This window comes from Rhinolophus sinicus, chromosome 2, assembly GCF_057876585.1.
Source record: "Rhinolophus sinicus isolate RSI-liver-muscle chromosome 2, RSI-T2T, whole genome shotgun sequence".
NCBI classification, from domain to species: Eukaryota; Metazoa; Chordata; class Mammalia; order Chiroptera; family Rhinolophidae; genus Rhinolophus; species Rhinolophus sinicus.
This window is the reverse complement of record NC_142502.1, coordinates 47,203,619-47,325,514: the sequence shown is the minus strand read 5'-3', so window position 1 is coordinate 47,325,514 and position 121,896 is coordinate 47,203,619. Positions and strand designations below refer to the sequence as shown.

Here is a 121,896-nt window from a genome sequence, read left to right as displayed (position 1 = left end):
ATCATACCACTGTAACCACAATGGAATTTACCACAGGAAGTGTCCCAGCTGTTGCCTATTAGCATTAGAACAAATTACACAAAGCAAATTGTTAGCAGACATGTTTCTGTAATATTTAACTGGTGGCAATAAATAAGAGCGAGTCTCTTTTAAGTAAATGCTAGATTTTCAAAAATCCAGCTTCCAATTTTCTGTGAAGGAATCATCTTCGATTAGGATAAGTATTGGAGGGAGGGACACCTTGCAAGCTGAGGCTCACAATGCTCTCCCCTAGTGGAACAACCAGGAGTTGGGCCGGAAGCTCAGGTGGCACCACGTGTGAGTGTCGCGGGGTGTTGTTGCTGGCGTGACATCACAAGATGGAAACAGTAATGTTTGTACCCCTATACATCTGACCATCTGCTGGATTCCCCTCTGGGGTTCTCAGCATGGTCTTCTCATGCCACAAGGAACAGGACACATGGCAAGACAACGGCAGAGCTGGGCAACTCTACTCAGTTCTTGGAGTTTGTTTATGACAAAAAATAAACCACACCCACAGACAGATGTTTCACCCTTCTCCTTAACAAAATATTGCAGTTTTAAAAAAATTGTCTACTCCTTCACAATCCCGTGTCTTGTTATCTGAGATTTAAAGAAAAAGAAAAAAGTGAGTCAAATCTCATTGTCTAACCCCATTGGCGAAGAGATGAAGTGTTCCATCAGAGCAAACATCAGACAGCGCTCATCTGCTCACACGTATGAAAACCTGGCTATTTCTTTAGGAAAAAAGCAGACTATTTCCATCTTTCAAGACCTTTTGGCAAGGACTAAAGTCGAGTCCTTAGTCACCTTTGGGCATTTCCAACTATCTTCAGAGATATGACAAAATTCTCCTATAACAGTCTCAAACAATAACTTAAAAAATAGTTTTAATTTCTAAAAAGTAAGAAATATTCCATACAGGACACACATACAAAAATAGCTTATTGCAGCTTAAAGGGTTGGGACTGTTAGAAGAGGCACTTTTTTATTGTTTTCATAAGAAATTTATAGTTTGTCTTCCTTCCCTTACTGGTTTCCTTCTCAAGCAAACCAACCTTAGCTCAGTGTTCCTTCCCAATGCATTTTAATATATTTGGTTCTGAGGAGCTCTTCACTCCTTTTTCCTACTGACAGGAAAAAACGTTGGCAGCCCTGCTGAAGGGAAATGATGGGAGTCCCAGGTACCCTCTGGCGAGCACTAACCAAGGTGCTCGAGACGGCTGCTGCTGTCCCACTGGGCTCCCTTGCTTGGCTTCTCTCCTCACTCAGATGGTGCCTCTGCTTGGCACGTCCAGTCATCACCTGAGTGTGGCAGACTCAGAACCCCAGAACTGTCCCCCAGCTGTCTCCAGGGTGTACCCTGCTGGCCATTGGAGGGGCTACCTAGTAGTAACAGCCTCGAGCAGGTTCTGCCTCTGTTACAAAGCTGGGGAGGCCTAGTAAACCAAGCACATGTAACAGCTGACACACTCCCAGCCACTTCCTAAGGCTCTTCCAACCACAGTGTCAGGGAACACACACACACACACACACACACACACACACCTTTTACCTGAGGTCTTCACGAAAGGAAAATGGGCTTTATAAAAGATTTAAAATACCTTAGGCAATGGAATTGCCTCTGGAGTCTTAAAAAGTTTAACAGATCAGGGTAATTGAAAATGTTTGGAACATGAATTCTCTCTCTCTCTCTCTCTCTCTCTCTAATTTGGAATTATGCAAAACAATAGCGTTATTCACCACAGCCTGCAGCAAAGCCACTGCAATGGAATAACAAGTACCATATCTGTAGAAGTGTAAGCTCACATTCTGAGGAGAGTGACACACATGGCCTGACTCTTTCAACTCTGTTTAGAGGAAATGGCCTGACACGTTTTACATTTGCTCAGCTATTTAGCTGCCTGATTTGACAAGATTTTTGAAAAGGGTGAAAATTAATTATAATTGCAGTATTGCTACGATAATTTGGTTGGCTAATTGCATTCCAGTGCAAAAACAGGCAAGGAAGAATTTCTTCCCCAGGTTATTCTCTGATACAGCATCATTTGTTTTAAGAGTAATGAGATTTTTTTTAAAAAAAAGTCAAACCTTAAATATCATGGCTTCAACAATCTGTCCTGCTTCAAGCTGAATGCAAAATGAGGTATCACCTCTGTGGGAGCAGTTACACGTGAACACAGATCCAGGTTTCTCCTAGACTTGAGATGGGAATATCTCTCCTCTGAAAACTACTCAAAGCATCTCTTTGACATTGTTTGGGATGATTTTAATTTGGGAACACCAATGTTCAAGTTTTTGCAGTGAGGGAGGCGCTAGTGAGGGTGGTTGGGACATTTTGAAAGTCTCTAAATGAGGTATATGTTGATGGAAGAGGCACCACAAGTTTGAGGGTGAAGCAGAAACACGGGCTGAAAAACATGGGTGTGGGGTTTTTGGATCTCACTGTTTTCACATTGGCAGTTCTGAATACAGAAACTATCTGTGGCTTTTTGTGGGACAGTACCTGACTCCAGACCAGTAGTGAGCATTTACGGTTAACAAACTTTGAAGGACAATTTATCACTTCGAAATCTTGAAGATTTGGTCTCAAGGCCTGACTCAGGGTAGTTTTGTCAGGTGCCGAAACCAAAAGACATCAAGCTCTCCCACTACCTGATAATTCGAGCTCAATTCAGTGAGCAGGTTTAGAAAGTTCTCCTCCTTCCCTTCTCTGTCACACTTTAAGTCCAGCGACCATTTGTGTGTCTAAAAGCGATTTTGCAATGATGTGTTTTCTCAAATACCACTCATCAAAGTGGGCCTGACAGCATGGCATGGAATATTTCTTATGATCTTCATTTAAGTTCTGACTGATGTATAGAGGATCGATATGCAAATCTACCCAGGGCTTCCCTCAAGTGTGTACAGGTCATTTCCTGCACAAGGGCACCTGGTTGAGGGGTGTGGGGGCTGAAATCCCACCCTGCTCCACTCTCCAGCCGAGACCCCTGCTCAGGCTGCATCCCCGAGGTAGGCGTGACTTTTCTACTTGTATTTGGGCCAAGGGAGGTCCTGAGATTCTTTTTTTGGTCCCTACCCTCCCAGAGATCCCAAAGTCCAGTATTCATCTCCTCACCTCCAACATTATGGATGTTTTTTGAAGGAAGAGGATATGCCCATGGTAAAGGTGAATTCATTTTGAAGATATGTTTTCTGTTCAGTGAGGGAGGAAGAAAAAAAGAGAGAAAGTAGAGGAATAAAAGAAGAATGGAGGCGAGGTTGCCCTTCTGCCTAGTACATTGTGGATGCATCATCCTTCCCTGGACACAGCTGCAAAGGGGTAGAAAATCAATTTTTTTTTCTATTACTCCACGGTGAGGAAGGAAAACCTATTTTACATGTAAATTAAATTAAATCCAATAATAGCATGTCTGTGTATTTGTTGAGACTAGAAAAATTAGCCACAGATACAACTACATAACCCAGCAATGTAACTAGAAATCAACAGTCCCATTTCAAGGCTTCGCTGAGACACATTCTTCTTCTTTGTCAAAGAAACACCCATGGCTAAATGTCACTAAAACTCTTCAGCGTGCCATCACCTTGACACCTCAGCAAGGATTCTGGAAGGGAAGGAACTCCAAAGCCCCATCTGGGAAGAACGTATTTTCAAATTCTTGCTTTTGCTGCTTGTGTATCTCAGTCAGTAATAATGATCGGATATGAACTAGAACTTCTAGAAGACGGTTTCTTCCCATTTACCTTTGGGAGGTAATTAGGTCTTCCCAAGTTGCAACCTGTGGTGTTGACTGTGGAATAAATTCCCTATCTCTGTGTAGGCTAGATCTTGTTCACAGAAACCCTAACCCATCCACTGAGTACAGAATTATCAGGCTACTGCAGCGAGGGTCCTGAAATTTCATTAGCAGTCTGCCCTCTAGTGGGGCAACACAGTTTTTCTTCTCTTTCAGAGAGCAAAAGAATTCAAGTTTTCCAGATAGTGCAAGGTGAGGAGACATTTATCCTCAAAAGACAGCTTCCAGAGCTGAATCAAGCAAGGCTCACAATGATAGGTCCCCGGGTCAGAGTCAAAGACAGGTGGTGCTACGGTGGGCATCCCCACAAGACCTGCAGAGACAAAGGTCCTTCTTCTCACATCCATGGAACACTCAGGCTTCTTCCTGGGTGATAGAATTCAGCTCCCCACTCTCTCATTGTAAGAATAGGACCCGCTCTAAGGGCAACCAACCTATTAGGAATGTTTAAAATAATAGGCTTTTTTGTTGTTGTTATTTTTTTTGCAAATCATTAACACAAAGGAGCCATTCAAAGGGGGCCATGTTGAATTTTTTTTAAAAGGCAAAGATGCACGAGTTTTATAAAAAGACCAAGTCTTTGTGGCTGTTGTTTTTATGAAGAGAATCTATTTTGTGATGGTGGCTGGATGTTGGTAAGGCAGAAGATGATCTTGAGATCTGCTGTCTGGATTTTGCTTCTGTCTTTTAAAAACCTTCAGAACTTGGCCTGCTTCAGTTTGTCAATATGGTAGCAGAGTTTCAGTGCAGGTCCCAGTTTCAGGCCCAAGTATTTCATGATCATGTCACTCTTCAGCAACAAGAGAGCATTCCCATCAATCTCCTGGTGGAACAGGATCAGAGAAAAATAAAACCCAGAAGATGGTCAGAGTAATCAAATAATGGCTGCAGTTAAAGTGTGGGCAGGAGATGAGGTAATGGAATATGGATTTACTTAGATACACATTCTCTTAATCCCAAGGCAAGATCTTCTTAAAAAGATAAAGCAAAAATACTTTTGGGTCATTTTAATATACTGGATCTTTCATATCCCTGCTCTCTCCTGATTGAAGGAATCAAACATAACCCCAGCTATGGTCCTAATATCCCCCATATGATGTTTATCTCCTCAATCAATCTGGGGCTAAAGGAGCAAGAAATGTGCAAGAACTGAATGTTTGTGCCTCCCACCAAATTCATATGTTGAAATCCTAACCTCCCAGATAATGGTATTTGGAGGTGGAGACTTTGAGGGGTAATTAGGTCATGATGGTAGGACCCTCATGAATGGGATTAGTGCCCTTATACAATGAAAAGATGGCAGTCTGCAGCTGAGAAGGGGGCTCTCACCAGAAGCAGACCATGCTGGCACCCTGATCTCAGATATCTAGCCTCCAGAACTGAGAAATAAATTGCTGTTGTTCATAAACCAGCCAGTCCATGGTACTTTGTTATAGCAGCCTGAAGGGACTAAGAAAAAATGTCATCATTAGACCCTGAAACTAGTGGTTCCCTTTCCATTCTAGGAGCTGGTATAAGGCCCTGACTTCTATCCATCACCCTAATCTCCTGTTTCTTTTCTTGGTAAGCTCACCTACCTTTGGCTGATTACCAGACTGCTAGTTACACTCTGTGTGTGTGTGGGCGGGGGAGGGGTTTCAAGTGGTTTTTTTGTTTGTGTTTGTTTTTTGCCGTCAGTAATGCTGTGTGGTGTAAACTAAATAATGTACCTGCTTCATCCCAGGGTTTAACACAAAGAAACACGAAGGGGATGCCAATCCCTTGAGTGCTGGCATTGCTTCCATTTGTCTCTGAAAATGGTAACCCACCAGAATACATGTTGAATTCATGAACCTAGTTAGGCTGGGTTTCCTTATTTACCTATAATGTTATTTTCAGGTCACTAGAAACAAAGGGTAGAAATTTGGAGCACTCAGGTGGGGAAAAGAGGCATGATTACGGGACTCATATAACTGTGCAAGGGTCAGCAGCTCCTCTCATCTGTCTAGCCAGTCTCCAGTCAGTACTGATAAAGCACCTACTCTGTGTCACTCCCTCTCCATGTCTTTGGCGAAATGGCAGAGTGGACAAATCTCATCTGTGGGCTCTCCCGGGGTCCTTATTGCAAAGTGTTCTTTCCTCACCCCACCCCTAGACTTCCACCGTCTCCTGCCATTGTGGAAGACAGCCAGGCACCGTCCACCTAGCTCTGTCTAAACATAACCTACTCTATGGCTCTTGCTCTTCAGGCCCCGTTGTTGGGTGAGGTCAACTATATCCCGAATAAAACGTGAGTGTCAGGTTAGACGAGGATGCTCCCCTGATCTGAGAGTATGATTTCTACAACAGAATCACCGAATAAAACAAGATGGGAAGGAAAAAAATAACGGTAACTGCGGTAGGCAGAAGAATGCCCCTTCTCCTTCCCCCCCTATGTCCTAATCCTCCAAGCCTGTGAATATGTTAGGTTACCTGAAAAGGGGAATTCTGATTGCAGATGAAATTAAGGCTGCTAATCCGCTGAACTTAGTACTAATAGGGAGAGTATACTGGATTATTTGGGGGAGAGGGCAATGTAATCACAGAGTCCTTAAAAGTGGAAGAAGAAATCCAAAGAAAGAACTAAAGAGTCAGCAGTCTGAGAAGGACCCCATTTGATGTTATAGGTTTTGAGGATAAAGAGGGGGAGAGATACGTGCCAAGAAATAAAGGTGGACCTAGATGTTGGAAAAGGCAAGGAAACAAATTCTCTCCTGAGCCTCCAGAAAGAATGTCAGCCCTGCCAGCACCTTGGCCCCCGCCCAGTGAGAGCCCTCTCAGACATCTGACCCATCCCACTGTAAGGTAATACATTTGTGTTGTTGTAAACCACGACACTTGTGGTAACTGGTTGCAGGACCAATAAAAAACTGATATAGTAAGCTTGGCAGGTAATTCTTATCTTTTTTTTTTTCATTTACTGTCTTTATATATTTTTAGAATCGCCTAAATAATTATAAGAATGCCTGCTAACTGGAGGCTATCTACGAGCCAGGCACCACACTGAAACATTGCGTGCATTTCCTCATTTAATCCTCACACAGTTTAGGAATAGGCACTGATAGTTGGCCTGGCATAGGGTATGTGTGCTATAAATATTTGTTGAATGCACAGACAAACGGATGGATGAGCAGGAAAACAGGCACTCCTGTTAAAGGCCAAATGATGTAACAGATGGGACAAATATCCCTTAAAAACAAAACCAAGTGGTGGTTGTGCTCTAAGAAGCCTGTGGTTCCAACCGGCTTCCCTTGAGTGGTGCTTCCAGAGCTTAGTTCAGACCCACTCGCCCTCCCCCGCCACAGTTCACAGCTCCCCGAACCTCACCCTCCTTCCATGCCTCCCCCAACCCTCCTGTCCCTGCCTGCCCCCTCCCCCACCCCCGCAGGCCTGACACATGCTTACATGCTTTCTGAAGAGCTCCACATGAGGCCCCAGAGCCTGCGGGTCGGCGTCTTTCACAAACCAGACCACATCCTCCACGGTCCAGGTGGAGGGGTTCCTGCTCCTTGGCCGCCTGGAGTCCTGCCCATCTGGAGAAGGGCTTGAGGCTGGATGGGTCAGCACAGAGAGGGAGACGGTTAGACAGCAGGATGAGGGGCTCAGTGCCTACCTCTGCTGCCTACTCCCACAGGCCCTCGAGTCCAAGGTGGTGGCCTGAGTGGCCTCCTGTGACACAGAAAGGCTGTGAGGGGCCGCACACTGCTAGTGACTGAATGTTCCCCTTCTCGTCTCCACCGTCACCTGATACTTTTGCTTCCCTCTAGAAGGCAGTTACCCTTCCTCCTTTCCACAGAAGTTCCACCAGCCATCAAAGCCCCGGGAAACCCCTTCCCAGGCAGTATTTCTGTGTCCTTCCTGCCATCTAGACGTCACCTTCCTTAATTTTTAACTCCTAAACCTTTGTTTGATCCTCTCTTACGATGCTTTCCATAGTCCGCCTTGCGTTACCATTATGCATGTACTTGTCTATAACCTCCAGTTAGATTTTACTTTCTAAAGGATGATCTTTTTCATCTCCCCCCCCCCCTCGTTAATTCCATAAGCATCTACTGAGCATCTCTTCTGGACCAGATCCTGGACAAAGTGTTTGGTGAAAAACGGGATCCTCGCGTTATGGGGTCTTTATTCATTGCCTCCTCCATGGCTCTAAGTAAATATATTTGTAAATATGGGCTCAATCATTGTAAAATAAGTCAACGTACTTTGCAGAAACAGTATGAATAACTTACACAAAAGCCTGTGTGGGTAATCCTTAATCCTATTCTCAGGCCAGAAAAAAGTCTAAGCTCTGCACAATGAAACTGCTTGCCCACATTATAATCCTAAATTAGAAGTGGAGAAGCCGGCACTTCCCTTTCCCTTCTTTAATCTCAGAGCAGTGGTTCTCTGCTGTCTCTTGTCCTCTTTTTAATGTTTGAGAAGTGCACAGTTTTCCATCAGTGCTGAGAAATGTACAGCATCACATTTCCGACTCTGTCCTAAAAATGGTTTGGTTGAGAACTGGATTTACTTGGAGATTTTCCCTGACTTTTCCTTGTTGGACCTGGAAGGGTCCCCTAAGGTGGTTTGGCATGGGACATTTTGCCAGGAAACTGTTCATGCCCCCTGGAGCCTTCTGAATGCTGGTGCATGCTTATTAGAGATGATTTCACTACATTTAAAGACATCTGCACTCAACATGGGGACGCGCCTCATGGAAATCCCGTTCGCTTCTGTATCCCGCCCATTGGAACTTCTGCGTTAATCAGGGTGATAATAGATGCTCTGATTACAAAGGCTGGAAGTCTTCAGTGCCAAGAATGATTTTAGAGTGATGAGAGCAGAGGTCAAATTTAATTTCCTATATTTGGTAGGAAGGATAAATACCAGACCGATTCACAGCCTCATCCATGGGAGCTTAAGTTCCTTCCAGCACAGTCGGGGGAACAACTTTCCAATAGGCCCAGACATTGGGTGAGCAAGGGTGCGGTTTGTCTTTACAGAGGGGGCGCTCCAAGTGATGGCCATGGAGGGAAGGGTTCCACTCCGAGGCCTCAGGCTTGCTGAGGGCATCTTTCCCTTTTTCAGGCTGGAAAGCAGCCACCAGGACTAGCTCGAGAAGCCTCTCTGAGGGGGCCTTTTAGTCATACAAGACAGACAGCAGCAAGCAGGAAGCCTCTCACACCTCGGGAGTTGCTCAAGATCCAAAGCACATAAACTCGCTCTAGAAGGAAGAGAAATGGAACTTTCCAGTGGTAGGTTTGTAAAGCTTTTGCCGTGATCCCTGCTCACAGAGATAATAAAAACACTAGCCCCCCTCCAGCTGCAGTGAAGGTGTCAGGAAGACAGATGCGCCCAGCATCTGACAGGCCAGGCAGATATGACTGGACATTGGTAAGACGTGATGGATGTGATAAAAATCTTGCTCCTAAAGCACAGAGCATGCAGAGTGTTTGCCAAATGCCTTTATGAAGGTGGCATTCTCCAGCCACAAAGTGGAGAACTATGTGTATGGTCATGTCCATTTCCTGGGAGCTTCCAGAGACATGTGAAAAGTGAAACCCAGTTGTAAAGATAGTTTTTATCATTTCTGGCATTCCCCAGGAGCGGAATGACTATGAATCAGGATTTAAAGCAATCCCCAACGTTTTCACAGCACAGGGACTTGTACTGAGGTCTCTGAGTTTCTCTCTGTCTCACACATAACCCACAAGCACATACATAATATCCTTTTGCACATTTGTAATTCGGAGAAAACTTTTTAGCTAACGATAAAGTCATATGAAGAATGGAATGAGCAATGAGCTGGAGGTCAGAAATCCCTACCACCCACCAGCTATGTGAGCATCTTTGTGCTTCCCGGATGTGAAATGAGGGAGCTAGGAAGGCTCGCTAAGGTCCCTTCCACTTATGACACAGTATGGTCCCTTCACACCACAGGCTGTCCTGTGCCACACTGAGGGAGTTAGCTGCTCATGCATCTGAAAGCCTCGTCAGTGTGTCCATGTGCGAAGCCCACTGAAGAGTCAACAGCCAGGCTTCTGGCCCTTTCTGGCCCTGATCATTCTCTACGGGCCTCACTTTCTTCATCTTGTTTCTCAAGAGTATTGTAAGATTCAAGTGAAGATATGGATTAGGGCTGGAGCCTGACAAGCCTCTTGCAGGGAAGCCTGTCAGTGTCCTAAAGGGACCCCTGCATGTCCTTCTTCAGGCTGTCTGGAAATCCCCCTTGGCCCTCTCAACCTCTCCGGCAGCTGGAGCTGGGTTGGGAGGGAGACATAGGAGTGAAGGCAAGGGGAGGGGAGTGTTCTCAGCTCCTCCTGGTGACCTGGTCCCCAAAGAATGCACCCTTCCTGGAAACAACGCCATATGCAGAGTATATGAGGTACCCAGGCTAACCCACAATCTGGGCAACAGCAGGTAGTTTGAAACAGTGTGGTTTTCATTATTTCGATTGCAAGAATTTTTGAGACACTATAAGGTGAGGGAGATGGGAGATAGAAGAAAGCCTGACCAATCCTTAGATTTTAATCAGATTTTTCGTTTATTCCTTCAAGACCCGCTGACACGCCTGTATGAAAAGAGGGGACGCCTCTAGAGAGGAGACACCGCAAGCCTGAAGGGAGGCAAAGCTGGGCTGAATTCCTTCTCTGTCTCCACAGACACTGTGACCTCTGGGCAAACAATTTGATCTGTGCCAGGAAGCCTCCAGCCGTCCCTTCTCCTCACTGCCCAGTCCGGCCAACTTCTGCTTCCCCTTCCAGCTGGTTCCACTATCACTTCTCCAGGAAGCCTTTCCTGACTCCCCAGAATAGGCTCAGTGACTCCCTCCCTATCTGATTCATCGCATCCAATTGTGGAGCAATAGTCACAATAGCAATTAAGTTTGCGCAATTGTTAACATCTGTCTCTCTGGAATGTATACCCTGTTAGAGAACAGAGCCCACATCTGTCTTGCTCACAGCTCCATCCTTATACCTGAGAAGAGGCCCTGGCACATTGGGCTCAGTGAGTGTCTGCTGGCTAGGACTGACCAAAACTGCTCTGAGTCTTAGCTGCCTCACCTGTCAAACACTTACCATGTTGTGAGGATTACATGGGATAATGTAAATCCTTAAACAGTAAGAATTTATCAAAAGGTAGTTGCTATTCTTATTATTGCATGTCATTCCGTATGGCCAGTAGATTCATCTTACTAAATCTCGTGGCCATCAGCTCATTTCCCTGAGAAATGTCTGGTTTCCACAGACTAAAGCCCAGTCTGCTTGACATGGATCCCAAATCTCCCAGAACAATTTCCTTCAGCATCACTGCACAAACTCTTTTCTTTCCCCCAAATGGATAAGTCCCTCCCACACCTCTGCTCATCCCACTGCCCTCACATAGAGCACTGTTCCCATTCTTTTTCTGACTGAATTGTCTCTATCACCCAAAGCCATACCCTGTGGAAGCAAACTCCAACCCATGGAAGTATTTGGGTGGTAACAACAACATCAGATTTACTTTGTTTCTTTATTCCGAAGCTTGGATCTAGTTATGTTTGGGAATTCTAAGCATGTCCCGTTAAATGCAAGAGTCAGGAAGCTTTTGTTGTCCGAAAACTCTTTATAGCTCTTAGTAATTATGTCTTGGATCAGTGACAGGACAGAGCTCTCATATTTTCACCTGAGTATCAGTAAAAACTAGGGAAATGTGTCCTGTGAATACATCCCTCTGAGTCCACTGGCAGCGGTGATAGGTATGATATATCAAGACAGCAGGAGGCCAGGGTAAGTATTTACATGAGACACAAGGCTAAGAAGTTTGTCACGTCATGGATACCTACCTGCCTGCCTGCAGCCTTATGCAGTTTTCTGGCTTCTGTGGTTTTAAACCATGTTGATTAGCACCATGGGGGGAAATCGATTTCTAGGTCCCTTCCAGGACTTATGACTTGGGTCAAACCCTCTTAAAGAGGTATAGTTCCTTAATACCGACTGCTTTCACTTGGGATGCAATTTCAGAGCTATACTGAGCAGTTCTTCGGGTGGAGGAAAAACTTAATAGCCCTCCCAGAGGCCCACAGCAGACACCAGACTGGCAGCTAGCTAAGTGACAAATGGGTAAGGACGCCAATGGCTTTCTCTCTTTCCTTAATATACTGCTACTCAGTTCAGCATGGCTTATCTCCATGGTTTCCAAACGAGTTTACCTGGGCAAAATTTGTTCAAGTAAAGCATATGTAGAACCCTACTCTGCAAAGGTAAAAGGCCCTGGTTAAAGAGTCCTGTTTGCTCCCATCCCCTAGAACTGCAGAGGGACCGCTTGAAGCCCACTGCACATGGTTTGAAAATCCCTGCAGTCGTTTTGAAAGACAGGGTCTTTGGAGCCAGTTGAAGTCAAATCCTGACTCAACACTTGACTGACCATCTCTTGATCTTCACGTTCTTTATCTGTAAATTGAATATAATAATACCTACTCTAATAATATACACCTACTATAATAATAGATTATAAAATATAACATAATAAGTGATAGGAAATGTGTAGAAAAAGTCTGGCCTATAGTAGGTGATCAATAAACAGCTATTTAGTACCTGTCTCAAACAAGGAGGGTCCTTTTCTGGGGCTGCAGAAGATTCAAATACGAGTGAGAGTGGTTCCTACTATGGGACAGGAGGGAGGAAGTATTAGAGATGAGGAAATAAAAAGGCCAGAGGAGGAAATAGGAGAAAACGAACACATCTGATTGGAAGGTGTGGCTGAGACTGCCAGTTGACTACTCAGTAGTTTTTTGCTACTTCTTCCTTTGTAATAGAATCTCTGATTTACAGCTGCCATGATGGTTGCTTAGGATTGGAACCATATTTCCCAGCTTTCCTTGCTGCTAGTGGCCATGTGACTAAATTCTAGGAAATGAGATGTAAGCAGAAACGGAAACCTATTTCAGAGATGCTGGCACTGCCCTCTGTCCCCTTATTCTCCCACCTCCTTCCTTCACCTTGATGCTGAGAATGTGCGTGGCTGGCTGACTCTTTCCGGTGTCTGTTGCTTCATTTAGCAGCCTGAAGAAGGCACAGGTTAAAAGGAATTTTTGGAGCATTAAAGAGTTCATGCACCTATAAAGGGTGAGTAATTTCATTTTTCTTCAGTATGTCACAAAGGCTCAATAATGAATTTTAACTGTTATATCCTGCAGCAGCTTTATTCCAAGGAGGCTGGGTGGCTGTGTGATTTTGGACATCCCACAGCCCTAAGGGGTGGCTGATATATCAAGACAGCAGGAGGCCAGGGTAAGTATGAACAACTCTAATTTTCAGGGCATCAGGCCAGGTCCTCACTAATATTTCTAAGTTGTAAAAGAGACAATCCATATTCAGGATATAGTTAATGGTTTGCTTGGAGTGGAGGGCAGAAGGCTGTTTCTCTGATCTCATCCAAGATTCTGAGAGGCAAAGGTCTTGAGCTATTGGGGCTCTTCAGGGTACAACCAAAGCTCTAGCAGAGAGGGCTTTTCCAGAGATGGTTCCAAGCAAGGGTCTGGGCCTCCTGCTGGCAGATTACTGTGACAGCAGATCAGGGTCTAATTCCAGGAGAACAGGTCTGAGGTAGAGCTGAAAATGAAGGACGGGAAGGTGGTTGAAGCTAGGATGGAAGGACATCCCAGGGCCCCACTGGAAAGAGGCAGCAAAGGACTGATGGAGGGGAACATGTGGAGACCCCTCTGGTGGGTCCTGGCTGGATTCCCCTCATCCAGGACACCAGACGGACTGGGATGGAGCAGACAATTCTGAGAGTGATACAAGTTCTCTCCATCCAAATCGTGTCTTCCTTCTACCGCTTGAAATCTTACACTTAAGAAATAGGGCCTGAGAGTTCACCAACTTGAATGGGGGAGAGAATAAATACCTCCTTCTTAAAAAGTGGCAACATTCTTAGAATTATGAGTCAATTCAATTAGCATGGTGTCTTGTAGTCACCACCCTGAGCAAATGGGAATTGGTTGAGAAGAGGTTGAGAGAAAGAGAAATGTAAAAGGCAGAGGGACACCAGGATGAGGGTTTTGACAACCAGGGACAACATGAGGGCATGAGGCACTGTGGGGGGCAGGGGGCAAAGAGATAACGAATGTTTATTGAACACCTACTATATGCCAGGTGTTATGCTAACTCTGGGGATAAACCTAGGAAATAAATGCTGCCCCCTCGTTTAGTTTAAGATGTTGGTTTGTTTCAGATCTTGTTCCCTTCCCTTGTTCTTAGAAATCAGCTGGAACAATGTCTCTCCCTTTTGGAAAATGGGCTCTGCTCACTCAAATCTTCTGCCTGGCTGATGGTTCTGCCTGACAATGTCAAAGAGTGGTCTGCAGGGTGCCTACATTTGGCAAGAGCCCCCTGGCTGACAGCATCTGTGCCCTGCCCCTCAGAATTGCCTCCCTGTCGAGGGCCCCTGCTCGCCTCTCCATTCTCTGCCTGCCGAGGCTTATCTGAGATGGGTGAGGCTCTTTGAGGAGAGTGTGCGGAGGACCTTGGATCGTACAAAACAGCTCATCGCTATGGCTTGTCAGGGCTATTGGTAGAGAGATCCGAGGCTCAGGACAGAACTGTGTCTTGTCAAAGAAGACGCAGCCCTCTGGGAGGCTGTGGAGGGGCCTGGTGAAACCTCCCTTCTTCCTTGGTCTGAGTCTCTTTTCTTTAGCAGTTATCACTGCGGAGTTGATAGGCTGTGACCTATTGAGGGGTGTGTTCACGTGATCTGTAACTCTAACATTTACTGAGCTCTTACTATGTCCCAGGCCTTGTACTAAATACACATATGAATGTATTTAATTCTCCCAACAAACCTATAAAGTAGGTGCTGTAATTATTATTCCAACTTTACAGGTGAGGAAACTGAGAAGCTCAGACTTGCAAAAGGTCACACAGAAAGTGGCAGATCCAGGATTCCAGCCCAGGTCGTGCAGCTCTGCAGTCCACGTGATTATCCACTATGCTCTACAGCCTCTACTCATTAACAAAATACTAAAGCTTGAAAATGATTGTTTTAAAAAACAGAAGTCAGAATGGACACCAAGCTCTCCTTAGAAGGACAGCACTTTTATGCATTGCATCCCAACAAACTGTCTGAAATGGGTGAGACAGAAGTGACACTCCAGCCAACACTGTGGGAATTTTGCTTAACCCTGGTTCTGCCCAGGTATTGTATCCTGCAAGTGTCACCCACTATGCAGGAGAAAATTCTACCAACATACCGTTCTTCATTTTCCTGGCACAGAACTGGTCTAAACCTCCCAGACTCTGGTGGAGTTCAGTGTGAGCGGAAGTGATGTACACCACCTCCGGCCTCTAGGGAAGCGAGCGTGCTTTCCCTTCCCACCCACTAGGTGCCTGGGGCACAGAGGCCTAGGGGATAGCAGAGTCACAGAATGGACACAGCCGGCTCCTTGAACTGGCAGTGCACCCACCTACTAGGAACACCCACCTTGGACTCTTGAGCGAAAAGTAAATGTCTATTGTATTTGAGCCACTGTACATTTTGGAAGAGTCTACTTACTCCTACAGCCTAGCCTGCTCTAATACACCATTTTCTTTGCTTATGTCAAAAGCTGACATCAGCTGTCTTCAGAAACAACACCATCCATGAGGAGGCTTGTGGAAACTTCTCATTTCCTAGTGTTCCCATGTTCAAACAGCCACAGTTCCCTCCTTCCCCTATATGCCCAGGGCGCGGGCAGAGGAGGTTAAATCACAGGGGAGCCAGTGCATGCATTACGTTACCACATCTGTTTCCTTCAAGAGAGGTCCCGTTTCTCTTGGGGCTGGAGCATGGGGGCCTCAGCCCAGGTGCCGAAGGGCCTCCAGAGGACATGGGGCTGGTGCGGGGACCACCAGCGGTGCTGGCCAGGCCTCCGCCAAGGTGGCCGTCTCCAGAGTTCTGCCTCTTGCAGTACAGCGAGGAGGTGGGAGGCAAGGAGCCCCTGTGGCTAAAGGCGGAGGCGGAGGGGTCCACGCTGTAGCGATTCATGCCCACAGGGTTCACCAGACACTCCTCAGGGGTGACTGTTTTTGCTAAGCAAGAAGGCAGGGCAGAGAAGCAGAGATCAGAGAGCCATTCAATGGGCTACCTGGTGCTCAGTCTTGGCAAACCTTCCCCAGTGTCATGGGGGCCACTCTCTGTGGGGATGCGAGCTGAGGAGGAACGGACCCTGCGGAATCATCCCAAGTAGCTCAACCTCTCAGCCAACGGAGACACCTGCCTCACCAAGCAAGCACATTATAATAGACATTGTGACGTGCCCTCTGTATTTAGAGGGAAAAGTGAGTATGTTGGTTATTGATGACTTGGAAATAAAATGCACACGCAGGTCTTTCTCCCTCCATGGCTCTGCCCCTCCCAGTCTCTGCAAGCTTGTGTGTATCTCCCTGCCTCCTCTTCTCTTGCCCACCATCATTGCCTCCCTCACCTGGCCTGGGATTCTTGGGAGAGTTCAAGCCGGAGTCACAATATCCCAGAGTTAGGAGAAATAACTTGACCTGGGTGGTGACACAGATGCGATGCTGCTTCCTCCCTACACTCTTAGTCCCAAAACTCACGAGGGCACTAACCTTCCACCCAAGCTAACAAACTGGAGATACAGATGCTAATCTGGACGGCCCGTGGTCCTCCCCAAACCCTGCAGGTGAGATGAAGAGCCAACCTAAAGTGCAGGAGGGAGTAGAGGACCTGAAGAGTCGGCCAACTTCATCAACAGCTTGCCTCATCCCCCCAAGTCAATCAGGAGTTTCTATGCTTTTAAAGGTCGATCTTACAGGCTGTTGAAGATATACAAATGGCCAATAAGTACATGAAAACATTTCCACATCACTAGTCATTGGGAAATGCAAATCAAAACCACAATGAGGTACTGTTTCACATTCACTAGAATAGTTATAATCAAAAAGTCAGGTAACAAGTGTTGGTGATGCTATAGAGAAATTGGAATCCTCAGACACTGTTGGTGGGAATGTAAAATGGTGCATCCTCTTTGGAAAACAGTCTGGCTCTTCCTCAAATGATTAAAAATAGAGTTACCATATGACCCAGCAACTCCACTCTTAGGTATATACAAGAAAAATGGAAACATGTCCACACAAAATTTTGTACATGAATGTTTACAGAAGCACTATTCATAATAAGCAAAAAGTGGAAACCATCCAAAATGGCTATCAACTGATGAATGGATAAACAAAATGGGGTATACCCATACAATGGAGTATTATTCAGGCATAAAAAGAAATGAAAGAGTGATACTGCTACAGCATGAATGAGCCTTGGAAATACTATGCTAAATGAAAGACACCAGCCACAAAAGACCATATATTAAGTGATTCCATTTTTAGGAAATGTCCACGATACGCAAATCTGTAGAGACAAAAAATGGATTAATGGTGGATTAAGGGGTAAAAGGTACCAGCTAAAAGGTATGTGGGTTTTGAGGTGCTGAAAACATTCCACAATTGCGGTGATAGTTGTACATACCTGTGAACATATTAAAAACCATTGAGTTGTACACTTTAAATGGGTGAGTTGTATGATATATGAATTGTATCTCAATAAAGCTGTTTTTTAAAGTTGTTGCAGAAACCTAGTGTTAGGTGTGAACATATTCTCGAGAGTATTGTACAGTCAAGTCTGAAAAACAGTGCTTTGGCCACTAGGACACAAGTAAGCTGAGCAGCCTAAGGCTGTGCAATCTCTGTGTCTCATGCTTTGTGGCTAGTGGAGAGCTGCAAGATGTCTTCAGGAATGGCTTCTATTGCATCTCTTCCCTCTGGGTCAGAAGACATCAGTAGGAAGATTCTAAAAAGGACCAGGCTATGGATCTAGATACTAGATCCTGAATGGAGTGAGGAAGAGGAAAACTAATATTTACTGAGCACCTATAGGGGCCAGCACCATTCTCAGCCAGTAAGCAGTAAGGCTGTCATTACATTCCCTTTATTGGAAAGTTGCCCTAGTCTGGGACACTAATCCTTTTTGTGTCCCCAGTGGCAGGTACTTTGGTATATAGAAAGAAGCTACTCAGAGTCTGGCATACAGACGGCACTCAATAAATATTTATTGAGTAGACATTTGGGCCAGTTTAGCACTGAGGCAGCTGTTATGCAGAAGAGGCATTAAAATTCAGATTATAAAGGACTAAATATAAATTCTTCATGTAGATGCGTGATAAAAAAATGCAAAAAAGATTTAACTACAGCATTTATTCTGTTTATTAAATATTTTAAGTCCAAATTAAATATGTCCCTGTAATTCTGATAGTCTAAGGTAGAAAATGCAGATAACTCACCGATCTGCACTATAGTTGGAAACTACAGATGCAGATGGAAGCTTGTTCTTCTATGACGACACGTGGAAATGGGGAACAAGGGAACATGGACGTTATTTGTTTAAAAACTGCTGATGACCATGGATGAGATCAAAGGTAGTAAAAGCCAGCTTCTGGGCTATGATCCAAATGAATTCATCAGAAAGTAAAACTGACTCAAGAGAGCACCAAGCTCTCTACCCAGAAAAAGATGCGCCAGTGATTCGGGAGTTGTGGAGACATCACCAAGCCCCAGGAGCAGCTTTGCACAGCCTGGAGCTCGCAGGAAGCTTGGGCATGAACAGAACAGTCAGGGGCACACACCAGGGTGCCGTTCAGAATTGATGAGCTGCATCTGCCCAAACCATATTAAAGCAACCTTTCCTCACCTGTATAAATAGGGACGCTGACGCTTACATCATACACGAGTGTAAAAATGACGGATACAATGAAGGCCACCATCATTAACCACAGGACTGAAAAGGACCTTCTCAGAACACGCAGCCCAACATGTCCCCAAATGTTACATATGTCCCTCTGGTGGGACAGGGGGTGATTTTAGGTAGTGCTTTGGTGTATTAGTTTCCCAAGGCTGTAGAAATTACCACAAAGTTGGTGACTTAAAACAACAGAAATGTATTCTTTCACAGTTCTGGAGGCTACAAGTCTGAAATCAACGTGTCAGCAGGGCCACATTCTCTCTGAAGGCTCTAGGGGACGATCCTTCCTTGTCTCTTCCTAGCTTCTGAAGGTTACCGACAATCCTTGGCATTCCTTCGCCATAGACACATCCTGCCCTTCTATGCCTCCACTATACACAGTGTTCTTTCTTTGTGTCTGTGATTGTGTCTAAATTTCCCTCTTCTTTTAAGACTCCAGTTATTGGATTAGGGCCATCCAGTATGACCTCATCTTAACTTGATTACATCTGCAGAGACCCTATTACCAAAAAAGGTCTCATTCACAGGTACTGAAGGTTAGGACTTGAACATATGTCTTTTTGGAAGACACAAAAATGGGTGAACATTATTTTTTTATAGTCATATATTTTAGTGTATATCAAGAAAATGTAATTAGCCCATCAAACTACGATTTCACTAATATAATATCATTGCTTAAGATGATTTAAGGCTAAAGTTAAAAGAAATTAATTCATTTAAAAGAATATCTTGAGTAAACATGTCTATAGGTGTTACTGTGACATAGCAAAAATTGTGAAGTTGGTATATTAACACTGAAATGCATTAAGCTAGCCTTGACCCCTTTTTTTCAGGCAGGGTTGTATCTAGAAAGGAAAATTAGTTAAATAACTGAGCCTCTTATTTAAAATCTTTCCCAAAGAGATGATATGTAATAAGAAGAATCATAACAGTTAACATTTATTGAGCACTGACTATATTCCTGATAGTGTTATAAGTACTTCTGATATACAAAATTATGTAATCTTCACAAATAGTAACTGAGACAAAGGCTATTATAATCCTCATTTTACAAATAACTGGATGGAATATTTGAGAAGTTATGCAGCAATTCCCAGATATGACAGAAGGAAAAGTAGCAGGACGAGGATACAAAGCCAGATATTCTGGCCCCCCAAAATACCTCTTAATAGGCAATGTCCAGTTGGTATGTATTGGGTGTGTAATAAGTTCCACGACTCTACAAATGACATAGAAGACACAGCCTCATATTGTCTTTAGTGATTTACAATCTAGTTTGAAAGAAAATCATGAACAAATATAGAAAAAAAAATCATTGTGTATGTGAGTGTGTGTGTGTGTGTGTGTGTGTGTGTGTGTGTGCACCTCAAGAGAAAAATAGAACTAGTTAGATTCTTTAATACATAGACTAGAAGAAAATCCAAGGAAGGAATAGAACAGTATCCTTCAAGCTAGGTTGTGTCAAACCAAGATGCATAACATTTTTCAATGACTGGAACCTTAGTTCTAAATATATTCTTTCCTAAAAAGTCGTCTGTGTTGAAGTCTGGTGTTGAAGCCTCATATTGATTCTTTTTTCCTGCCGTGCCCCCTTAAAATTCAGACATGAAATAAAAATTCCCAAACACCAAATAAAAGAGCAGTTTGGATTATTGGTGTCTGCATTAACAAAGTGAATGACACTAATAACTGGGTAATAAATCCTACAAAAGTCAGGATGTTTCTCAAACATTGAAGGGGGATCTAATTGTAATAGCTGATTAAAACAATTCTTTAAACTGTTGTTTACTTTGTGATCTTTGGCATTAAAATTGGAAGAAGTTCCTAGAATTTAATGATACAGATAAAGCATTTCCCCTTCCTATGTACTTCTTTATATAACTAAAAAGCATTTTAAGGTTTAGTTCATTAAAAATGAGGAATGAAATTACATTTTAACAATTTTATAAAAACATGAAATAAAAGCTTCCCCAAAGAGATTTTACAATCTCCCTCACAAGTTAGGTCATTGTGGTACAAATCTCATTACCTGAAAGTTCTTCCTTATATCTAACCCAATTCCTCTTGCTTCAGTTAAAAAGATGATTGCTAGATACCCTTTATACTATTCAAAACCATTAAGTCATCCAACATACAGGTAGTTGAATTACAGGTATGCAGAACTTAAGGTAATTACAGGAATTCCAGTAACTTAAGAATTTAATAAAGTGGGACACATGGATTGTTTTTACCTAAAGTCACTATTTAAAGTTGGAAAAAAGAAGAACCAAATCTGCACTTGGAAAGAGAACTCCACTTTTCAAGCGGTTTTGTGGCTGACTGGTGAGTGAACACCAGATGGGGCCAGCAGACCTGGTATCGTCCAGACGCAATGCCCAGCAGGGAGCCAGCCCCTGTGCACAGACTCCTGCAAACCACAGGGCTGACGGGCTGACAAGGTCCTTTTCCTCCGGATTCTTAGAAAATCCCTTCTCATCTGAAATGAGGGGTCTTGTCACCTCTCACTAAACAATAGGATCCCACCCCGCCTCTATGTAAGGCCATTTAATCGCTGTAGAGACCCCCAGCTCAGCAAAGTGGGATAAACAAGAGGTGTTTCCTCCAGAAAAAGGAATCATCTGCTTTTGTATAATCACACGAGCACGCTTAAATAGAAAGGCAAATGCACACACGGCACATTCAAAGAAGCATGCCAGCTTTTCAGGGTTTGTAGCTTGAGAACTCTCAGGGAGGCTGATGTTTCTTTCTTACAATTGCTTATGTGTGGACTATGGTTTTCCGTAGCCACTGTGTATAAAGCCTGACCATTAGTGAGGCCACAGACCACTCGAGACGAGTTAAAACCCACTCTAGCCTGAAGGGTTCCCCACTTGCTTTATAATCTGAACCGTGTCTAAGCCTCACGTTTGGGGAACAAACTCCAGAATCAGGAGTGTTGTGGACTCCCCCTCCTCCCTCACCCTGCAGAGGCCTCCGCAGAGGCTTCCAGAATGCCTGGTGAAACCCATTCCTGCTATAGTTCTGGAGGGTCAGGTGTGAGCACCTGGGATGTAGAGAACCTCCAAAGAAAAGCAGGAAGAGGCAGACAGACAGGAAGAAGAAAGATAAGAGCTAGAGAGAGAAAAAAAGAGAGAGAGAGACCCAAAGCATTGAGAGCGGCACAGAGAGGAAAAAGGGGCCCAGGTGTAGAAAACCACAGACACTCGACCAGGTTTCAGTTCAGGTAGGCATTGACCCCTTGTCATTTAGAACGTAAGACCTAACTGCTCACAGTTCAGTGAACTTGGACTATTTATTTTATTAAAAAAACTAAACTGGCACTTACTTGGATTCTCTAACCAAATGCCCTGAAAACCAACAATACGACCATCTGCAAAATTGTTCTCTAAATAATACCTATTCATGCAATAATAACTCCAAAATTCCAGAGCTTTAGACACTATTCTTTCCCAGTACTAAACAGTTCTCTCTCTCTCTCTGTCTCTCTCTCTCTCTCTCTGTCTCTCTCTCTCTCTGTCTCTCTGTCTCTCTCTGTCTCTCTCAATCACACACACACACACACACACACACACACACACACACACTCATCCTCCGCTCCCCACTTTTCCTCCCCACATCAGTCATAATCTCCAAATTGCACAGAGTGAACCCTTTTTACAGTTATTACTGCCACCTTCCCCCAGGCTAGGAGCCTGTGCCTTTCTCAGGATCAGTCCCCAGCAGGTCTACCTAGACCAACAGACCACACAACCCTGCCCAGGCTGGCAAGAAAGTCAAACCACTGGATCCGTGTCCAGAGGGCTCCATGTGTGAACTGCGTGACAAGGCTCCTTAAAGAGACAACCATACCACAAACCCCTAGCCTGGAAACGCAGATTAGAAAAGAAAGTAATACAGTTAGCTCGATAACACCACAATTGAATAGATGTGGAATAACTATGACCCAATGCTTCCCCAGGTGCCACCACCTGAGGGACATAGCCAGTAAGCTCCGGATGCAGAGAAAAATACCTGCAAGGAGAGAAGCAGAAAGAGGAAGGGGCAGGAGGGAGAAGGCCCAGGGAACAATAGCAGGTCCCAGCAGAGCTGTACCTCCCCTGCTAGGAGCCAGGGACACAGGGCATTTGTTTCCTACCTTGGGTGGCTGTGTCTCTGCCACTAGGCAGCCTCACACACGCTCCTCTCTGGCACTGCCGGGTGCCCAACACCTGCTCAGTGCTGTGGGAGCAGAGAGGACCTCTGAGGGACTTCATGGTGTCAGAAACCTCTCTGCCCTAGAGCCGCCTTTCACTGAGGCTCTTGTGGAGGTTTGCAGATTTCCTTTTCTCAGGCAGTCCCGCCCCTTGTTCTTGCTCAGATAAGCTCATGTTTTCCCTGAGGGCCCTCTGTGGCCTCTTGTCCCAGCCTTCCTGGTTCAAAGGGCACCGGGCCACACTACCTAGGAAGCTTAGCATTTCATTCCCTTCAATTAAATTTTCCATTAACTTGGTCTCTGGCTCGTATAGATTTTTCTCTTTAAGCTTTTCTCTAAGTTCAGATCACTCAGCCCTCAGAATTGACCTTATGACTCCCCTCTGGTCCATTTAAGTACATTTATATATTTTCTCCCCTAATAAGATGCACAGAAATCAACTATAATTTTAATGCCTGACACCTGAACTTCAGTCTTCCCCAATGTTTCTGGTTTGCCTAAGACATTGTTCTAGGCCTACGGGTTAATTTCCTCCTGTGGCAATTTTGCCCAAGGGCAATTTTGCCCAAAGTCAGTGGGTTGGAATAATGAATGCCCTTTCAGTCTCAAGAGGAGAACAGGTTTTTTTGTTTTTATAACCATCCTCTCTATCTGCCGCTTTGCCAAGCCTCTGCATCTAGGCTCATGAGAAGTCCCAAGAGGTAGGAGAGGGTGAAGATGAGGGAGGGTAGAATGTTCCATAGTCATGTTCTGTTTCCCCAAGAGCCCCCACCCTTTGGGGTCTTTCATAGAACTTTGGGGAAATTACAAGCGGTCCTTAATCAGGAAAATTTTGGAGTCCCTGGAATAGAGAACACCTTGTAAGTTTCAATTCTACATGGGCATCTGACTTTTAGGAAGGCTTGCGTACTTTCCAGTGAGAGCATGTTCTTGAAGCAAGCTTCCATGTTGTGAGGTGCTCTGGGGGGAGACCTATATAGCAAGGAACTAAAATCTCGTGGGAAACCGAATCCTGCCAGCAACCCCGTGAATGAGCAAGGAAGTGGATCCTTCCCTAGTTGAGCTTTGAGGTGCTTGCAATCTTGTGGGAGATCCAGGGCCAGAGGATCCAGTTAAGCTGCATCTGAACTCCTGACTCACAGAAACTGTGAGATAATAAATGAAATTTTAAGCCACCAAGTTTTGCAGCAATTTGTCACACAGCAATAGATAAATAATATAGATGGGAAAAGGAGATTTGTTTCATTTCTTTTAACTCTGCCTATCCAGATTGGATGTTGTAATTATTAATTCAGCAGTAGATACGATGTATCTGCTATGGAATATCTGTCCAATCCTCTGCCAGGAAATTTATGGGATTGTTCGCAGCAAAGCGTTCACTGCGGATGTATGAGGCCCAGAAACTGCCCACTAATGGGAGAGAATTAATGAAGTTTATTTTAGAAGCCTACTGGGTTCCCAAGCTGCTTCAGTTTCTCTTGGAATGGTTTGCCATTTTAACCTTTGTTCTGATGCATGGGCAACAGATCGTGGCATAGATAACCTGAAGATATTACCTTAGAGCCCACCAAAGGGCTCGGGGGATCAGTCCAGGGGAACAACCCGAAGGGGTGGGTAGAGTCTCCAATTATAGCTACTGTGGGCTCTGGAGGTTTGGGAATGGCTACATCTCATATACTCAGTCCTTTGTTTCCATCAGTCCTTGTGCTTTCTGAATTTTGCTGTGTAAGTCAGAGAACTTGGTCACCGTGTCCTTGGATCTCCTTAGAGGCATGGCCCATCCCCTACATCTCCTCATCCGTCCATCTTCGGACAGTCCTGCCAGAGACACAGAGGCCGTCCGCAGCTGACCCGGGAGTCCCCAGCGTCATCTGGCCAGCTGGAGAGTGACTCATGGTGGACTGATGGGTGGGAGTGTCACATAAAGGACTGTTAACCTCATGGAACAAAGGAGCAGATTTCAGTAGATTTTTTATTTGAAGAGAGGGCCTGAGACAGGGGTAAGGCTGTCTTTCAGAGAGTTTCTGAGACTACGCTGTAGGAAGAGAGGGTCCATATGGTCTCTTTTTCTACAGGTCTTTTTCTCCTCCACACTCCCTCATAGGAGGAACTCTCCCAAACAGTTGAGAGCCTGGTGGGCATTTACTCTCATCATCCTTCTGTGCCTCAAGTCTTCAGCGTTGGCATCTTTAATCCACAAAACGATTTTATGTGTGATCTTGGACGAGAAGAATGTCATCTTAATTTCTTTTTGTTGCATTTCAATATAGACATTTTCTACTAAAATATTATCAAATTGGTCAACATGATTCAATATCATGCTATTTATCCCATGTTTAAAGTACCTTGGGAGGTTCCAATAACTTAATTGGAATATTCATTAATTCATTTAACCAATAATTATTGAATACCTATCTTGTGATTCCTCAGTAGGTGCAGGACTTGAAAGAGAACCTAAGCCCCTTATGCAAAGGGATCCAACAAATTAGGGAACATTGTAAAAATCTGCTTTAAATTTCAAAGCGAGGCTTTTCTCTAGAGGTTATATTTTCCCTTTCACACAATGTTTTAAAATATGTACAGATGTTATAATTTAATGAATGATACAATTACAAATGTAATAAATAGTTTTTCCTAAGTGAATCATATCGGTACACAGGCAGAACTCAGATTAGAAATCCTGTACTGGTAAATAGTCTGTATTCCATGCTAGGAGCTCTGGGGCTGGGCTTCTCACGGACCTGTCTGTCTGAAAACATATAAGAGACTTAGTACTTGCTGCAGAACTTGTGGACCCTCTTCACCTTCCCATCAACACTTTCTGCGAGGATTCTTAAGACCTGAACTTGACAGTGATACTTTGTTCTCCTTCCCAATGACTCCCTTTCCAACACTTGGCTTGAGAATGTCGACTTATTTTGTTCACACGGCCCATGGCTGTGACAGGACACATCCAGCCCTGAGATACCGCCATATCGGTCTGCACTGGGACACAAGCAGCTGCCAGGAGTAACAAGCCTTCCTTTGTTTCTTCTGATTCCTCTATTATTTCATATATTATTTAAAATATCAGATCACACTCTGCCTCATGTCTGATGGAATAGACCACCTTGTTCGGGTTTTGTAGAGAAAGTTCTCCTAGCTCTGCCTGCCTCATGTATGTCATCCAGGAATGATGTGTCCGGGACACAGGGACAAGGATGAAACACTCCATGGGGCCAACATAGGAAACCCAGAGGGAGGAGAGAGAATCAGCTTGCTTGGAGTGCAGTTTCTGCTTAGAGTTTGCTAAACGGAGGGTGGGGGTTCCTCTGTTCTTTGCTAGAAGGAGTGACACACGTATACCAAACGCCACTTGTGAACATCCATTTTGTGTAGTCAGGCTTTCTAAGCTGGGAAACAGGATGCATACCCCACCCAGCAAGTAGTTAGGGCCCTATGGACAGACCAGCTTGGGAGGAAGAGCAAAGGGCCAGGGAGAAAGACCTGGCCTCCATGTCCTCCCTCCTGCTGCCTTTCTGTGTGACTCTGAACAAGTGGCCTCGGCTCTGTGGGCCTCAGTGCATCACAGATAGGGTGAGCTCAATGAATGTTTCTATGTCATGGAATTCGTGCCACTGGATAAACTCTATTTCCTTTCAGGAATAAACAATCCTTTGGAAAGATAGATATTGTCTGCATAGTCATTCTCTGTAGAGCTATGATATTTAGACAAATTTGTAGTTCAACGAGGAAGCAGATTTGATGTCTAAATGCTGAGTGTAGAGGTGCAACCATAATGGAAGACACTGGGAGTGTCTGTTACACCAGTAGTTTTCTGGGGCCTGGCTCAGAGACCACCAGCCAACGAAGAAAACATCACAGCTCAAGAATCAATGTCCTTCCTCATCTCCCACCCCCTACCATCTGAGTATCAAAAAAGCTGTTCAACAAAAACAATTTGTTCCCATCGTGTCAAACCTTCAAGAGGCAGGAAACCAATCTCTACATTACATCTTGCAGAAGAGTTCAGCTATCACATTTGTGGTTTCCAAAGAAGATTTCCCCTACTCTTGGTAAGCAGACAATTTGGTCTGTTGTGTTGCATAGAATTCAAGTCAGTAAATATTTACTGTGGACTTGTTATGTCTCAGGCTCTGCTGGGGACTGCATGGCCCTATCCCCAAGTTTATCTAGATGAGATCTAGACCCCCTTATATTCTGGCAATATAAAGCAGGACTAAGTGCCATTGTGAGTGTACAAGCAAGGGTTTTGGGGAACAGTGACCCTGCTGCAATGCAGGTGGTGGCCAGTCCACACTGAGAAGTTTGCCTGCCATCATTCTTTCTTTTCTTTCACCCTCCTCCCCAACCCTTCAGACCTTTTCTTTTTCACCTGGGTTTGCACACGTGCCACCTTGCCCGACCACTATGTCCCCCACATGGCCCTCCCTTCTTCTCCAGCCCATGAACAGCTCTACGGGACATAGATCATCTTTAGTGGCTACACTTATACTGGGGAGGCATCAGCCGATCGCAGGTAGACTAACTTTTTGAAAACCTGAAATAAATTTTCCTATATGAGCAGGACTCTGTCAGCCCACACCTATCGCTCAAAGTGTGGTCCCCAACCAGCCACAGAACCCATGTCACCTGGGCACCTGTTAGAAACACAGACTCTCAGGCCCCACTCCAGCCCTACTGAGCCAGAATCTGCTTTTTAACAAGGCGCCCAGGTGATTCCTAAGCACGTTAATGACTGAGAAGCTCTGGCTAAAGCTTATTTATAACTGAGATAGATCTCTTCTGTTTCAACATTCAAAGGTAAGGTAAAAATTTCCCCATGATCATCACATGACTTCTGACAGAACCACAAATGTTATCAAATCCATTTCTCTGCCTCCATTCTCCTAAAGCACCCAGATAGCTGCTCTACTTCCTAAAACACAAACCACGTGTGGCTGTCAGTTCACAGAACTGGAGGAAAATGACTGAAGTTCCTGGTCTCAAGCCAAGAATTCTACCTTCCAGACTGAATTCAGACAGCTGAGTAGGTCTGAAGCCCGGTTTTTCCTGGACACAAAATGATCATTTGGCGAGAGAGCTTATGTTTCACAGGTCTGAGGAAGAGATTTGGAAGAAACCCTCTCTCTGTTCTGTGAGCATCTCTGTCATGGTGTCCTCACCTTCACCCCTGAAGGACCCCTCGCTGGGGCTTCTGGGGCACACTGACCTCCTGCTGTCCAGGGCTGTCCTCTGCCACCTCCAGCCGGGACTGTCAGCCTGGAAGGGACCAGAGAGGACATCTTTCTCCTACTCCTCTGAGTTGCCAGAGTTCCCCATAATGACCAACACTTGTCACTAATAATGGGGAGATCACTACCACTCGGTAGCCCTTTCTTCTTCTGAATGTCAACTCCACCTGACCCCTGAGGGAGGTATCTTCTGAGAGTTCCACCTGGTTATTCAGCTGCCAAGTTCTCTACCTGGGAGAACATTCCTTCAATCCACGTTTATCAAACTTTAATGTATCTTCTAAACACCTGGGCTCCATTGTTTAAAAGTGTGGGAGGGCTGCTGAGCTTTTACCTTTCTCAGGTGATAAAGATGCTCCTGACCAGAGTTTGATTGACAAGAACTTAGATTTAATTAAATTTACCTTCAGGACCACAAAGAACAAATCCACATGACCTGCTGCTATACAAGTATACTGGAGCAGACAGAAAATCACGTCTTTCCCAAATCATCCATTTTTCAGCCACAAACACCATAGTTTCTTTGATAGTTCCTCATGTGTCACGGCTTTGTATTTTCTTATTGTCTGATTAACTGTCTTTTGGAAGTGCTCTAATGAATGTTGACAAACCCTCTAATGGTGTGGCACCAAGCCTGGAACACTCCAACTTTGACTACACAACCTCAGGGCAGAGCAAGATATGGTTCAAATGAGCTCAAGACTGTACAGTCTTGTTTGGAATGACATGGTCCTATGGACGGATATGCAGACTAAACCCAACAAAGACCTCCATTCCTTCCTCCCTTATAAACACACACACCTTTCTTGTCACAGTGGAAAACAGGTGATAAATACATTTCTCATCTAAAGTAATAATAATTTGATGTGTTACCCTTTAAGGGAATTTCGACAAGACAACGTCTTACTCTAAGAGAGAACTCCATAACGGTGTCATTTTAAGCCCCATGGCAGACTGGTGGGAAAGATGTGTGGCAAGAGGGCCGCTCAGAGCATGCCATGCCATAGCTCCTTCCTCTACCTTCCCTGGGGCTCTCGGATGCGCGACTCTATTGTGCAACACCCAGGGCATGTGGAACAATTTTCATGAGGTTGGTTAATTTGGAGCAATTCAGTTTTTCAAAGCAGCCATGGGCTAGGGAAGGGCTTGTGAAGACAGGTGGAGTCATTACTTAAAGCCAAGCCCACAAGGAATGAAACCAGCTTTCAGGGAGAAATGCCTGCCTCAGTCAAAGGAAGAAGCGAGAAAGCTACACTGCTCCAGAGAAAACACTGGAACTTCATTCAACATGGTGAGCTTGGTAGGAGAGAGAATAAGATGGAAACCAAGGCAAGTATTTCCTCAGTGATCACTTAAGAACAGCTGAAGTGGAGCTCCTGGGACAGGATGTTAAAATGAAACTATTTTAGTTTCCATTTTGGCTGAGGCTGCAAGACAGTAAACACCCCAGACAACAGAGAAGTGTGCAGATCTTGTGAAAAAGAGATGGTAGAAAGCCAGTTTTATATCTGGGATGACCACCCACATCTAGCCTACAACAGAAAAAAAAAAAAACTGTAGCGATTGAAAAACAGGTTGACTAGAAGATGAATTATGGCGAGAACTGTCCAGTATGTTCCCAAGGGCTTCAACATGGCTACGTGAATAAGCTATCTGTCCCTGGAACTTTCAAGACACAGTGGATTATTGTTTGATTCCCATGAGAAATATACAAGGCTGGCTGCTCTGATGGCAGAGCAGAGGAGAGGTACCTGTAGGGGTTGGCCTGCATGCCCACGTTTTCTTTGGGTAAAGAATGTGTGAGTGTTTCTCAGGGACCAGATGCAGGCCATCAGAAGAGAGATCTGAAGTGAGGTCATCTTACATCCTTTCCTGTGACTGTCTGGCAGCACAAGGGGACCTCAACAGAAAGAAGTTAGAGATTTACCTGCAGATGCCTTGAGGCGGTCGAAGGAACTATAAATGACCCGCTGGAGAAGAGTTACATTTGTCCATGTCAAGGAAAAATGCGGGTGATAGATGATAGATTCACCAAAGGACCCATGTAAGAGCTCACAGGACAAAGAATCAGCTTTAAACATCTGCCAGAACCAGGGAACATGATGACAACTCACAGCAGGATCCGTTAAGTAAAAACTCTCCTGCCTCTTGCCTCTCCTCCTTCCCCACTCTGATCATGAAGGATTCAAAATCATTATTAGCCAGACACGGGAGGAGGCAAAAACACAAGGTTGGGTGGGGGATGGACGAAAGCCAACCATACCCTCCTTTCCTGCTGCAGGCAACTGGCCAAAGCAGGCCTGAGCTGGGAATGTGGAGTAATTATATCTTTGAGTGAAATTTAAAGTTTGATTATCACACTGACCTGGACATATTAATTATTGACTAAAGAATGTGTTGTTACCTGAAAGAAGCCAGAAAAGTCACAATATCTGTCCTAAATTTCATCCATGGAGAGGGAAGAAGTGGTCCTACAGGATACATTTGAAGAAGAAGGGGAGACACGGATGATGTGGCTTTATGATTACACCCATGGGTCATTGGTTGTTCAGTGTAACAATGGTTCAAGAGTTTGAGAAGTGAAATCAGACAATTCTGCTATTTTCAAAGCAAGATTCACTAGAAGATACATTCATTTTAGAATACGTTTCTGAGTCAACTAAGTTTTACAGGAGAGGCCAGATTCATACTGTCAGAACCAGAAGGAACATTATATAGGATCAACTCCAACCCCTCATTTAGAAAACTGAGGCCCAGAGAGATGAGAAGACTTTTCCCTTCATACATATAGAGATATCAAGAAAAACATAGACGTATATAACAGCTGTTCGTATAGGCTATATTTAATTAGGTACCCTTCTTTGTAAAGGCTAAATTTCTTCCTGTTTCCCAGGTTTCAGAGTGACTAAAGTAAAATTGTACACAAGGTTCTTGACAGTATCTGAGAAAATCTGTGATAGGAATCTGTTGATCCTGAATAGCCAAAGCAATATTGAGAAAGAAGAACAAAGTTGGAGGTATCACACTACCTGATATCAAACTATACTACAAAGCCATAGAAATCAGAACATGATACTGGCATAAAAATAGACACACAGATCCCATGTGAGCCCAGAGATAAACCCATGCCTATATGGTCAATTAATATGACAAAGGAGGCAAGAACATTCAATGGGGTAAAGACAATCTATTTAATAAACGGTGTATGGAAAACTGAACAGATACATGCAAAAAAAATGAAACTAGACCATTTTCTTACACCATATACAGAAATAAACTAAAAATGGATTAAAGACTTAAGTCTGAACTAAAACCATAAAACTCCTAAAATAAAATAAAAACATAGGCAGTAAACTCTTTCACACTACTCTTAGCAATATTTTTTTGGATGAGTCTCCTCAGGCAAGAGAATCAAAATAAAAAATAAAAAAATGGGACTACATCAAACTAGAAAGTGTTTGCATAGTAAAGGAAACCATCAACAAAATGAAAAAACATCCTACTGAATGGGAGAAGATATTTGCCAATGATACATCTAATAAAAGGTTATTATCCAAAATACAGAAGGAACTCATTCAACTTACTATGAAAAACAAACAAACAATCTTACAAAAAAATGGGCAGAGGACCTGAATAGACATTTCCCCGAAGAAGACGTACACATAGCCAATAGACATATGAAAACTCAACATCACTAAACATCAGGGAAATGCAAAGTAAAACCACAAGATAATACCTCACCCCAGTCAGAATGACTATTATCAATAAAGCAACAAATAACAAGTGTTGGTGAGGATGTGGAGAAAAGGTAACCCTCATGCACTGTTGGTGGGATTACAAATTGGTGCAGCCACTATAGAAAACAGTGTGGAGGTTCCTCAAAATATTAAAAATAGAATTACCATATGACCCAATAATTCCACTTCTGGGTATTTATCTGAAGAAATCCAAAACACGAATTCAAAAAGATATATGCACCCCTATGTTTATTGCAGCATTATTTACAATAGCCAAGATATGAAAGCATCCTATGTGTCCATCAATAGACAAACGGAAACAGAAATTGTGGAACATATGTACAATGGAACATTAATCAGCCATTTAAAAAAAAGGATGAAATTTTGCCTTTTGCGACAACATGGATGAACCTAGAAGGTATTATGCTAAGTGAAATAAGGCAGACAGAGAAAGACAAATACCATATGATTTCTCTTATATGTGGAATCTAAAAAAACAAACTAATGAATAAACAAAACAGAAACAAACATAGATGCAAAGAACAAATTGACGGTCACCAGATGGGAGGGAGGTTGAAAACATGGATGAAAAAAATAAAAGACATTAAGAAGTACAAATTTCTATAAAAATAGTCATGGGATGTGAAGTACAGCATAGGGAAATATAGTCAATAACATTGTAATAACTATATATGGTATCAGATGGGTACTAGACTTATTGGGGTGATCACTTTGTAAGTTATATAAATGTCTAATCACTATGTTGTACACCTGAAACTAACATAATATTGTGTTAACTGTAATTGAAGATTAAATTTAAAAAAAAAAGTGTGCAAAAAAAAAAAAAAAAAGAAAAAGAATCTAAGTTTATCCTTCCCTGTTGTCCTCCTAGGCTAAAGATATAGCCACCCTTACTATATGTATCGTTTTGTTAAATGTTCTGAGGCTGTCTTGAGCACATGCCTCAGTTTTTCATTATTTGTAATGCTTGCTCAATACCACAATAACTTTCCTAAGCTCATGCATTTGTCTTATCCCAAAACAAGGTCTCACATGGTACTTGGAACAGAATTGGGTTCAGCAAATGTTTGCAGAATGACATAGATTCCAACTTTACTATTTATGCATGTGTTCTTTATATATATATCAAAACTACTTCCAAAGAAAGAAAAAAGGCAACATTTCTGTTCATCCTTGGGAGCCTGGAACCCACACATGGAGTCATGATTACCTGTTTGCAAGTCCATAACTCAGGGGTGCTAAGTGGGGAAGGAGCACCTCCTGTCAGCATCTAGCCGTGAGGGCAGACAATGTCACGACACATTTGCCCATGTGAACTTGCTGCCCTTCCCACTGGCCACTTTCCCATGCTGAGCTATTTTGGGGCTGGTGGGACAAAAAGCACTCAGCCCCTGGGTTACTTTCCATCCTGTGATAAGAAAGAAACACTAACTCTCGCTGGAAGACATATTTGATTTATGGCCTGGTCAAATTTCTGTAATAATAGACACTCTGGTACACCTTTTATTGACATGGGTAGGCATCTGAGGCCCACAGCAAGAACCAAAGGAATCAGTTCTTTAGCCCTAGCTTTTTCAGGATTTCTTAGTCCCTTAGTTTTGTAGTCTTTCAACTACTCAACAGTGATGAATAAATGTCCAAAAGTCTTAATTAGAAGAGAGTGAAGAACAATCACTCATACACAATGTGGTCTCATTGTCTAAATTCTAATAACATAGGCCTAAAAGCTATAATGGAACGATCTCTTCCCACTACAGCCTGGGGAAAACTGTCTAGCTATCCTTGGTCCCGGGCCAGTCCTGACTGCTCCCAGGGCTCTCAGAGAGGCAGCATGGACCTCCAGCAAGAGAGCTCTGAAGACCTGCAGCAGCTTCCTCAGCAGCAGCTTCACCTACCCTGGGAGGGCAGGGACACTTGGGACCACCAGCAGGCCTGGGGAGGACAAATGGACAAAGCCTACCTGACTCCATCCTGCCTTCCTGGCTCTCCTGGGCTTCTTCGGAGGTACTGGAGCCCCTGGGGAAGGGCTGGTGGCTGAAGAGGTCATCACACAGGAGGCTTCGGCACAGCTTGGCGAGGAAGCGGAGGACATACCCCACACTGTTAACCACAGGGAGACTCCGCAGGTGCTGTTTCCCATCAAAGGATGCTGAGACTGGAAAACCACAGAGACAGCAGCTCAGAGCAGGGCGCTGGACAAAGCCACAAGTCCATCAGCCCTGGGGAAGAGCTTTTTATGTGTGCAGTTTTGTTTGGTTTTTGACAAGGCTTTATTTGGATTTCACCTGGTTTTCCACAAATGTCCTGTTTGTGTTCCAGGCTCTCCACTAGGAGACCACATTGGGTGTAGTTGTCATCTTCTTAGTGTCCTCTGGTTTGTGACTGTTTCTCAGTCTTTCCTTATTTTTCATGACCTTGATAGTTTTGAAGAGTAATGGTCAGGTATTTTGTAAAATGTCCCTCAGTTTGGGTTTGTCTGATGTTTTTCTTATGATTTGACTGGAGTGATGGGTTTTGGGGGAAAGGAAGACCACAGAGGTAAAGTGCCCTCCTCATCGTATCAGGTCAGGGATACATGATATCCATGTGACATCACGGGGGTGTTAACCTTCATCCCTTGGCCAACATGGCATTTGCCACACTTCTCCACTATACTCTCCATTTTCTTAGTTCCTTGGAAATAAGTCACAAGATCCTGTCCACACTCAAGAATAATGGAGGGAGGCAGCTCTACCTCCTGGAGAGGAGAGAGCCTCTATAGTATTTGGAATTCTTCTGTAGGGAAGAATTGTCCCTTCTCCTCCATTTATTTATTTGTTTGTTTGTTTGTTTGTTTGTTTATTAGATTGTTTCTTAATAGCATACAGACTCGGTATATTTATTGTGTACTGTGGGTTATCCAATAGGATAGTATTTATTTTGCTGCTCAAATTGTGCCAACTTTTATCTTTGGGAGATTTCAGGTTGACTCCTATGTGCCTATGACATGCCCCCATTTATTATTTTATTTTATTTTATTTTATTTTATTTTATTTTATTTTATTTTATTTTATTTTATTTTATTATTTTTTTAGTAATTCTTTGGTTACTGACACTTTAATATGGTCCGGGTTCACCTTGTATTTTCCCTGCCCCAGCCCTTATATCAACCATTTCTCCAGGAGTCCTGGTTCCTTTTATTGAAGAGTGATATTTAGAAACCAAGATTTGAGCTCTGGATGTGCTCATTGCTACTGGGATGTCAGCAGTTCTGGGGTCTGTCAGGGGAGAGAGCTAAGAAGTGTATGTAAATATAAACTATCCCATTATAATTATTTCTCTATCTAGATATGTCTAAGGTAGATATATATATAGATAGATGATAGATAGATGATAGATAGATAGATGGATAGATAGATAGATAGATAGATAGATAGATAGATAGATAGATAGATAGACAGATAGATAGAGATAGATTCAAAACAACCTGAGTTTGTACTGAGGTCTCCAACTCTTACCTACCATCACAGAATTCAGGATTCATTCTAGCCTTCTAGGGAAGGAGTCTTTATAAAAAAGAACAATAATCTTTCCAGAGTGAGGCTAGATCAAACTCGATTTCTATAGGGTTTTCAGAATTTGGAAGAAACACCAGTTTTTCCCAGCCCAGAGCATGTTCCTTTCTGTAATTCCCCTCACAGCCCTCTCTCACCCCAAGAAGCTTGCACACCAACTCCAGCATGAAGAACACACAAGGAGATCACAAACAAGACATTCTGCTCCCACTTAGGCCTCCAACACTCGGTGTGAACACCTGGAGGGCAGCCTGGTTTTTTACATTATATCTCCCAAAGGCAGGCAGACAGCAAGGGCAGAGGCAATGAGAGCTAGTTTTGATTTCAGAACTAAAAACAAACAAACAAACAAAAAACCCAGATAAACAAACAAACAAAAAACACACCCATTTGAATAATTGATCCAAAAAAATCCATTTCTTTTGTGTAGCTCTTTATAGTGTGATAAGTGCTTTCCTATCCATCACCTCATTTAGACTTCCTGAATGTCCTATGAGGACAGTGGGCAAAAGGTTTTTACCTTATGTGATAGATGAGTAAACTGTGGAGAGGGCCTGGAGTGGTTTTTCTAGCTCATGTGGCCTCTACGTAGATTTGCCTGTCATTTTCATACTCCAGGTGACACTGATTGATAAAACCAGCCAAAGAGCTCCCAAGATGCTCTCACCAAGGGAGCATCTTGGCCATTCAGATGCTATAGACATTCCCTCTTAGCATGGGTACTTCTGCTTGCCTCCACTACTTTAAAAAACTGGGTGTGTTGAAACCTGAACCCATAGCAGGAGGGTCTGGGGTATCAGGCCTGTCCCATAAGTCAATGTGTATATACATTCCTGGAGGTGCCTGGGAGATCACACAAGTGGGAAAGTTCTATCTGCTGGAGGAGGACTTGGAATTTGTGAGGTCGTAAAGTCTACCCCTGTGGGAGAGGGTGGCTAAGGCGGAGCACCTCAGCAAGTATGCAGGGGGATGGGCTGTGATACGCTCTTCTCAGCCCTCGGGGTGGCCCTCGGCCCAGCCATGGCAGTTGGTTCCTTTAGCCCATCGTGCCAGCACCAATGTTCCCATTCTCTGTGTATAGGAATATGTGGAAAGCAGTGCCCCAGGGATCAGCTTCTAGATGGAGAGTGGGAGAGTCTAGCTGTTTCTCCTGAGTCCTTCCCTATGCGTCCTTGGGACTGTCACTTATCCTTGCTGAGCTTCCAATCACTATCAGTAACACGAAAGACCATCTTGCCACTTTGTGACCTCAGTGTGGTGACATGAGGAGTCCCCTCAGCGCTACTGCATTCTCAGGGACATAAGACCAAATGCTCAGCTCTGGCCTTCATGGGAATCCTTCAGCCAAGGGACACTTGGCGAGGCTCTGCCCACACTCGCGTTGGTGCGAGGCACTGCAGGAGCTCCTCCCCAGCGCTAAGGGCCTTGAGGCCACAAAAAGGCTGAGCAGGAAAGTAGAGAAAATGGGGTCAGCTATCCCTGCTTTGGGGGCAGAGACCATAAAGTGTCAGTCAGGTGGGATTCACTCAAGAGGGTGTAGCTTTCTTTTAGCACCAGGTCTGTGTTTTGAGTCCGGGTGGTTAGCAAGGAAAAGGACAAGGTCTTTGATCTTAGACTGCAGCCAAGGATGGAGAACCTGGCTCTCAGACAGAAACCAGGAGAAGAACAGCCCAGGGGCTCTTGGAGGGCATGACAGCAGGAGTCTCCTCTTGACCTCTCTTGGCGCAGTTCTTCTTCCTTCTGTCTCTGTTCGTGTCTGCTAAAGTCTCTTAAAAGTCATCCCGGGTCAGACACATGCACTGGACCTTGCCAAGTTCTTTTTTAATCAATTACCAGCAAGTCAGACCCAGCTTCCTGCTCAGAGGGAACTCCAGAGGAGCACGGAATCAATCAGAGCTGGGGAAGCTATGTTGGACACGCTTCCCAGCCCCAGGACCCGGGGATCTGGAGTTAAATAAAATGCCCCTACTTGGGTTCTTCAGGAAGCAGCCACATTACAGACCTCTCTCCCCGGACCCTTTCTTAACCAGCCAGCAGTGTCACCTGCACGGCCCCTTTTCCTTGGTAATATGGAGGCCATGTCCACAAGGCTGGGCCAGAGAAGACACCAGGCTCTCCCCTTGGAGTAAAAACACCTTACAAAGGCCTGATGCTCCAGGGCTTAAGGGCGAGTATTTTAAACAAGGTGGTCAGGAAAGGGCCTTTGAGGAGAAGCATGAAGGAAATCCAGGAGCAAGTCACAGAGACAGCTGCAGAAGAGCATTCCGGAAAGAGGGAATAGCAGGTGCACAGACCCTGCAGAAGAAGCATGGCTGGAGGGCAGAGGGAGAACAGCAAGTTGGCCGCCATGGCCAGAGCAGAGTCGGGGACTCTAGAGAAGTGACCAAGAGATTAAAGAGGTAAGTCCTTCTAAGGCTTTTTCTCAGAGTGACATGGGAGCCACTGAGGGTTTAGGGCAAAAAGGGGCATGATCTGACTTATATTCTTAAAGAACTAGAGTGGTTGCTATGGGTAGTGAAAGGTGGCTGGATTCCGGATATATTTTGAAGTGAGAGCAATAGGATTTACTTAAGGGGTGGAAGTCGGGGGTGGTAGAAAGAAAAGAGTCAAGGGTGAGGTTTCAGATATCCAGTCTTCTTGTCCAGGTCTGGAAGCATCTTCTCCTTGTGCTCTGAGAGAGCCTTCAGCCCACAGGCTCATGAAGAGCCCTGGCGCCCCACAGATGTCTGATACACTCTGGCCACACCACTGTCCCCCAAGCCTGAGAATGGCTACTTTCCTCTTCAGCGACTCCCACGGCCTTCCTCCTACACCCCGTACCAGAGCCTTACCTGACACCATCTCGCCACCGTAGCCCTGCTTGACCAGAGAGAAGACCAGCTTCTGCTGGTGGGCACAGTCGATGCACGCTTGCACGGCCTGCTGCAGCACCGCCGACGGCCGTTCAGGCCCGAAGTGCTCAGGGAGCTGCTGCACTTTCCTCCTCTCCAGGTAGGGCCCTGCGTCAGCTTGCTTGTTGATGTAGAGACAGACTGTGGAAACAGAGACCCACACAGTCCTCAGCACCGATGCACATTGGGCCAGGGGGCTCAGCGATGCCTCAGCCATGCCCCCTTGGCCCTGGCCTTGGGAGAGCTGAAAAAGGGCCAAAGTGGGACTGGTTCTACCCACTTCCTAAGTAAAAGAGGCAAGGTTGCCAATCATCCCAACGGCCGGGGCTTGCTCTCAAGAGGGCCTCTTGGTTGGGGACAGATGGACAGGTGGGTGAAATCTGATGTGCTCCTATCTGAATTGTAGACAGTTATGGAGGCCCACGTGGAACACGACTATAAACACATTTCCATGCTGGGCACGTACACATACAAAATCTTCCCTCCTCCTCCAAGGATGCCATCAAGATACACATAATGTTGGCCACATTTTTTGTTAACTTTTGATGAATTAAAAAAAGAAATCAAGATGATGTTGATTGCTCTAAAAACTATGTATTCAACTTCTAAAGAGCATGCTATTTTACAATTTCAGAGAAAATAAACACTCAGCTGCCCATTTTGGTGAACCCCATCAATGGTTTCCACATTTTTAAAGTAACATACGCCATCAGAAAAAATGTTGAGCACATTCCCCAAAATGTGTTTATTTATGTATACGTTATACACATTTTTGTATTAATGTATTGAGTACACTTAAGAACATGACCAAGAAATTGAAATGTTAAAGGATGAGATACAAACAAATGGTAATAGTAGGCATCGTGTTTTCTTCTGCACACTAATGACTCTCCTCTTGTGTTTCCCGCCCCAACTCCTGGCCCCAGAGTGTGAGCATCTTGCCTTGCAGACCAGTAATGCAAAGGAGTGTTGAAGAGGGACTTAGAGAGGAGCCCAGGAGGAGTTTGGAAGTATAGAGTGGTAATACCAAAGGTGAAGGACATTTGTTTTTATTGACCACCTATTATGGTCCAGGCCCTTTGGATATTTTACCTTATTTAATTCTTAAGACAAGCCTGGGAATAAGGTGTTATTACTTCTTCACTGATGAAGAAACTGACGTTTCCAGTGGTGAGATGGCTGCTCATACAGTTTGTAATTAGTGGTGTGGTGGGGATTTGGACTCAAGTCTTTCTGATGGCAAGGCCTGTGCTCTTCTCACTCTGCCAGGCTGCCTTCTTTTTCTACTCATCCCAGATGATTAAAGAAATATAATGAAAAAGAGCCTTTCATGCCAGATGCTGTGTAAGGCCTTACAGAAAAAAATGGTGAACCAAACCATTTTCAGAGCTTCACAGAGATTCACAGAGCTTAGGGCCGGGGCAGGGGGGAGGCTGACCTACTCAGAGAGTCACAGGAACTGATGTGGGCCTGTGGCAGTGAGAAACATGGGGAGGCACTAGGAGAGCCCATCTAGGGGTCCGTCCTAGGGGAACCCTGGCAGGAAGCCAGTGAAGGATTTCTGGAGGGAGGTATGCCTGAGCTGGGATACAAGGGAGGAATAGGGTGACCAGAGGGAAGGTCATGCTAGATAGAGGGAAGAGAACATGCTAAGATCATATGGTGGGCCCTAGAGACTGAGGAGAGCAAAGGGCTGAATCATAAAGGGACAAAGCCCGCAGGGCCTTGGTGGTCATATTAACAAGTTTGGTCTTTACCTAAGAGCAATGGGAGGAGAATGAAGGGATTTAAGTGGGACCAGAGTGGGGAGTGCAGTTGTGGTGAGGGGGAACTGTGTGTGTGTGTGTGTGTGTGTGTGTGTGTGTGTGTGTGTGTGTGGAGAGAGAGAGAGAGAGAGAGAGAGAGAGAGAGAGAGAGAGAGAGAGAGAGACCATCCGACTGCTGTTTCTCTTACAAAGGAACTGTCGGTTGGTGGGTGCCCCGTGACACAGACTGGCCTGGGCACTACCTGTGGAGGGTGCCAGGTGGGATTAAGGGAGATTAGGCTCCTTAGGAGATCTGGAAGTACAAGCACAGGGATGGAAACTCTTCAAGGTGATCAGGCTCACTATTGATGCTAAGTAAACCTCACTCTAAAAAGAAAAACCTGGGCCATCAACTGCTCCTTCTAGTCCCACCGCAAGGCAACCCGCTGAACTCAAGATGCATTGAAAACCAAGTTTCAAATAATCCAAACCGTGAGACACTTAAACTCATGTTCTCAGAGAATCTGGTCGTCCTAGCTACTATCCGGCTAACATACTAAATCCTTCGGCTAACGTACTAAATCCTTCTTTTGAGCTACCTTGGTGACAGCTTTCTAATTCACAAAGTAACTGTTAGATGATGGGCAGGCCATCACAGTCTTGGAGTTCATTTGCCTGACCTACCTGTGAGAGCCTGTGGGGCTGCCAAGCTGGGTATGGTGGCTGCGTCCTGAGGGATGGAACTGAGGTCGGGCTCCGGTGTACTCCGCGGAGGTGAGAGGGCTAAAGGAGTCATGAGAACCCGAGACTTGAGCTGCAAGAGAGAGCCCATTTGGTCAATGACAAATCTGGCCATGCTCTCTACACCTTCTCAGAATCTTTCCTGGATGGCAGCTAACCATGGCAACTCTGTCAGGCTTCCACACCTTTCTACTGTGGGGCTGTGGTAGCTGAACTTCAGATTCAAGGCCATGTTCAAGATTTATGTTTTAGGGTCACACACAGAGGTCAGCTCTTTGCCCCATCCTTACAGGGCAGCCACCCAGAAAACGACTGTGTCAGCCAACGGGTGTGAGAGCACACAGAAGTGTAAAGAGTTGAAATCTCTGAGCGCAGGATGCAGAATGGGGGGCAGTTCCCAGCCTGAGGAATCCTATGGGCAGGGCTTTCCCGACAGCCACCCAGAGGCTGAACCGGAAGCTCTCGTCACTCTCTGCTGAGCTTTCTGCTCACATCTGCATCCCGCTGGAAAGGAGAGCAGGAGCTGTTTCTCCCGAGGACTGACATATTGCTCTGTGTTTGTTTCCTGCAGTAGAGACTGGAAGGTGGCCTGAGTGTGGACAGGACAGGAGGGCATTCTCAACTGGTAAGAACCAGCCACCTGGAAGGTCTCATTTGAAGCCACAAATGAGGAACTGAAATTTGCTGTCATGGATTAAGGAGGAGATTCTGACTGATGAGGTCAACACCAACACGTCGTTCTCCAAAACCAAGGTTTGACAGACGAGTTTCTGATCTTAGCTCTCCACCCGAAAATAGTAAGTCAGTCACTTCACCTCTTTACTACTGACCTATCCATGGACCACACTCCAGACCAATGAAGTCAATCCCTGGGAGTGGGGCCCAAGTATCAAGAGTTTTTAAAAATACTCCGATGATTCCAATGCACAGAGGACTATTGCTCAACACTAGTGCTTTTCAACTTAAAGTTGCAATTAATCACCTGGAGTCTCATTAAAAATGCAGATTCTGCTTCAGGATTTCTGGGGTGGGACCTGGAGATTCCGTGTTTCTAACAAGCTCCCAGGTAGTACTGATGCTTCCTGTCCATGGGCCACACTTTGAGTAGCAAGGGTGTATGTTTTATTGTTAAGATAGATGGAGTTCCCATTCACATCTTAACTTGCCTCCCGGATTTTTAGGATAGAATAATAATAATAGTTATGGAGAAATAGTATTCCTACTGCTAGTTATGTAACCATTGTACATTCACTCATTTATTCATTCAACAAATATATATGGGGCCCCTATTGTAAGCCAGCCACTCTTCTGCTGCTGGGGATATGATAAGGGGGAAAAAAAAAAGCAGACAAAAATCTTTGCCTTGTGTAAGTGACATCCTATGTCATTGGAGAGACAGACAATAAACAAAATAAATAAGTCAGTGATATAGCGTGTTAGCGGGTGATAAGAGCTGAGGGTGAAAATAAAGAGCGAAGGGGCATAGGAAGTACAATTGAGAAGTACATTGACATTTTAAAATAGGGTGGTTAAGGCCCTTCTTGGGTGACATTACACAAAGATTTGAAGGAGGTGAGGGAGAAAATCATACGAGTGTCTATGGAAAGAATACCCCAGTGAATGAGAATATCAAGTGCAAAGGTCCTGAGGCAGGAGCTTCCCTGGAGTGTTTGTGTTCTGCAGGGAGGCCAGAGTGAGATGGGAGAGGTAGATAAAGCCATCAGGGCTTTATAGGACACTTAAGTTCTCTGAGCTCTTGTGTACAGGATCTAAACTGACATGTTAACAATCTTTCTAACTGTTGTGTTGAGAAGAGATAAAAGGGGCAAAGGTTGGAGAACCAGTGATCTAGAGTAGACAAGAGATGGAGATAGGTTGGATCAGGGTGATAGCAGTGGAAGTGATGAGAAGTGGACAGGTTTTGGATAGATTTTGAAGGTGAAACCAGCAGGGCTTACTGACACACTGGACATGGTGTGTGTGAGAGAGAGAGAAAGAAGTCAAAAATGATTCCAAGGGTTTGGGCCAGGAAGGCTGCAGGTGAACTAAGGGTTCTTTTTGGGAGGTAGTGGGGAGGAGGATGAGAGTGGAGAGGGCTAGGGGAGACCAGGGATTCGTTCTGTACATGTCAAGTTCAAGATGCCTAGATCTACGTAGAGATATTAAGTAGGCAGGTACATCTACTAGAGTATGGAGTTCTGGTGGAAAGAGTACATGGAGATTTAATTTGAGAAGCATCAATACAGAGTTGATATTTAACGCCATGATAATGGGTGAGGTCATCAGAGAATTGAGTGTAGATGGAGAAGGATCTAAGCATTGAGCTCTGCAAGACTTCAACAGAAAAAGGTTGGAGAGATGAGGAGGAACCAGAAAAAGAAACCAGGAAAGGCATCCAGTGGGGTAGAAAGACAACTGGGACAGTGTGGCACTGTGGGAGCCAAATGAAAAAAAAGGGTTTCGTGGAGCAGAGAATGATTACCCGTGTCAAGTGCCTTCCACGTCAGTCAAGGAAGACTAGAAGCGGCCATTACATGTAGCGACTTTTCAACAAGAGAGGTGGTGGTGCTGTGGGTGGGATGAGAACCTGATTGGAATAAACTTGAGAAATAATGGGAAGAGAGGCATTGGGACCAGGAAGTAAAGTCAAGTCTTTTAAGGAGTCTTGTCTTAAAGGAACACAGAGAATCAGCCATAACAAGAGGGAAAGGTGGGATCAAAAGATTTTTGCCCCACAATGAGATCCCACCCATACAACACCCATTAGGATGGCTACTATCAAAAATAAAAATAGCAAGTGTTAGTGAGGATTTGGAGAAATTGGAACACTTGTGCACTGTTAGTGGGAATGTAAAATAGTGCAGTATGGCGGTTCCTCAAAATTTTTCAATTAGAATTACTGAGAAATTTCACTTCTGGGTATATAGCCAAAAGAATTGGAAGTGGGATCTCCAAGAGATATTTGTATATTCATACTCATAGCATCATTATTCACAATAGTCATTGTGGAAGCAACTGCAAAGATCTATTGATAGATGAATGGACAAACTGTGGTATACATACAAGGAAATATCATTCAGCCTTAAAAAGGAATAAAATTCCTGTCACATGCTACCACATGGGTGAAACTTAAGCACATTATGCTAAGTAAAATAAGCCAGTCACAAGAAGACAAATACTCTATGATTTCACTAATAGGACACCTAGAGTAGTCAAATTCATTGAAAGAGAAAATAGAATGGTGGTTGCCAGGGGCTGGAGGGAAGGGGGGATGAAGAGTTGTTTAATGGGTTTAGAGTCAGTTTTGCAGGGTGAAGCAGTTCTGAAGATCGGATGCACAGTAGTATGGATATGTTTAACACTACTGAACTGTACGCTTAGAAATGGTTACGATGGTACATTTTATGCCGTGTGTTTTTCATCAAAATTTTTAAAGATTTTTTTTGTTTGTTTTTATTTTTGAGATGGGAGAAATATGTTTGAATGTTGATGGAAATAATCCAATAGATAGAGGAAAATTGGTGATACAGGGGAGAACGTGGACCCCTGCTGGCATCAAGGCTTTGAGTAGGTGAGAGGGCATGAGATTTAGTGAATAAATTGTGGGGCCAGGCAGGCAGTGGCCTTAAAGAGGAACATGGACCTTTCATCTTTTGCAATAAGAAGGAAGGTAGAACATAAGGGTCTGGATCTGGGATAGGTGGGTGTGGAGATGAGAGCTTACAGAAGGTCTCTTCCAATGGCCTCTACTGTCTCAGTGATGCTGAAGGTGAGTGTGGGGGCAGAGTAGAGTATGTTAATGAACTAGGAGGGTGGGAGAAGTCGGGGAATGGAGTGAGGCTGAGCAGCACTGAGGGCACAGTGGGATATATGGAAATGAATTTAAAATGTGATCTGTCAAAAGTGAGCACAGTGGCCGCCCAGGGCTCTATAGGTGCCCTGAGGTTCTTTCGAGAGACCCTGTATTAATCAGAAGCTATCATTAACAACAGAGATTTCATCTTATTCTGAGATTAGAATTTGAAAAATTAAAGGGTCCATCAAGTAGCAATACATGGCTAAATATTACAAAAATAATGTAAAAGAAACCTCAGTGGTAGGAATTAATCAGAAACCTGCTGTGACCCAGTCACCATGACTTTGACATGGTTTTCTCATCTGCCAGGTGTTACGAGGGCTGCAGCTACCCTGCCTGTTCTCCCAGGTCATGCTCCAAAAGTCCCCCTGATAGTCTTTCTAGGACTGATGTCCTGCTCTGCACTGCTTGTGATGGAGAGGCCAGTGGTGACAGGCCCTGAAGACCGTGGGCAGAGGCACTGGGCAAGCCTTGGCTAAATCCTCCTTGAAGGACTTAAAGCTCTCTGATCCACTACATTCGGAGAACGAGATGGTGGGAAAGAACAGGATTGGCAAGTGGTCGTTTTTTCCCTCTGTAGTCTTCCAGCAAATCACACCAACATCTTTGTAGTCCTTCCCTAGGAAGGTGACGATGATGATGATGATGGCAGCTAAGTCTTAGATAACCAGACACTGCTTACTATTCATGTAAACCTCATACCGACACTAATATCTAATGCTTGCCCAACATTAAAAATTTATTTATTAAATAAATTTTAATATTTATTACAGAGAGGTCTGTCCACTGAACTCACCTCCACTGAAACTATATAATTAAAACTGGCTGTTACCTTTGGCCATCTTTTCTGCCCAGATGAAGCAATTAAAGGTATTGGATTAACTCAGCTGGTTTCAGGGAAAACTGTATTCATCCGACCTCTAAAACAACTGCTGGGACATTTGAACAAAGAAAAAAATCTCATGCAGCTATGGGTGGTATATGACTTTTAAAAAATACCCTCTAGGTAAGAGAATAACTAATCAGTAGCAATACCCTTTGACTTGGCATTCTAAAATTTCTATCTCACCGCTTATTATAACTAATCAAAAATAACCTAACCTAGAAAAGGTGGTCACCCGTGATTTTAGGAAGATCCTAAAATAGATATGAGCCCACTGCTAGGAGCATTCTTTGGTATGATGTGGGGCCCAGTCTGTTGGTGCCTCTCCCTATGTGTGTGGGATAATGCCCCGACCTGTCCCAGCTGCTCTCTGGCAAGATGTGTGGCTTTGTCATTGTTTGGTTTTCAAAAACAAAAATTGTTTATTTGTTTTCAAATGGACAAAATAAAATGGAATGCTCCTATCTTGGTTTCTAATACTGTTCTTCAATAACAAGAACTAGGTCTCTTTGGAGAAATGGCTGATTGTAGGATTAGGGCAGAGAGTAGGTAAGATAAGCCTGGAGCATCTGGTTGTACCAGTAAGTAAGAAAATACTGAGCTAATACAACACAAGCACACAATGATGGGGGTAGGTCATAGGGACACAGGAATCAACCGAAGGAGCTTCCAGTGGCCAAATCTGGAGCAATATGAGCAACAAACAAAGAATGTAGTAATGGGCTATAATTCACAATGTACAATAAATATCCATGACTCCACACTAACATACATGAATGAGTGACTAAGTAAATATATGGGACAGAATAGAAAAATCTCCTATGCATAAAAATTCCAAATAATCTCATTGTGGAGCATAACTCCCCACTCTTTAAATATGAGCTGCACGTAGTGACTTCCTTCCAAAGAGGACAGTGTGGAAATGGGGGTGGGAAATGTAACTTTAGAGAAATTTGTCACACACCACCTCAGCCAGGTGATCAAGGTCACCACCCACAGTGAAACGCCCTGTCAATAGTATATACTGTTGATATTACATAATGGGAACAACATCTTACCTGTGAGATCTTCTTCCCCAAAACCCAAAACTCCAGTCTAATCATGAGAAAAACATCAGCCAAACCCAAACTGCAGAATGTTTTACAAAATACTTGACCAATACTCTTCAAAACTGCCAACATCATCAAAACCAAGGAAAGTGTGAGAAACTTCCACAGCCCAGAGGAGCCTAAGGAGACACAATGAGTAAATGCAATGTGACATCCTGAATGGATCGCAGAATGGAAAAGGAAAAAACCAATGAATCTGAACAAATTATGCACATTGCTTAATAATAACGTATTATTGGGGGGCTAGTTGTGACAAATGTACCACAGTAGTGTATATATGTTAACAATAGGGAAAACTGGGTGTGGGTGTATGAGAATTCTAGTTTGATCTTTGTAACTCTTTTGTAAATCTAAAATTATTCTAAAATATAGTTTATTTTAAAACTATTAAAAACATGATCTGGCTGAAGAAACTGGGTAAACTGGAAAGGAAGGTGGGAAGAAAGGCATAAGACTGGAAGATTTGCTGCCCAAGACTCTTAGCTCTGACATAAAGAAGCTAATCCTTGGCCTGCAAAGCCAACAACCCTGTACAGATGCTGGCAAAGTTGGCAGCTTTACCTGAAGTTCAAAATCTCCATCAAACGGGTTTGGTGACTCCTTTTCCGCAGCGTGGTTGCCAGGGGCTGGAGGGGCTGTGCTTGGCCTGGTTAGCATTGGGGGGAAGAAGCAGAGGAGTAAAGAGCCAGCCCCGGCCAGCTGGAGTCTCCACCAAAGGGGGCTGGGGAATCTGGAATCAGTGCCTCTTGCTTTTTTGTTTGCAGATCCAAAATAAAGACCTGGAGAGTTCCTTGCTCCAGTTGTCTTTCAGGGGAAGACCTTCTCTAAGACATTTGTTAGAGAATCACTGGAAAGAGTTGGGAGGGCATCTGTTTGCAAACTGAGATGTGTAGACAGAGGACATGAAAGGAGAAGGAGTCAGTGATGTAAAATTCAAACATTTTTCTAGATATATGCAAGAGTGACAGAAATGGAAGTACTAACTAAACGATGTTTGAGAGATTGACAGCGAAAAGTTGGTAATCAGAGGATAGAGATTGTGGTTGGGGGAGTAAGAAGATGTGTAGAGGCTGCCTGCACATCAGCAGAGGATGAACCAACAACAAAGCAAAATGTAAAAGTAAGTCTGGGGTGGTGGTGGACATATACAACAGCACCCTGGCTTTTCCATCTGGATTGAAGTCCAGCTCAGCGCTCAATTAGCCCTGTCCTAAGTCTCGTTATGTGGGCTTTCTTTTGGAGCCTGCTTTTCCTGATCTGTAAGGTAAGGCTAACAATACCTCCTCACAGAGAGGTGACAAGAATTCACTGTAAACATTAAACATAGGGCTGATGCAAAGTGAGAACTCAATAAATGTATATTATCATTATTGCTGTATTATTATTGCTACTTGACATTTCAGAAATGCAAATGAGTTCCAAGTTTCTTGTTGGAAAAGCCATGGCAGGAGGAGAAAATCACTCATCTTTTCTAGGATGCATCTGCATTTTCTACACTTACCACTTGGGATTACATCTTCACAAATCTTTGCAGACCCACCCCCACTTCCTCATACCTCACAGCTGATGCCCTCTGAGAAACATGCTTCCAATACATCTTGCAATGGTCCCTAAGCATTGCTTAAGCAGGAGCTGCCCTTTCCAAGTCACATCATTAAAGCTAAGTCTAAAACAGAAAATAAATGAAGCAGTCATTTATTCAACAAATAATATTGAGCACCTACTGTGTGCCAGGAACTGTTCTAGGTGCTGAGGATGCAGCTGTGAATGGGGAAGATAAGGTCCCAGTTCTCAATGAGTTTATATCATAGTAGGAGGAGACAAATAACAAACACACAACAAAAATGTCAAGTTGTGATAAGCACTACTCTGAATAGTAAAATATGGTGATGTGATGAAAAGGGACCATGTGATCAGAGTAGGCCTATAAGGAGGTGACATTTACATCAGGATCTGAATGGCAAAAGGGAACCTGCTGTGACAGGGGAAAGAACTTTCCAGGCAGACAGAGTGCCAATGTAAACCTCCTCAAGCTTGACTTTTTTAAGGAACCAGGAAGGCTGGATGGATGGCACTGTGTACAAGAAACAGAATGAGGCAAGGTGAGGTTTACCAGGTGGTCAGAGTCCAATTGTGAGGGTTTTCTAAGTCAGTGCTATAGACTGAATTGTGTCCCCCACAAAAAGACACATTCAAGTCCTAACCCTCAGTACCTGTGAATGTGACTTGATTTGGAAATAGGGTCATTGCAGATGTAATCAAGTTAAGATGAGGTTATAATGGATCCTAATGCCAATGACTGGTGTGCTTATAAGAAGAGGAAAATTTGGAAATAATCATGACACACGGGGAGAAAGCCATGTGACAATGGAGGCAGAGACTGGAGTGAAGTGTCTACAGCCAAGGAATACCGAGGATTGTCGGCAACCACTAGAAGCTAGGAAGAGACTAGGAAGGATCGTCCTCTGGAGACGTCAGAGGGAGCATGGCCCTGCCGACACCTTGACTTCAGACTTTAAGCCTCTAGAGATGTTGTTTTAAGCCAGTCAGTTTATGGTACTTTGTTACTCTTGTAAATGTATACAGTCAGATTAAGGAGTTTGGATTTTATTCTAAGAGTTGGAAACAATTAGACAATTTTAAGCAGAGAAAGACAAACTCAGGTTTTGTTTTATAAAGATAAGTGTGGCTACTGTAGAGAGAATGGAGGGGGGGGAGGCAACGTGGAGAAAGAACACTAGTAAGAAGGTTATCACACGGACCAGGGGAGAGACATTGGTGAGTGACCTGGGGTGAAAGGAGAGGAGGCAGAATCAGTGGGATTCAGAGTGTATTTGGGAGTTGGAAGTCATGTGGTAGGTGAGACACAGCACAAAATCGAGGGCAACGTCCAGATTTATGCACATAACCTTTGTTTTGGTAGTATATTTTAGTACATTCGTTTTAAACCATTAGCATGTTACTTGTTGCTGATTCTGTTCACTTTGGAGAGCAGTAATACTGGCTTGCCTCTAAGTTTCAAAACATTCCTGCTCTAATACTCAAGCAGTCAGCCTTCAGGATGGGACAGGAAAATTCCATGCGGAACTTCCGGGCGAGGACGTGAAGAGAAGGAGCGCGTCCCCGTTTCCTCATCTGGGAAATGGACACTGAGAACTGGTGATTCCAACACCAACCACACACTGTCCAATGCACAGGACTCAGAGACAGGGCTGGGTTCTAGTCCTGGTTCTGCTGCCAACTCCCGTGGCTCGCTCCGAACAACTCACTCAGCACCTCTGGACTTCATCTTCCAAAGCCATTAAATGGGGCAGAGTTGTTGGTTGCTAAGTTCTTTTTCAACAAATAATGCTGTACATGTACCTTACATTAGACTACTTTTGAAAACATTAAAGAATTTGAGGCCAAACCAGTGTCAGTGCCATATTTTGAATGTTGACTAGAAGAAATATGGCCTCCTAAATGTCTTTGGAGTTCTGTTTCTGGAAATATAGAAGACTAGGTTATTTAGATCTATTGAAAACAACTACAAATAGTGGATCAAATGTAAGATTAATAAAAGTATAGAGGAGCTGACAATAGATAAAGAATAATCTTGCCAAAATATTGGTAAAATCAAGGCTTTGGGAATTTCTACAGAGCCCAGGGCTCACCCAAAGGGCTACAGCCTCAGGGTAAGTCTGAGCCAGCAGTAAACTTGTCTGCCTTACCTCTACCCATTCCTAACTATAAGGAAAATTGTTGTGACACTGAGGGAGGGGGTATGCAAAATCTCTGAAAAGATATTGCCACAAGCCAGACCTCACACAGATTTGCAGCCCAAATTCACAGAACTTGGGTAATCAAGAGAACTTCAGACTGTGAATTTAGTTTAAAAAGTTACTCAGTCTGGTAGTGCCCTCTGGTACCTGGAAAAATAAACGCAAATCATATCTGAAGAAAGGTCTCAAAGAAGTTACAAAAATAATTTTTCAAAGTCAATGAATAATATGGTCCAAAATACCCAAACACACAAAAAAACAAGAAATCAAAGCAAGAATGAGCAATAAAGCCCCACAAATACTTAGGAAATTTCAATTATCAGACTTAGATTATAAAAAACAATTGTGATACTATAGATAAAGGTATAAAGGACAGGCTATAAAATATCTCTGGAAAACAGAAAACTAATTTTAAAAAGCATAGCAAATTTGAAAAAGAACTAAATTTAACTTCTATAGATGGAAAATATGATAACTGAAATTAAAAACTAAATGGACAGATTTAACAGCGTATTAAACATAGATAAAGAGGGAATTAGTGAGATAAAGATATGTCAGAAGAAATTATCCAAGAAGGAGCACAGAGACAAATACATGAAACTATGGAGGAGAGCTTTAAAAACATGACAAATATGACTAGTTTTAACATTAGAGGTTCAGAAGGAAAGGATATAGAGAATGGAACAGAGGCTATATTTGAAAAGATAATGGCTGAGAATTTTCCAGAGCTGATGAGAGATTCTAATCCAACGATTCAGGAAGCCCAACAAATCCTAAATAGAATAAATATAAAAGAAATCCACAGGTAGACACAACAAAGTAAAATTATAGAACACCAAAGACAAAGAAAACAGTTTTAAAATTAGCTTAAAAATACAAAACCTCCCAGGGAACACTCAGATAAGTGAGATAGGTAGCTGAGTTCTCTACAATGGACATCAGAAGACAAATGGAATAATATCTTTAATGTTATTCCAGGGAGGAAATAACTAACAACCAAGCATTCTACACCCAGCAAAAATCTGTGTTTCCAAAAATGAAGGCGAAATAAAGAAACTTCCAGATAACAAAAACCAAGGGAATTCATCAGTAGAAGGACTTCTAAAAGAAGTACTTCAGGCAAATGGAAAGTGATCCCAGGTGGAAGGTCTGATATGCAAAAAGGAATAAAGAATTTTTTACAAGTTGTAATAAGCAAGTGAATCTAAATAAAAATGACTGCATGAAATAAAAATAATTATGTCTTGAGGGATTAAAAAACAAAAAAGCATTAAAATGTGTGACAAGAATAATATACAAGTGGGGAGATGAATGGAGTTAAAGTGTCCCAAGGTCCTTGTATTATTGAGGAAGAAATAACAGCAAGGTTAACTTTAGAAAACTCTAGTAAGTAAGCATACTGCACTTTCTAGGGCAATCAGTGATATAATAGAAAACAGAGTGCTTAACTTTAAAGGAGTAGAAAAACAATTAAATTAAAACATTTCAAAAGAGGGCAGGAAAGACAGGTAAAAGAAACAAAGAATGAATGGGACAAATGGAATACACAATATAAGGTATGGATTTAAACCCAAACTTACCAATAATTTCTTTAAACACAAATGGCCTAAATGCCAAAAGAAGAAGACTACTATACTGGATGGCGTGGGTTGAAATGTGTCCCCTGAAAAGTTGTTAAAGTCCTAATCCAGTACCTGTGAGGGTGATCTTACTTGGAAATAAGGTGCTTGCAGATGACCGAGTTAAGCTGAAGTAATTAGAGCGGGCCCTAAGCCAATATGACTGGTCTCCTTATAAACAAGGGGAATTTAGACACAGAGACAGACCCATACAAAGGGAAGACCATGTGAACACACAGGGAGAGTGCCATCTGAGAGCCAAGCAACGCCTGAGGTAACCAGAAACTAGGCAAGAAGCCTGAGGCAGACTTTTCCCTCACAACCCTCAGAAGGAATCAACCCAGCCAACACTTTGATCTCGGATTTCTAGCCTCCAGAACTGTGACACAGTAAATGTCTATCGTTTAAGCCACCCAGTTTGTCCTTTTTTGTTACAGCAGCTCTAGGAAACTAACATACCATATTTTTTTAAAAATCATGTTCTCCCTCCCTTCGTTTCCCTTCCCAGGCCCTTTTAAGAAGCACTGCTTTGTCCATGTCCCTATTCATAGTTTTCCTTGAGGGCACATTCCTACTTTAGACTCATACTCATTCTTCATACAAAACTCCCTCGGGGTTCTGAGGAGATGCTGTAGGGGCACCGTCAGGGAAAACTCAATACCTCGCAGTGTTCAGCCTCAGACTTTAGTCTAAAAACCTGCTTGTTGGAATTGCAAATCAGCTCCAACAACAAGTTTGTAGCCAATGACCTAATTCCATTCCTAGGAATCAGCCTGTTTCTGGGTCTACGCATACCTTTTGCTCCCTACATTTGTGGAAGAGATTAAACACCAAAGGAAGGAGGGGCTGGTACCCTCTGGCCTTGAGGTCTGCTTCAGCCACACGTCCTCCAGTTAATTCTGAGATCCTAGATGAAAGATCTTTGCACTAAAACTTCCCTATGAAAATAAATTACTAGATGGGAGGGGGTTGGGGTGGAAATGGTGAAGGGATTATGAAGTACAAATTGGTAGTTACAAAATAGTCACAGGGATGTAAAGTTCAGTATGAGGAATATAGTCAATAATGCCGTAAAAGAACTATGTGCAGTGCCAGGTGGGTGCTGGACTTATTGGGGGATCACTTCATAAATTATATAAATGTCTAACCACCATGCTGTAGACCTAAAACTAATATAAAATAATATTGAATGTCAACTATAATTGAAAAAAAATAGTCACAGGGATGTAAAGTACAGCATAGGGAATATAGTCAATAATATTGTAATAACTATGTACAGTGTAAGATGGTTAATAGATTTATTGGAGTGATTGCTTTGTGAGATATATAAATGCTTAATCACTATGTTGTTTTGTACACCTGAAACTAATATAATATTGTGTGTCAATAGTAATTGAAAAAAAAATTTTTAAAAATTAAAAAGAATTAGACATCTGATTTTATTTTCTATATTATTAAAATTAGCCCCAACTGTGTGGATGTATAAATCTAGAGTCACTGGAATATCCCTTCATACTAAACTGCTCAAAGAAGATAAAATCTGTTGGATATCATGTTTTTCATTTTAACCTCAGTTTTTCCATTTAGACTTTATATGTTAACATACTAATTGTTCTATCTAATTTCAGTTCTTCAGTCATTTATTGAAAAATATTTATTTGGTACCTGCTTTATATTGGACAATATTCTAGAAGCTGACAAAAATAACAATGAACAATAAAAGAGAAGTTCCTTGCCAGAAAGAAAAAAAGAAAGAAAGAAGGGAGGGAGGGAGGGAGGGAGGGAGGGAGGGAGGGAGGGAGGGAGGAAAGAAGGAAGGAAGGAAGGAAGGAAGGAAGGAAGGAAGGAAGGAAGGAAGGAAGGAAGGAAGGAAGGAAGGGGAAGGGAAGGGAAGGGAAGGGAAGGGAAGGGAAGGGAGGAAGGAAGGAAGGAAGGAAGGAAGGAAGGAAGGAAGGAAGGAAGGAAGGAAGGAAAGAAGGAAAGAAAGAAAGAGAGCTAGAGAAAGGAAAGGAAGGAAGGAGGGAGGGAGGGAGGGAGAGAGGGAGGGAGTGAGGGAGGGAGGGAGGGAGGGAGGAAAGAAGGAAGGAAGAAGGGAGGAAGGAAGGAAGGAAGGAAGGAAGGAAGGAAGGAAGGAAGGAAACAGAAGACTGTCCTTTAAGTATTTATACTTAGCAGATGCTGCTGGTTATTCCCAAATATCCATGCTCCCTTCTTTCTTTAATAATGGAATCCCTGAATTTTAGCTCATTACCTGGTCGCCAAGCACTGCATTTTCCCATCTCCCTTGGAGCTAAGAGTTGCCAAGTGACTAAGATCTCTGGCCAATGAGATGCAAGTGTGAGGGGTGTATGCAACTTTGAAGACTAGGCCCTTAAAGGGGAAAGACATGCCTCCGCTACCTCTATCCCCATTCTGGACAAGTGAGATAGTGGGAACTGGAGGAGCCATTTTAGAGCATGAGGTGGAGACTTTGTGTTAAGATAGCAGAGCAACAATACAGAAGGAGCCTGGGTCCCCAACACCGTGGAGCCATCGTATCAGCCACAGATAACCCTCTCAGACTTTAACAGGAGAGAGAAATTAGCTTCTATCTTCTTTAAGCCACTGTTATTTCGATTTTGTTATAGCAGCTGACTTTGTATCTTGAATAATACAATTACCAACAGTTTAGAATATTATAACAGTTTGTTCTTAATATTTGAGGGGTGATATTCTTTCTGGAACACGTTACACTTTTCTGAATTCTTTAAACAGAGAAGACAGAACAGAATTTACTCTTTTTTTAATTGAGAAGCATTATTACTATTCTGAGCAAGAATACAAATAGATTGCAAGGTGTAGAGGACTGCTAGCCTGAGATAAGTGGCTTCAGGCTGTAGGGCTTGGTTGATTAATGCATAATTCCTGAAGTTTTTCTGACTCCCCCTTACTATCAAACTTACTATCAAGCACATAAAGTGCTTTGGCCTACATCCTGAAACATAGAAGTGCTCGATAAATGTTACATATGACTAATACTGCTACTAGTATTAATTATTACTATTACATATTGGGGACAAAAGGCCATTTTAAAAACACAGTACTTTTTTTTTTCCTGCTTATATCACAATCCCAATTATAAAGACACAGAAACTGGAAATCCCACACTGTGGAGATATTGAATCATCTGTGTCTACAGAATGGAAGCTAGGTTTTCTCCTTGGTGCAGACCCTCTCTCTTTATCTCTTTAAAAACACCTTGATGGTCTTTTTAGTCATGGAATCTACCTGTTGACCTTGCAGAGACTCTGAATGAAGGACCTAAACTAATAGGAGATGCTTCAAACTGAGATGTAAATATTCTGTTTGATAATAAAGAAGGCTCTTTCATGGCAATCAGAGTACAGCTCTTCGGAGAAAATATGATGTTAAAAGGTGTTTGCTTTCTTGGAGTTGGGTGAGAAAGGGGCAGTAAACCATAAAATGATGCCCTCACAGCAGTGAGCATGTCCCAGCAATGTGGCTGCCAGCAGGGGTGAAAAAAGGGATTGCCAGATGGGCCCAGGGAGGAGGCATGACCTATGAACTCCGGAGCACTGACATCTGACTGCCAGATGAACTCTTCCTTTTCTGCCTATAATTCACTCATGTTATTCTCAAGACTCAGAGAAGGGGTTAAATGTCACACCTGTGTTAACTATAAACGGGTCTTAAGGGAGAGGCTTGTGCCCTACTTGGACCGGAGAGTTTCCACATGTGCACGGGCACAGTGATCGACCAAGCAGCTTGGAACAACACCAGGCTAAAGGTGACAAACATCAAACAGCGGAGACCTGTGAAATAGTGCAACTGGATGTCCTCAGAATCTCCTGGGGACGAGCCTGCCAAAGGTTCAAACACTTATCATTTTATTAGGATAATATTGTTAGTAGAAATACAGAGGGTGCCAAAAAAATGTATACACATTTTAAGAAAGGATAAAAAACTGTATTAAAATTGTAATACTCAATATGTACCAGTAACAAAAGACGAATACAAGTCACGTTTGACTTCTGCAATTACAAGAGGTGCTCAAAGTGGTTACCGTCAGTGTGATTTTAATACAGTTTTTTCCTGTCTTAAAATGTGTATACTTTTTTTTGGCACCCTCTGTATATCATAATGTTATTGATATGACAAAATTATAGTTATTTATTATTCAATAATATTGATACTGTTGTATATTTTATTCTATATCAATATATTATCATAGAATTATAACAATAATTATTATTATCCTTTCGGTGTCCAGCTGTGTGTGAAAGCTTCTTCCCTCAAATATCCTCCCCTTCAAATCTAAGGCTGTTAATAAACTGCTATAATTGAGCTTGTAAGAAATATGTTTATAGTAAAAGCAAACAGACTCTGAGGGAGGTCTCAAAAGCATTTTCTTAGTAATAAAAACAAGATCTTTAATGGTAGACCAAGAAATATCTGGGCTGGCCTGGTGTCTCAGGTGGTTAGAGCTCCATGCTCCTAACTCTGAAGGCTGCCAGTTCGATTCCCACATGGGCCAGTGGGCTCTCAACCACAAGGTTGCCGGTTCAACTCCTTGAGTCCCGCAAGGGATGGTGGGCAGCTCCCCCTGCAACTAAGATTGAACACGGCACCTTGAGCTGAGCTGCTGCTGAGCTGCCGCTGAGCTCCTGGATGGCTCAGTTGGTTGGAGTGCATCCTCTCAACCACAAGGTTGCCGGTTCGATTCCTTGACTCCCACAAGGGCACCATCCCTTGTGGTACCCACATGTTCGATTTCCACATGGGCCACATGTTCGATTCCCACATGGGCCAGTGGGCTCTCAACCACAAGGTTACCGGTTCAACTCCTTGAGTCCCGCAAGGGATGGTGGGCTGTGCCCCCTGCAACTAGCAACAGCAACTGGACCTGGAGCTGAGCTGCGCCCTCCACAACTAAGATTGAAAGGACAACAACTTGACTTGGGAAAAAAGAAATATATATATATATATATATATATATATATATATATATATATATATATATATATATCTTACTTTGCTTATTCAGGGGATTTTTTGGTTGTTTTTTTTAAATAACTTCTAGCTCCCCGACTGTGTCCCAGATCATTAGAATTGCCAAACTAGTAGCCATTTGGTAAATGGAGTAAAACTGTGCAGTTTTCTTGCTGGATTCTCCACAATTAAAACCCTTTTGTTAATGGTAAGTGGGGCTTCAGGGTTAAAGAAATTGTCAAAGCAAAACTGGAGGGACTTAATAGGTGGCCAACTTTATTTTGCCAAACCCTGACAATATACAACATTTAATAAAGTGAAATAAAATACACTTTAACACCAAAATAGTAGGAAGCAGATATTTCAGAATGAAAGATAATCCTTTAAGTGGAATCATTTTAGCTTTATGAAGACTTTCAAACGGTTCTTATTTTTCGCATGTTATCATGAGTGGGCTGAAACTTCATGCAGACGAGCACCTGGTTTGGAAGCTATTTGTCTTCAACACTAAGCCCATGGCTTGGGGAGTTGTCCAGCAGCTGCTCACCTGATATCATTCCCACACATTTCCCCAAACATGTGGGAGACAGACTCAAGGGATTGCTGTGGCCAGTTGACCCCTGTGAGGCATGGGCCTGAGACCTGCCTCCTCTGTGCAGGGCCTGGATTGTCAGTTAACCATCCCAAAAGCTTTCTTCCTGCCCTGAGGTGTCTCTGAGCGTCAGGAGCACTGAAAACTGCCCTTTTTAGGAGACAGGAAAATTGCAAAGTTGGGTTCATTCCGTGGAGTGAATTTCCATTTTTCCTGGCCTCAGAAATGCTGTGTCTGTCAGTAATTTTCATTCCTGGGTCACAGATCCCAGGGGAGTAGGAGAAAGGCCAAACAGAACAGAACAGTTTTCAGTGCGTTTCTTCCGATCCTGGATTTGATCCCTGGCTCTATAAACAGAAAGGCTGCCCAGCTCCAACCTTCCAGATGCAATTCCCAGACCCCAGCAACTGTGCAGGTAGCTGGGGAGGGAGACCTGCTCTGGGCCAGCTTCACACCCAATTCTGAAGCTGGTGTGCCCGTGAGAAGGAGGCTCTCTTTGTTAGAAAAACAACCAGTGACAGAAATTACCCTAGGAGTTAGCTGAATAAAAGTTTCTTTTACAAAAACCAATGACCACCCCCTCCCAAATAACTTTGAGTCACTTTTTCCCCACCTACCGTTTTTCTTTTCAAGCAGTTGGAAGGACTGTGGAGAATCAAAGAGCTAATGGCTGAATTTATTACCAGTTCTTCCGGAAGCTTTGTCTTTCTGCTGACCTGAAATAATTTCCATACATTTTCCTATATCTATGGGAGTTAATTGCCAATTTGCATTTTGGTTTGAATATTCAGATCTCAAGGCGGAAACATAAGCTCTTTATTTCAAGAAAAGTAAATGAAAGGAAACTTCGGAAGCTCATTATCTAATGCCCGAAAGGCTTGTGCAGAATAAGCTCAGCCCAGTAGTGTCTTCAAAAACATCTTAGACGAGAAGCTAATCCTAGGGCCTGGGATGCTTTATGTGATTGCGGTTACATCAGAGAATTTATTCTCCACCCCCAGCCTCTCCAAATCATTGATTCTTAAAAGGGTCACAGGGTTTTAATTTGGCCTGATACGCATCCTTATAGGCAAACTTGACATTAGCACCTTTTATAAGCAAGAAACTATGAATTAACACCATGAGTCTCCCTTGTTGAGGCTCTATTTGCGAAAACTCTTCTATGTCCACTGACACTAGCCTGCTCACATTATTAATTCAAATGTCTCGGGAACATCATTTCCTTTTACCAAAATAAGTGACGAATGAGTTCTGGAAAGAGGTTGCGAGAGCCACCCAGTAGGCATAGTCAGGGGACAACTCAGTGTCTGAAACATTAATTTAGATGCAAGACTGAATCATGTGTGTTTAGCTCTGACCCTCAAATCTGCTTGCCTTACAACTTTCCCCATCTGGTGTAATTGGCTTTCTCCACTTGTAAAAATGCTCATGACAGCGACAGCAGGCTTTGTGTGGCCACGTGGTAACAATGAGGCCTCGTCCATCACATGCTCCATTGACAGAAACGTATTGATCCTGTCTTTGCCCAGCTCCCAACCCAAGCTTTCATCACGCTGTGCAGTGGAGCGCTGCCCAAGCACCCGTGCCCCAGCCCAATACCACTTTGGAGAAAGGAGATGATGGAGCCATACCTTGTACCCGGGTTTCCGCCCTCTTTTCTTTGGGATCTTCACCGCTGGTAAAGAACCAGCTGAAGCAGAATAAAGGTTATGAACTGCCATCTTCATAGGTGTTGAGTGAAGTGGGGGTCGGCCTCGCTTTCTCCCGGGGATCCTCTGAGACTGCATTTCTACTGGAGCCAGTCTTACAGAAGGAAGTAACAAATCGCTCACAGGCAGAAGAGGTGCTAAGAATTAGTCCAGACACAAAGCAAAACAAAAACACAAGTGTTTGTTTGGTTTGCAAAGCAAACATGGATCTGGTTTGGTGATTTTGGCTATACCACCCCTTCCTGGAGCAGAAGACCAAAAACGAGAGAGCCAGGCGCCACGAGGAGCTTTTATGATGCTGTTGGGCTCCTGATATAATTTCAAGGATACTGAATTTTCATGGGACTATAGTGAAGCAGGGAAGATACTGGCTAGGTGGAGAGGACAATAGATTCCCAGCTCCAAACACAATTGATAGTGTCACCAGCAACAAGACAACTTTATCTGTGCCTCAGTTTCCTCAGTTCAACTTTGAACTTATGTAATAACAGTATTAAATAAACACAGCCATTCTCTCATATTCACTATTATCCCTTTGGTTGGGTTATAAATTGTTATGAATTTTTTCCCCAAGAAATTTAACAGTACAAATCAATTGTATTAAAGGTGATTATGTCCCTCAATCAAATTGTGGACAGAGACTTACACACAGAAATGTTCATTTTAACATGATTTAGAATTGCAAAAATAAGACGGATATAGCCCAAATAACAAGCAATAGAGGAATACTGGATTTACCTACAGAATAAAACAATCAACTAAACAAAAGCCTTTAAAAACACCCTTAAGAGCGTGAGGTCGAGTGAACAAGCATCACACAAATTGCACATAAAAAAATGATCTCTATTATGTGAAAATTTACATGGTGAGGAGGTAGAAGGAAACATGCTGAAATATTACCAACGGGAAAAACGGTGGGACTCTGGATAATTGTTCACCATATACAAGTCCTTTCTTCCAAGCAGATACCTCACATACCAGAATATTCGTAGCATTAAAAAAATACTGCTAATAAGCTTCTCAAGTAAAGTTGGCTAAATCCTGCAGGAAGAGGTAGTTGATCAACCCCAACCCAGAGACCATAGCAGAACCATGAGCTCAGATTTCCTGGAATATTCAGGAATGTGACAAATGAGAAAGAACTTTTGAGTTTAACTCAGGGGTGATATTAGGTGATAAAATTCATTTCTGAGAATTAGTGGTACCTAGCAGTGGCAATGAGAGGCCATTGCTCAAAAGGCTGCAGAAAGAGATGGAAAAGATGATAGAAGCGGTCCGTACGTCCTGGTCTGGGCAGCACTGCAGGGACCAGATTGTTTTGCTCAGGGAAGAAAATATCAAATAGTAGAAATTCTTAAAAACATGACAGGAGAAATTTGGGGCATCCTTTATAGACGTAAGTTCACTTTGTTAATTCTCTGAATTTTAACAGTATTCTATCAATAATCTTGATTGTTCTTGGAAATAGTATACCTAGTGAATAGAACTTTAAAGCATAAATTTATATATTTATTGACTGCATTGTTAAATGGTTCAGATAGATGGACAAGCTCTTCAGGATATCAATTTTCCCTATCTTTGTCAGTTAAAGAAAAACACCCTATCTCATTGATCCTAAAAGGCATGTTGTTCACACATTAACATCTCTGGAATTAGGGTGCAGCCTAAAGCACTGTAAGCCCAGCAGAATCCCATAGGGAACATTTTTTCTGTCTTAGTCGTACAGGAAATAATGACAATAATGACACACACTATAATCAAAGATATATTAGAATCAAGGAATTACGATCAATGGAGATAAACCCATCAACATATAAACAAAGAACATCATTCTGTTTCTAGATTTAATGCCTGCACTCCACGATGCCAACAAATATCCAAAACAATAATTTTCATAAAAGGAGGCATCCAAAAAACACTGACGAACCACCAAAATGTGTCCGATAAGAATTTTACTATGTGAAACTTGGTCTGAGTCCCATTTTGAATTATCATGATCAAAGGATAATTTCTCCTTCTTCATTATTAGTTTATCTTTATAAACTTTAGAAACAGGAATTTTTCCTAGTTGTGGGTATGTTTCTCCACCTTCCTACTTTGCCACTAGGAAGGAGATCAGCAATGTATCTACTAACATAAAGATCAAAAGTCAACAAGAGAAAACCCACGATCAGCGAAGGCATTGAATCTCTTTTATCTCCTGGAAATGAGAGTCCGCTTGAAGGGTCAATTGCTACATTCCTTCACTAGTGAATTGAGATACTCTGCTAACTGAGATACTCGCTCACAAAACTGTTCTTGTTGAGTAGGGTTTGAAGAATAAAGGAAGGGTAACAAGGTAACACATTATCCTAAAAGTTTATATCACTCAAAATGATACTTAACTATCCCCAAATTTCTCAATATGTCAGGAAAAATTTCCTTGGAAATAAGTCATTTTTTATATTGGGTGTTTCTACTTCCCTCTCCCTATTGGGGGGAAAACCCAGGACTTGTGCTACTTTCCATTTCCTCCCATAGAATTACACCCATCTTAGGAGTATAAAGGACCTGTCCAGATAAATCAATCTGATCAACAAATTTCACACTAATGGAGCAACAGTAAACCATTTTGGTGGCATACTAGGTATCTTAGCAATTGCGGAGATTCTTGGAGATAAGAAATCTTCCCAGTTTCTTTAATTCACCACACTTGATTATATAATTCATCTGATTTTTTTTTTCACTTTATAAATTCAATTTTAATTTTTTTTTTTTTTTGCCATATTCATAGACCACTGCTTTAAGAATAAAGATTAAATGATTCGGGTTTAGAGAAACAATTTACTCTGCTAATGTTCAGGTGTTTCTCTTCTTTTTTTTACTCTTATTTATTTATTTATTTTATTAGTTTCAGGTATACAAAACAATGTAATAGTTAGACATTTATCATTTATACCTCTCACAAAGTGATAATCCTCCCTCCCCCAGTCTACTACCCCTCTGACATCGTACATAGCTGTTAAAATTCCACTGACTCTATTCCCCACGCTGTACTCCACATCCTGTAACTATTTATATATTAAATTATAATTGACATTCATGGTTATTCAGCTTCAGCTTCAAGTGTACAGAGCAGGGGTCAGGCATCTACACCGTCCATGAAGTGGTCTCCCTAATAAGACAAGTGTCCATCGGATACCCTACAAAATCTTCACAACATTATTGATTATACTCCCCAAACTGACTTTCGTATCCCCATGGCCATCTTGTGGTTACTGACTGTTTTCTAATCCTCTCACCTTCTCCCTCATCCCCACCCTCCTCCCATCTAGCAACCCTCAATTTTTACTCTATGTCGCTGAGACTGTTTCTGATTAGTTCATTCATTTATTCTTTTCTTTAGATTCCACATATAGGTGAGATCATATGGTATTTGTCTTTCTCCATCTGACTTATTTCACTTAACATAATGTTCTCTAGGTCCATCCATGTTAATCAAGAAGATACTATTTCCCCATTCCTTGTCACATGTACAATTTTAATATACAAATAAATACACTTTTAAATAGCAAGACAGAAGACGTTTAAAAATGGAAAAGGTTATTTTAATTGTGGGGGATTCTCTAAATGTCTCCTTGGAATAATTTTAAAGGGCAGGGGAGAAGCACTTAAAAGTGGTCTTTCAATAACAGATTTTGGAAAAGATGGTGGCAAATGTTCAGGATTCTCAAAAACCTCCTTCTCCAAAAACTAAGGTATGAACAACAACAACAAGAACAAAAAAGTAAAAACATCAAAGATCAATCGATACTCAAAATAAGGAAGAGTCCTTATCCTTAGAATCTTGGAATGCAGTGGGAACAAGGCAGATACAATTTTTTTAGGGAAAACACAACTATGGAAGATAGTGACCATTTATCAAATGTTTAAAGACAAGATCAAAAGTAATAGCAAAGGAAATACTCAAAGGTATATTAAGAGGCCATCTTCCAGAATGAAGGGGTTCTCTGTGTCTTAAAATTTCTTTAAGAATGAATAACAATAAATCTTAATAAAAATAATACACTTAAAGGCAATAGAAAAACATCTATAAGGATTTAGGCAGAACAAATAGATTATTTACAATAGGAAAAATAAACAGACTAACTCTCTTCAGTACCATTAGCCAGAAGATAATGGGGTCACCACGACAGCCTTTTTCTTCAGTTAGTTATAGTTTCCACACTTAGTCTTGCCACAGGGCCTTTGCATGTGTGATTCCCTTTGCCTGGCATGCTCTTTCTTCCCCCTTTGGTTTATTCTCCTTATTCTCCATCAGCTCAAAGAAGTTTGATCTGATTCTCATTGGGGTTTCCTAAGCTGTGATACAAACTCACTGCATGTAAAGCACCCACCATGGAAACTGGACAAGGGAAGCAGATGGGAACAAGAAGATTATACTACCTGCTGTGCCCCTAACCTCGGAGTTGACTGTCTTTTGCCAGCATCCATGACATTATGGCAGGCTAACTTGTTTGCTTAAAGAGGATAAAATCTCAGACCTTTCACAGCTTTTCATATAAATTTAGTAAGTAGAAAGACTTATATGAAGAAAATAATATTTTAAAAAATTCTACTTATATCCTAAAATAATACTGGAATAAATGGTATATTATTCTAGTATTGGGCAGATAGATATTTTTAAATATACTCTTACCTAAATTATTCTATAAAATAAATGCAATCTCATGAAAAATCCAAACTGACTTTAAGAAAAGAAGGACAAAACAAAAGCCAGCAGAGGAGACTTGCCCTCCTGGTTTCTAACATGTATTATAAAACTATAACAATAGCAGCAGTACATTACAGGAATAAGCAATCAGATCAATGGAAAAGTTAGTACCGAAATTAAACATATATAAGTTTCTATTTGTTTAAAATTTAGGACTATTTTATATCAATGAGGAGAGCTCAATAAATGACTTGTGAACAACTGGCACTAGAAATAAATTAAATTTTAGCTATTCTTCAGCAAAATAAATTTGAGATATCCAAGATTAAAATATAAAAAAATTTAAAAATTTTTTAGAAAAAAATATTAAGAAGTACTGAAGACATTATAGGTCAACATTTTTATACTCTTGGGAAAGTGATGGACTTTCTAAGTATGATGGAAAACTCAGGAAGTGGAAATGAAAAGACTGATAGACATGACTACATAAACCTCAAATGCTTTCATATGTCAAAAGTAAAATCATGAAAAAGTTTGAAAATAAATGAAAAGTTGAGGAATCTATTTGCTACACATGGACCAACTAATACAAAGAACTTCTCCTGATTATTAACATACAAATGAACACTGTAATAGAAAAAATGAGCAAAGGACACAATTCACAAAAATAAAAGAGAGAGAGAGAGAGAAAGAGAAATAATTGGTCAATTATCACAATAAAAGATTCTAAATTTTACTGGTAACCTCCCAAAAAAGTTAATTAAGAAATCATTTGTCACTTATCAGACTGAAAAATGGGAATAAGTTTGACAATATTCTATGTTGGTGAGTGGGGAGAGGGATAGGCACTCCTATTTATTGTTGGTAGGGGTAGAAGTCGGCTAATCTTTTTGAAGGACAATTTGAAAATCGCTTAAAACTTTACACATGCACACTTCTTGATCCAGCTATATTACTTCTAAGGATTTCTCCAAAGAAGACAATCTAAGAAGAACACAAAGATATATGGCCCAGGATATTCTTTTCACATTGTTTATAATAGTGAAATACTGAAAGCAATTAAAATGTCTCTCAAAACAGCCTTAGTTTAGTAAATTATTTCACATTCATAAAATGGAATATTTTGGAATTTTTAGTATATATAGCATGCATATACGAAGACTGCAAAATAGTATACATAGTATGATTCTATTCATATGTTTTTTACATATATTGAAATAGAGGAATCTGCATATGTTTAGGCATAGAAAGAGGTCTGGGAAAGATAATCCACCAAAAGGCTGATTGTGGTTGTCTCTGGGCATGCAATGAATATTGAAAGATGTGTTTGCTTTCTTCTTTGTACCATTTTGCATTGTTTGAATTTTTGTAATCATAGGTAGAAAAATAGTATAAAAAGAAAAAATAATCAGTAAATAATTCTTATTCTCTGGAAGTTTCTATTGGGAATTTGTGCTTCTTTAGATGGCCTTTAGTTTTCTTTTTTTCTAATAGTTTTGGCTCCTGAGCCACAGAACTTTACTGGCCATTACTTTATCATTCCAAACAAATTGTAACAAAAAGGCAAAAAAGACTTTATCACCAAATAAATCACAAAAGATTGTTTCAGAGCTAAGAATAATGTCCATATAATGATGGTGAGCAGGGGTGATTCTGTGGACCCCTGAGAGAACCAGCTTACCACCCACAGTCTCCTTGATGTCACCTCCTTCCAGGACCTTCCGTGGAGGAACCAGGTGACATCTGGGTGCCCTTCCCTCAAAGATTTCCTCTCATCTCCAAAGACCTTCAAAGACCTCAAATGCTGTCCAAAGACAGCCTAGTCATAGACACATAATTTGATACAACCAAATATATGAATCATTTGAGAACGGCAAACCCCTGGAGGTGTATATGATACTTCTGAATTTCTCTGCTTCCAATTGTGGACTTCAATGAATATGAACTGTCTCAGGTCAGAGCAGATTTGGAAGCCATCTTGGAACAAAGAGCTTTAGTAAACATCAAAAGATTCTGTCCCTAGAACAGCTGAATAATCACATCTCTGACTCTCCAAGTTTAACCTTTATGCAGTTGTCAAACCCTGGTTTGACATATCAAATCAAGTGCTTTGCTGCTTGTTTCCTAAGTTTCCCTATTCTTATCAAAACAAGGCTTGTCTAGAAATAATACAGCTGAAACCAAGAGAAACTAAAATCTGGTCTATGAATTTAGGGATGACGTTTTACCTATTAGTCCTGCAAATTTAATGCATGTAAATTAAGGTCCTGGCTAATGGTATTGTATCAAGACAAAGAGCAAGGAATTACCAAATCCAAAAGCATACACCAATGCCATTGAGTCACCTAGGAGTTATCCTGAGGCATGTATTCATGTTTCCACTCATTCGTTTATTAATTCATCCAGTGAGTATCTGTTGAATATGCAGTGAGTGTCAAATATTGTGCTTAGGCACTTGGGTTACAGATGAGAATAAATAACACATGTCTCCTAAGATATTCACAGACTATACAGAAGCAGGAAGGTAAAGAAGCAGTGATATATGAGATAGATGGTATAACAGAGGTTTCATAGGAAATGCTATGAGAGCACCAAGGAGGAAAGAAATCAGTTCTCTTAGCAGAGTTGGGAGGAGGAGAATGAGGACAGGAAAAGCATAAAGAGGTGACATCAGAGGTAGGATTTTCCCAGGCAGAGCAGAGCAAGCTAAATACACAGAGCTGGCAATAGAGCAGGCACGTGCAGGGATGTTTGGTGGTACATGAAGAAGGGGTGGGCCAGCCAGGCTGGAAGCAGGATCAAGGCTTTCTGTTGTTTCTAAAAGCATTAGCAGGTGGGAGTTACAAGGATCTCTATACTCCTGATGGACTCTATTTCCTTCTAACTGTACGGAATGGGTTCCGGCCCTTGGTGTAATGCTCTTTCTCACTGTATTTTCAAAAGGACAACCAGAATCCTATTTTCCCTCATTCTTGGTCACCATGTTGAATTCACCATAAGCCAGCGTCTCCAGTATCATTCTTTTATCAGCAGCTTTGTATGCATGCTAATATCCACACTCTGCAGGCTGCTTAGGTCTGTTGTGAGGAGGTTTCCAGTGATAAGGCTGCACCTTGGCGTCTGGCTAAAATTGAACCATTCTCCAAGGTGGCCCGAGCCACATACTAATCTTTCGCTTTTCTTACACTCCTTCACCACCTATTGCTTGTACTGCCAGTTTCAGCAAGCACTGATTAAGTGATGGTTTATATCGTTTCCTCATTGTTTTGTGCACAAGTGATTTCTGTACGTTCCTGGAGGCCAGGAGCCATATTTCATGTGTCACTCTGCTCTTCACAGCACCTGGTGCAATACTGCACCCACAGAGTGCACCTGGCACCTGTGGCAATACCATTCTCCATGGAGTCTACTCATCTCACCTAGACTAACGGCCCACAGCTAGGGTCAGAGGTGCACCTCCATATTTTTTAATTTTGGATATAAATAGCATATTATGTATCAATATAATAGAACACTTTGATGGTCAATGAAACCTTCATACAATAAGAAGAAGAGGGACAGCAATATAATCTGTTAAATGGAGAAAAGGGATCCCCTTCCTACACACATGTCCCCCAGTTCTGCCACTGAAGTTGGGCCGACGGAAGCCAAAGCCAACACGCATGTATAGTCACTCTTAGGGCTCCCATTTTGCTTTCTGATATTCTTCTCCACTCTAATTAGAGCCAGGACTCCTTAGACAGGCTGATTCTACATCTCAGGGAGAGAGAAACGTCAGGATTAGATGGAAACATCTTATTGTTACCAGAACGACAATGATTTTAAGAATATTAGGGGTTGTGCTAAGAGGACAAAGGAGCAAGTTGTAGTAATTTATGAATCAACAATAATAATAACAACAATGGTAATATAGTGAATTGAAATCATTGTTTCTGAGAAGCTGTGAGTTCTTTATGAGACTCAGAACACTATGATAAGGTGTATCAAACTCTAGTTGTGGTCATTTTAATACAAAAGAAGGGTGAATAGAATAAAATATAATTTACATTTTTACTGATTTTAATAAGTATAAAAGAGCTTATCTCTAGATATTTTGTTCCACTAAGTATTGATATGCTCTTGTCTCTACCTGTTTAAATAGACAAGGGTGAGTACAAAGAAATTGTAAATAAGTCAGCTTGTCCTGGAAAAATAGAAACTGACCCAGGAACAAAAAAGTCCCCAGTTATCACACATAACAAGTGGGTTCAACAGAATGTTCAGAGGTGATGAGTCCATCAAACGTCTTTAGGAGTTGTAATATGCAGACTTGTTCCCTCAACCCCTAGCAGATGAAGCCCCTAGACATGCCTAATAAGTGTATGGAGACTTCAAAACACAGGTGCCTCCTTCTTCACAGGTAGGACTCTCAACTCTTTTGTTGGGTAGGGTGCAGGGAGCTTCCTTCTTCCGTATAACAGGCCATTTGCTATGAGGGCCGACTCTAAGTGCCTGTCAAATCCATTCGACCCTTAGCTGAACTTATGAAAAAAAATCCACCTCCCAGGACTGGAACCTTCCCTGCACCTAGTACGGGTGCAGCAGCTCGGGTGACGATGGAGAGGTCAAGACTCACATATTTAAAGGGAAGGAGGAAAGATACATAAAGCAAGAGCAGAGAATATGCATAGTGAAATAGGGGAAACACCCATTACAACCTGCAGGTTTTGGAAAAACTTAACGTTTGAAAGCATGAGAGACAGGCATGCCACAGAGGTATGAATAATTCACTGGCTGGCAGCTCCTCGGCTGTATCCTAAATCTTCCTATTTTCTGGGACCGGCCAGTCCCCTCCGACAGCACAGGAAGAAGAGCTGTTTCGAACTCCAGCACCACCATCCGGGCCCACTGGCCTCTAGCTGAGCCTTGGAACGAGATCCTCAGAGAGCAAGGGAAAGCCGGTGCCAGGCGCAGGCACTGGCTGCCACCTCCTCGTTTCAGCTGTCCACCCCTTCTCCTTAAATTGAGCCCCCCACATTGACGGGCTTTCCCCTTCAGATGATGTCCTTTCAGAAAACGACCCTCTACAGGCTTTGTGGGCTGGTCCTGGGCCTGTCTCCCTCGGCTCCATTCCTCACCCCACCCCTGCAGTTCTGTGCAGGAGAGGGGCTGGCCCCAAAGCTGATTCCCAAGGTTGCTGTGACAGCTGGCTGCTGGCTGGGTTTGCCCAATAGGAGATATTTGTCTGAGTTTGGAGGGTGGGGTTGGCATGGGTGAAACCAGGGAAGCTATCACCTCTCTCTTTGCTTTGCTAGGTCTCTTCCAGGAACTGCTCCTCTTCCGTGGCTCCGGTTCCGACCAGACAGACACACAGGGTCCCGCACTCTGCTGGGTGACCTGGCCCTGCCTTCTGCTGCACCACCTCCTCCCTCTGTCCCTCTAGCCTGGGGGTGGTTGCAGCTGCAGGGACCGTGGCTAATTGTGCAGTCTCCTGTTTTGGCGCTTTCATCACCATATGATCATTTCCCTGCATTAAATACTCAGTGCCTTAAATATTAAAGAGATTTCCTAGTTACACCCTGACAGACATACATGGAAAAGGATGGCATCTGCCTGCCCTCCAGCCAGGTCAGTTACTGGTTGGGAAGAATGAGAACCTTGTAAGAAAACTTCCTTTGGAAATTTCTTATCTTTCCAGCTATCCTAAACATGGAGTCTGTCTATCTGTGGCCAGACCTGGGGACATGCCTACATGCAAACCCATGAGTTGTGAGAAGGAATCTGGAGGAGGGAGGATTTTGCTGTGGTCAGCAGAATCATGGCTAAGGAAAATGAGAGGGAATAATCTTCGAGATAAATGTTTAAATTTATATAGTAGCATGTATAGCATGGTATCATATGGTAGGTGAGAAAGATACATGCTACAAATGTATACACACGTATGTAAGCATATATGCTTGTATATGCATAAATACCTCTGGAAGTGTTTAAAAATGGTAGCAATCCTCTCTTGGAAGTGGCAAGGCACTGAGGTCCTAGAGGCTGGAGAGAGAAAGGGACTTTTCTCTGCATGCTGTCTCCTACCTTTTGTATTTTGTCTGTATTCAAAATAAAAAAAAATAAACATAATCTACCACTTATCCTAGAGAAGGATAAGTGAGTGGCTCTGCCATCTGCAGCTATTGGTCAACCTGGGCCAGTTGCACTAGCATGTGGGAAGTTGGATGGCCAGGTGCTCCGGAAGTTGCAAGTCACCAGCCAATCCATGGGTGCTGCACTGTCATGTGCCAGGATAGGATGCATTTGCACTGACCAGGACACCTAAGAACCCCAGCGACTTGACTGACCAGACCAGCAACCATTTCAGTGGGTGTTCATAGCACATGAGGCATAGTATTAGGTGCTGGTGGAAATGACCCTGGATTTAAGGCACTGGACTCCAGTCCTGGCTCTCTTCCTAAGCAGCTGAGAGAGGGAGACAAGTCACTTAACCTCTCTGGGCCTCCAACCTCTCATCTGTACAGGCTTAGATCTCTAAACTGTCGAGCAAAGCTCCCAGATTCATAGGTAGAGAGAAAACAAGCCCTTGTTTGATTCAGACAGTTTCTTACTTACATAGACAGCAAAAGCAAGAAGAAACCGCCTCCACCCGTGCCCCTTGTCCCACAGTACAACACAGAAACAAAAGGGCCAGGTGACAGCAATACCAGAGGCATGGACCCTGTTGCTGAGGAGCCATCATGCTGTAGTGAAGCTGTTCTAGAGCCTGCAGCTGGACCCTAAGGGAGAGCCAGGCAAAAGCCCCACAGCTCACCTGCACCCAGAAGGCAATGAGAAATGATCCTGCAACAGCCTCCTGTGCAGACAGGGAGGCGAGTGCAAACGGCCTTGGAGCAGCTCCTCACAGGCCTCCCAGGCTCTGAAGCCCTGGGAGGATCACAGCAACTCTGCCCAGACTTAGATCGGCTGTGGCTAAGCCTTGCCTGCAGGGCCTGTGGGGAGTCACACAAGGTAGCCGGGGTGCAATGGCGGAGCCTGTCCCCTACAATCCTCTCCTGCCTTTCAGAAGCTAACTGCTTAGCAGGGAAGAAGATGTGATATGACAGACAGGACAACAGTTCTGAGGCAACTACAATCACTAAGCTGAGGGCTAAAGAGCCCAGGACACTCAGAGAGAAGAGGTCCCGTGGAGCTGAGATTCTCGGGGGCCACAGGACAGCGAAGGAAAAGCCAGCCCTTGGGGCCTGCCAACTACTCTACACCTCACCCTCACCAGGTCCTTGCCGCCTGGCACTCCCTGAGGGAGGCTTGCACCCTCCCTCTTTGCTACTGACCCCAGAGGACATCCAAACAAAAGGGGTCCTTTGTCAGGAACACCTGGGGTTATGACCCATTACCTCACTCATTCCAGGAGGCTTGAACATCCTAATGAAACCGACTTGCCTCCAATGAATGGAAGGTAGAAGGAGAACTCCAGGTGAGCGAGAATCACAACAGGTCTCCTCAGAAGCTTCTAATCTGGTGCCTCACTCAGTTTTCTCTAAGGTGGAGTCAGAGAAGTGGCGTTACTTGATCTTTGCTCAGCTTTTCAGGAAAGCTCTATCCTCTCCCCAAAAGGCATCAGCTTCTGCCTGAAATGTGAGGCCTTTCCCTTTAGCTAGATGAGCACGAATCAATCACCTTCAAAGACTTGTGTTCCTCAAGGAGGTAGCTTTCCCGAGGCTCTTCCACCACAGCCCTGCTGGGACAGAATGTGTATAGTCTGCACCCTTCCCTGTGGCTGTGACTGGACAATTTCTATCTCCGTACCAACATGTCATTCTATTTATTTGTAACCTTATCTATCTCTCCCAATATTCATGAGCTCCTTGAAGGGGGTGTTATTTCTTGACCAATGTATCCTGCTGCCTAATCTAGCTTCTGGCACATCTTAGGGACTTAACAAATGTTTGTTGAGTAATGATGTATGAATGAATGAATAGCAACCCAGCCCTTTGTGCAGGACTCACCTAATTCCCCAGCACTGGGGCACGGGACCCAGCCCAGGGTACTTGCCACCACCAACCTCAGAACTCCATCCCATGATAGCCACTTTTTACAAATAAGGCCACCCCAGCAGGACACGGTGCACCACATGCTGCCAAGATGGATCCTTACCTACTTCATCACTTAATTTTACGACTCTGTGAGATAAGCATTATTGTCCTTGGATTTACAGATGCGGAGCTGAGGCACAGAGAGGGTGCGTGAGATCACTCATTAGTAGGCAGAACTCAGATTCTACCAAAGGGCTTTTTGTACAAATCCCTACAGCTGCCTCCCGGGGTCAGCCCCCGATAGCAGGTGGGGAGCTGGCGGTGTTGCTGGTTAGAGGGACAGGAGGGAAACCTAACACTTCAAGCCACATCTCCCCAAGTCCCTATAGGCTGTAAAGAGATGGTACTGACACAGAGATAGCTTAGGTGATGTAAAGCAACCCAACCAACTCATGTAACAACCGGATGGATAGAAGAGCACACTTATACAGTCAGTGCCTACAACGTACAGCCTGATCCAAATATTTTTAAAAGGTTATGAAAGCGTATTGCGGGGAGCAGTGAGGCAATGCTTGCTGGAAGACACTTGTCTCTGCTCCGCGGCGGAGTCAGAGACTATCTGTCACTCAGTCTCGAAACTCGCATTCAACCCTTTAAGGAAAGGCACTCTTTAGGGCAGCTACAAAGCTACAACTATTTCTTTTTTTGCAAGCCACTATTTCCTGTTTTGTTCTCTATTTATACTTTACATTTAGCTGTGAGAAAGCACTGGTGGTTTGGTGTTTTGGTTGTTTCTGGTTCAATCTTTAACTACAAAGAAACTCGCTTTTCAAGATGACTTCTTTTTTTGTAATATAAACCAACTGTACACTAAGATTCCTTTAAAATACTTTACTAACAAAAATTCTTAAAGCTTTAACATTAAAACGAGATTCAAATAACACAAATCACAACTCTCTACGTCAAGACCTCACGTGGGCCAAATCCATTCACCAGTCTTGGGGATTTGTAGAATTCCTCAAGGATTTTATACAGGGTTTCTTTAGTTTCAACACAAACATTTTCACCCAAGTGGTCAGGCACATAGTTATTCAGACTGAAGTTGAGAAATGTGTAACTGCAATATCTTCACTGTGATAACTCTTGGCAAAATATTGAAGTATCTCAGGCACTCTGCTGGTGCTATGGGATGAGATGTAACAACACAACGTTTGCCCTTGAAGAACTCACTGTCTGAGAAAGATATACCCCCTTGGACCAGTCAGCGGAAAACAAATATGAAAACAACCTAAGAACCAAGGCCCGCACATCTTGTGCAAATCAAGGAGAGATGCATTTTAGAAGTGAAAGTCAAGAGCAAGTGCATGGTTATCTTGAAACTGATTTTGTTTCTCTGTGCTTGGTAGCTGATATCTTCCTCAATAGACAAGGACCATGTTTCTGTGGCAGAGGGGCCAGTGGGAAGAGAAGGTGGTCAGGGACCAGCAAGCAGGAGCCAGGAGAGCTGGCTTTACTCTCAGTGACAAGTAGAATAGCAGTGTGACCCTTGGGCATCAGTGTCCTGACCTGTCACATGGAGACACCAGTACTTGCCAGGGTCATGTCACCGGGCTTCCTTGAGGATCCGATGAAAAAATGACCATGAGAGCTCATCGTAATCTGTAAAGCCCCATGCGACATAAATTACTGCCGTCCCCAAACAAATGATTCTTATCTTTTGTTCCTTCTGCAAAGAACAGAGTCGATAGGAACTCTATATCCTGACCAATCTGTTTGCAGCGCCCCCAGAGACAACACACAACAACATCATTTATTTTTATTTACCAAGCTAAAGAAATACACCCAAATGCATCCAGAGAATGCCACGCTCCTAATCCCTTCCTGAAGAGCATCACAGCAGTCCTGGCTCCTGGCTAGATTATACCCACCTCCGGGGGGAAGCTGCTGCTGACACACTGGCATTGGGAGGTGTCAGAGCTCTCTAGAAAGCTGTGCGGCTGGGAGGAAAGGCGGGGTGCGTGGTCCCAGTACTGCCACCATCCATCATCTGTACACGCCGTCACTGCACACTGGTTCACTCCTCCCCATTCCTTACTTCACAAAGAACGACCCCAGTTGTCTTCAAATAGTAGGAATACAAACTATCACCGAGTCTGGGAGTAGAGTGGGTGAAGGGAAGGAGGAGCTGGAACAGGGAGCACAAGAAAACTTTCCCTCATGTTTGTTTTTCTAACTTAAAGGAAGGAAAACCAAATACAGTCCTAATTTACTTCTCATCTTGGAGGTGCAGTCACAGCATCAGCCTACCAGGGATGTTGGGGGGGCAGGTCACTCCTTCTCTGACCGGTGATCCCGATGGTCACCCTTACACAGCCTGGTGGCCCCGCAGGCTTCAAAATACTACAAGGCCAGAGCCAAAAAGGAAATTCTCAGCTTCAAAAGGGAAGCACTGGCCAGCAACAAACTTTTCTCCCCTATTCATCCCTTCAACCATTCCATAAATATCTTCTGGGCCCCTACTGGAGACATGAAGATGAACCCAGCCACTCTCAGGAGAGGGGAAGAAAAGCAGAGCACCTACAGGTCAGGACGTCTCCTTGAGTCTCAGAGTCTCAGCCTGCAACACACACACACACCCACACACACGTGTGTCCCCTTCCAGCAGAGTCTCACTGGCATGTTGCACAGCTCAATTCTCCATACCGGTATTGTCAACACACAGCTTCGAAGTCTCAGTCTCCCAGGATAGTTCTGAGCTTGGTGACACTCTCAAGTCACCTGAGAAGAAGCAGCAGTCACAGCACACGCCCAGTCCAACAAGGACAGCTGGTCAATAACCACAAAGACTGAGCCTCTGTGGACCAGGCCCGCCAGCCGACAGCAGAACCGCCAAGTTTATCTTCGGGTCTTCCCCGGACAACCTCTTCTCCCCTCTATCACCCCACCTTTGAGGCAGGATTCCCAAGCCCTCCAGCCCTCATCAGTGACTTCCCTCACACTTGTGTCCTCTTGTTTCAGGAGTGGCCCCTAGTAGACACAGTTATACACAGAGCCCAGCTCACAGGACCAACATGGCAACAAATAGTGGATGAATAAATAAATGAATAATGAAGCAGGTGGACATGCACACGTTACTTTGTTAAATTGTCATTACAAACCTCCAAGGCAAGTATTATCACGTAACCCATTATACAGATGAAGAGTCTGTCAAATCTACACAAATGACGGCTCAGAAAGGCTCCCCGCCTTGCCAGAGGTTGCACAGCTACTGCCCAGCCCAGCCTTTCTCCACTGGCACCTGGTTAACAGAATATTAGCTACGGTGTCATCTCCCAGGGAAGATGTTGCATATTAAAAGCTGACTCCTTAAGACCAAAACATCTAGGAGCCTCACGTGCACCCTGAGACAAGTTTTTGAGGTTATTACCACCTCAGTATCTGGGCTGGGTAAAAGCTTATGTGACTTCCCACAGCTCACATACAGTGAATCCTCAGCAAATATGATCTGATTGACTCATAAAAAGGAAGGAAGGGAGGGGAGCAATACAATGATACCATTGTGAGCTTCCACTTCTTGATGGCTAAAGGAAAGGTCAAAAAAGGAAAAAATAATGACTCTTGTCTTGCTCCCTCTCCAGTGGGTTAGCAGTCAGCAAGCAGGAGCTTCCTGGATAATTTTCCAGATCTTCTCCCTTCTTAAAGTTTTCCCGAGGCTGTGTAACAGCAGTTAAATCAATTCTTAATTAGCTTTCAAAGTTTACATTTTAAAAATCGATGGCTATATGAATATTTATTGAACACGTACGAAGTGCAAGGCATTCGCGCCAAGCCCTGGCGATACAAAGGGGCGTGGGGACCAGGACAGAGAGAAAAGTGCGTGCAGCTGGCAGGTATGCCTGGTCGAGGACAAGCCTGGCATCCTTCCGGTGGGAACCGGGAAGAACAGTCTCAGCAATGGTCGAAGCGCAGAACGAGCCGCGGGTCACACAGAGTCCTAAAGCGGACAGGGGTGTGTTGTTGGGTGAATTTTGCCTTTTCAGATCAAGAACAAGGACGGAATTAGCCTACTGCTTACAGGAGACTGGGGCATTCGCCAGGGACAGAGAGCTCCCAGAACGGCTCAGGGACTATTTGTTTCTGTCTAGTACATAAAGCGGAAGGATCGCAGAACACCTGGTGAGAGAGGATGGCTGCCCGAGGGAGGAGGGGTGGCCAGGTGTTGACAGCTGCTCATCACCTCGGTGAGCTCAGACCTTTCCGGGCTCAGGCAAAATCCTCCTGGAGCACAGCAGGAGTTTACGGATAGGATTTCAGAAATTTCTGAGAAATTATGGAGAGAGACGTACTAGAAGCGTAGAGGGGCATATTTTACCCCAATTTTCAAAACAGGTTGGACTCTGAACATGAATAATCAGCTACAAAACTAATAATTAAACAAATTGGTAAGCTCTTGTTAAAGAATGTGGTAATCTCTAATACTGGAACATTGGCTCCCAGGAGCAAATTTCCTTAAAGTTTAAGGCGTAACCTAACCAAAGTTACTTGGTGGGTGAGGTGGGCCAATGGGAATTAGGCTGGAAATCAGAGGAATTCTATAACCATGGGCTGTCTTGATTACTGCAAAGTATTTGACAAAATTTCCCAAGATTATTTCATGGATCAGATAGTAAATGTGAGCAGAAGGATATTACTTTGGGATAGAATCATAACTAATGAGACATCGCCCCAGATTCCAATTTTCATGGTTAATGACAGCGCTGATCTACAGACTTTCTCTCGTGGCATGCTGCAAGTCCCTAGTTTCCGTTATATTTTCCCTCATGACATGTATGGAGATTTGGAAGGCAGGCCTATCAAATAAGCAGACGACACAAGTCTGGGAGGGAGAGTGAATGCTGCAGATTACAGAATTAAGATTCAAAAATTTTTAGTTGGATGGACCAAACCAACCAAAGGAAAGTTTAAAAAGATAGAATAGCTAAAATATCATTCACAGATATCCGGGAGAGACTTGACAGGAAGGGCTTCCTGGGTGCAAAAGATCTAGGAATTTTAGTTAATGACAAGTCTTCTTTAGACTATGATGTGGGCCATGTTATGAAAAAGCTCATGGGAATTTAGATTGTATAATATCTCAATCAAGGAAAACAATGCCCCATTGTTCTCAGAACAGCTGGAGTTTTACACTTGTTTCTGGGGGCAAGAATTAAAGTAAATATTGAATCCAAAAGGAGGGGAGAAAGGCATATGGAAACTTTCCTTTGTGGAACAGTTGAAATAACCGAGGCCCATTAGCCTGGAGAAAGGACTACATGGCATCACAAGACAAGGCCAGGATATAGTAGGCAGCCTCCAAGATGGTTCCCAGTGACCCCCATCTCCTGTGTATACATTCTCACACGGCATCTAGAATTTAAATTACATTATTAACTAAGAATTCTCATTATCTAAGACCCAGTCTAACAGTGGGAAAGCAATAGTTAATCTTCCTTACATGAGCAGCTAGAGCTGAATGGGATACTAGGTATTACAGCCAGTAGTTATTTATTCCACAGGACAGGAAGCTCCTGCGTGCACAGTAACTGGGAAACATATGAGACAAACAAACAACACAAGCTGAACAACTGCAGGAGAGGACGTTTGGGCTTCTCCTCCTTGCTTCCAGGATGGTGTCTTTCTCACTATGAATCAGATGGGATTGCATTCTTTCTGCTTTCATCTCTTCTGTCACTTCTTTGCAGGATGAGTTGCACCTTTCCATCTGGGGCAAATCTCAACTTCTAAGAAGCCCAATTAAGTAAGGACATTCGAGAGCCTATTAAATTACTAAAGTCAGTATAGGAAAAGAAAAATATTTTATCCTTCCCAAACATCAATTTTTTTTACTATGGTCTTATTATCAGTCTCTTGTTATATTTCACAATAGATTTTCAAAAAGTATCTTTGCTGTGAGACCTGAGGGACAGAGGTAATCCATTAAGATGAAACCAGAGATGTGATCATAGCAGAGTGACTAGCACAAAGAAAGCGCTCAGTGAATGCTTATTGAATTGGTTCGCACTGGATTGGATCGAATCGAATAGATTTATATTGAAACGCTCACGAGGAGGCATTTAATAAACCTTCATCTAATTGAACTGAACAGGCAAAATAAATCAAGGTACATCCAAATCCTGGAATATGTTGCAGTCTTTAAAAAGACTAATTCTCTGTTCCCAAAGCAGCCCAGAAGAGCACAACCAGGCTTCTTTGTATGCTCACAGAGGCGTGTCTCCAGGATTTATTGTTCCATTAGGAAGCAACAAGAAGTAGCCAAAGAGTAGGTATGCTTATCTCATTGTATGTCATCCAAAGGTTCACAAGAAAAGGCATATATTTTTAAAGCACATTATGTTTAGCGTATTGATTAAAATCTACTTGAGTACCCCAAACAAATGGTTGAATACTTAAAACTTTATTCTTTGACAACCTAGTTGAGTAGTGTATTAGTTTCCTAGTACTGTCATAATTAATTGCCACAAATTGGTGGCTTAGAACCACAGAAATTTATCTCTCACCGTTCAGGAGGCCAGATGTCTGAAATCAAGGTGTCAGCAGGGTTGGTTCCTTCTTGGGGCCCTGAGGGAGAATCTGAGAATCTATTTCATGCCTCTTTCTAGCTTCTGGTGGTTGCCATAATCCTTGACACTCCTTGGCCAGCCGCTATATCACTCTAATCTCTTCCTCTGTTGTCACATGGCCTTCATCACTCTCTGTGATCTCTGTATCTCCACATGGCCTTCTTGTAATGACACTAGTCATTGGATTTATGACCGACCTAATCCAGCATAACATCACCTTAACTAATTACATCTGTAAAGATCCTATTTCTAAATCAGGTCACATTCTGAGGTTCTGATGGACATGAGTTTTGGAAAGACACTATTCAACCCAGTACCAGGAGTATGTATCAACCTTTCAGTTGAGGAAAATACTGCCTTTTATCTTACCAGCTATGGTGGTGTGTTAACTCGAATATGAATTTCTATAGAAGTCTTTTGCTATAATTTAAGGCATTTTTATTCCTACATCCTCTGGGAATATGAAGAAAATCTGAAAGCCCTTCTTGTAATATTACCATAATTTTTTTAGCCTTGGGCAAATTTGTGCAAGTGAAGTCTTCCATTTAAATATATATTTTCCAAATAAAACAATTTAAATTGAGTATAATGTGCATACAGTGAAATGCATAGATCTTAAAAGCACAGTTTAATGAGTTTTGACAAATGTAGACACCAGTGTAACTCATACTCCAATCAAAATATAGAACATTCCCATCATCTTATAAAGTTCCTTTATGCCTCTTTCCAGTCAACCCCACTCTCCAAAAGCAACCACTATTCTGATTTCTATCCGCACAGATTAGTTTTGTCTGTTCTTGCACTTCATATAAATGGCATCATATGATATGTACTTTTTGCATCTGGCTTCCTTAGCTAATAAACATATTTTTGCATATATCACTAGCTCATTTCTTTTTGTTGCTGAGTAGCATCCCAGTGTATGACTGTACCACAATCTGTTAATCTACTCACCTATTGATACACACTTGGATTGCTTCCAGTTTTAAGATACTTTGAATCAATCTGCTAGAAACATTCATGTACGAGTTTTTTTATGGACATATGTTTTCATTTTCTTGGGTAAATGCCCAGCAGTAGAATTGCTGGGTCATAGGGTAGGTTTATGTTTAACTTTCTAAGGAACTGCCAAACAATTTCCCAGTGGTGGCACCGTCTTCACGGGCCAGCAGTGTGAAAGGGCCAGGATTCCTGTCGGTATTGCTGCTGTCAGTCTAGTTGGGTGAAATTTAATTTGTATTTTCTAGACACATAGAGATGTTGATGAGCACCTTTTTGTATCTATATTGGTCATTTGTATAACTTCTGTTTAAAATTGTACTCCAGGAATTGTGCAAAGAAACAGTGGAGAATGAAACATGATTTTTTTTTGCTTAGTTTTGTTTATTTCCCAGAGTTGCGAGCCCTTTCCTGTCAGGTCGTTAGTCAAGTTTACCTAGAATTGAATTGAGCTGGTAGCTTTATTCAAATTGAGTTTACCTGAGATTTACCCAACTCCCAACCAGTTTCCGCTATGTTTTGTTTACCTTTGAATTCAACTCTTACAGGGCCCTAGAATTCAAAAACCAGGAGAATGTTTGAAACTACATAATTTTTGTCTGCCAACCAGCCCTTCCTCTACTGATGCTGTCACAGCAAAATGCAGAAAGGGGGAGATGAATTTATTGGGGATTTTTATGTATGTATTTTGGTGCCACTTATTCATTTATTGCTTGTCAGCAACAAACCCACCTTTCTGTGCCCTACTTGGTGATACTAGAGCTGGATTCTACAGGCTCCATTTCTCCCTCACCAGTTGGCTGAATGTTAGGCCCTTTCAACAGAGGGCATTGGAGAGATGCTGCAAATCTGGAAGAGAAAGAAGGGACTATTTCTTCTCTCAGTGTTTTGTTTTTCTACTTGGTGGCAACTGGATCAATATGCAGGGATCCTGGCAGTGTTTCCTAGAGAAGAAGGTGGTTTTTTGGTCCAGCAGCAAGTTCTCTCCAACATGTGCCAGCACACTGTCTCCACAGAGGTCTGAATCAGCCTTGCAGGGGCCCCTACTCTGACTTTCTGAGTTTCTTCATATTTACTTTTCCTTCAACTTTAGGGGTAGTTACTGCTCTCTGCAGTTACTACTTTAGAGTTCTCCTTTACCTCTTTCAGTAGTTAACCACCTTTTATGTAGTTAGCCATTCTTTATGTGGAATCTTCCCTATTCAAATTTCTGGTGTGGTTTATGTCTTCTGACGAAACCCAAGGGTCTTTCAGATTCCAATCCCTCCTACCATCACACACTGTTCTATAAAGCCCGACTGATTCCTCCTGGTAAATTCTCTGTCGTGTGCAGGTGTACACCTCCACTGCAGTCCCAGGTCATAGTTTCACTGGGACAGCACTATCTTTGCACACATTATTCCCAACTCCTGCAATCCTTTCCCCCCTCCCTTCTCTGGCCTGGTGCACTCAAAGTCAGCCTTCCAGCTGGCTCACAGAGCATGTCCTTGGGGAGATCCCCACTCCTACATCTACCTATACCTGCCCACTGCCCAGGTGTGGAAGCGAGAGTTCTCTGCTGTACCTAGGAAGGGCTCGTTTCTCTCTGGAATATATTAAGCTGGTGCAAAAGTAATTGTGGTTTAAAAGGTTAAAAATAATTGCAAACACCGCAGTTACTTTTGCACCAACCTAATAGTTCATCAAGGTTTCTTTGTATCGATCACTTTTCGCTAATCCCATAAAAAAGAATGGTTTTATTCTTCCAGGTTATTCTTGCTGCTTCCCATGATGAAGTGTTTCCCATCCTTCTATATCCTAACTGGAATCAGAAGCCTCTAGGAATTCTTGCATATGCAAAAAAAATTTTAGGCGGATACGCTGTTAGAGTGCTAAGAATTGAGAAGTGCGGAACGGGGTGAGTGAGCACATTAGAGGGCAGAGAGAGAAATTCTTACTTTTTATTATAATCTTCATTGATTCATTTATTTATTCAACAAATATTAGGTGCTCAAGTATCTACTACGTGCCATTGTTCTGGGCACTAAGAATATAGTATGAACAACAACAAAAAGTCACTTCATTTCATGGAACTTACATTCCAGTGGGGAGAATCAACAAACAAATACAGAAATATGTAATAAGCCAGGTGACGATAAATGTTACAAGATTAAGTTAGGTTAAGGGAGATGATTGATAGCAGTGAGGGCGCTATTTTATATTGATGGTCAAAGAGAGCCTCTCTCGTTAAGGGGACTTGAACAGAGAGACCTCAAGGAGCTTGGAGTGTGAGCCTTGGTCTTTGTGAGGGAAGAGTGTTCCAAGCACAGAAAACAGCAAGTGCAAAAGCCCTGTGGTGAGTGTGTACTTGGTGTGTTTGAGGACAGTAAGCAGGCCAGGATACTGGGCATAGAGTGCCTGAGGGGAGGAGTGGGAGATGAGATGAACGAGACAATGGGGGCCAGAGCATTCAGTGCTGTGTAGGCCTCTTAGGAACACTGCTGATTCTTTCTCTGAGTGAGATGCAGAGCCACTGGGCATTGCTGAGCTGAGCAGAGAAGTTATTTGACTTACATTTTAAAAGGCTCACTCTAGCTGCTGTGTTGAAAACACAGCTCCATGGATTCTGCACTAATTTACTAATTTTTATTTTAAACACGAATATGTGTATGTGTAATTTGTATAACTCAAAAACAAATTATTTTAATAAATAAATAACCCTCTACAGGTTTTTTGCTACAAAATTAAGTTTTGGCAGAATGCCCATACTGTCCGGGGCCAGGCCCCATGGGAAGCCAAGATGGCCCAGGGATCTGCTTCTCAATTGTAATTTCAGCCCTTCAAATGCAGGATGCCCAAAGGGGAGTCCAAGGGAGACAGGAGAGATGTGGGTCAGATTCGAACTGCAATGTATTGTTGAAGCATTCCAAGTAGACCTAATATTTGGAATCAAAACACAATATTTTACACCTATGTATATGTGTACACACACACACACACACACACACAAACACAAATCCATTTAATTTTTTAAGTTAGCTCGCTCTCCAAACTTATCCTGTTAGCAAAGGCTATCATCCAGTTGTCCCATTTTTTTTCTTATCCCTTGAAAGGAAACAATGTGGTAAAATTGGGGTTCTCCATTCAGTCCAGAGCTGAGTGGGGTCCTGTTCCCTCCGTAGGGTCGAGGGTGGGGCATTAGCTGCGAGTCAAGTTCATCTCTTCCCCTCATCCCATTCATGCATTCCTACTATGTTTGGCTTAGGGGCATCACCCCCACACTCGCTGCCCCCACACGCCCTGGTCCCTGCTTGCACAAGTGGGAGGTAGAAGGCTCTTCCATTGCTGGATATAACAGATTGCAACTTCCTCCTAATCTTGAGCGGAACTCTGCCTCCCAGAAACTTGTCTACCTTGGCCTTACATCTACCCTCTGGATTTACATGGGGAAGTCCACTCTCCCCTTCTTATGGAAGAGTAAGCTGTGATGTTTCACCTAAGAGGGACAATTAGGTGAGACTCATGCCTTCAGCCTGCCCTTCTCAGCGGTGCTCATGTCAGCTGAGTCTGTCCTCACCCCCCGCCTGTGCTACGGGTATTACTACCTGTCTTACAGGTAAGGAGACAATGGGTGTAGGCAGAGAAGAGAGGGATCAATAACCTTAAGGGAGGCAGGAGGGAATGGGGAGTTGAGAGGTGTGGAGAAGGCATAGAATCACTGCTGAGGGTGTTGCAATCAAAACGATAGGAACCCCCAAAACCCAAATTTTTGCTATCTAGCCCTTTACAGAAAAGTTTTGCCAGCCCCTCTAATATATCATCAGCTTACTTTTCTTTGTATTTCAGGACTGTGCCTAAAATACAGGCATATCAACAGATATTAAGAAACTATGAATGAATGAGAAAACATTAGATACCATCTTTTTCAACAACGTGCTTATTCTCATTAATGTGAGGAAGACTCGCATTGTGGCCTTTTTAAAGCAGCACATCCTGTCAGTTTTATACCCTCATTTTTCAAAAGGGGAGGAACGGCCACTGCTGCAGGAACATTCACTATAGCACCTTAAAACTCTTTGACACTGAACTGATTTCATAGGCCCTGATGTTTGTTATATGAAAACTGCCAAACTATACCTGAAGACCCCAATTATGCCCAACCCAGCCAAAGCCACATTTTCAACTTGACTGTGTTCTTCTAAACCAGAGGTGTCCAAACTGCGGCCCGTGGGCTAACTGCGGCCTGCAATCCATTTTTAATTGGCCCGCAGCAAATTCCAAAAATATATTTAGTTTACTTAAATAAAACAAGTGAGGCAATACGTACTTCACCTCGAGAGTGGCCCGGCTGTTTGTGCATTTTACAGCATGTGGCCCTTGGTGGAAAACGTTGAAAAAAGTTTGGACTCCCCTGTTCTAAACTATAAATTTTCCAACTTCACTCAATGAAGAGTGACATCAAGTTTCACGTATGTGGTGAGTTATTTTATGGGCCCTTGGATCTAAGAGCACATGGCAACTGCAATATGGGCAATGAGACTTGATAAGAAATCAACCTGGTTCTGAAATACAATATTCCTAATTATAATAAGAAGAATGACATTACAAGTGATGGTCATTATCTCTGGAGAGAACCAGGACTGGTGGAATCAGAGCACGAGAGCCGAGGATTCACATAGAGAAGACCACAGTTAGGAGTTCTGGATCTCAGTATCCCCATCAGCTTCAGAAATATGTCTAAAGAGAAGCCCCTTCTTTTGTTTTGTTTTTTTCCTTGTTGAATAAAATAGGGTTTATCCCAAGACCAAGTGACGCCAAAGAGAGTCCTGTGCCTGCCACCTTCTCTACTTTTCTCAGGCAGCTTTCAACTTCGAGAGCCCCTTCTCAATTCAAGGACAGACAATCAAAAAGAGATTTTGTTCCTAATAGACAATGAGCAGGGGCTCAGTTGACAGTCCATGTGCTAAATGATATAACCTGAATAGCTTCAATTTATTGCATACTCCCTGTGGGTCAGGCCACAGACAAAGTTCTGGACACATCTTAGCTCATTTGCTCCTCATAGCAACCTGTGATATAGGTATTATTGTCTGCATTTTAATGGTGAGAAAGCTGCGGCTCAGAGACATGGAAAGGGGTGATTTTGCCACCGAGGCAGTGACGGGGCTGGGGTTCAAACCCTGGGCTGCCTGGACACCCTTGCTGTACCACAGAGCTTCGTAAGCGAGGCAGCAGCTGCCCTCAGAGTTTGCCCTAAGTAAGGAGAGGAAAAGACACGCGCGCGCGCGCACACACACACACACACACACACACACACACACACACACTGGTTAAATGCCAACATAAGGTAGCAGAGGATTGAGGTACAGACCTGCATGGCCCTCCGAGAAGAAGCACATGGACTGGAGAAGGGCAGGGAGGCCCTGGAGCTGATCCTGGAAGGGCAGGAGACCCACTTCTGGCCCTTATGGACACCCACCTGACTTTGTCCATCTGCCTGGCCAGAGGAACTTATTCCATGCGTCTCTCCCATCAGAGGTGCTCAGTAACTATTTGTCAAGTTCACTAACAAATGTAACTAACACCACCAATTGGTTTCTACTTCTTCCCTAACATAATGAAACACAATAACCACCATCTAGAGCATACACTAGGTGGTTTTGCTCCTTAATGTGGCCTCTCTGGGGCCCACTGCTCTGCACCTTGTCTTCCAGGACTGAGCATGGGGCTTCTAGAGCCGGCAGCACTCACTTCCCTGAACTGTCACAGAAGTGGCCGGCTTGAGTATTTAGTCCCCATCCTGGCCTGGCAGTGGGTCCCCTACCTCCAATTAGACCCACCATCTCCTACTGAAGCTCCCCACCCTCCAACCCCAGGCTAAAGGTGAAAGAGATGTGGGTGGAGGCTCAGTGATCATAGACTCTGCCATTTCCCAGGCTGCATCACTGATCTGAGGGCGGCTGCCATGTCTTTCGCTTGGTTCCCAGCTCTTTGTCTGTGTGGGGTTGGTAACTGGGCAGAGCTTTGAGCTCCACCCCATAAGAATCAACCAGCTTGTCCAATGGCAAAGAGTTGGCTCCCCCAACCCTGGGGCTCAGGTGGTCCTGTGCAGTAAGTAGCTGACAGCCAGCGAATGTTTGAACGTTCATTAGCAATGGGAGGAGGGGAGGGAAATATAAACAAGTCTTAGGGGATTGAAAAACTATTTGGTGAAATGTTTCTAAGCTTTTTCTTCTTGATACCCATAAATTTCAGGGGCCATGTGTGCTAACAGCTTTTGATTTATGATGTCTTTATTCTTGCATTGTATTTAAGCCAAATTATGGAACGGTAACAAGAGTAAAAGAGCCTTTTAAAAATGCTTTGGGATCCATTGTGGGGTTAAGCCTTTTCTGTCAGTCTTTGCCACCTGTTTGTTAAAACAAGGGCCTAGGTGCTGACAGCCTAGTAGCTAATTGGTGTTGGAAGCCAGCCCACCAGGAGTCCACCTGTTCTAAGAAACTTCTCCCTCCCCTCTCCCAGCCCCCTGCCTCCAGCAGGACCTTTTAATGGCTGCTGAGGGCAAAGAGGAAAGCAAGCCTTGGGTAAACTTTGTGGGACCAGGTCTCATTCAGCTGCCACAGCACAGAGATAGTCCCAAGACCTGTCATTAAAATGCTTACAGTAGAACCAATATACTCCTGTTCTATTGTCCAGGGGTTGCAAAGCTCCCTGCTAATGCTGAACACAAAGTAACAAAACGCTGTGTCAGCCTTTCTTGTCCCATCACAATGTTATTGTCATATTTATTAGCACAGTTCCCTGTAGGACACTGGTTGGAATATCTAAAAGGTGAATTAAGCTCCTTCCTTGGCTATACAGGAAAAATGCTTAGCCATCTCCCCACGGCACACATAAACTTCGCAATTTGTACTCAAAGCAACTCCCCCACCCACTCCCCAAAGACAGTTTGGGGTTCTCTCAAACTGTAATTATCTTCCATTCATGCTACTGTAAAATGACTAGGTTGTTGCCACTGCTTTCATTTTAAAGAACAGTTCTATTATCCGTTTACTAAAGTTTAACAACCTACAGCATTTCCATGAATTAATTACAGTCGGAGGGGAAAACAAACACAAACTTCATCTAAAAATTGTTCTAAATCGCATTCGCCTAATTGCTTGATGCCAGAATTAAGTTTACTTTTGCAGTCTCCCTCAATCACTCGCCTCCCGCTTTGTGTCTGTCTAGCTGCCTGCTTCCTCACTCAGCTGCGGGAGACATATTTTACTAGGAGTGATAGGAAAGTTGAATGAGGAATAAAACAAACAAAAACAGAAAAACACTTCTTTGGAATGTTTGACAAGGAAGGACAGGTGTGTTAGGGTTACAGTTTTGTTCTTGGCACCCACATGGACATACGTCCCGAGACCTTCCTTCTTCCCCTTTGCCCCCAAATAGTCTCACGTCTTGCACCAAGAGAAGGTTAAGGATCTACATACCACATAAAGAGAGGGCACCCAGAAAGTCTGTGGGGAGAATCAGGGTCAGGGGAGTGACGTGTAAGCAACGTCTTGAAAGACACACAGACTCTCTTCACCTGGAAACACGAGGGAAGAGAATTCCAGGACACAAAAATAGAAAGTGAAAAAAACACAGAGGCTCTGAGAATGTATGGAAAGGGCAATAGGCGCATGTGACCTTTTTCATTTCTATGTTTGCATATGTTTTATAATACATAATGCAATAATATAGTTGTATGCATATAATCGATGAATATACATGTTTTAGAGATGTAAGCTCAAGGAACTATTTATAATGGAGAACACTGTCCAAACATTTGGCAATCATTGATGTAAGCAATGGAATCTATCTGAGACATGTAAGCTGTTGAGCGACTAACGTGGATCTGTGTCTTACAAATACAACCTTGGTGCAGTGCATGAGGTGGGTGACGAGAGGGCACCCCAGGGGCAGAGCACTAGGAAGAGCCCAAGCACGGGCAGCAGAGGGGTAGAGAAAAGGGAGGAAGTGCAGGAAACTCTGTCGGAAGGAGCATGGATTAGGATTTTGTTTCCAGTATGGAGACAGAGGGTGAGGGAAGGTTAGGGTTCTGCAACTGTCATTTTACATAACTGAGGAAGCGGTGATAGCTTCATGAAGACTGAAGAAAGGAGAAGGAGAAAGGGGGTAAATGATGAGTCTGGTTTTGGAAATGTTGAATGTAGGATGCCTGTGGAACATGGAAGGGGAGATGTCCGTTAAAACTAGTGAAATTCCAACCTGGAATTCAAGGAGATAGCCAAGAAAGCCTTGGAGTACACAACCCTTCCCTCATGTACTCACCCATTCCCCTGTCTGTCCACACATCCTCAATCCATCCGGAAATCACAGGGAGCACCTCTCTATGCCAGGTCCCACGCTCCTGTGGTTGGGGGAAGGGGCAGTGAACAAGCGGAGGCTGTTCCTGGGCTGATAAGGCTGAGCCCTGGTGCCAGGCACTTGGGGCATCAGCCTCTGCCCCAGAGGCTCACACAACAATCCTGATGCCAGGATGATACGGCTGAGGAACCCAAAGCCAAGGGCACTCGCTCTCACTCCTCTCACTATGACCTTCCTCACACTGCCTGCCACATCAGGGCTCAGAATCTACTGGAAATCTTCAGTCAGGGGGTATTAGGGGGGATGTGGATAAAGAAAGCCACTAACAATGCCCCCAGGAAAATCATTGAAGATCCAAAGCAGCTCTCCTGGTGATTTCCCTCAATTCCTGAGATGTCAAGCAAAATTGTGACAGGCCAGAGTCAAACTCAACTCACACCACAAATATAAGTAAGGAGAGTGTCTGAGTTATGTATTATAAGCAATGTATTTTCAAACTTCTCCATGCTCAAGCATTATATATTGCCCATCCTGAAATTGGAGATTCTAGGAAAAGTTTAGGGACAATGGCTCTTGGTCTAAGATTTGACAATGGAAGGCTTTTATCCTAACCCTCCTACTGTCGTTGATCCTGAAGCAAGACATTTAAATTATGGTACCTCAGTCTTCTTGCAACAAAGCTTGTTAACCACCTCATGGGGAAGCAATGCAACACATTCAGTTTTAAAATTCAGGCCACAATAACTATTATTCATTTTTACCCAGTTAATCTCTCAAGAATGAGAGGAAATCCCAGATTGAAAAGTTCAAGAAAATCTAATCAAAAGGATGAAAGTAAAATTAACGAGTTTCACTTAGATAGAATCTGTATCCTCAGGACTCTCCCTCCCAACTGTGCACAAAGTACCTTAGCATGTCTCGTGACCACTGGCTTGTATCCCAGCGGGAGAGGCGGCATGCACAGTGGGAGCTGGGTCAGCAAGCCGGGGCCGGGGGTCTGGACTAATCCTATCAGTACCACCCTCCTGGCTGAGTTTCATCATTTTATGGACTTTCTGAACTTGCATTGCTGGGCGAGGAGATGGGGGCAGATCCCAGTTGCCAGTTAAAAAGGATTTGGAGACATCAGACAACTTCCTCTGCCCTAAGGGGAGAGTTGGAACCTTTATGAAATACAACCCTCAGCCATCTGGAATGGGTACAGCAGAATTGTGACTGACCTAAAATTCAAAGAAATGTAGATGTTGGCTAAGTCATAAGAGACCATTATGCAGCACATTTCCCATTTACAGTTGACAGGGAAATAGATGAAAGCTGTCAGATGCACTCTAAAGATAAGCACTGTTGTGCCCCACATTATGTACCCCCAAAGTTCCTATGTTGAAGGCTTAACCCCTACTGTGACTGTATTTGGAAACACTACTTTTAAAGAGGCAATAAAGGTTAATGAGGTCATAAGAGTGGGGCCCCGATCCAATAGGACTGGTGTCCCTATAAGAGGGAGAGACACCCGGGCTGAAAGCACACAGAAAAGGGCTGTGTGAGGACACAGCAAGGTAACCACTTACAAGCCAAGGAGAGAGGCCTCAGGAAAAACCACACAGCTCACACCTTCATTTGGGACTTCTAGCCTCCAAAATTGTTAGAAAATCAATTTTTGTTGTTCAAGCCACCGGACCGCTGGTATTTTATTATGGCAACCCTAACAAACTAACCCTACAGGCACTATAAATACATTTTCTCCTTTAGCACAGGAAAGAGATCAGCGTTGTTTTCATCCTATAAATATGCAATCAAAGTAAATACAACTTGTTTTTGTGGACTTCCTTGTTTATTACATTTTGTGCTTCTAGTTGTTCCTCGTGTTACTTCTGAATCAATCTACCCCTACTCCTCTACCATCCTACCACAACTCACCATGATACAGAATGGAAGCTGCCATCCTCTCTCAGACAGCTGACGATAGGCTGAGGGCATAACTGGCTGCACTGACTTGCAGCACTTTGCGTAAGCTCTCCAAAGCAAAGCCAAGAAAGAGTTGTGTCTTCTTCAACCTCAGTGAGGCGCCCATCACTGATTTTCTGTTCTGCAGTGACACTTCAAGTCGAAGGCCAAACAGATGAAACTGTTATTCTAAAGGTTTCTATCCTGCTTCTGAGGGCAGTTTAGACACAGATTCACAGAGAGTAGACAGTGGGGAAGTGAAATTGATGGTGTCACACAACATCTTCTCAATAAGCAGGGCCCGGAGGGGGACATGAAAATGTCCAGCTGCCTTCATGGCCATGAGACATGGACCTACCATAGGTCCTATGATATCATATTGTATACATCACATCTGAACTCCTTGTCACCACAGAGCCAGACTTAACATTAAATAGTGAGACAGGGTGTCCAACGACCCTGACTTTCAGGGCAGACATTCTCTCTAGAGGACTAAGCTGGCTGTGACATATGACCCCATGCAGGAGTCAGCAGGGAGCCGGAACGGCAGTTGCAGAACAGTGGGCAGTCCAAAGCACGGACAGTCAACATGGTGGCCAGCTGTGGGATGCTGGGAAATGGCTCCTCCCAAGAGAGCAGCTGGAAATTCAAAGCTCGAACTATCCCAGAATTAGAGTCACCGACAGGGACATTCTCTAAAAACTGCCCAGCATTCCAAGAGTCCTGGGTGGAGCTGCAAGGCTCCTTATGTCACTCACTTCCGCCACATCCTTTGAGCCAAGAAAGTCACTTAGGACACTCAGAGTCAAGGAGAGGGGCATTAGACCCACATCTCCATTGAAGGAATGTCAAAGAATGTGTGGCCATCTTTATTCCTCCACCCCATTCTTATATACTGACTGAGGAGAAAGTCCTCAGACATGGATGGGATTTCTACATCTTGCATGAAAGTGTATGGTGTATCCAGAACTAATGCAGGAGACAGATCACACTGGAGCAAAGGCATGGGTTTGGAGTCAGACACACCTGGCTTTGAGACCAGTTATACCACTTACTGGGTGGCCTTGAGCCAGTTGCTGAAACTCACTGAATCTCGGGATTTTTGTCTGTCAAGTGGAATAATGATATATTCCAGGGCTATCCTGTGTACACCTCCTACAAAGCCCGCACCATCCTGGTCCCTTAGTAAGAGTTCATGCTTTTAAGCAAAACCAGAGAATAGTGAGCATTTTACAAAGGTATTTTTTAAATACTGTATTTATGATAAAAACCAACGCATAATCTGAAAGAGAGTGAGACGTGATAGAAAGGGCCTTCTCACTTAGCTTAAAGCAGCAATTTTCAGAGAAAATTCACTAGCAAACATCTTCCTAGAATGTCAAATTTATCCCAAAATTCCTGCCATGATATCTGAGATGGCTCTGCTTAGCAATCACATAGGTAAGTGGCAAGACAAGACCATCTTTTTTCTAAACTATAATTAATCAGGCATTGGGGACGTAGGAGAGAGTAAAACGCATGGCAGGTTGGCATGCTCTGATCCACAGTTGCTCAGCGGTGGGGATAACACCCCCTGCAGAGGGGCATTTTGGAAATGTGTTGGAGATGGAACAGTGTTGGGGGCAGGGTGAGTATTACTGCACTTAGGAAGACAGAAACCAAGGATGCTGGATGCTCGCACAGGGTTGTCCCGCATAAAGAAGAATTGTCTCACCATATAGTCACATAAGTGAAAACCTTGTTTTTCTGAACCTAGAATTAACTTATTTTACATATAAACATAGTGTAATTTCTACTCAGCTATGAGATATACTTTATTTTCCAGGAATGCAATTAGTCCATAAATCAAAGGAAGACTGTCCTGTTTTGTTCAGAATTCCAAGAGTTGTTTACCACTTTAGAAAGTCATGTCACTGGCAGCAGCACCAGCTCGTGTCATCCGTGTCACCAATGCCACTCGCCTGTTTGCAGCCACACTGACGTAGCAGATGTCAAGTACCTGATCACATTATTATGGCATCCAGAGCAGGGTGCTGGCACCAGAAGTAATTACAAATTACTTTGCCTTCACTCCTCTTCATAGTTCAGTTATGATATTACACTGATTTTTCTTACATTATGGGTGTGAAGGGTTATATTATCTGGGAATTTCACTTCAGCATTGTAAACAGGGAGTTAAACAACGTTTGTAATAAAAATGAGGGTTGAGTCTGACAGGACGGAGAGCCTACTGCTTTAAAAGAAGTTTGCTGTGGATCAAAAATGCCTTTCCAAGTGGAAACACCAAGGAATCATTTCCTTTCTGGAACCTGCTGGACCTGGGACCAGCCCAGCGAGGCCGAGCAGGAGCAGCTGGCTCAGAGGCATGAAAGAGCTCTTTTTCCTCAGCCCTCACAGGTGAAAAGACACAGAAGCCCCATCAGCTTCTCAAAACTGAAGGGAAGACTCAGCAGACTTCATACAGCCATGGGACCCTGGACAGGTCATTTAACGTAAGCCTCAGTTTTGCTATGTGTGTAATGGAGGTAAAAACTGCCCCTCCCATATTGACTTCCTATGTGGATGAAATCAGATAAATAAGATAAAGCCTGTTTAGTGCCTCCCTCAGCATCCCTGAGCATATGATGCTCAATAAATGGGGACATGTATTTATTACCACGCGTACAGCACTTGACAGTTTACAAAGCCCTTTTCCATAGACTGTTTCCTTTGAACTTTAGATACATTATGCCAAGTAACCTTCCCAACCTCTGAAATACTATATCCTATGATCCAATAAAGTAGGAGCAACACTAAAGAGTACACATGCTCTTTCCACAACACTATGCCGCCTCCACCCACAGTGGCCATAATACTTGCTCTGGGTCACACTGGTAGCCATTAAACTGGCTTTTCCCATTTGGAATCCATGCTGCACCATTCATATTTATTCTATGCAGCTCTGAGGACAAAAGTACACCCTCAAAGGAGGAAGAAGTTACTGGCAGAGGAAGCTGGGGTACATTCTGGAGGGAAAGACGCCCTTGCTAACAACTGGAGCTCCCAGCAATGGAAGGGGCCGCCGCCTGGGGATGAAGGCTGTGCTGTCTGCATCCTCCATAGACACTGGGGAAGAGTTTGAGGCTTGCCCTGGGAGGGCGCCTTCAAAACCTACTCAGCCTAAGAAGCTGGGACTCCCGTAGAGACCCCTTCTTAGAGTACAGATTTTTGCTCTCAACTCTTCCCTTCAAATGTCAGATGTTTTTGCCTCAACCTCATTATTTGGGTTAGTATTTTAATCTTCCAGCTTCCACAGAGGGGTGAGCTCCTGAAAAATGGTCTGGGACTTAAGTGGTTCCATGGTGCAAGTGTAAATTGTCCTTATTCCGTCCTAAATCTGTATTCTCCGGGACGAGGGAAAAACACAAAACAAAGCCTGGAAACTGATCACCAATCTCCCAAGCACACAAGCAGAATACAGCACATCTTGGTGAAAGGGTGCCCTGGGTTTGCTTAGCTTTGCCCACGAAGTCATGGGACCCACACTGTCTACTGTTTGAAATTCACAAGGACACACTAGGGCTTTGGTCCCATGGAAATTTCTTTTTCTTCAGCCATGAAAATGTCAAGTATAGTCATAAAAACAGTGACCTAACCTGTGCCCATAAATGTATTTTTTTAATGATTGTACTTCCAGTTTATTCCACATTACTCTGGCCTCACGCCAATTAGTAAGAACTCAGTTTCTCAGCTTTTGCCCTCAGCAGCTTTGAGCTGATTCCAAGGAAATGTGTGTGACACCAATTTTTCTGAATGTCCTTTTTCCTTACTCTGCTCTCAGAAAACTTTTAGTTCCTTTATTCTTTACTGGGTTCATGACAAATGACTTCTAACTAAAAGGAAAGGCAATAGAAAGAAAGGACCAGTCCTCAGTGATATGCCGTCACATATCATTGCTCCCCCAGACATTGTCACATTGATGACACCTCAACTTGAGTTTCTAACTCAATTCCCTAGAGAGAGTTTATATTCACCTGTTCTCATTAAGGCAACACACAATTGTACGACTTCTCACTGTGGGACCAATTAACCATTTCCACATCAGGCACCAACATAACTCCATACAATTTGCCCTCATTATTTATGCTAAGTACTTAATATTAATTGTTACACTCAGAACAAGAGCTCTATTTTCACACAGTGAGTGGTGATTTCAAACATTAGAACCAGTTGGGGTTTTTTTGTGTGTTTTTTTCACTGTTTTTATGCTTTGTCTGTAATTGGTGCACCAAAATGCAAAGCTATCTATAGCTTTCCACTTGTAGCATTTTTTGCAAGTGAGCTTTTAAAGTGGCACAGTCAAATGTGTTTGAGCATCTTTTGGCATCTGAAAAGAATTCCCAATAAAAAGGAGAAATGCACATATGATTGGATTGACCCCAAATCTCATGGCAAACTGCCCCAGCACAGTCAACAATGGCAACAGCGTAAGCCAATGACCACAGGTTTCTGAAGACTGAATAATAACAGAAATCTATTCCCACAGTGGAATTTTTTACTGATCAATAAATTCAATGACATTTTTTAGTTATTCTCTTTGGGATGAACAGCATATCTTAATAGCTAATTGTGTGATTAAGCCTTGACATCACCACAATTTCCCAATAGTGAGTGTACTAAATCTTAAAGGACTGTGAAGGAAAGAGGTCAGCCTCTTTTTTGAAATACCATAAAGAATGAGAATGATTCCTATTGGTTTGTAATTGTTTAGAAATGTTTAGGCCCAAAGGAATTGTATAAATTACACGACCTCCAAATCCTGTCTCCAAAACAAAAAGTATGAATGCTGCGGAATTAGCTTTCACCTTGTTTTTCTCTTTAGTTCTTCCTTTCCTCATTCACCAAGGCCACGGTTGCCTGTCAAAATAGGATTAAAATCCTGAGGCCAGCCCCAGGCCAGCTCCAAAGCTGCGTCCAAGGCAGAGCCTCAGACATGGCCACTGTGAGTGTTTACATTGGTCTGGTGAGAGGGCCTGGCTCCCGACACCAGGGAAAAGCACACTCCTTGGTTTGACCCTGGTTTTCTCATCAGAACAGTGGTGTCCCAGGATGACTTGTGGGCAAATGTGAAAGGGAAAACAGAAAATCTTTCCTTTAGTCCGAAAGGAAAAGACCCATAAGGTCTATAAAGTTCCAATCATACGCTGCTGTCAGCTGTTACTGAATCATTACTGAACTGCACCAGAGTATAGGAGGGAAAGTGATGGTCAAGTCCATTGGAAGAGGGATGGAATAGGCTCTCTCCTCTGAGTTTTATCCCAGGAACTCTGTGTTCAGAACGTGCCATTTTCCCGTGGTTTGACTGAGACCCAACCAGCATAATTCTGTGCTCTGCCCAGCTCAGCATTTGTTCCCAAGTTTAGTACCCATCTTCGTGAAAGGTTGCAGATTTCTTCAGGATTACTTTCGAGTCATATGTTTCCATTTTAAAAGAATGAAGACTTTTGCTCAATAGTAATCAGCACAGAAAGAGGAAAAGGGCAAAGGCTCTTGTTACCGAATATTCAGCGCCCAAAAATAGAATCACCATCATGGGGCTAATCGGACAACGTCACCACCTTTCAAAGCACAGCGTTGACACTATTTTTCCCTGGCACATTCATTTTCTCATAACAGCCAACTCCACTCCTGTGCTTCTGTATCATACACCTTATGGAGAACATAAGGCCACCGCTTGCCAGCCCTGTCCCTTCTCCAAAGGGCTGGCACAGCCTGGCTGCAGGAGCGTGCAATCATCCTTGCAAATCAGCAGCAGTGGGATCAAGGTCCATTTGTGTGATCAATAAATGTGGCTGCTGGAAAGAAATGCACATCTGCCTCCCTACAAATAAAAATGGAGGTAGAACCTGTCTGATTTGGTGAGAGAGTAAAGAGGAGTTTATAGGATTTTGTGCTCCCAGATTCTCTAGAAAACACAATGGATCAAACAGTAACAACAGCAATCCCAGGGAAATCCATGGGGCTGATCTCAAATATTCCCATTTCTCTAGGGAGTCACATAGATTCAGGGACATGACTTTTCAGCTTAATACAAAGTTAGAACTGACATGGGGCAATAAAGTCCTTTCTGTCCTAAAACAGTAGTTCTCAAAGTCATCATTGCAAGAAGCAAGAGGTATTTTATCTCCTCAGTGAGGGCAACGTGCCTCTTCTGAATGAAAATTTTTTATTTATTCCAGAATGCACAAATCCTGTTTGCTACTCGTCTCCATCCCACCTTCCCGAAGGCAGGGATGTTCTTGACTGTATCAGAACTGCCAGCTTAACCGAGAAGGAAGCTTTGACACCAGCATCATACCCAGCCAGTTCTCGTAGCTGAGAAATGCAGGAGCCCACGAATGCGAACATTTAAAAATCCAGAGGGAGGAGAGAGAGGTCTGATTTCTTTCTGAAGGAGTGATTTGCACCCATCACCACTTGCCTTCCAGCTGCTGTGGCCAAATAGCAATGTCCCTCACCTATAAGCTGCCAACCAGTGACAGGCAGCACTGGGCTGTGTGTGTGTGTGTGTGTGTGTGTGTGTGTGTGTGTGTGTGTCTTCAGACATTAATATGTGCGGGTCAGAATAAACCAAATTGTATACAGTCCTAGGAATGTCCAAAATGGCCCTTTTGCCTGCAGTTCCTCTGCTTCGAGTCTCAATCTAAACCTTGCATCTGACAAATGGTGGTGAGAGTTTGCAGAAATATTAAGGAATGAACCTTTGCCAGTACTGAAACCGAGGTAAATGCAACAACAATGAAAAACACTTAGAACCTTGCGGGCTTGCAGCCAAAGCACTCAAACTAGGTATATGCGTCCCAACAAATGCAGGATTTGCCACAGCAATTTATAGCAGATGCTAACAGAGATTTATAGCAGAGACTAGAGAGTGGTGTTTTTGCAAATGCAGAGGTTTGGGGCGGAAAGGTAAAAAAGGAAAATAAAGAAAGAAAGCAACAGATTCAAACACAACCTAAACATTCCGAGCCACTCTTTCAATCTCAGAAATTCTACCATGATTTGGGTGATCTGAATGGTCTTTGAACCACGTTGGAAAATGTCACAATACAATAGATGTTTGAATTAAAATCCAGTAGGTTTGCCAAAAGACCAATTGTTAAAAATTGGCAGCTTTCCAGACAACTTACTAAGCTGCATACTGCCCGGGGCTGAGAGAATTGCTAATTCCAGACAAAGTTAATTATCATCTTATTGATAAAGGGGTAATTTTTTAAAGCTCATGGTGTGGCTTTTGTGACTCATTAATTAAAATTTAGAGTAATTTACTAGACACAGTGGTGGCTTCTGTTACATTATATATGTACCAAACCATCTGAGTTTTCTCCCAGGGGATGTTTTTAATTCCCTGGTCTGTCCTCACCTGTCTGCTTTGGAAGGCAACAAAAATATTTTTTAAAAACGTGTAAATCTCAAATTAGCCTTTTGGGAGATTGCAGGATTCAGAAGTTAAGATATCCAAGGAGGCACTTAATCAAAGCTGCCTCCTATAAACGTTAAATTTGCCCACCAAAATTAAGAAGCACCTGTGCTCACACTTTCACAATGTTCATCTCCAAAATGTTAGACCAAATTGTATACTATTCGTTAATTAGACGGGAAGAGTCTTTCCTTATCTCCTTTCCCTTCTCTCCCACACAATCCCCGAAGAAAAGCAGAAGGCCCCGCGAAGAGAAGCGGCACGGATGAAACTGGAGGTGGTTGGAATCCGAAGCCCCCAGCCCGACCAGGGGCAATGTCGCCTCCGACTTCCTTTAGGACCCGTGGATTGCGGTAAGCACGCCGCCGTGGCCACCTGGCTTCAGCGTGATGCTGGCTTCCAGGGGTACAGACTGGGGAGGAACAGCGTCCCGTCCCGCGGAGCTCTGCCTCGGGCTCCCGGGAGCCTCCGCCCCCACCTCTGCCGGGACCCCAGTGCTGACTCTGAGGTGCCTTAAGGGACGAGAGAGTATGGGTGAGTGATGTGTCCTCCTGCCACGCAAACTATAACCACACCTGCAAAACACTCTGAAATCTAACTCCCCAAATGTATGTAAAGGACATTTCTCTCTGAGCATTCCTTGTTTTTGATGTAAGGGAACTTCAGTAATGTGTTCCTTGAACTTGTTGAAGTATTTGAGATCCAACACTGAGAGTAAAAAAATAAAAGCCACCACTTTGTGAGAGAGGTTTTTAACGCAATCTGATTTTTACATCATTTAAAGTTTAAAAAGTTAAATAAAAAATGTACCTTTGTACTTTGGGGCATCGCTTAAATTTTTATGATAAACAAATATTATTTAACATTTTAAAATGTCAATGTTTTTTCGAATTTTCAAGATAAAAGGTCTTACAGCACGGTGACAGTCCTTGGGTTGGCTTGTTTTCTAGCAGCTAGTCTGCCTGTTTAACCTGCTGCTGGAGGAGAACTCTGCGACCCCAGCCCCCAGAACCCAAGAACCAGAAAGTGAAACTGTTTCTGCTAGTTTCACTTGCCTCGAGAACACACCACCAAAAGCAAATAAATGACTGAAAGCAATTGACTCTGGTTTCTCTTATTGTTCTCTTCTTTCTATTATGCTTCATTTACTTTTTTTTTCCATTTTGCCTCAAAATAAAAGTAATTTTGGTGGCACAGGGAAGATAAATGTAAACCTGTTAAACATAAAAGAGCTGGGGATGTGCTCTGTGTTTATAATTCCACAAATCAAACAGAAGGATAAATTTACCAAAATATTACAGTCCTTCCACATACACAATTTAAAGAGCTAAAGAAAACACATATTTTTAAAAATACATGTCACAAGTATGTTTAAAAGGTAACGGTTTTGAAGCCACCAACTTCCCTAAAACTGAGGGTTCTACATTAACATTTTATTTGAGTTTACACCATCACTACTGCTTTTCTTGGTAATTTGCACCCAGCTGCTTTTGCTCACATACCCAGCTCGTTGTCTCAGGTTAGTTCTACAAAGCAATACAAAAAGTGCTCCGCACAAATATTGTACCCCTAGATAGTTTACTTTACCACACTGTAAATTCCTTCACAGTTATTTTTATGCTTTCACTCCAAATATTATTTTTTTTAAAAAGAAGACGTCTTGACCCAAAAGAAGCAACTATGTCTCACACTCTAAAAATGATTCCTCTGGTTGAAAAGGAAGAAAAACAGTATACAACAAACATGTCAATTCTGAATCACCTGGAATTCTTTCCAAAATACCACACTGTCTTCGACCAACTAAAAAGCCACTTTCTCAGGAAGCTACTGATTGTCTGTCCCTCTGGAGTACAGTCAGAGATTCAAGAGACAGCACCGTGAGCCACCTCTTGTTTACTGTTACAGGTAGTGACTTGGACCAAGCACCTCAACCATCCATCAAATGACTTACATGAAGCCGGCACCTCATCTACCCTCCTTTCCTCCCCAGCAAGCAACCTAGCGAGGAAGCCTTGTGTCACCAAGAGGGACATGTGGAAGCGGGTTCAAGTCACACAACACCCCAACTGAAAAGGAGGGGATTGTGTATTGAAATTTGGGAAAACTGCTCCTGACATTCCAGTCACCCGGTTTTTCCCCTCAAACTAACCAGCACCAGCAACTCCCAATAAATAGTCTTCTCATCTGTCTTGGGTAATTAGGAAAAACTAGCACAAAGACATGCAAAATATTCTATCTGGTATACAAAAAAAATTTTTTTTCAATTAAAAAAACCACTCTTGCATGTACACAACACAATACTTTTAAAAATTAAATTTAGGTAAGTATTTTTATCCCAAGACATACTAGAAAATTTTAAAGTAACAAACCAAACAAAGCAAAGCAAAAATCATCATAAAAAAAACTGAACAGTTATTTGAGTTCATAATTTTTTCTACATTCAGTTCACACAACTTTCTCCATATTTAAATGCAGAGGTAAAGAGTAGTGAATATGTATATACCCCCAATTTATAAACTATATAATTCTATATTACATCTTCCCCTCTGAAATCTGATTAAGAAATCAAACATTGTATTTTGAGTAGAAGGAACTGAAGTTTACCTGCCAGCCTCAGGGGTTTGAGTGGAGGGCACTCATGTTTTGCCACAGAGGTAGGCATGCAACCCAGAAACTGAAACAGGTAACCTGTCATGCCGACAGTAGAAAGAAAAGGATCCCATGTGAGCAGCACACCCTCCGATTGTGTATCTCCCTTACCTACGGCTTGTTCACCAGAGCCCTGATCAGATTCTTTACCAGGCCAGGAATGTTGACTCAGAAGACAGAAGACTTTCGGTACATGCAAACCGAGTATTGCAAAAGCTAATCTTCCACCCGTGTGTTAGTAGCTCACAGTTAGTCTCCAGCAGCCCTGCTCTCCGGCTGCAAACATCTCATTAGACTAATGCATTCAGCACAGGCAGAAAACTCGATTTACCATAGCTACAGCAATGAATTTCCATTACGATGACAGCTTCAACCACATCATGTCCGGAAAACCAGCCAACCACTGGCTTTTAAAGAACACACATTTTACATGCAGAAAACGAGGCGTGTGTGTGTGTGTGTGTGTGTGTGTGTGTGTGTGTGTGTGTGTTTCATGTTTCCTTCCTCTTAGCAGCCCAACTAAGAGAAATGTGCAGTGTAGCTTTTTGCCAACATGAGCTGCAAGGTAATGACACTTCTGCTTCTTTGGTAGTTACGTCCTTGTAATAACCTGAATTATGTCACAATTGTCAGAATGGGTGTTTCCAACATTTCGGTGTTCATTACCCCTCCTCTGTTGCCATAGAAACGAGACTGTAACATCATCTCTTTGTCCCAGTCCTGCAGCACTGGGCTTATGAGATACTGGTGAGCTGAAAGAGTCAATGTTTGACTTTGAGCAAATAAAATAAAAAGAAATGTTCTAATGACATCATGTTCAGGAGAGACTGTGTGTTTGCCAGAAGAGCGTGCCTATGCAGGTGAACACACCATGGTCGTACATGTTAACTCTTCAGCTGCATACAACACATGTGGTCAATTCATTAAAACGGGGCCCTGACTTGGGCTCCAGATCTATGTGTGTAAGTGCAGAAGCCTTTCTACACTCATGAACACGGGTGGAGCCTGCATGGGGTGGAAATGTCCTTATACAGGAAAAGGGCTACTATTCATCCTCCCTGCCCCATTGCGCTCTTTGTGGCAAATCAGTTTATACCAGTGAGGGGACTTTTTCTTATTATTACATTTTGTGAAGTAAGGCTCCCAGTTTCATTCACCTCATCCTGGTGTTTTAGTCCCAAGTATTTCCTACAAGATGAAAGAAACATCCATTCAACAAAAATGTGGCCACCCATAGACTTACTCCTGGGGATGGGCAACGAGCAAAGTTAGCCAGGACTAAACAACAACTAGGGTTAATTAAGGCTTAGGCCACAATTTGAACAGTTACCGAGAGTGAAAAAAAATGAAATTACAGCTTAAGGTTTTTCTGAACATACAGGAAGAGTCACAATAGAAAGAAAGAAGAAATCTCTCTCCTCGAATTATGAGCATAGGAAAAAAATAAATTTTTTGAAGTCAAAGCATTGTACTTATTGAGCAAGTAGTAAATTCACTACTTATTTCATAATGTAATTTTGTTGTTTTGTTTTATGTGGGAAAAGGCAAGTTTGGGAGTTGTTCATGTTGGTCATCGGATGTAAGTTGATTTCATTAAAGGAAGAGGAGGGAGAGGAAGGTGAGGAAGAAGAGAATGAAAGCAAACTGGGACCCAGTGGATGAGTTGCATCTGGCCAGCATCTCTGTCTCATCCACTGTGGTTGTCATATGCCCGTGGCCTCAAACCCAATCCCACACTCCACCCAGCAAAGCACCCTGAGGGCTCTGAGATGCTAGACAAGTCTTCACTTTAAAATATTTCTTCAGATAAAGAAAATGTGTCTTAAATTATCAAAAATATTTCCCCAATGCTGTAAAACGACAAGGCTTGGCAGAATCTGCCTGAAAGAAAGGAGCTTCCGGTTTTCCACCCCAGCTTTGGGAGAATTTGGGATTCTGACCCCGGAGGTCCGTGCTTCCTCACCTCCTCCCAGATGCACTGTGGTTGTGGCCTGTCCTTAGGTTGAATGTGGCAAGGATGGCAGCACTGGCATCACAGGTTAACTATCAAATGAGGCTTAAGTGGAAATTAACTAAAGCTGACTTGCTTTAAAAAAAAAAAAGTGATAGATGATGGTGATGGGGGAGAGAGAGCGAGGGAGAGAGAGAGAGAGAGAGAGAGAGAGAGAGAGAGAGAGAGAGAGAGAGAGAGAATGAATCTTACTGGGATTTCTTTATACAACCAGGACTACAAGCCTTAAGAAATTAAAGCCATGTTTTTAAAAATCCTGAATGTTTTTAATTCCAAGAAGAATGTTAAGTTAAACATGTAAGAGAAATTTGGTGAGAGGGCTGCACACAAGCTAAGGGGTCTGTCTAGAAGAAAGGGGCCATTCTGAGCTACTGTGTCTGTAAGTCCTGTGTATCCCTGTGCTATGATCAGGACGCTCAGCTGCCACATTGCTCATTTCCTTTGGTGCCGTAGTTACACTTCTGTCTCAGACCACAGGCAGCATGCGCTCCTCTTTCCACACAAATGCCACTGGCTTGGTGATTATGAAGAGGTGGACAGGGAGAGCAGGTTAATGTGGGGTGTCCCAAATGCAAACATGCTTAAAGGAGTCTCCATTTAAAGAGTAATCCCTCTGTCAGCTGCTAATAACAAACTGTGGTTCCAACCCAAACATGAGGTGGAGAGGGGTGTGTACTGGACAAGGGGGGTCAGTGCTACAGCAAAAATGACCCTTGTTATCATAGCTAACATTTACTGGGGAAATACTATGTATTGTATAAGCCCTCTTCATATGTCACCTAATTTACAACAGCCCTGTGAAATATTATTAAGTACCATCCCCATTTTACAGATAAGGAAACTGAGACTTAGGGATGTTAAATAAGCCCAAGGTCACACAATTCAGAAGTGTTGCATACAGGATTGACCCAGGCAGACTGTCCGCAAAGACACCGTAACTAACCATGTGGCCACATGGCCTCCTTGTTCCAGCTCTGCCACTAACCGAACGACATTGCTCAAGTCACTGTCCTATAACATGGGGCTTGGGCGTAGGGGACTAGATTATCTCTGTGGTCCCTTATGGTTTCTGATATTGTACAGTTTGCTGAATTGCTTTACCGGCTGGGCTGGAGCAGACCAAAGCTTTGGGTTGGAGGAGGGCTCAGCCGTGGTTGTGGCTCTGGCCATGACTACTAAGGGGCAGAAATCACCCTCTCTGTCAATAGAATCAGATCTGACAAGCTAGTGCTTTGGATTGTCATTTTGGGGTAGAAGTTGCAGGGAGAGAGCCTGGTGAAAGAACACCAGGAAGTTTTAAAAGCCAAGACTCCGTTTCTGAAGTAGTGAAAGGAGACCAGCCTTCCACACTCAAGTGGTCCCCTGACTTTGCGTCCACATCATTCAACACAGACTTCTCCTTAAGTGTTCCCGAAAATTTGAGAAGTTTCAGGGTTATAGAAGGTATGAGATTTATGTTCTTCATTTTGCCAAAGGGGAACCTCATTAGTCAGACAAGAGAGGCAGAACAGAGTGAGTGGATTCCAGACGCCTTGGCTCCCCTAATCTGCCAATTCTTCCATTTGAAGCCCTGCCGTCCATGGGGTCACAGCTTAGTTTAAACTAAGCAAGCAGGGATCTTTCTAAATTAAAAACAAGACTGTTTTTTGTTTTTGTTTTTGTTTTGTAGCGAAGATGAATGGGAAACAACCTCAATCAATGTCCAATAAAAAGAGATTACTTAAGTAAATGTGTCATGTGTCTATACCATAGAATATATAAAGTAACTACCAAAAAGGATGTCGTAGAAGACCATGGAATGATAGGAAAAAATGGTCTCAATATATAGCTGCTAAAAAAATTGCAGGTTATAAAATAATATGCAGAATAAAATCTTATTTTGAGAAAAAGCATTTGCTTTATTGTGCTTCACAGATGTAGCTTCAATTTTTTTACAAATTGAAGGCAAGACCCTCCACCTGCAAAAAGATTATATTAAGAAATCACTTTATCGTAATACTCATTTTATTGCAGTGGTCTGGAGCTGAACCCACAATATCTCTGAGGTGTGCCTATAATGATATGCAAAATACTGTAGCTACGTTAACAGTAAAGACCCTTTGGTGATAGGATTATGAGTAACTTTTTTCTTCTTTCTTTTTCTTTTTTTATATTTTCTACAAAGGAAGACCTACTTTTGTGATAATAAAGAGTTATGTGAATCAATTTATTAGATCGGTAACAGGATTTTTCCTTATAACATCTGGAAACATAGTTGCTTATAATTCTCCTAAGTCTTAAGTCTCAAATTTCTTTTTCACCAGTGAAACAAAAATAAAACCTTTGCCTGTTGGTTGTAGGGTACATTTACCCATGGCCTTCGCCAATGCTTCAAGCTTAAAGATTGTCCCCAAATCTCTCAAGACATCCTGCTGTCTGCCCTCCACTCTGGGCTTCACCATCCCCTTCTATCTGACCCCACACAGGGTACTCCGCAGAGCTAATGCAAAATCAAGAACAGACTCCCTGTCCTTCCCCCCACCCCAAGGACGCCTACAGTCTGTCGGGTCCTCTCAGACCTGACAGTATTCAGTGTTGTTTTAGTAAAGCCATGTGTTGAAGATTCAGATTGTTAGGGGGGTGATGGTGATCAAATGAAGTGAAAATCACTCCCATGCCAGGAAAGGATGGATGACTCATTCAAGTTCTCCTGGGTCTAAAACATGGTTCTTCTCAGATGGGGCCTCCTCTCTTTGTGGCTCTGGGTCTGTGGCCCAGGCTGATATTCAGGAATTGACTTAGTGGAAATATTTGTCAAGGTCTGGCAGTTTTGGTGTAGCGAGCCCAGAGACACTCATCCCAGGAAAAGTGTCTGGTAACAGGGTTGGTATGGTGAGGGCATGTGCTGACAGCTTGGGGAACTGAAGGGGGCAACAGCTGGGGCTTTCTTCCGATCACTAGGCTGTAAACTCCAAGATGACAGGAAAACAGTCTTGCTCTCCCCTGTATCCCCAACGTGTAATTCAGTGCCTGCTCTATAGTAGGAAACCGACACACAATTATTGCTGAATGAATAAAAGAAACCAGGGGTTAAAGACGGCAACCTATTTTAACCAATATTAATATAGGCTCTGACGTAGACCTGATTCCTCTTCCCCAAAGAAGTGATTAACTTTAGATGTCTTGCATCGAGGGGAAAAAAAAAAAATCCTAATTTGTAAAAATTGTAAGGATGACTTCTACCTCCTATCTCCCGCTTCCTTTATGTTCTTAAGATGTTGTCTCATGTTCATTGCAGCTTTCTGCAAGACATGGAAACAACCAGAATGTCCTTTGATAGATGATTGGATAAAAAGGTTGTGGTATATATACACAACAAAATACTATTCGGTGGTAAGAAAAGATGAAATAGTATCATTTCTGACAACATGGATGGATCTTGAGATTATAATGCTAAGCGAAATAAATCAGACAGAAAACGTAGAGAACCATATGATTTCACTGATATGTGGTATATAAAACTGAAAACAAGAAAAGAACAAGACAAACAAATGAAGGAACAAAAACTCTTAGACATAGACACTAGTTTAGGGGATACCAGAAGGTAAGGGGGGGTTCTAGAAGAGGGTAAATGGGTCTAATATGGTGATGGAAAAGAACTGACTTGGGGTGGTGAAAGCACAATGTGAGATATAGATCATGTATTACAGAATTGTACACCTGAAATCTATGTAATTTTACCAACAATTGTCACCCCAATAAACTTTAATTAAAAAAGAAAATATGTCGTCTCCTTGGGACCACTTCTGCTTTGAGCCATGTTTGTTGAAACTAACAAATTTTTACTTAAATTTCATACAGGTGATCTCCAAGCACTTTTGGCTATTTTCTTGGTTTCCCTTTTCCTCCTAAAATACTTTCCCTGAGTTATATATGCGAAATCAATCTTGGAGTGCTGAGAAACTTCAAGAATTGGAGAAAGTGAGTCTCAGCCAGTCTTGTATGCGCACTCAAAAGAGACAGAAAAACAGACTTCAAGTAAAGAATATGTGCAATTTCAGCTGATATCAGTTACTGCTTCTGGGCCCAATTTTTCTATAGAAAGGGGTGTGTGTGTGTGTGTGTGTGTGTGTGTGTGTGTGTGTGTTAGGAAAGACATAGCAGGGGGCTTGGCTAAGAGAGATTCTACATTTTTTAAAATTTCATTTAGAATAAGCCTGTTGGGTGTTGCCTGCAGTTTGTTTCTAGAATAAAGTCATTAATCTCCCTTTATTTGAGGGAAGATCTCCAAGATGGACCCCTTAATTACCAAAAAGTCAAGAAAACCTATAACCATTGTCCTTGAAACAAACTTGAATCTGAATGCAGATGATGCAGTCTGAAATTTCACTCTTTTTCATAAAAAAGCAGCTGGCTAGTGAATAAAAAGCAACTGTTGATGACTTCCCCTTAAGGACCACTAACTTCAGTGTGAACCATATCTTTGATAAGCCTGTTTGGGGTGGAAGCTGAACTCAGAAAACTGGATCTGGGGCCAAAAGGAAGGAAGAGAAAGTAAGGTTGCAAGTAACAGTAAAAAACAACACAAACTTAAAAATAAAGAGCATTCGTTGGCAGAGAGTACAGTGAGTTTAGGCAAGGCTGATCCAACAACTCATTGATGTCACCAAAGACCTGGTCTGAATCGTCCTGTGCCTGGCTTCCCTCATGGTCACAGTTGGCTGCCAGTTGCTTCCAGGCCACATACTTCCCCATTTACATCCAACACAAGGGACAGCCTGTCCAGGTACCTTCCACAGAGGAGCTAGGAAGCTTCTTTCTTGATGAATGTCACAGAGCCTCCTGCCAACATCCCTCTCATCCATCTCATTGGCTGGAGTTGGGCCACGCCCCATCCCTGAACAAATCACTGATGCCAGGATATGCTGATTGGCTGAGTCCACCTTTGAAGGGGGGAGGGGCGGCGCAGGGCTCCGCTTTCCCAGTATAGGAGCCACCTGAGAAGGGGGGGATACCTCAACAAGTTCGGTGCTTTTAGCAAAAAGGAAGAGGAGTAGGTGCTAAAGGGCCAAAATCAGCAAGAAGCCACTGACTAGTAGAAGGTAGGGAAGGGGAGATCTGGAAAAAGAAGAGAAGAGGGCAGGGGTGGGAAGATGGTACAATGCTGTGCGCTGCACATGTGACCCTCACCCCTACAGTGCTTTCAGATGCCGATTTTCAGGAAAGACCACAGAAATTGTAAAGTCCTTGATGTGGTTGAATTTCTTGTAGAAACTGGTGAAGAGGCTGAGTTTTGCATCCTGGGTCGATGCAAGTGAAACCAAGATAGCGCATGCAAAGCCAGGGGCCAAGACCAAAGGGATTCAGAAACTTCTAAGCCTGGGGAAGTAGAAAGCCAGTATGGGGAGGTCTCTGGACTTCCCTGGGATGGGAAAATGGGGACTTTAAGAGGCAGAAAGGCAGCCAGTTGACAAAGGGGGTAGTCATGTAAGTTGGATATATATTTAGCTGTACTGAATCCTTTCATAAAGTAGAGGGAACTTCTGGAGAGGAAGACTTGACTGGAATTGGTACTCTTCAAATAGTTATTTACGATGAAATATTTTACCCTTTGAGAGAACGGCAGTGGGCTTCACCTGGATGTGTGGTGTGCCCCTCAGCTGCATGTGTGTGTGGGGTGAGAGTTAAGAGCCAGGCCCTACCTGAGGCACTCGGTAGGAGGGTCGGTTCTGGCCTCTTGAAGCATGTGGGGCTGCAAGCAAGCCTTGGGAAAATGGCCAGATGGGAACTGAAGGAGCAGGTGACAAGGTGCCATATGGCTTGGGGCACCGGAGACGCTGTGGGTATTCAGGGACTGACTGCTTTCAGCAGCAACAGGCCCTTTGCTGACCCGCCCATGGCCAAGACCAGGAACAATCTCTTTGGAGTAAGTACAAACCCAGAGGTTACTCTGGGGGCACTATCTGGAAAGGGATACCCAGCTTCCCCCAGTTTGTAGGGAGGAGTGCAGCCCAGTTATATTCACAGGATCACTAAAGGAGATGGGAACAGCAATAACTAAAATGACAAGAACATTTAACAAAAAATGTGCAAGTTTGATATGAAGCTCAGTGGCTCAGGGCAGGGGTTCTGTGTTGGCCGTGTCTGTGACTATCGTCCAGAAACTCAACCCCTCTGTGCTTTAGCTTCTCTCATCTGTAAATGGGGACAGTAACACCATTGTAGGATTAAATGAGTTAGAACAAATAAAATGTTAAGCTGTTCGAATAGTGCCTGGTATACTTATCAGGTGCTATAATAATGAAAAGTGAATCTAAAAGACATAAACACACTAGGAGAAGCAGAAGGAAAAGGTGATAAAGCAACAAAATTGTAGAAGCTGGGAAGCAGATGCCCAAGAGGGAACTGACCTGGCACACCCAAGAAATCTGCCCTTTTCATCTGAAGTGGGGGCTCTCAAGAAGCACATAGTTCACACCGTAAAAGGCACTGAGACTGGAGGCTTCCAGAATCTCTAAAAGTGGGAGTGAGGGGAAAGTAAGAACAAGACCAGACCCCCTCCTCAGCGCTGCACTGTTGGTGATGGCCCTTCAACCCTGACCTGATGAAGGTTTACTCTGCTCTTGAGGACACAGAAACAGCTGAGGGCAGAGGTGCTGTACTGATTACAGGATTCAGAGAAAATTCACATCCTTACAGCCAGACCCACAGCATCCACCCCCAGCTGTTTGCAGCGAGGCTTACACCCCCAGGCAGCACATCAGAAGAATCCTCTAGAGAAACTGACAAGCCCTGGAGAAAAGCTCTACACACTCTGACAGGTAGGGTTCACATGGGATAGCCCAGAAAAACCCCCCTTCAGTGGACCCCCCCCAGTGCCAAGCCTGCCCATATGCAGAGAGCTTCCAGTCACATTTTAAGGGCCTCACTAAGTTTGAGTCTCTGGCATGAAAGACAGAAACAAAGAAACAAAGGAAAGGAATCTGGAGAAAACAGGCGAGGGGAAAAAAACAACCCTTTTTTTTTGCCAAGCAGAAAAAAATGTTTTAATTATGATTAATGTCCTGGAAGACATAACATAATATATTGCATCAATAATATAGGAATGGGCTAGTATTTTTTTTAAAAGACATTAAAAAGGATAAAAGAGTGTCCCTGAAATTAAAAGTATGAGAGTATAAATGGAAAATTTATTAGAGTGATCAGAGGATATCATCACGGAAACCTCCAAGATAATAGAAAGAAAAAAAAAATTAAAAGAAGGAAAATAAAAGAAATGAGAAGATCAGTGTAGGAGATGCACAGCAGGCCAATGCCTCTTTAGGGGTTCACAAAAGTGAGACCCTCATTTTAGCCAGTGTTTGGTTGTATTTAGATGTCTTCTTGGGGAAACAAGTGTTTTGGAGCTTTCTAGTCCATTTGCCTGACAGGAATACTGAATAATCTAAGGAAATTTTGTTCGCAAGCAATTTTTGTTCCTGTGCTTCAAGGTGTATTTTAAAAGCATAGGATAATTTTTTAAAATTTAAGTATAATTGGTATACAATATCATATTAGTTCTGTTAGTTTCATATGTACACTATTGTGATTCAACATTTATTTACCTTACAATGTGATCACCCCACTAATTCCAGTAATCATCTGTCACTGTGCAAACTTAACACAATATTATTGATTATATCCCCCTTCACCTTTTTTTTTTTTTTTAAAGATTTTGTTGGGGGAGGGGAACAGGACTTTATTGGGGAACAGTGTGTACTTCCAGGACTTTTTCCCAAGTCAAGTTGTTGTCCCTTCAATCTTAGTTGTGGAGGGTGCCATTCAGCTTCAAGTTGTTGTCCTTTCAGTCTTAGTTGTGGAGGGCGCAGCTCAGCTCCAGGTCCAGTTGCCGTTGCTAGTTGCAGGGGGCACAGCCCACCATCCCTTGCAGGAGTCGAACCGGCAACCTTGTGGTTGAGAGGATGCGCTCCAACCAACTGAGCCATCCGGGAGCTCAGCAGCAGCTCAGCTCAAGGTGCTATGTTCAATCTTAGTTGCAGGGGGCGCTGCCCACCATCCCTTGCGGGACTCGAGGAATCGAACTGGCAACCTTGTTGTTGAGAGCCCACTGGCCCATGTGGGAATCGAACTGGCAGCTTTTAGAGTTAGGAGCATGGAGCTCTAACTGCCTGAGCCACCGGGCTGCCCCCCCCCTTCACCATTTTTAAAAGCAAATTTATACATTCTGTTAAGAGACCATGCTGTTTTGGAAAAGTTTGTTTTTGGAAAATTATTCCTCTCTCATTTGAAAATACTTTAATAGTAATTTGAAAATACTCTAAAGACATACAGATGGGTTTGGAGCAGACATGGGGATGCGTCCTGCAGGTCAGAGGGGCACTGTCTCCTTATTCTTAGAACTTTAATCCTCACCCACCCAGAGGCCACATTATCAACATCTCAACTGATAAAACTACACTTTAGGTACCACTTTAAGTAAGGTCCGATTTCCAGGTACTGAACTTCTAACCACATCACACATCACAAGTCCTAGGGACTTTCCAACTCAGAGCCTATCAACAACAAGGGGCACCTCACTGTCTCTGGACACCCCCCCCCATCCTCCAAGCAGCACCCTGGCCACAGCATACATCGCCCATCTCTTTGGTCAGAAATGGGAGTAGCTCTCCCACTAATAACTTTTGATTGCCCAGATTAGTGTGGTGACTCTTCAAACAGGTGATGACATCTGTTGATCAATATTTTCACATAACCAGTTCATACAAAACAAAGCATAATTTACATTGTATTACATAAGCTCCCACTTTCTCAAAAAAAAAAAAAAAAAAAAAGAGAGAGAATCACGACCATATATCCCAGGGATCACTTAGAATCTGCCTAAATTTAGCCATTTCCTTATATGTGTGTCTTGTTAAATTCTATATTTTGGGGAAGTTGTCTGGGATATAAATGCCACACTCTTCCCCAATGATATCACATATTGCTCCATTTTAGCTGGGATATGGTCTCAGACCATGAAGTTTTGGAGTAGCTGGGAAAGTCTCCTGGAGGTGAAGGTGTGTTAAGACCTGAAAGCACTGAGTGGGGGGCCATTGGAGCCTCAGCTCCTCTGCTAAAATGTGTAATGGAAAGAGGGTGGAGGTGATGGAGGAGGGGGATCAGCTTGCCCTGGTGTACCCCTCACACCCTGCATATTGGCCAAGCTGCCTTGGGCAAATTACCTAACCCCTGTCTGGGACCCCCAGAGGGAGAGTAATGACAGTGAGCTCATAAAATGGGTATGAAGATTCAATTCTTTGCTCTCTTCTATGACTTTTGCGGTGTCACCATAGAAACCTCACTCCCCATCTTATGTCTTCGGTCTTCAAACACATCATCTCCCTCCCATCACTCATTATATCACATCACACAATCTAAAATGAGGAGTCGTCTATATTGATTAACACAGTAACTTATAGTTTAAAATGCAGAATCATAGTCATCAACTTTTTTGATATATAATTGACTTATAACATTGCATAAGTTTAAGGTATATAACATGTTGATTTGATACATTTATATTTTATAAAATGATTACTACCATACCTTAGCTAACACCTCTATCATGTCACATAATTACCATTTCTTTTTTTCTTGTGAGAACATTTAAGACCCAGTCTCTTAAGAACTTTGAAGTCACCTTTCTAACAGGACAAGATTCCTTCCATTTTTATTCTAAAATAGTCTCAAGTTGTAAATCAGACAACTAACACTTATCCAGACCTATTGTATGCCAGACACAGAGGAAGCAAATACAGCCTTTCCCGTTATAAACCTCACCCACCCAGCAAAAACACTGCCTTACATCTGTGCGCTGAGACAAGACTGCCTGGATTCAAACCTTAATTCTATCACTTATTGGGTGAGTAAGCTTTGGCAGATTACCTAACTTCTGGGCACTTCATTTTCCACATCTATAAAATGGGGCTAAAAATAGGTTACTTGTAAGGATTGCAGGAACTAATACATTTAAAGTGTTTACAACAATTTCTGGAATGTCATAAGTTCTCAACAGATGTTATCTTTAAACATAACATAGATATTTCCAGTCAAGATGGCAGAATAGGTAAATACTGGGCTCACCTCCTCTCAAGACCATATCAGTTACAACTAAACCAGAGAACAACCATTATTGAGAATTGCCTGAAGTCTAGTTGAACCAAAGCCATACAACTACAAAGATACAGAAAAAACCACCTCAAGACTGGTAGGAGGGGCGGAGACGCTGAACAGGCTGGTCCCACACCAGCGTGTGAAGGTTAAAAATTGGGAGGGACATCTTAGCTGGGGAGGTCCCCCCAGAGGAGTGAGGGGTCCCAGCCCCTCCCCAGCCCAGGGTTTCAATGCTGGGGAGGGAAATCCCCATAACTTCTGGCTGTGAAAACCAGCAGAGATAGTGGCTAAGTGAGATGGAGGGCAGCTGCATTCCCAGTTGCTCCTCTTAAAACTATGCATGGACTTACTCACCTATAGACTCACCTGCTCTGAGCTCCAGTGCTGGGAAAGCAGCTTAAAGGGTTCCAGGGACATATGGAGAGGAACTGAGTTGTTTCGCTGCAGAATGAGGGCTGGAGGGGTGGCTTTCTCTCAGATGTAGGAGCTGATGGAAGTCATTGTTTTTTTGTTGAGCCCTCCCCCTTCCCGGCGTGAAGACGCAGCTGCCATATTTGAATCTCCACCAACCTGGCCCCGCCCTGAAGATTCTGAAGCCCCGCCCCACCCAACTTTGTTGGGCACAACCAAGCGCTTCCAGTGGCTTTTTCATACAAACTGCCTGCCTTGGCTCATGCTGCAGACTTTCCTGGGGTCTCTCAAAGGTTCACAAAACCCAAACAAGTAGCATCTGGCTTGAGTGTGTCTCATACCTCTGCCAGTCTGGCTGAGCAGCCCTAAGCCCAGCACTAGCGACAGCCGGCTTTTGTTTGTGGCTCTGCCTCTCAAGGCACTTCCAAGCACAACATGGGTGGTGGCCCTCTCTGAATTGCTTTGTGGCTCATGCCAGGTGGCCCGGGGGAAGGGCACAGACTGCAGCTGAACTTGGCCTGCGGCAGGTCCCCTCCAGAAGGCCCCGGGGCTGGCAGGTCCAGTGGCCAATTTAGACTGGGCCAGAGCATCACCCGGCCACCTCCAAGGATGACACACCCAAACAGCAGACTGGACAGGCACTGGAACCCTGCTCTATAGGGTCATGTCTGCACAACAGCTCCTCAACTGTAGTCACAGACAATCCTCACAAACAATCAGCCTGAGGATCAATCCCTCCCATTGACATGCCAACAGCAATCAAGTCTCAACTACAATAGGAGGACATACACCACACAGGAGACAAACCTGGAGCACCTAGCTCAGGTGACCAGGGAGACTGCACCACTGAGTTCCACAGCACACCTACTATATAAGGCTACTCTACCAAGACCAGGAGGCATAGCAGCCCTACCTAATATACAGAAACAAACACAAGGAGGCAGCCAAAATGGGGAGACAAAGAAAAATGTGCCAAATAAAAGAACAGAACAAAGCTCCAGAAAAAGAACTAAACAAAATGGAGCCAAGCAATCTACCAGACACAGAGTTCCAAACACTGGTAATAAGGATGCTCAATTATCTCAGGGAGAACTTCAACAAAAAGATAGGGAACATAAAAATGGAGATAAAAAAATTAAAAAGAACTAGTCAGAAATAAAGAATACAATAACAGAAATGAAGAATACAGGGAATCAACAGTAGATTAGATTAAGCAGATGATCGAATCAGTGATTTAGAAGGTAAGGTAGCAGAAAACACCCAATCAGAACAGTGAAAAGAAAAAATAATCAAAAAAACTGAGGAGAGTTTAAGGGGAGGGGCCTCTGGGACAACCTCAAGCATGTCAACATTCGCATAGAAGGAGAAGAGAGAGAGCAAGGAATTGAAAACCTATTTAAAGAAATAGTGACTGAAAACTTCCCTAACCTGGTGAAGGAAATATACAAGCCCAGGAAGTGCAGAGTCCCAAACAAGATGAACCCAAACAGGCCACACCTAGACACATCATAATTAAAATACCAAAGGTTAAACACAAAGAGAGAATCTTAAAAGCAGCAAGAGAAAAGCAATTAGTTACTTACAAGGGAGCTCCCATAAGACTATCAGTTGATTTCTCAACAAAAACTTTGCAGTCCAGAAAGGATTGGCAGTAAATATTTAAAGTGATAAAAAGCAACAACCTACTTTACCCAGAAAAGCTATCATTTAGAATGGAAGGACAGATAAAGAGCTTCCCAAACAAGAAAAACTAAAGGTGTTCATCACCACCAAACCAATATTACAAGGAATGATGCTACAGGGACTTCTTTAAAACTAAAAAAATAAAATAAATAAAAAATATGAATAATAAAAGGGCAATAATTATATATCTATCAATAATTACTTTCAATGTAAATAAATTAAATGCTCCAATCTAAAGATAGGGAAGCTGAATAGATAAGAAAACAAGACCCTTACATATGCTGCCTACAAGAGACTCACTTCAGATCAAAAGAGACACACAGTCTGAAAGTAAAGGGATGGAAAAAGATTATTTCATGAAAATGGAAACAAATAAACAAAACTGGGGTAGCAATACTTACACCATACAAAATAGACTTTAAAACAAAGACTATAACAAGAGACAAAGAAAGACCTAGTAATTCCACTTCTGGATATTTAGCTGAAAAAACCCAAAACACTACTTCAAGGGGACATGCTCACCCATATGTTCATTGCAGTATTATTTACAATTGTCAAGCTATGAAGGCAACCTGGAAGTCCCTGAGTGGATGAATGGATAAAGAAAAGGTGGTACATATATACAATGGAATATTACTCAGCCATTAAGAATGAAATCTTGCCATCTGTGACAACATGGATGGACCTAGAGGGGATTGTGCTGAGTGTAGTAAGTCAGACAGCAAAAGACAAATGTCATATGATTTCACTTATGAGGTGTGATCATAAAATACAGTGAATGTTTAAATAAACAAAAATTATTACAGTAAAAGACACATTGCCATTAATGTGGCAGTTCAAAATACTCCCCCTCACTTTGAACACACTTATCCCATCGTTCTTGCCACTTTCTGCAGAAGTTCTGAAAGTCCTCTTTCGTGTCTTTAGTCGCGCTGTCATGGCTACCTCGACGTCCTGAATCATTTTCACTTTGAGGAAGAGCTAGAAGTCACATGGTGCCAGATCCAGTGAATAACGTGGATGAAGACACAGTGTAATGTTTTTATTTGACAGAAATTGCTGTATACCAGAAGTGATGTGTGACACGGAGCACTGTCATGATGGAGCATGATTTACGAAATACTTTAAAACACACCTTCTCTCAACCATAGCTCACACCTGACTGACTGCGGTTGACTGACTGCACTGAACAAGATGAAACTTGACATATATTGTTACTAAGGTTCAACACACCACTTTCCGTATAGAAGATCCCTGCCTTTCCTTTGGATGGCACTCGGCAGCAGCATTCACTGTATTTTGTGACCACACCTCGTATAAGTAGAATCTAAAGAACAAAATAAACAAACAAATAAAACAGAAACAAACTCAAAGACACAGAGAACATTTTGATGGTTGCCAGATGGGAGGGGGTTAAGGGGTGGGTGCAAAAGGGGAAGGGATTAAGACGTACAAATTGGTTGTTACACAGTAGTCATGGGGATGTAAAGTATAGCATAAGGAATATAGTCAATAATATTATAATAACTATGTATGGTGTCAGATGGGTACTAAATCTATCGGGATGATAGATGGGAAGGGAGTTGGGGGCAGGGTGAAAAAGGTGAAGAGATTAAGAAATACAAATTTGAAGTCACAAAATAGTTATGGGGATATAAAGCATAGGGAATAAAGTCAATAATATGGTAATAACTATTAGGTATAGTGCCAGGTGGGTACTAGTCATGGGGATCACTTCATAAATGATATAAATGTCTAACCACTATGCTGTACATCTGAAATTAATGTAAAATAATATTGATTGTCAACTCTAATTGAAAAATGAAAAACAGGGGACTAGAGGGGAATAAGAGGTTCAAAATTCTCGGTGTAAAACAAATAAGTCATGGGGATGTAATGTACAGCATGGAATATAGTCAATAATACTGTGCTAGCGTGGTACAGTGTCAGATGGTTGCTGGACTTATCATGGTGATCACTTCTTTAGCATAGGGAATATAATCAATAATATGGTAATAACTATATATAGTGGATACTGTTGAAAACCTATGATGTACACCTGAAACTAACACAATATTATATGCTAGCTACATTTTAATAAAAATCTTTTTTTTAACAAAGGGGAGGTGCCCATATACACAAGTGATTAAATTAAATAGTCTCCTAGTGTGTTCACAAGGTATCAAGAAACTGATGATTAAAATGATTAGCAGGTCCTGCCCAGCAGCCACAAGCCTCCAATGCCCTTAATGGTGTGTAGAAGGGTGTTACACCCCCAGCTGCTCCTGTGGCTCTCAGCTGGATCAAGGCTTCTTCACTTTATCAAATAACTTTATGTTTTAAGGACAGAATCTGATTCATTTTCCAAACAACTACCTCCAGAGCCCCAAACTGCACTGGCAGTCACAGCAGGGGGACTCCCCCTCTGTAGTCAATTCCTTGTCCCATTTATTCACATGCCAACACACTGTATATCCAACACACTGCATATTTCAAGGAGACAAAAATCATATCCCCAATGTAGTGACACAAGGATCTCACTTTGGCAAGAAGGACCAACTGAAATTTGGCTTGGGAGTCAAAAAATCTGTCCTAACTCAGCAGGACCTGATGGCCCTAACTACCACGTTAGCCGTCTTGGAGTTGGGGACCAGCCTTGGTGGGATACCGCACGTGCTGTTAGCTTCTTTTCACACTGGACTTAGCAGCTACTAGAAAGGTGATGGTTCTCGAGAAACTACAGAATGACTGACTGGTTTCTTTTTTCTCCATGAACCAATGGAGGAACTGGAATTTTCTCACTTGCTTGCATGATTTCCTGTTACTAATGGGAATATTAAAATCTTATGAGGATGATAAGGTGACCAAAGTCTGGGTATGAAACTCTTCAGTGACTATGTTCTCTTAGGAAAAAAAAATAGGCAACGTACTATTTTGAATCCTCAGATTTCACTAGCGTGTCACAGAACACGGAGTTTACTCATCCGAGTAAGAGGAAACTGTGTGGGGAGGCAGAGTTTTTTGAAAACCAAATTACTATGAACACTTACTAGACATGTTACTAAATTTTTACCTGAAATCCTCCAAATGCCTGCCCTTGTTTGTCTTTGTTGGACCAATTCCCAGCTCCCCATTGAACTCGGATGCCGCATGTTCAAGGCCCTGTTCCCACCTAGTGAGAGAAGACGTGTGGGTCTCTGCCTTGGGGAAGAGAAGGACCACTCCCTGAGGGGAGATGAAGGGCCCACTGTAGAGAGGAAAGTGCCTGTCCTGGCAGGAGCTCAGCTGGCCTCTCAGACCAAGCTTAGGTGTCTAACAGCGAGCTCTCACTGGAAGCCAGCACCTCCTAGATTCTAGGAGCTTCCTGACCAAAGCCCTGTGTGGTGTTGATGAGACCCCTCAAAGAGCCGTCTCTCAGGCACCAATGAATTACACCTTCACTCATCATGTTTTCCTTCGTGTTATGGGTTGAATTGTGTCCCCTCCACCAAAAGAGATGTTGAAATCCTAAGCCCCAGTACCTCAGAATGTGGGGTCTTTCTAGGGTCTTTATAGAGGTGATCAGGGTAAAGTGAGGTCATTAGGGTGGGCGCTAATCCAATGTGACTGGTGTCCCTATAAAAAGGAGAAATTTGAACATAGAGACAAAGATGCATAGAAGGAAGACAATGTGAAGAGACACAGGAAAAAGACGCCATCTCTAAAACAAGGAGAGATTCTGGAACAGATCCATCCTTCACAGCCCTCAGAAGGAACCTACCCTGCTGACACCTTGATTTTGGACATCTAGCCTCCAGAACTGTGAGACGATGCATTTCTGTTCTTTAAGCCATCCAGTTTGTGGTACTGTGTTACAGCAGCCCTGGGAAACCAATACACTTGGCTTCCTCTGTGCCAAGACCAAGCAGATCAGGATCAAGGGAAAAGCATATTTCATCTGAGCCAGTGTGATTTTGAATGGATTCCACAGCAGAGTGAGGGAAACAAGCTCAACAAGGACCAAGCAGTGCTATTAGGAATATTATAAAGGATTTGTTCCCTTATAGGGGATTGAGTCCCTTGACCCAAAATCTAAGTGGAATGGACACATAGACTGTGTGTGTGTGTGTGTGTGTGTGTGTGTGTGTGTGTGTGTGTGTGTGTGAGAGAGAGAGATAGGATAGTGGGTGTGAAATGGTTACCCAGAAGTGGGGTCCCCAGGAGGTGCCTCAAGGCCTTCTTCAGGATGGTGCACAGGTGGCATCATGACTTCCGTATTTCTGCCGCACAGAATAGTTTCTTTTCAGCTTGGACTCCAGTCAGAAAGTTAACCTCTCTGCCAAAATAGCAAAACACAGATTTTCCCATAAAAATAAGTTATACAAATATTCCCCTCCTTAATTTCAAATGCATAAAAAGTGCTGCAAAACTGTTATTCTCGGGAGCATTTTGAGATCTTGCTCCCCGGCATATGTCATCAGTTTGGTTCAAATAAACTCATATAAAAATGCAAAAAAAAAAAAAAGAAAAGATTAAGCTCCGCAAAAGGAAAGGTTCCATAGACATAAAGGGCTGCAGCTTCAGCTGAATGCCACAATTAAAATGATCCATTGCTTCTTTTTAAATCTGTTAGAAAGCTGATAGCTTGGGGCGTGGGGCGGGGGAGTCACAGACAAGGTGAGTTGCATTTTTTAATGAACTAGCTGGGTTTTTTATAAATGGAATTAAAAATGGGTATATAGGTAGGAAGACATTCAAAAGACCAAATAGAAATGAGTATCTCCTATCGTGAGAACTTCACACATTTTTTATTCTCCCACAACCTTTCCCCTCATCCCTCCACATAAATTCAATCTTAGCTAGAGTTGCCAGAAAAAAAAGAGGACACTCAATAAAATTTGAATTTCAGATAAACAAAGAATACATATATATTTAGTATTGGTATTGTCCCAAATATATAAATTTAAAAATACATATTTAAGTATAGGTATGTACCAAATATTGCATAGGACACACTTTTACTAAAAGATAATTTATTGTTTATCTGAAATTCAAATTTACCTGGGCGTCCTTTTTGTGTGTGTGCTAAATCTGGCAGCCCTGTTCCAGGCCCCAAAGCCAGTCCCCAGGCGGCTCAGATGGGATGTGTGGTGGCGCGTCCTAACGAGGATTAAATTTCGGGGGGAAGGCCCTGAAAGTTCACGCGCTCACCCCTCTGAGGCCATGGACTGGACCTCTTCCCCCAGGGTAGGGGGTCAGGAGGTAGGGCCTGGGGACAGTGGGAGGGAGGTGGGGACGTTGGTGGGCAGGGCGCCAGCTCCATCCAGATAAAAGACCACAACTTGAAGCGGCAGTGCCTCCATTTGCGTCTAGGGATCTGGGGGAAAGCAGCTCGGTCCTGGGAGTGGGCCAAGCACCTGGGCAGGACTCGGGGTCGGTGAAACAGCGGATGCCCGGGTCGCTCGGACTCCGGAGTGGCTGGGGCCTGGCCGGTGGCGGTGAAGGCGCCGGCAGAGCTGGGGACCGCAGCCGCGCTCCAGCCACAGGAGCCCAGGCCGCCCACTCCAGGAAGGGGCACCGACGTTCCGGTTCCCTGCGGGTCTGGGCCCGGCCCTCTTCGGCCACCTCCCGCCCCCTGGCGGCCACGGCTGGAGGCGCCGCTCGCTCATTCATTCGGTTCCTGGGGGAATCCCGACACCGGGGACAGAGCACCAGGTCTGCGGGGAGAGAGTTCTGGGGGAGCTCGTGCTTCTTGGGCAGGGAAGAAGACAGTGACCGTTTCCACCGAACACACCCCTTTCAGTGTCTTTACGGATAAGGGAATCACAGCTGTGAGTCCCACAAAGCATCTGACTGGTCACCCAGTTCTGGTGCCACAACTAAGCTCCTGGTTGAATGCCGGTCCCCCAAGGAAAATCCTCACTGCCCCTGAAAGCATGTCTTCTGCAGGTCTTAGGCAGCTCATGCTTTGCTGGCCCCACCAGTTAGAGCACCTTGAGTATGTGTGATAGGGGAATCCATCTTTTCAAATATAAGATTTGCCAAACTGTAAGAAAAATACAAGTGGACATCTTCACTCATAATTAATAATGTTTTTAGGCTTTTGCTGCTAACTCAAAATAAAAAGACCACAGTCTTGGGTCTTGTTTTACATTATTCACACAATGATTCCATCCTCTCTTCCCCTCTCACAATGTTGTGGGAAACTTCTCTAGGCAGACTGGAAGAATCAAGAGGCTGATGTTCTAAAGGAAAACCAAGGGCGAGAGATGTCCTAATGCCTGTTGACATAAGAAACATCCAAATATGTATAGGTGTATTTGAGCCAAACTGACGGCATATTCCAGGGGTCAAGATCTCAAATGCTCCAAAGAATAACAGTTTGCACTTTTTTTTATGCATTTAAAATTAAGGAGGGGACACAGGGAAGTTTACATGGAGGTGGGAGAAAGCAAGGTGGGGACTGGATTACAGGAAAGTTAACAAGACTATGTGCTCTCTTGAGGATTAATACCTCTCAGGCACTAACCTTGGCCCAGCCAAGGTGACACATAAAATTAACCATCATGAAATTGAAGACTGACAATCTGTCAGTGAACTTGCTTGGGGTAGGGAAGGAGGGCGAGAGATGAGTTGGGCGTGTGGACAAAAAAAAAGGGGATGGGGGTGGGGTTCTGTGGAAAGTAACCTCACAGGGAGATCTGATCATCAATTCCTAACTGGGCAGGTCATGGTGAGAAGTCACACCTCAGGCCTATAACTTCTTATGAAAGGTGTTAAGTCAGCCCTGTCCCTTTTTTCTTGTGCGTCTAGGTTAACACACCTTTGAAATACCAGGAGTAGTACCCCCAGGTAGGTAGGTAGGTAGATAGATAGATAGATAGATAGATAGATAGATAGATAGATAGATAGATAGACAGATAGACAGATAGATAGACAGGTGCTTATTAATAGGATGTATAGCAATAAATACAGCCTCTTGGCTCTGTTTCCCTGGAGAACCCTAACTAATTCAGTATCCCCAGGGTCTGGTACCCAGCTCAGCCCAGACCCATCCCTCTCACCTACTCCAGAACTTGGCTCCAGCAATACCTCCTCTCCTGTCTGATCAGTTTTTCCTTTCCACTAGATGATTTGATTTGCATATTGCTGTTTGACCTCATCTTAAAATAGATAGATATATATATAGAGAGAGAGAGATTTCAGTTCTCTTCCAGCTACTGCTCTGTTTCTTTGGTCCTCTTTGCAACAACATTCCTCTAAAGAGTTCTCTGTGCTCTCTGTCCCCGAGTTCTCTCCTCCCACTCTCTTTGCTTGCCTTTTCATAATGAAATGTAACCCACATACCAAGAAAGGGGAGTAGGGATTAAAAACAGAAGCATACAGCTTGATGTTTTATCCAAAACAAATACCTTTGCTACTACCATCCAGGTCAAGAAATAGCACATTAGCAAGGGCACAGAAGCCTTCCCCATGCCCCCCACCCCGCTCACTTCCTACCTGTCGGCCCCCAAAGAGAAGCAGCTTCCTGATTTTTATGGAAATCACTTCCTTGATTTATTTTATTGTTTGACCATCTAGGCGTGCATCTCTAAACACTGTACTATAGTTTTACCTGTTTCTTGAAATTTAAATGATGGGATAATTAAAAAATGTCATCTGTGGCTGACTTCTTTCATTCAATATTGTGTTGGTACAAATTCACTCATGTTGACACATGTAACTGCATTTCATTTATTTTCGTT

At 43.1% G+C, this 121,896-nt stretch overlaps 1 protein-coding gene across 8 annotated transcripts; it reads right to left on the bottom strand.

The window, feature by feature from the left end:
* Positions 1-3,423: 3,423 nt before the first annotated feature.
* On the bottom strand, positions 3,424-100,276 carry SCML4 (Scm polycomb group protein like 4). Of its 8 annotated transcripts, none has more exons than XM_074333362.2 (8): positions 100,048-100,267; positions 59,140-59,354; positions 40,643-40,772; positions 38,154-38,354; positions 33,729-33,923; positions 15,575-15,865; positions 7,242-7,387; positions 3,424-4,641 (listed from the first exon to the last, which is right to left on the bottom strand). In XM_074333362.2, the coding sequence occupies exons 2-8, from the start codon at positions 59,293-59,295 to the stop codon at positions 4,516-4,518; spliced, it is 1,245 nt and encodes a 414-aa protein (XP_074189463.2). In that variant the 5' UTR covers positions 59,296-59,354; positions 100,048-100,267; the 3' UTR covers positions 3,424-4,515. The 8 variants fall into 8 exon arrangements, 7 of the variants coding, with proteins under 7 accessions (XP_074189463.2, XP_074189464.2, XP_074189465.2 ...); XM_074333363.2 differs by lacking the exon at positions 100,048-100,267 and adding an exon at positions 46,497-46,666 and having other exon boundaries at positions 59,140-59,272; XR_012496708.2 differs by having other exon boundaries at positions 4,503-4,641; positions 15,570-15,865; positions 100,048-100,276.
* Between the last annotated feature and the right edge of the window lie 21,620 nt (positions 100,277-121,896).

Excerpts from the sequence above, each read along its gene's own strand:
- SCML4 (XM_074333362.2), bottom strand. The coding sequence starts at position 59,295 with ATGCAGTCTCAGAGGATCCCCGGGAGAAAGCGAGGCCGACCCCCACTT. Across the intron at positions 33,924-38,153 it reads CGGTGGCGAGATGGTGTCAG|TCTCAGCATCCTTTGATGGG; the intron begins GTAAGGCTCTGG and ends GTGGTTTTCCAG. Across the intron at positions 7,388-15,574 it reads TCTTGAAGGAAACAGATGTG|CCTCAAGCCCTTCTCCAGAT; the intron begins GTAACGTAATGC and ends TGACCCATCCAG.